At 43.1% G+C, this 144,179-nt stretch overlaps 5 protein-coding genes and 1 pseudogene across 6 annotated transcripts; 3 read left to right on the top strand and 3 right to left on the bottom strand.

Moving 5' to 3' along the window:
* Positions 1-25,334: 25,334 nt before the first annotated feature.
* Positions 25,335-42,761, bottom strand: LOC129863795 (V-type proton ATPase subunit B, brain isoform). The gene is made up of 14 exons (XM_055936050.1): positions 42,522-42,761; positions 42,141-42,196; positions 41,856-41,954; positions 41,637-41,730; positions 35,689-35,766; positions 35,438-35,577; positions 34,834-34,935; positions 32,060-32,157; positions 28,257-28,380; positions 27,945-28,095; positions 27,609-27,691; positions 27,350-27,454; positions 27,096-27,225; positions 25,335-26,972 (listed from the first exon to the last, which is right to left on the bottom strand). The coding sequence occupies exons 1-14, from the start codon at positions 42,658-42,660 to the stop codon at positions 26,842-26,844; spliced, it is 1,530 nt and encodes a 509-aa protein (XP_055792025.1). The 5' UTR covers positions 42,661-42,761; the 3' UTR covers positions 25,335-26,841.
* Positions 42,762-49,526: 6,765 nt separating this feature from the next.
* LOC129863794 (RNA/RNP complex-1-interacting phosphatase-like) lies at positions 49,527-56,367 on the bottom strand. The gene is given in 11 exon segments (XM_055936049.1): positions 49,527-50,509; positions 50,511-50,640; positions 53,834-53,962; positions 54,049-54,124; positions 54,201-54,247; positions 54,350-54,410; positions 54,546-54,669; positions 54,746-54,877; positions 55,476-55,551; positions 55,678-55,770; positions 55,981-56,367. Coding segments are annotated over 10 exon segments (1,074 nt in total). The 5' UTR covers positions 55,713-55,770; positions 55,981-56,367; the 3' UTR covers positions 49,527-50,245.
* Positions 56,368-62,165: 5,798 nt separating this feature from the next.
* LOC129863793 (caspase-7-like) lies at positions 62,166-68,148 on the top strand (annotated as a pseudogene).
* A 1,295-nt stretch (positions 68,149-69,443) lies between these two features.
* On the bottom strand, positions 69,444-89,665 carry LOC129863791 (transcription factor 7-like 1-B). 2 transcript variants are annotated; one of them, XM_055936047.1, is made up of 12 exons: positions 88,688-89,665; positions 88,469-88,550; positions 87,958-88,121; positions 76,924-77,007; positions 74,436-74,550; positions 72,520-72,613; positions 72,299-72,385; positions 71,564-71,680; positions 71,318-71,483; positions 71,082-71,189; positions 70,909-70,996; positions 69,444-70,792 (listed from the first exon to the last, which is right to left on the bottom strand). In XM_055936047.1, exons 1-12 carry the CDS (start codon positions 88,871-88,873, stop codon positions 70,218-70,220), a joined length of 1,866 nt encoding a protein of 621 aa, XP_055792022.1. In that variant the 5' UTR covers positions 88,874-89,665; the 3' UTR covers positions 69,444-70,217. The 2 variants fall into 2 exon arrangements, with proteins under 2 accessions (XP_055792022.1, XP_055792023.1); XM_055936048.1 differs by having other exon boundaries at positions 88,469-88,547; positions 88,688-89,664.
* Positions 89,666-104,283: 14,618 nt separating this feature from the next.
* LOC129863790 (cytochrome c oxidase subunit 5B, mitochondrial) lies at positions 104,284-122,589 on the top strand. Its single transcript, XM_055936046.1, has 4 exons — positions 104,284-104,425; positions 104,886-104,956; positions 121,735-121,834; positions 122,022-122,589. Exons 1-4 carry the CDS (start codon positions 104,329-104,331, stop codon positions 122,132-122,134), a joined length of 381 nt encoding a protein of 126 aa, XP_055792021.1. The 5' UTR covers positions 104,284-104,328; the 3' UTR covers positions 122,135-122,589.
* Positions 122,590-137,124: 14,535 nt separating this feature from the next.
* LOC129863222 (uncharacterized) lies at positions 137,125-138,480 on the top strand. Its single transcript, XM_055935133.1, has 2 exons — positions 137,125-138,063; positions 138,356-138,480. Exon 1 carries the CDS (start codon positions 137,139-137,141, stop codon positions 137,910-137,912), a length of 774 nt encoding a protein of 257 aa, XP_055791108.1. The 5' UTR covers positions 137,125-137,138; the 3' UTR covers positions 137,913-138,063; positions 138,356-138,480.
* The last annotated feature ends 5,699 nt before the right edge of the window (positions 138,481-144,179 follow it).

The following is a 144,179-nucleotide window of genomic DNA, read 5'->3' as shown; positions in this document are numbered from 1 at the left end:
ACCCTAGCTGAGTAGAATCTCCGAGCAGCCTCAGCCCGTCATTATACAACGGCAACCCTAGAGACACATCACATGCAGTTGGATAAAGCTGTAGAGAGAACACACACTCTCAGGTGTACAATGCTGATTGTTTTCTGCTTGGTCAAACACACACACCCAGCAGCTATAAACAGCACTGTGTCAAGAGGTAAGAGATGAGTCATTTTAGAGAGAGAGAGAGAGGGAGAGAGAGAGAGAGAGAGAGAGAGAGAGAGAGAGAGAGAGAGAGAGAGAGAGAGAGAGAGAGAGAGATGTTAATAGCCAGGTAAGAGTTCAGATAAGTTAAACAGTTTCACTGATTAGAGTGTTTAAACTGTCTCTTTGCCTTGTCGGGGTGAGACCTGCTGAGACGTGTGCACGTGCACGTGAACATGCATGTGTTTGTGTCTCTGTGACCACACAGGCACACACATGACACAAGAGCAAGCGTGCACACCAAAAGAATGCTGGGTTGTATGGATGACCGAACTGCTGGGTTGCAGGTATTGGGTTACATAGTTGGGTTGTTTTCTTTAAAAAGAGCATGTTGGGTTGTTCATGCTGAGTTATTGATGCTGGGTTATTGAGATATGACCTATTGGTTCAGATGAGAAGACTGGGGGTGTGGCTTAGATAGTTCTTTTTTTTGCCACCCGTGAGTGTAAATGTCATTCCGGTTAATCTTTTCTGTTGTATTGATATTACCAATGGGCATCCCGTCTCTTTTCAGGGAGCCGGCTCGTTCGGCCTAGCTCACCAAAAAGAGCCAGCTCTTTTGGCTCCCATGCGGCTCTTTATAAAAAATATGTTTTGTATTTTTTCAAGTCAAACAGTTTGTGATAGTTTGACTATGATTGGTGTTAAAACATTATTAAATGAAATCATACTCTACCTTAACCACAATGTATTTAAAATGCACTGGTTTGTTATGAAAAAGAATGCTATTAAACATGTGCATTTAAAGTATAACTTTTTAATGTATATAAACAAAGTACATATAAATCTAACCATTCAAAATGAATACAATCTGAACAGCATTATAGAATATTGAACCATATCAAAGAAAAATGAATAACAACGTGCGAAACCTCAGCATCCCACAAATGTAAATAAATGTAAAAAAGAAGGATGCTATTACACATGTGCATTTAAAGTATAACTTTTTTAATGTACATAAACAAAGTGCATATAAATGTAACAATTCAAAACAAATACAATCTGAACCACATAATAATAGAATATTGCACCACATCAAAGAAAAATCTCTCTCTCCACTGGCTTCCAGTTGAAGCTCGCATCCGCTACAAGACCATGATGCTTGCCTACGGAGCTGTGAGGGGAACGGCACCTCCGTACCTTCAGGCTCTGATCAGGCCCTACACCCAAACAAGGGCACTGCGTTCATCCACCTCTGGCCTGCTCGCCTCCCTACCTCTGAGGAAGTACAGTTCCCGCTCAGCCCAGTCAAAACTGTTCGCTGCTCTGGCACCCCAATGGTGGAACAAACTCCCTTACGACGCCAGGTCAGCGGAGTCAATCCCCACCTTCCGGAGACACCTGAAACACCCCACCTCTTTAAGGAATACCTAGGATAGGATAAAGTAATCCTTCTAACCCCCCCCCCCCCTTAAAAGAGTTAGATGCACTATTGTAAAGTGGTTGTTCCACTGGATATCATAAGGTGAATGCACCAATTTGTAAGTCGCTCTGGATAAGAGCGTCTGCTAAATGACTTAAATGTAAATGTAAATGTAAAAATAAATAACAATGTGCAAAACTGCAGCATCCCACTTAAAACATTAAACTGGTCCCTCTTTTCTCTCTCTTATTTATTACCATGTTATAACCAGCAGCACACAGCAATGCTGACCATATTTTGCTTTTATGAGAGATTTGCATTCAGAAATGCAAGCTGCCTCACTTTTGAGGGGCTGATGCGGTTTCTTCTCAAAGTAATAATTTGTCCCATTTTCAAGACGACCCTCTCAGAGGGAACAGATGTGGCCACTATGCAGAGCCTCCCTGTCATGACTTTAGTAAGCCGTGGGTAGACGGATGCCTTGTTCTTCCACCAGCACAGAGGCTCTACAGATCCTCCAAATAGGATCGGACCTCCATTATGGCATCTGGTGAGGGCTTCCTTTGTGCTGCATCCCCAGTTGCTCTCTCATCAAACAGCAGACGTTTGTGGCACTACTGCTGGTGCTTCTGCTCCATCTGATCCCTCTTCTTCCTGTTACCCTGGTGCCTGAGCCAGCTGACTGCTGGGGCTGTCCCTCCCTGCTGCTGAGGTTATTCTCTGAAGAGCCTCATCAATCGCTCTGGCATCACTGAAGGCTAACTTCTTAAACCTGGGGTCAAGTGCAGCGGTTTCTGATAGCACATGATTATAATCCATTCTGTGGAACTTTCTGTCCATTGATGAACATAGGGTGTCCATCAACTCTGTCACATAACCTGAAGTTACATTTGCTTGTCTCTGGCGGCTGGCTGTGATTCGCTGCTGACTCTTACACAGGAGTATCATTGTTGAGGCTATCACATAGCTGAAAAGAGAGAACAGTAACTTATTAGTTCAGGTTCATGTTTTGTTTACTGATACTACATTCTACTGCTGCTCATATACATATATAATACTGGATTAAATAATGATGTAGTAATAACTGCTTACTGTACCTCTCTCCGCTGATTTCCACAGTGACCTGCTCAAAGGGTTCCAGGACTCTGCACACCTCCTTCACCACCTCCCATTCCTCTTGGGTCAGAGCATCAATAGGTGCATTGACAATAGCCAGGGTAGAGATGAGGGTATCCTTTGACTCAAGAAACCGCTTCAACATATAAAATGTCAAACTGCAGTAGCTTTTTGGACTATTTCCTGCACTGAAGCCTGTGTGCTCTCGTGCAGTTGTGGAATAAGTGATTTTGAAAGGGTTTTCCTGCTTGGAATTGTGTACATTGGATTTAGACTATTGCTAGAATTTCTAAAACCTCTGTCCTCCACGATCGAAAATGGCTGGAAATCGGTGTCAATAATTTTAGCCAATGCGATATCAATTTGGCCTTGTTTTGCTACGGACATAGACTTTGGCATAAACTGGTCCATAGAAGACTGCGTTGCTGTGGGTCGTGGAGTAGGCCTACCTGACTGAGTGGATACATCTCCACGTGTGGAGGTGCTGGCTCCACCACTATCCCTAGCAGGCCCGCTAGTTTCTCGAAGCTCCACTACAGCTAGCTTCACAGTTGGGGGCACAGTTCACATATGCCGGTGTAGGTTGTGCGTAGAACCGACTTTATAGGAGATTTTGTTTTGGCAAATTCTACACTGTGTTCTAACATTGTCTACATTATTCAAATGCGTCCTTTGCTGTGATCTACTGTGCTTCCGACTCATTTTCCGCTGTTGTTTTCACAGCTGTCCTTCCTCTCTCTCCTCGGCTGCTAAGTGTGTGACTGACTGTGAGTTGGCTCGGCCCTCCCTCACATACCTTTGGTTCATTGGTTGACACTGCGTGTCTGATTGACAGGAACAACAGGTGAGGCTGTTAGTCTGAGCAGACGGTCAGAACAAATGTGTGTGCGCTTGAGCATTTAGGCCCATTTATTTTTTTTATTTTTTTTCGTTTTTTAAATCTTTTGACTATTTATATCTTATTTTTTTTAAATATTTTTATAAATAGATTCGGCTCTTCTGATATGCGAGCCGGCTCCCAACATTCTCCCACAAGAGCTCTTAGATCCGACTCGAAACGACCCATCATTAATTGATATCACACGATAAGGTTGAACACTGACACTTTTGTCTTTTTAATGAGGCTTACACAAGTGTATGACTTGCTCAAGAGCTTATTCATATCTTAATATCGGTGTAGTTACTGCTTTGTTACGATTTGTAAATAATAATATTATTAACACAGCCCTAATAGGCTGCATTAAAAAAAGACCCAGCATGAAACTGAATAAAAACCCAAATGATGGTTAATAAATGAACCCACGTTTGGGTAATCCTAACAACCCAACATGTTGACAAACTCAGCGTTCGTTCTGTCCAATATTTACCCAGTGATGGGTTACCAAATAACCCACATTTGGGTTGTATTTAAGCCAGCATTTTCGTGCGCACACAGTCACGAGTTGTTCTCTGATGTCCTTCAAGGTCCTCATCCAGATATAGATAGTTAGCCTGAGGACGGACAGGAAGGAGGGTCATACAAACAGAATCCACTCTGGAAAAAAGAACTGTCCAAACCACCTAAAATAACCAGACACACACACAGACTAGGTGACACAGATCTGGACTGTTCCACTGGTCATTTATGTTCCAGACAGTCATAAAAGGCCGAAATCTCTTTCCCTCACCAAACATTGTGTTTGTTTGAACTAGGACCTGCAGACTCCAGACCAGACAACACCTACGGGAAACCAGTATCAGGTTCAGTAGAGACACACTGTAGCACAACAACACCGAATACAAATATCTCTGTTCTTATTAGTCAAGTTCAGGTGTTACCACCGTGTTTTGAAAAATGTTTCATGCCTCCTGAACATGACTCTGGTGAGTAATATGGCCAATCAGTAACATTGGTTAACAGTACACTTGAATTGATTAGTAACTTTACAGAGGCCAACACCAGCTTCAAATCATTAAAGGCCCAGTGCAGTCAAAATGTGATTTCCTGTGTTCTATTTATAGTTCAGCAATATGAGGTTGGAATAATACTGTGAACTTGTGAAAATTACGATAATGCCCTTTTAGTGTAAGAGCTGATTAAAAAGACCGCCTGAAATTTCAGCCTTTTTTGGTGGGATGGAGTTTTGGCCTGCCTAGTGACATCACATGGAGGTAAATTGGTTAATAGACCAATAAGAAAGAGAGTTCCAAACCTCTCTGCCAATAACAGCTTGTTTACAGCTCTGCTAAGAATCTGTTTTTGTAAAAAAAAAAAAGATATCATTTTTATTGAAAACAATCACAGTATACAGACTTTTTTTACTGTATTATTGACTGTATGTTTGTTTATTCCATGTGTAACTCTGTGTTGTTGTATGTGTCAAACTGCAATTCAAATGGGTTACATTCAAAGAAAATATGTTGGGCTATTATAGAGTGTTTCCATTCAGTCGTGTGTGGAGAAGCACATAGCGCTCCTTCACTAACTACAACATTTCACAAACATTTCAATTCTAATTAGCGGTAGCCGTGGTAATGGTCGGTTAGCGCCATGCAGCATTGCTTTGTTTGTTAAAAACACTGTAGCAGCAAATACACGGACCATGATGAACTCTAGATATTTATTACTGTTCAAAATACATACATTCAGATAGAACAATGTTATGTAGACCAAATATGCCTCTCTGACATGTAGAACAAGGAATCACATTGGTTCTATTCATGCCATTTCTATCTGCAACATTTGACAACGGTTGGCAACTGGTAAAGTCTCAGATTCAGAATCAGTTTGGTATTGGGGTAGTGTGGCTGTGGATAGCCCACAGACCAGGTTTAATGCTCAGGTAGCCTTTCTGGTCTTTTGGCACTGCTGTGTTTTTCAAGGATTTTCCTGTTATTATTTACAGCATTTGTCAACTTGTCTACTTCGCTTTGCTTTTCTGGTTTATACATTTTTTTGAAATATATTTTGTACAAGATGTTAGCCATTTGGTCTTTCGAAGCCTTACAAGAACATAAAAATCCCTAAACGTGGATTCCTGGAGCCATTATTCCCACCTTCCACTCCACCAACTGCTGCTAATGCCATCCGTCACAAGACTCAGACTGTAGGTCTCTTACTTACAGTAAACACAAGCTTCAAATCATTACGAGTGTTGACATTTCTTCACCAGTCACTTTCAATCAATGTTCAGAATGTTTTATGTGCTATTCAAATGGCTTGCAATCGAAGAATATGTTGTATACCATATGCTAAATGTTCAAGTCGAGTGTGTCTGTGTTCAAGTGTGAGTGTATTTTTGGGTGCGTGCATGCGACCCGTGCATGTGTGCCTGCATTGACTCTTACTCATTGCACTAATGGGTGTTGATTTGTCTACAGAAGTGCAGTGGTGTGTGTGTGTGTGTCAGCATTGCTTCTGGCAGTTATGGGATGCTGTCATCTCAGCTTGTATCTCTCTCTCTCTCTCACACACACACACACACTCTCTCTCTCTCTCTCACTCTCACACTCACACTCACACTCACACTCACTCCTACTCTCACTCTCACTCTCACTCTCACTCTCACACACACACACACACACACAATAATTGCTACTGACTCATACACACATTTTCCATTTCCAGTAGACTAACTGAGCGATGCTCAACTCCGATGTCATTTTAAATGTCACCCAACTTCGCCTCAATCCACCCTCCCAGAGAGAGAGAGAGAGCAATTAACCAAAATGTCAGTAATTTTTTGTTTTTAAACAACTAATCAGTTAAACTATTTGAGAATATGTGAGCTCAATGCGCAGTTTCTTTAGAGATAAATAAAATTAAGCCTGAACTGTGCGATGCAATAGGGAGTTGTAGTTTCCAACAGGCCAAAATTCTACATAGTTTAGCGCAGAAAACATGGTAATTAACTACAGTTTCATTTATTCAAAATATTCTCAAATCTGCATGAAGAAAATATTCACATTTTCCCACCAGTGGTGTGTTTCCACCAAATAGAATTGTTGCTGATAAAAATCTGTGTGTTATGAGGTAGTGCACACAAAATACTCTTTTTCGCTTAAGTTTTCAAATCAAATCAAATTCATGTACCAAATAAAAATCTCAAGTTCATTGTGTTTCCATCACATTTTAAACTCTACTGATAGTTTTGTCACAAACTGTTGCGTCAAACATCAAATGTGCTACTCTGGTCTTGTGTGCAAACACCGCCCAAAGGTGCCTACACCTGCCCTCTAGCCAACAGCTGCCCACCTGCCCTCTAGCCAACACCTGCCCACCTGCCCAAAGGTGCCAACACCTGCCCTCTAGCCAACACCTGCCCTCTAGCCAACAGCTGCCCTCTAGCCAACAGCTGCCCACCTGCCCTCTAGCCAACACCTGCCCACCTGCCCAAAGGTGCCTACACCTGCCCTCTAGCCAACAGCTGCCCACCTGCCCAAAGGTGCCTACACCTGCCCTCTAGCCAACAGCTGCCCACCTGCCCAAAGGTGCCTACACCTGCCCTCTAGACAACACCTGCCCAAAGGTGCCTACACCTGCCCTCTAGCCAACACCTGCCCACCTGCCCAAAGGTGCCTACACCTGCCCTCTAGCCAACACCTGCCCACCTGCCCAAAGGTGCCTACACCTGCCCTCTAGCCAACAGCTGCCCACCTGCCCAAAGGTGCTTACACCTGCCCTCTAGCCAACACCTACCCACCTGCCCAAAGGTGCCTACACCTGCCCTCTAGCCAACATCTCGCAGATACAGTGCAGGTAGCTGTGCAGGTTGTCTAGTCTACATGATGACATTATTAGGGATAAGAGGGAGAATATTTGTGTTTGTCAAACGGTAGTCAAGCATTGATTATCATGTCACCAGAAAAAGACCCTCAATATTTATTGGAAAGGAGCATCAAACTCATCACTGTGCACTTTCACCACCCTGTGAAGTTCATCATAATTTCTTTAATCTGTACCCTAATAAAGGGCATGGTTTCCTGAGTCGTACACACCATATCATCGCGTGATTCCACATTTACTTCGATATGATGGTTATTATGTCAATATTTGCACATCCAGGCATTTCCACCGCCATTTCTCACATAGTTAATTTATCAGAAACAAAAAAGATCCCACCAGGTCGAACAAACAAATGATCTGTCAGCATTTATAAAATTCTACCGAATCGTCCTGTTTCCATCACAGCTGTCGTGATGGAAACGTGGCTCGTGACCATAATCCATTGCATGCCTACTTGTCTCGTCTGTGTAAAGCAGACACGGAGACAGAGAGAAGAGACAGAAGAACTCGGGATGGAGAGGGATGGAGAGCAGTTGCTTCGTGAGGTATCTCTACCTGAAAATACATGATCTGAGTGATTGATAGTTGGTATTCCACAATCATAAAAGTATGCATTATTTACCTTGAAGATCTCCTAAAATAGTGATTTTGTCGGACAGCACAGGCAGCAGCTCTATAGAGATGATAAACTAACTGTTTAATGATGTGTTGTTGCAGCATTCAACCCACATAATACATAGTGAATTTAATGTCAAATAAAAAATACAATAAATATGTGATTCTTTTTGGAAAAATCGAACAGAAACCGAACGTCAAAAAGCACTAATCGTTTAGCATTACTGTCTGTGGAAGGATAGAGCGGGGGTGAGGCAGGAAAAAGGGTGTCAGGTATCGGTCTTCCTGTCGCTCAGTTCCCTGGTTACAGCCTCCCTCGTCACACACACACATACGCTCAAACTCACACACACGCACTCATAGACACACATGCACACGCCGATAAAGCTGATTAGTTGAATATGGGAACTCTACCCTACGAGACTGTGTGGGTTCACTAAATTTTATTCAGTAGGAGTGAAAGGTCATAGAAGCATTCAAAACATAAAACATGAGTCCTGACAGATATAATTCAGCAACAAGCTCTCACAATCTCACTGCAGAATTAGACGTTCATCCACGTTACTCCAAAACGTCAAAATAATGTGTTTCTCCAAATGTCAAATTTCGACGTGTTCAAACACCCAACCTTCTGATCCACAGTCATGGGATCCACAACACCCTAGCAAAACCCAAGCCTACCAATTTCGAAGTCACTTTTGAGCGATCTGCCTGGAATCAGATACGAGTTCACTGCTAAAACTGCAGAATATGAGAGTCAAAGAAAGACATCAGCACACACACAAAAACACACACACGCACACACACACATGCACGCAGAGACTTATACTTCTCTCCTGTCGCACTTCTCTGCTCTGTCCTCTCCATCCCTTTAAAAGGGCAATCCGCAATTGAAACAATAACAAAGGACCCACCCAACCTCCGTTTTATTAAAAAGCTGAGGGATGGGCCTGGACAAATGTAACCACTCTTAAAGGTAGACTCAGCGAAATGACGTTGCCACGAGCAGCGCTGCATATATTGAGATGAGTGAGATGCAAGACTTCGCTCTCACACACAGTATCTGCGTACGTGCACAGGCTTACTTCACACTGTTACAGCGTGGTAGCCAGGGCACCAAAACAGCGGAGAAGATGAGCCTCGCGCTTCACCGCTCTTAGTTGTTGCAGAAATTGACCCACTATGCTGTTTACTTTCTGCATCTACGTCATATCGCTGAGTCTACCTTTACATTCATAAACAGATGAGTTGATGCAAGGACTGACCATACAAGATATTAAAATTATTATAAACATTGGACCAAAAAAAACATATATTTGGGGTTCTGATGGGGTATGACAGTTGAAATTTCTAATTTATTTTCTTCAAGAATCAATGAGTATATATCATTAATTTATAAGTCCAAAAATGTATATAACGACTGTGGATTTTCCCTTTAACTCTCTTGTTCTCTTTAGTTTAATTTGATAAAGCATCAGCAACAGAAGCTATCTGTAGTGGCTATATGTCAGCGCAAACACAGAAGACCAAACACACAAACACACACAGCGGGGGCGGAGATCAATAGTAATATTTTTTCTGAAGCCATTTAAAGGCTCACCTCTGATTTGTCACGGCTCCTCCTCTGCAGTGCAGGGGGCGGTTCCTCCTGCAGGCAGAGGAGGGTCGTTAAGTGATTGGAGCCACCTGGGCTCAGGGTATAAAGCTGTCACTAATCACTCTTGCTCTCTCTCTCTCTCTGCTCCTCCAGGTATGCTCATGATTTGTTTGTTCCTTTTTAGTTTTGCATAGTTTTCACTCAGTCATGTTCACACACACATATTCATGCACCCATGCACTTTACATACACCTTACATTCTGATACTTCCACACCTCATTCCTATTTCTTAGTTTAAGTTAGTAGTTGGTTTAATAATAAAGAACACTCTTGAATTGGCCTATACCTGTTGTTCGTGTCCTCTCATTTGTCACAGGCTATGAGCCGGCTTGTGACAAGTGGGGGCTCATCCGGGATAGTAGTTAACTTGGGTTAGTTTAGTTCAGATTGACAATTTTTTTTGTTTGAGTGGATGTTTTGGTTGGGCCAAATTTTTGTTTAAGAGAGAGTTGAGAGCCATGTGTTCTTTTGGTTCAGTTAGTTTGGTAGCTAAGCAATTCACTCTGTGTTTTTCTGGGTTTTGTTCAGGTGGGAGTCCTCTCCTGTTCAGGCATATCAGCAAGTGTCAATAGGAGGCTTGTGGTGTTTTTGTTTTAGGTGGCAGTGAACGTGGGTAGAGCATCCTTTTCCCTTTTCCCCTACATCGGCTCGGGAACACCTCCGTGGTTATGGGAGGGCTGCCAGTTTCTGGTTGTCTTTTCCACTCCACTGGTTTTGTGTGCATAAAACCCCACCACATGTGACTGCACGAAGACCAGGGCCAGTTAGTTAGTAGTTTTTGGAGGATAGTGGGGTGTGGCTCTTGTCCTTGAACCCAGATTGACAGCAGGTGAGTTGTGTTTTTTTTGAGCATTTGTAATAGTTGTATTGGTTGAGGAAAATGTCTTCCATTTTGAGTAGTTTTGTTCAAGCTCCTTCAGAGGTAGCCTTAGAGTTGTGTACTAAGGAGCAGTTAATTGAAATTGCTGAACATTATCAGATTGAGATTGTTGATAAAAAAATTAAAGAGACTGTTAAAACTAGCTTAAAGCAGGGTCTTAGGGAAATGGGTGTTTTTGGCGGTCAGTCTGCTAGTAGTGAGGGTGCAAGTTTTCAGGCTAGCCCTTCATTAACTTTTGAGCAGCAGAGGGAACTGTTGCAAATGCAAAGGCAAATGCAATTAGAGCAAATGCAAATGCAATTAGAGATAGAGCGATTGAGAAATGCTAATAGACCGGAAAGACTACCACAGTTTGATGTTTCACAGAATCTTCGTTTGTTGCCTAAATTTGATGAGTCAGATCCAGACACATACTTTACTTTATTTGAGCGTATTGCGGAAGCTAGAGCTTGGTCAGATTTGGACATGACTACGTTGTTGCAATGTGTACTTACAGGTAAAGCACGTGAGGCTTTTGCAGCACTGAGTGTAGCTGACAGTAAAGTTTATGCTAAAGTTAAATCAGCAGTTCTGAAGGTCTACGAGCTTGTGCCAGAGGCATATCGTCAACGTTTTCGTTACAGGAAAAAGTTAAATTCACAAACCTATTCTGAGTTTGTTTGTGATTTAACTTCTGCATTTAATCGTTGGTGTACAGCTTCTGAAGTTAGTACTTTTGAGGGTCTGTCTAATTTGATTGTGTTAGAACAGTTCAAAAATTCTGTTCCTGACCAGGTTGCTACATACATGAATGAACGTAAAGTTAAGTCTCCAAGTGATGCAGCAATCCTTGCAGATGAGTACAGGCTAACACATAAAAGCCATTTTGAGTCAAACAGTGATATGTACCATAAGAATAACTTTACTCCTAGGAATAGTAGGTCACCTTTTTGGGGGGCATCTTTCCAAAGGCCTCAGCAGAAGTTTGGGTCTGGAAGACTTAAAGCACCGGTTAATGCTAATACCTGTCGCTACTGCTTAGTTGAAGGACATTGGAAGAAAAATTGTCCTCTGCTTAATTCAAAACAGTCAGGTCAAGTTAAACCTGCTATGATGGCAGCTCCTGTTACAGCCTCTGACCACCAGGGTGAGCTGTTTCAGCCACTAGTTGAGTTTGATTCTCAGTTTTCCCGCTGTGATTTTTCAGCCTTTATTTCAGATGGTGTAGTGTCCCTGATAGATGGCAACCAGAATGTTAAAATCAAGATCCTAAGAGACACTGGAGCTTTAGATTCTTTTATTCTGGAATCTGTTTTGCCGTTCTCTAAAGAGTCTGATACTGGCCGTTGTGTAATGGTATGTGGTATGGGTTTAGTTCCATTCTCTTGTCCTTTACATGAAGTTACCCTAAAATGTGGTCTGGTAGAGGGTGATGTAGATGTTGGGGTTAGACCTCAGTTGCCAATAGAGGGAGTGCACATGATTTTGGGGAATGACTTGGCAGGTAGTAAGGTGTGGGCAGATGGCAAATTAAACATCTGTAAGAAGCAACCTTCAGTGTCACCTGCAAGGGAATCTCCGGATCAGAACTGTGTGTCTCCTGAGGTATTTCCAGTTTGTGCGGTTACCCGCGCAGCCTCTCGTAAGGAGATTGAGAGTAAGCCAGAAAGTCTTGAGTTGCCAATCAAACTCCAGACAGAACAGTTGACTAGTTCTAGAGATTCATTGATGGCTGAGCAAAAAGCCGATACTACTTTGGCTGATCTGTTTGATAAAGTGGTTCCTGATTCAGTGGTGAGGAATAGTGCTCAGTGTTATTTTCTTCTTGATGGGCTGTTGGTCAGGAAATGGGTTCCACACTATGATAAGGGTTTAGGAGAACCAGTCTTTCAGATAGTTGTACCTACTACTTTGCGAAATAAAGTGTTGCAAACTTCACATGGTGATGTGGCAGGTCATATGGGTGTTCGTAAAACTTATGATCGCATACTTCGTTATTTTTTCTGGCCACGTTTAAAGCGGGATGTATCTCAGTTTATTAAAACTTGTGATACGTGTCAGCGCACAAGCAAGCCAAATCAGGTTGTAAAGCCTGCACCGTTGTATCCAATACCAGCCGTAGGGCAACCTTTTGAGCATCTTATTATCGATTGTGTTGGGCCATTACCAAGGTCCAAGTCAGGTCATAGCTACTTATTAACTGTTATGTGTCAAGCAACCAGATATCCGGCAGCTTTTTCCTTGCGTACCATAACTTCAAAATCAGTAGTTAAAGCTTTAACTCAATTTATTTCAACATTTGGGATTCCAAAAACCATCCAGTCAGATCAGGGGTCTAACTTTACCTCTCATTTATTTGCTCAGGTTCTCAAACAGCTTAAAGTTAAACACAACAAGTCTACTGCGTTCCATGCCCAGAGCCAGGGAGCTTTGGAACGTTTTCATCAAACTTTAAAATCCTTGCTTCGTGCATATTGTACGGAACTGTCTGCCGACTGGGAGGAGGGGTTACCTTGGCTGTTACTAGCTGCTCGTGAAGTAGTGCAGGAAAGCACAGGGTTTAGCCCAAATGACTTAGTGTTTGGCCATAAGGTGCGTGGGCCTTTAGCAGTGTTGCAGGATGGTTGTTTCCCTGAGGAACCACCTCGGAACCTTATTGACCATGTAAATGGTTTTAGGTTGAAGTTGTATAGGGCTGGTGAACTAGCGAAAGAAAAACTAAAATGTTCTCAACGGAAAATGAAACTGAAATATGACGGACAGGCTGAGCTGCGTGAGTTTAGTCCCGGTGATCGGGTACTTGCTCTTCTGCCTCTTGTAAGTTCACCTTTTCAGGCAAAATACTGTGGTCCTTTCACTGTGTTGCGTAAAGTGTCAGATTTGAACTATCTTATTGAAACCCCTAGTCATAGGAAGTCCTCTAAATTATGCCATGTGAACCTGTTAAAATGTTATCACTCCCGTGATCTAAGCAAAGTTGAAGGCACTCCAGCAGTGAGGTCAGTGTTGACTGCTGCCCCAGTCCCTGCATCTTGTGGCTTTAATTTGGTGGAGGGGGGAGAAGAGGAAGTTAAAGTTTCAGATGAGGTCTTACAAGGACGGTTGAAAAACTCTCAGACTTTGCAAAACCTTGGGGTTTTGGTAGATCATTTAGACTCTGAGAAACGTGATGAATTGGTAGCTCTTATTAGAAACTACCCTGTTTTGTTTTCTGACACTCCATCACAAACCCACTTAATTGAACATGATATAGACATCGGAGATGCTAAGCCTATCAAACACAGATTTGATCGTGTATCTGAGGAGAAGAGACTAAAACTGGAAACAGAGATGCAGTCTATGTTGGACACAGGTATTGATTTGGCAAAATGTGAGTTTGCCAAAGCTACAGTCACATACCTAGGCAAGGTTGTGGGTCAGGGATTTGTCTGTCCCGTGGAAGCCAAGGTTCAGGCTGTGAGGCAGTTCCCACAGCCCTCTACAAAGAAAGAACTGATGCGCTTCCTGGGAATGGCGGGGTACTACCGTGCTTTTTGTAAACTTTTCGGTAGTAGTGTCCCCACTGACCAATCTGTTGAAGGCCAAGGCTGAATTTATCTGGTCCACCCAGTGTCAAGAGGCATTTGATGCAGTTAAGACTCTTTTGTGTTTGGCACCTGTGTTGGCAGCACCAAATTTTGGGAAACCTTTCAAATTGCAGGTAGACGCCAGTCAAATCGGTGCTGGGGCTGTGCTTCTCCAGGAGAATGACGACAGGGTTGAGTGTCCAGTCAGTTTCTTCTCCCGAAAATTTAATAAGTATCAGAAAAACTATTCTGTAATTGAAAAGGAGGCTTTAGGTCTCATTTGGGCTTTACAGCACTTCGAGGTCTATGTTGGTTCTGGTTTGACCCCTTTAACTGTGTTCACTGACCACAACCCACTTGTTTTTCTGAGGTCCCTGCAAAATCCCAACCAGCGCCTGATGCGTTGGGCTTTGTTCTTGCAGCCTTTCAACCTTGATATTAGGCACATTAAGGGTAAGGATAATATCATTGCTGATGCTCTGTCCCGTGCTCCTTTAACCTAGCTTGTATCTTTTCTCTGCTGACCCCTACGGGCTGTCTGCGCCTCTTTTCTCTTAAATTGCTCCCCAGGTACCAGGGCTGCTGAGTTTGAGGGGCGGACAGTCAACTGGGGGACACGGAGATACTGCTAGGAGCCGGGATTGGTATTTTTGTTGTTTATTTGTTTTTGGGGAAATTTGAATTATTTTGATTATGTTGGAGGAAGTTGGGTTGAGGGTGGGACCCTCATTTTAAGGAGGGGGGTGTCACAGCTCCTCCTCTGCAGTGCAGGGGGCGGTTCCTCCTGCAGGCAGAGGAGGGTCGTTAAGTGATTGGAGCCACCTGGGCTCAGGGTATAAAGCTGTCACTAATCACTCTTGCTCTCTCTCTCTCTCTGCTCCTCCAGGTATGCTCATGATTTGTTTGTTCCTTTTTAGTTTTGCATAGTTTTCACTCAGTCATGTTCACACACACATATTCATGCACCCATGCACTTTACATACACCTTACATTCTGATACTTCCACACCTCATTCCTATTTCTTAGTTTAAGTTAGTAGTTGGTTTAATAATAAAGAACACTCTTGAATTGGCCTATACCTGTTGTTCGTGTCCTCTCATTTGTCACAGGCTATGAGCCGGCTTGTGACAGATTGGTAGATCCTGGAATAACCCAATCATCAGATGAGTTACCAGACGGAGAGTAAGAATGGAGAGAAATGAAAGAGAAGGAGTAGGAAAAATTGAAAAGAGCAGTTAGTGGAAAGGTAGGTCAGAAATGGGGGGTCTCAGGTAAAATTAAGCTCTGGTCAAGTCACAATGGGAATAAAACACATCGATAAAGAGAAAGAGAGAGATAGAATATACTCTTAGTTGTGTTTTTTAATCATTCTATCTACACATTCCATAGAGTATATTCTATCTACACATTCCATAGAGTATATTCTATCTACACATTCCATAGAGTATATTCTATCTATGTGTAGATAGATTCCACATTCTATAGAGACAATTTCCATAGAGCACATTCTATCTACACATTCCATAGAGCATATTCTATCTACACATTCCATAGAGCATATTCTATCTATGTGTAGATAGATTCCACATTCCACATTCTATAGAGACAATTTCCATAGAGCACATTCTATCTACACATTCCATAGAGCATATTCTATCTACACATTCCATAGAGTAAATCCTATCTACACATTCCATAGAGTATATTCTATCTACACATTCCATAGAGCATATTCTATCTACACATTCCATAGAGTAAATCCTATCTACACATTCCATAGAGTATATTCTATCGACACATTCCATAGAGTATATTCTATTTACACATTCCATAGAGCATATTATATCTACACATTCCATAGAGTATATTCTATCTACACATTCCATAGAGTAAATCCTATCTACACATTCCATAGAGTAAATCCTATCTACACATTCCATAGAGTAAATCCTATTTACACATTCCATAGAGTATATTCTATCTACACATTCCATAGAGTAAATCCTATCTACACATTCCAGAGAGTATATTCTACCTACACATTCCATAGAGTATATTCTATCTACACATTCCATAGAGTATATTCTATCTACACATTCCATAGAGTATATTCTATCTACACATTCCATAGAGTATATTCTATCTACACATTCCATAGAGTAAATCCTATTTACACATTCCATAGAGTATATTCTATCTACACATTCCATAGAGTATATTCTATCTACACATTCCATAGAGTATATTCTATCTACACATTCCATAGAGTAAATCCTATCTACACATTCCATAGAGTATATTCTATCTACACATTCCATAGAGTATATTCTATCTACACATTCCATAGAGTAAATCCTATCTACACATTCCATAGAGTAAATCCTATTTACACATTCCATAGAGTATATTCTATCTACACATTCCATAGAGTAAATCCTATCTACACATTCCATAGAGTATATTATATTTACACATTCCATAGAGTATATTCTATCTACACATTCCATAGAGTATATTCTATCTACACATTCCATAGAGTATATTCTATTTACACATTCCATAGAGTATATTCTATCTACACATTCTATAGAGTATATTCTATCTACACATTCCATAGAGTAAATCCTATCTACACATTCCATAGAGTATATTCTATCTACACATTCCATAGAGTAAATCCTATCTACACATTCCATAGAGTATATTCTATCTACACATTCCATAGAGTATATTCTATCTACACATTCTATAGAGTATATTCTATCTACACATTCCATAGAGTAAATCCTATCTACACATTCCATAGAGTATATTCTATCTACACATTCCATAGAGTATATTCTATCTACACATTCCATAGAGCATATTCTATCTACACATTCCATAGAGTATATTCTATCTACACATTCCATAGAGTATATTCTATCTACACATTCCATAGAGTTTATTCTATCTACACATTCCATAGAGCATATTCTATCTACACATTCCATAGAGTATATTCTATCTACACATTCCATAGAGTAAATCCTATCTACACATTCCATAGAGTATATTCTATCTACACATTGCTGCTCTGTCCCTGCTCTACGGCTCCCTTTCTTGCTCCCTCGCTCTCTCTCTCTTTCTGTCCAGGGCCTAATTGTCATGCAGTGAGGGAGATGTGCGACCTTCCTCTCTCCTCTCCAATCTGTTCATTTCTTGTCGTTTACTCTCCTAACAAGGCCTTATTCACCAGTAACGCCCCCAAGGAGAAGACGACGTCTCCTAAATAAATAATTGAAAGAATCAGGATGGATAATACATTACTTTTATAGTGTGTGTGTAATCAAATGGATTACTCAGGGCCGGCTACAGGCATACGTGACCTAAGTGGTCGCTTAGGGCCCCAGGCCGCTAGGTAGCCCCCAACCCCCCCAAAAATATATTTATGTTTTGTTAGTAACTCTCACTCAGATATCATGGCATAAGTCATGGCGAAATGTGTAGAATTGCAGGGAATTAGCTTTAAAACTTTTACAAATTCTCTCCACCCATGGCAAAACAAGTAGAATTGCAGGAAATGTGCTGTAAAACGGTCATTTCTTTCCCTCTGCCCCATGGCAAAATGAGTAGAATTGCATGAAGTTTGTCATAAAATTGCTGATCCACATCATGACAGATGCTGCAAACGGATTTCACTTTCTGTCAAAACAAGGCTTTTCACTGTGACACACACACACACACGCAAGCATCCCTGAGGGTTACCAGTGACACTCCCTTTGGAGGTCTGAACCCTGCTCATTCAGCACTCAGAGTTCACGTACAGGTCACTTAGGATCCGATTCAGACTTAGGTATGGTATTCCTATGCACGCCTTTCCTACACACTTCTCAGTAGTTAGTAATCAGGCTTACCTTAGGCAGGTGCCTAACAGGTTTTGCAGGCATGGTTCCCTTGCGCATGCTGAATAAATGTAATTCAACCGCTGAAAGCCTTCCCACTTCCTGGCCAACAGATTTTCTCTTGGAGTTTTCATTCAATAGAGTTTTCCGTGGGATATATTTATCTAAAGCCATGCCTTTAAATTTGGTGTACCATTTCATTTAAATCTTCTCGACAGACTCGCTAGAATTTATGGAGAGAACGGTTCAGATGATTATGACAAAAAGACATGTAAACACATGCATATTGATCTCCTTTTCAGCACCAATTGGTAGATTTAAAAAATACACGGATCTTGTATATTATTAGGGTTAGGGAAGTATTTCCAAACAATAAATACAAAAAATTGATTGCGCACAGAATATATTGGTGAATCAAAAATAAGGTTTTTGGATTCATTTGGAAAGTTGCCGTATCCAATTGTTCAATCTATGAAATATTGGAAGGTGAGAAAAGTGTACAATAGGGGTTGAAGAGTAGTACTATTAATCCACCCAAATAATCCTTACTACTCACAGAGCTGTGATGACAACATCCAGTCATCTGGAACCGTGTGGCAGGCTTCAGGTTTATACTGCTACGTATGGTCTGCGTTCCATGAGTCAGGCTGCAAATGACTGCACAACTTGCACAATGATCCACAATTTCTAGCAATCCTCAGGAACAACCACGTGAATATGACAGAGGTAAGAAAGGTAAACTAACAACAGAATGGAATGATGCAAAATGTAAGGAAACGAACACTAAAGTCAGTGACAGTTAGACATGTAAGTATAACTGACGGTGACTACCGATAGTGACTAATATTTAACAAGATACAAATTGTAAAAAATACAGTGAAAAGTCTAGGCATATAATTAAAACATTTTAGAAATCAGAAATCAACTCGGAAGGTTTGGCGGTACCCACTGGGCAAAAACTGGTTGCATCAATGTTGTTTCTCAACAAAATAATTCAATGCGATGACGTTAAAGCAACGTGGAAAACTGATTGGATTTGAAAAAATGTCATCAACATCAGGGAATTTTGTCTTTTTTCACTTTTAACTTTGAACCTAAATCCAATGACAGGGTGTAATTTTTCGTTGAATTCACGTTAGTTGACAACTTAACCAAATATAAATCAAAACTGGTCTGTGCCCAGTTGGTATACTGTCATTTGCGCACGGCTACAGAAGCTTACACTAACAAATTTCTGTAGATTTACAGCAAAACTTTTACAGTTAGCTACTGTAACAGTATATAACAGTACTGTAAAGAGCAATGCATTATGGGGGCATACATTTTACAAGAAAAAATTTCAGTAAAGTACGGTATTACATGTTTTGCTTTATATTTACAGAAGCATACTGTGAATTATGGTGCATTGTGGGAAAATGTTGTGGGCGGGAAAGAATCTCTGGCTCATTAACATATTTTGAGGCGTACCTTGTAAAAGGCTATACTTGTTGCACCGATTAGTGAGAATGCTGTACCCCACAGAATACATTACTATACCATATTTAAAAAATATTTGTTCTGAAAATCCTCTTTCCTTTCCTCTCTCATTTTGTCCTCCCCTATCCTCTCCTTTTGTGTCCTCTGCTATTTCATCTACTCTCCTCTTGTGTCCTCCCCTCTCTACTTTCATCTACTCTACTCTTGTCTCCTCTCATTTCCTCTCCTCCGCCCTCCTCTCTTCTATTCTAGGGCAGCAGAGAATACAGTAAAATACTGTATTTTGGTAGATTTGTCCTGTAAATCTACAGTAACTTACTGGCTACTGTGCTGTCAGTAAATTACTGTAATTCACTACCACCCCACAGAATACAGTACCATACCGTATTGTTGGAATCAAAAATATTTTATTGTAAATCAACAGTAATTTACTGGCTACTGTTCTGCAAGTAATTTACTGCAATTCAGCACACCCCCAGATGAATACAGTACCATACTGTAATTTTGGAGTGCCAAAAACCTTTTGTGGGTGCATGGTATTGCTGTGGCTCATTAACAAATTTTGAGGTGTGGCTTGTAAGAGGCTATACTTGTTGCACCCATTAGTGGGAGTGCTGTACCAATTTAAGGGATATGTGGTAGTAATCCCCTAATAACTTAATAACTAAAGGAGACAGATGAGAGTGACAGCAAGTCTCGAACCTGAGTGTTTAGCCATGTCCTTTAGATCGGTTTTGCTCTGCACTCACTACCAGTTTAGAAGCCTTTCTTAAGGTCTCTACAAGTGCTAGCGATATAAAACCCCAAATATTGAAAGGGTGTGCTGTATAATGCAATTAAATATTCACTGTTATCAATTACTATAGTTTCATTAAAATACAATATAACAATAGTCTTTTTTCGCTGTATATTTATTGCAGCGTTCTGCAAATGATGCTGCATTGGGTAACATTTTTGTGGGAGGGGAAAGAATCACTGTCTCATTAACATATTTGAAAGCGTGCCTTGTAAGTGGCTATATTTGTTGCACCCGTTAGTGAAAATGCTGCACCAATTGAACTGATATGTGGTACTGTAGTAATACCCTGACAATTTAATGTGCAGTACCAATCAAAAGTTTGACACACCTACTCAATCCAGGGTTTTTATTTATTTTACTATTTCCTACACTGTAGAATAATAGTGAAGACATCAGAACTATGAAATAACACATATGGAATCATGTGGTAAGCAAAAAAGTGTTAACCAAATCAAAATATATTTTATATTTGAGATTCTTCAAAGTAGCCACCCTTTGCCTTGATGACAGCTTTGCACACTCTTGGCAATCTCTCAACCTGCTTCATGAGGTAGTCACCTGGAATGCATTTCAATCAAAAGGTCTGCCTTGTTAAGAGTTAATTTGTGGAATTTCTTTCCTTCTTAATGCGTTCGAGCTGTGTTGTGTTGTGACAGGTTAGGGTTGGTATACAGAATATAGCCCTATTTGGTAAATGACCAAGTCCATATTATGGCAATAACAGCTCAAATAAGTAAAGCGAAATGACAGTCCATCATTACTTTAAGACATAAAGGTCAGTCAATCCAGAACTTTTCAATAAGTTTGAATCACGAGCAATGATATTAGACTGGTGGAACCAAGTTTGAGATTTTTGGTTCCAACCGCCGTGTCTTTGTGAGAGGCAGAGTAGGTGAACAGATGATCTCCGCATGTGTGGTTCCCACCGTGAAGCATGGAGGAGGTGTGATGGTGTGGGTGGGCTTTGCTGGTGACACTGTCTGTGACTTATCTAGAATTCAAGGCACATTTAACCAGCATGGCTACCACAGCATTCTGCAGTGATACGCCATTCCATCTGGTTTGCACTTAGAGGGACTATCATTTGTTTTTCAACATGATAATGACCCAACACGCCTCCAGGCTGTGTAAGGGCTATTTGACCAAGAATTAGAGTGATGGAGTGCAGCATCAGATGACCTGGCCTCCACAATCATCCGATCTCAACCCAATTGAGATGGTATGGGATGAGTTGGATGAGTTTTAGCTAGCTGCGCCACTCGGGAGGCCATTCACTAACATGTTCAACCTCTACTTGAACAAGTCTGTAATACTTACATGTTTCAAGCAGACCACCATAGTCCCTGTGCCCAAGAAAGCCAAGATAACCTGCCTAAATGACTACCGCGCTGTAGCACTCACGTCTGTAGCCATGAAGTGCTTTAAAAGGCTGGTCATGACTCACATCAACACCATCATCCCAGAAACCCTAGACCCACCCCAATTTGCATACCGTCCCAACAGATCCACAGATGACGCAGTCTCTATTGCACTCCATGCTGCCCTTTCCCACTTGGACAAAATAAGACCTAAGTATTTGAGAATGCTGTTCATTGACTACAGCTCAGGATTGAATACCATAGCATTGACTCGGTACCAGTACCCCCTGTATATAGCCTTGTTATTGTTATTTTATTGTGTTACTTTTTTTACTTCAGTTTATTCAGTAAATATTTTCTGAACTCTTAAGGGCTTGTGAGTAAGCGTTTCATTGTAAGGTCTACACGTGTTGTATTCAGCGTATGTGACAAATACAATTTAATTGTATTTGTCACAGATTTAATCACAGTCAGTTTGGAAGCTTTTGGTTTAGGCCTCTAGAAGTGCAAGTGATATGAAACACCAAATATTCAGAAACATGCAGTAAAACCCAAATACCATGCAGCCAACCTGCTTGCACTAATCCCATGTAATTACTGTAACATGCCAGCATGATCAGTAGCATTTCTTTTCTTACAGTAGATTGGGCTAGTTTAACATTATTGTCATTGCTCTGCGTTTTCCCGTAACTTACAGGGAAGCAAGTTCCTGTAAATTTTACAGTAACATTATTTGCACTAACCAGAGATCGGCAAAGATACATTCAAAAGGTATTTTGTTACAAATACAGGGTATGTTGAATGGCAATGTATCCTTAACTACAAAAACATTCCCAGTAATGGATACAGAACCATTTTACTTGCTATCTACAACAACATTCCTAGTAATGGATACAGAACCATTTTACTTGCTATGACTGTGATATGTTTTTTTTAAGTCGGTCTGGACAAGAGTGTCTGCAAAATGACCAAAATGTAAATGTTAAAAATGAACACTTGCAAAGCACACACCTGGGTATTATTCTAATGCACTCCGCCCTCAAACGATTTGTATTTTGATCCAATTCGGCCTTGTTTGGGGGCGGAGGTCATTAGAATAATACCCAGCAGTGTGCTTTGCAAGTGTTCATTTTCATTTCCATTTATACTCTTTTGGGGGTCGTTTAGCAGATACTCTTATCCAGAGTGACTTACAGTCAGTGTATTAAACTAAGGTTAACAATAATATACCACAGTCATAGCAAGTAAAAAGATGATGTTACCGTGACAGAGAAACGTTGCAGTTAAGCAGGCTACTTTGCAACTATATAGTTGTATAAAAAATAAATAAAAAATACATGCATTCTAATTAACCTGTTACATGAATTGTACTCTAGGCTAGTGAAATACAGAAGAGGTATTGAAATACATATATCAAATACATGGCACTAGCTACCTGCACTGTAAATCTGCAACAGTTTACTAACCCACTGTGCTTCCAGGAATGTGCTGTAAATTTTAAAAAATACAGCATGTTGCTGTAGTGTAATATCCTGTAAAGGTCCTGTACATCTACAGTAATTTACTGGCTTCTGTGTTGCCAGTATATTACTGTATACTGTATGTACAGTAGGCTACTGTGCTGCCAGTAATTTTCTGTAATTTTCTGTAAAAATTACAGGAAATGTTTTACACCGTAGAAGGTGGAAAAGGTGATATGTTGATATTCTTCAGATTGCTGCCATATGACTGGTTTCACATTTGTCTCCAGCAATCGTAAGGTAAAATCGATCTAAAACAATTGGCATTGTTTTAGACTCTCACCTCTTCTTGTTTTCACTCCTCTCATGTCTCCTCCCCCTTCCTCTCCTCTCCTCTCCTATTTAATTTACTCTCCTGTCCTCTCCTCTCCTTTCGTGTCCTCTCCTCCCCTCTCCTCATATTTAATTTACTCTCCTGTCCTCTCCTTCCCTCTTTCATCTACTTCTCCTCTGCTCTCATTTCCTCTCCTCCGCCCTCCTCTTCTCTCCTCTATTCTTGTGCAGCACATTGTGTGTCCCCTTCGATACAATAAAAAGCCCGTAGAGACTGTGAAAAGGGTTAAGGTTGGCTCAATTAAATATCGATTAAATACATAATAATAGTCCTCTGACTATTACCATTCACACTCTACTGCTCTCTCACAGTTGCCTGGATACAGGCCATTTTAGTGGTGTGTGTGTGTGTGTGTGTGTGTGTGTGTGTGTGCGTGTGCGTGTGTGTGTCCTTCAGCACACGTCCTTATGCTATCGTCATTACTTCAATTATGTGTGTTATCTGACTGTGATCGCATACAGACAGCTCATGAATAATTCCAATGCGTGTGGAGAAGAGAAACCATATGTTTGTTTACCCTGCAAAACACACACACACACACCACACACAAACACATACGTCTGATTAATAGAAAGATACAAGTGACAGAACGGAGAAGCTCACAGCATGTGACACTCAGCATAATAAAACTGCTCACACACACAGGTGTGTGTGTGTGTGTGTGTGTGTGTGTGTGTGTGTGTGTGTGTGTGTGTGTGTGTGTGTGATCTATGAGATGTGACAGTGTGTGTCATCATGGCAGACACACTGAGGCTTTGAGGAATGATAAACACACATGCCCTCTAAAAATGCCACCCCACGCAAAGACCTTCCCTTGTACCAAGCTGTGTGTTTCTTCTGCTTGGCTTGTATGTCTGATTTACATCCAGTGATTCAGCTCCCTGTAGGACTTGACTGACCCCCTACACGTGTGTGTACACATGCACACACAAAGACACAAGAAAATTCACACCTGTCCTCACCAGGGAGAACACAGCCCATTTCCGCCCCACAGAGAGGTGTTTAGCGAAGGTGTGAGTCTGGCATAGGAGGGAGAAGAGAGAGAGCGAGGGAGAGATTAGGTTCATTATCTGTTTGAAGGCCAGAAGAGACTCGAGAGAGAGAACAAACTGTCTGTGTGCATGAGGACACAGTAGAACACACAGCCCTCTGCCTACAGGGCATGTCATGCACATATATCTCCTCTCCTCTCTCGCTCCCCCTTCTCTCCTCGCTCCCTTCCTAAACACTAACCTTAAATCCTGTCTGTACTCAGTGGGACTGAAGAGTAAACCAGCTTGTTTCTCAGTATGTGTTCAGTACAGAACAACTATCATTACTTACAATCTACCTATAAGGTGTAGGCCTACGGTTGGTTCACTGATTGGAGAGGGGAGCAGTTTATTACGTTCATTAGTACACAGCTCAACAGCACCATCCTGTGGCCTTTTACTGTACTGCATCTGCTATCACGGAGGACTGTCTGTCTCCGCAACTGTGTGTGTGTGTGTGCACTGCATGTGCAAGGCCACGGGCACAAAGAGACGCATGAAGACGTACGAAATTGCATGACGCATTCATCATTGTCTGTTTTTTTGTCCGTTAAAAGTTAAACTCTTTCCGGACGAGTTTCATAAATAAAAACTGACAATTTGTACGTTTTCTGTCGGACAATCATCTCTGTTGTCCGTCATCCATCAACGGATAACATCCACTGAAAAACCATTGGCTCAATCCGTAATTTCCGGATGCCAAAAGTCTGTGTGTCAGCGTCCTTAAAGAGCTAGGAACCACAGAAGAGAGCGGGAGCAGCGTGTATTCCTTTATTGCACAGACACACTCCAAAAAGCTGAGCAGTCATGCATGCATTTCGACCAAAACTACACTAACCATAAATCCCGAAACAGAACATTTACCAAAAGATATAGAGGAACACATACATAAATACAGTACATCCATCTACTCTAGAGGTCTTCACTGTAAATAACAACATTGTCATCACTAAACCACAGCGTGCGTGTCGACGGAGCAGCTACAATAGAGAAATGTAGAGAGAAATATATAGACAACACAGATACACTGAGTGTACAAAACATTAGGAACACCTGCTCTTTCCATGACATAGACTGACCAAGTGAAACCTATGATCCCTTATTGATGACACTTGTTAAATCCACTTGAATCAGTGTAGATGAAGACAGGTTAAAGAAGGATGATTTGTAAGTCTTGAGACATTTGACATTCAGAGTGTGAATGGGCAAGACACAAGATTTAAGTGCCTTTGAGCGGGGTCTGGTAGTAAGTGCCAGGAGCACCGGTTTGAGTGTTTAAAGAACTGCAACGCTGCTAGGTTTTTCATGCTCAACAGGTGTATCAAGAATGGTGCACCACCCAAAGGACATCCGGACAACTTGACACAACTGTGGAAAGCGCTGGAGTCGACATGGGCCAGCATCCCTGTGGAACGCTTTCGACGCCTTGTAGTCCACGCCCTGACGAACTGAGGCTGTTCTGATGGCCAAAGGGGGTGCAACTCAATATCAGGAAGACGTTCCTAATGTTTATGCACTCAGTGAACAGGCAATAATAACAACAGGCAGTTTATGTGTTGTATCTCTGGCTTTAGTTCAATGAATTAAGGGAGCTTTCAGGTTAACTCGGGGCAGAAACGCCACTGATCTATGCAGAAGATACTATCAGCAACACACAGGCAACTTATTGGTCATAACAAAAGACCATTAGAAACGTAAACAATCACTTGTGAGTGAAATAGGCGGTTGGGCTTGATCCCGTCTTTCATACACATGCATCATCACTGCATATTCACTAGTCGACACCTACAGTACACCTACACATCCTGATAAAAATACCTTATACCATCTCTCTGACTTACAACAGACCATTCACCAATCTATCCTTCCATCCATCCATCCTTCCATCCATCCGTCCATCTATCCATCCATCCAATACATCTAACAGCCAAGGCCAGGAGATTTTCCTGATCATGTGATCTGACCAGGGAAAATCCCAGACCCTATTACCAGGCTATTTGGCTCTGCTGATCAGAGAGAACCTCTCTGGCTTGGAAACCACTGTCTCCATCATGTGCATCTTCTACTTCTATAGGTTTATCTGTTAGGGTAAGGGGTTGTCTCTGTGTGTGACAGTATCAGTACTAGCCTATGACAACGCGTACAGTACAGAAGCTACTGGCAATGTTACAACAGCAACACCATTACAAAGAGACCGAGCAAGAGAGAAGGGTTGGAGTTGTGTGTGTGTGTGTGTGTCACTATGCATCCCTATGTTGTCATCATTACTTCAAGCGGGGGTAGAACTCTGCCAGGGTGCTCTGAGGGATTCTTTTCAGCATCTCTTTGGGGAAGATTCTCATCAGCTGCCAGCCGATATCCAGTGTCTCAAACACAGTCCTGTTCTCATAGGCTCCTGGAACAGAAAGAGAGAGAGAGAGATTACACACTTGCACACGCACTCAAACACGCACGCAGGCAGGCAGGCAGGCACACACACACAGTCCTCCTGTCCGCTCCCCCCTATGCCCCAGTGTACCCTGGGCGATGAAGTTCTTCTCAAACTTCTGTAGGAACTCCAGGTAGAGAAGATCATCAGGCGTCAGAGCCTCCTCTCCTACCACAGCCTTCATCGCCTGCACGTCCTTACCTATAGCATAACACGCATACTACACACACACACACACACACACACACACACACAATAACAGATGTTTTCCAGCAGAAGTGTCTAAGGTTGTTGAGCAGTGTGTATGTGTGTGTATGTGTGTGTGTATGTGTGTGTATGCATACCAGCTGGTTGGAGACATCAGAGTGGTCTTTGCGTGTCATCCCCTCTCCGATGGCTGACTTCATCAGACGAGACAGTGATGGCAGAACATTGATGGGAGGATAGATCTAGAGAGAGAGAGAGAGGTAAAGAGGGAGAGAGTTGGAAACATCACAACATCAATTGAGAGAATCGATTTGCCAGACACTAGAATCCTGCCAATGCCCAGAGGCACTTTTGAAGGTAACAGCCACATAGCTGTGTGTGTCTCTGTGGTGTCACCTGTCTATTGTGCAGCTGTCTGTCCACGTAGATCTGTCCCTCAGTGATGTACCCTGTCAGATCAGGGATGGGGTGAGTGATGTCTGAGAGAGAGAGAGAGGTAAAGAGGAAGAGAGTCAGAACATCACAACATCACTTGAGAGAGAGGAAGTAAGTAAAAGACTGTCCGTATTTGAGCAGTCAGTTAAGCAATACATGTGTGTACAGTAGCATCGTTGGGTAAAGGGATATGGGTGATCGACATATCATTGTTGGGCATAGTTAGTATAGGGATCTGGGTGATAAACATACCATCGTTGGGCATAGTTAATATAGGGATCTGGGTGATAAACATACCATCGTTGGGCATAGTTAATATAGGGATCTGGGTGATAGAGCCGTTGCGTCCCTCCACCCGACCAGCTCTCTCGTAGATGGTGGCAAGGTCAGTGTACATGTAGCCTGGGAAACCACGACGACCTGGGACCTCCTCTCTGGCTGCTGAGACCTGAGAGGTGGGGGGATGACATTTACTCGTTATCATTGATTTAATGTGTAATAATGTTGATGTTGCTGCGGCGATGTCTCACCTCTCGTAGCATCATAGCGTGTGTGTGTGTGTGTGTGTGTGTGTGTGTGTGTGTGTGTGTGTGTGTGTGTGTGTGTTACCTCTCGTAACGCCTCTGCGTAGGAGCTCATGTCAGTCAGGATGACGAGGACGTGCTTCTCACACTGATAGGCCAGATACTCTGCTGATGTCAGAGCTAGGCGGGGCGTGATGATACGCTCTATACTGCGAGTAGAGAGAGGAACATAATTATGATCATTTGTACACTGCAAATTAACCACAACTAGGCCCAAAAATAGATTGTATTTGAAAATAAAAAACATTTCATACCTTGATTACATTGAGACACAATGACATATATATCTTTTTTTATTCTTGGAAAAACTTGGGAACAGATTTCCAAAATGAAACAAATTTTCCGATGAATTCCTATATACACTGCTCAAAAAAATAAAGGGAACACTTAAACAACACAATGTAACTCCAAGTCAATCACACTTCTGTGAAATCAAACTGTCCACTTAGGAAGCAACACTGATTGACAATAAATTTCACATGCTGTTGTGCAAATGGAATAGACAAAAGGTGGAAATTATAGGCAATTAGCAAGACACCCCCCAAAAAGGAGTGATTCTGCAGGTGGTGACCAAAGACCACTTCTCAGTTCCTATGCTTCCTGGCTGATGTTTTGGTCACTTTTGAATGCTGGCGGGGCTCTCACTCTAGTGGTAGCATGAGACGGAGTCTACAACCCACACAAGTGGCTCAGGTAGTGCAGTTCATCCAGGATGGCATATCAATGCGAGCTGTGGCAAAATGGTTTGCTGTGTCTGTCAGCGTAGTGTCCAGAGCATGGAGGCGCTACCAGGAGACCGGCCAGTACATCAGGAGATGTGGAGGAGGCCGTAGGAGGGCAACAACCCAGCAGCAGGACCGCTACCTCCGCCTTTGTGCAAGGAGGAGCAGGAGGAGCACTGCCAGAGCCCTGCAAAATGACCTCCAGCAGGCCACAAATGTGCATGTGTCTGCTCAAACGGTCAGAAACAGACTCCATGGGGGTGGTATGAGGGCCCGACGTCCACAGGTGGGGGTTGTGCTTACAGCCCAACACCGTGCAGGACGTTTGGCATTTGCCAGAGAACACCAAGATTGGCAAATTCGCCACTGGCGCCCTGTGCTCTTCACAGATGAAAGCAGGTTCACACTGAGCACATGAGCACATGTGACAGACGTGACAGAGTCTGGAGACGCCGTGGAGAACGTTCTTCTGCCTGCAACATCCTCCAGCATGACCGGTTTGGCGATGGGTCAGTCATGGTGTGGGGTTGCATTTCTTTGTGGGGCCGCACAGCCCTCCATGTGCTCGCCAGAGGTAGCCTGACTGCCATTAGGTACCGAGATGAGATCCTCAGACCCCTTGTGAGACCATATGCTAACACATGCACATTTGTGGCCTGCTGGAGGTCATTTTGCAGGGCGCTGGCAATGCACCTCCTTGCACAAAGGCGGAGGTAGCGGTCCTGCTGCTGGGTTGTTGCCCTCCTACGGCCTCCTCCACGTCTCCTGATGTACTGGCCTGTCTCCTGGTAGAGCCTCCATGCTCTGGACACTACGCTGACAGACACAGCAAACCTTTTTGCCACAGCTCGCATTGATGTACCATCCTGGATGAACTGCACTACCTGAGCCACTTGTGTGGGTTGTAGACTCCGTCTCATGCTACCACTAGAGTGAGAGCCCCGCCAGCATTCAAAAGTGACCAAAACATCAGCCAGGAAGCATAGGAACTGAGAAGTGGTCTTTGGTCACCACCTGCAGAATCACTCCTTTTTGGGGGGTGTCTTGCTAATTGCCTATAATTTCCACCTTTTGTCTATTCCATTTGCACAACAGCATGTGAAATTTATTGTCAATCAGTGTTGCTTCCTAAGTGGACAGTTTGATTTCACAGAAGTGTGAATGACTTGGAGTTACATTGTGTTGTTTAAGTGTTCCCTTTATTTTTTTGAGCAGTGTATATATTATACAGTAAATGTTAGATTTTTTTGGCCTGTTACCCGACCCATGCATTAGGGTGTCCACCTCCAGTGCTCAGAATGACAGGAATCATATTTAAATTATGGTAGTTCATCTTAACATTGGGCTCCTGAGTGGTGCAGCGGTCTAAGGCACTGCATCTCAGTGCTAGAGGCGTCACTACAGACACCCTGGTTCGAATCCAGGCTGTATCACAACTGGCCGTGATTGGGAGTACTATAGGGCCGCGCACAATTGGTCCAGCATCGTCCGGGTTTGGCCGGTGTAGACCGTAATTTCTTAACTGACTTTCCTAGTTAAATAAAGGTTAACAGAACATGCAACTCCTGTAATGAAGCAGCCAATAAAACGTCATTATGCAATTAGCAGGAAAACACCATTCTAAACATTTAGCCAACGCTCATTTTAAGAGCAACGTACAGGAGAAATGAGCGTTAAATACCTTCGTCAAGGGCACATCAACTGATTTTTCACCTGGACAGCTTGCAGATTCGAACCAGCGACCTTTCAGTTACTGGCTCAATGCTCTTAACCACTAGGCTACCTGCACCTGGTAATATAAGTTCCATATGTGACAGAGATGAAAATCTCTGTTGGAAACTTGGAAGGACGGGGACTATAAAGATGCAACAACGAGGATGGGATGCTAATATGACTAGGATTGTGCCTTTGGCTGCTGGACTACGAAAGAAAGTTGATGTGAAAACCAATAGAACAGGAAAAAAATGCTGGTTTCAATGGCATATGAGGAAGTCTTTATAAAACAATTGCCTCCACGTTTCTAGGGTCCGATTTTGCCTAGGATCATTTGAAGCGAGGTAAGACATACCTCATAATATGAAATAAAAAGTTCAGGTTTCAAACAATTAAATATATGTTTTCAAAATGCCTCCGACTCGCATTGCAAAGTGGTGTGTGAGACACTGATACCCCAGCCAGGTCACCAATGACACAAGTCAGTATTCGACTTGTGTCGAATCTATGTCTGTTGACTTAGGGGCAACAGCGAGCACTGTTACCTTCAAGTAGGTTTCAGTTTGGGCGTTGTGGATGTGTGCAAACATCTGCACCTCCTTCCAAATGTTGCAAGTTCAAATCCTGCGAAACAAAGCTGTTTTTGTTTTTTGTATTAAGCTTAACCCAAAATTGAAACCCTTACCTTAAAAAAATCAGAGGTAATGCCTAAACAACCTTAAACACTTAAAAAAGTGCAACATCTTCGAAATTTGAGACACACGGACGAACGTCTAATTCTGAAGTGACACTGTGAGAGCTAGTTGGATACCCTGCCTACTGTTGCCTATGCACTGAATGGCAAATGGGAGGCACGCTTCAGTTACGAGTTGAGAAAAAAAGATTGTAGCTCTTTTTAATCATGGACATCAAAACGCAATTACATTTAGAATGGTTGCACAATGACTGGGCTTATAAAAGCACGTTTCACTCCAGCAGCAACTATCTGAGGAGCAGCAGCAGCTCTACCGCTGTCCGACTAGTGATATTCCCCTCAAAATTAGCTCTATATACCGTGACGTGTGATAAATAAATTGACTAACCAAAATGCACACGCCCCAATTATTCCACTAAATGTAGCTAATTAACCTATAAGCCAATAAGCATGATAGTCAACTGTATTTACATCAACTGATATTTCCATCAATTAATAAAAATAATACTTTTTCAATGGGATTGTTTTTTCTCCTGGTCAATTTGGCTGGCAACAATTCTATTTATCAGCTACAACAAAAAATATATTGCCCAAAAACAGGCAATTACCAGCTAACAAAAACCCTGCAATGAAGGTTAATTGGACAGGTTGAGGAGCAGGTGAGATGAGGGTAGAGGTTAAAGGTTAGAAGTGACCTACGTGGGGTCGTTGGCCAGGTTGAGGAACAGACAGACATTGTCCATGGAACCATTCTCCTCAAAGTCTGACTTGAAGAACCGAGCTGTCTCCATGTTGACCTGGGGTCAAGGGTTAGAGGTCAAAGGTTAAAGCTGGAATCCTTCATTCAAATAACAAAGCGGTCACCCTGTAGTGGGGTAATATTTGATATGTGTATATTATATATACACTACATCAACAAAAGTATGTGTACACCAGCTCGTCGAACATCTCATTCCAAAATCATGGGCATTAATATGGAGTTGGTCCCCCCTTTGCTGTTATAACAGCCTCCACTCTTCTGGGAAGGCTTTCAACTAGATGTTGGAGCATTGCTGCAGTCAGGGCTCTGTGCAGGTCAGTCAAGTTCTTCCACACCGATCTCCACAATCAATTTCTGCATGGATCTCGGTTTGTGCACGGGGGCATTGTCCTGCTGAAACAGGAAAGGGCCTTCCCCAAACTGTTCCCACAAAGATGTAAGCACAGAATTGTCTAAAATGTCATTGTATGCTGTAGCGTTAAGATTTCCCTTCACTGGAACTAAGGGGCCTAGCCCGAACCATGAAAACCATTATTCCTCCTCCACCAAACTTTACAGTTGTACTATGCATTGGGGCAGGTAGCGTTCTCCTGGCATCCGCCAAACCCAGAAAAGTCAGTCCGACTGCCAGATGGTGAATCGTGATTCATTACTCCAGAGAACTACTACTCAGTAGTTCCACTGATCCAGAGTCCTATGGCGGTGAACCTTACACCACTCCAGCCGACGCTTGGCATTGCGCATGGTGATCTTAGGCTTGTGTGCGGCTGCTCAGCCATGAATATCCATTTCATGAAGCTCCCAATGAACAGTTATTGTACTGACGTTGCTTCAGAGGCAGTTTGGAACTCAGTAGTGAGTGTGGCAACCGAGGACAGACGATTTTTACTCACTACGTGTTTCAGCACTTGGCGTCCCCGTTCTGTGAGCTTGTGTGGCCTACCACTTCGCGGCTGAGACATTTTAGCTCCTAGACGTTTCCACTTCACAATAACAGCACTTACAGTTCACCGGGAAAGCTCTAGCAGGGCAGAAATTTGACGAACTAACTTGTTGGAAAGGTGGCATCCTATGACAGTGCCACGTTGAAAGTCACTGAGCTCTTCAGTAAGGCCATTCTACTGCCAATGTTTGTCTATGGAGATTGCATGGCTGTGTGGTCGATTTTATACGCCTGTTAGCAACGGGTGTGGCTGAAATAGCCGAATCCACTAATTTGAAGGGGTGTCCACATACTTCTGTATATATAGTGTACCTCACATGCGACTCATAATAAGACTATGCAATTAGCCTACTCAAATTGTTATCTTCATCTGACTCCCTTTAACATTATAATAAACATTATGAGAAGTGAATATCAAAGCAAGCATCATTTCATTACTTTGCAAAACAAATTGTTTCACATACAAGGCATACAACTTAAGTTACAAGGCAATACTGACATTAACAAAGCATAATTCTGAGCATATAGATCCTCAGTTAACTTACAAGACAAAGCATGAACAAAGAGATGCCTACTAGGCCAGAGTCCTAGAAAAATCTGAATTGATCATATAACCTTCAAATGGACAGGATACAGGATGAGAGAGAGAACAACAGACCTTCATTTCATTTATAACATCTGAATGTGTAAAACCAACCACCATTGTCCAATCAAACAATACCAAGTTTACAGTAACCTGATCACTCAGGCCCAATCTCCACAGGATGTCATAGCATCTAACTTTCATTTAGATTTTTAATTAAGGTCAACCACATTACAATGATTTTGATATAAAGATGATATATAGAGTCCCAGTCAACAGTTTGGAAATTGTTTGGAAACTCATTCAAGGGTTTTTCTTTATTTTACTATTTTCTACATTGACTTGCAAAATGTTCTACATTGTAGAATGATAGTGAAGACATCAAAACTATGAAATAACACATAAGGAATCATGTAGTAACAAAAAAAGTGTTAAACAAATCAAAATATATTTTATATTTGAGATTCTTCAAAGAAGCCACCCTTTGCCTTTATGACAGCTTTGCACACGCTTGGCATTCTCTCAACCAGCTTCATGAGGTAGTCACCTGGAATGCATTTCAATTAACAGGTCTGCATTGTTCAAAGTTAATTTGTGGAATTTCTTTCCTTCTTAATCTGTTTGAGCCAATCAGTTGTGCTGTGACAAGGTAGGGGTGGTATACAGAAGACAGCCTTATTTGGTCAAATATGTAACACTTTTTGGGATTACTACATGATTCCTTGTGTGTTATTTCATAGTTTTGATGTCTTCACTATTAATAGCAAAAATAAAGAAAAACCCTTGATTGAGAAGGTGGTACTGTATATTAATAAAAACATTTTTGGGGCAGGGTTGGAAATTCTCCCGGGTCGCAAACCCTACATTGGGAACCGTTGCTTTAAAGGGTCAATCTGAAGTTGTTACATTTTTTTTAAATTATTTAGAAATGTATAATATGTATCCATTGTTTCTGGAAGAATATAACTTATAATTGCCCCATGAGCTAAGTTCAACTGAATAGCCTCAAAACATGCTTTAAACTATACATGTGATATCATGGATGGTCAGTCCTTGCATCCATTGCTCTGTCTATGAATTTGAGAGTGGATACATTTCTCCAGGCCTATCCATCAGCTTTTGGCCCTTTACGGATTGGCCCTTTAAGGGGCCACGTGCGTGTAACCATGTTCATGTGCGTGTCTCACCCCCATTGCGGCGAAGACGATAGCGAAGTTGTCATCACTGTAGTCCATCACATCTTTAGACTTCCTCACCAGCCCTGCCTGACGACAGATCTGAGCCGCTATCTACAGAGAGAAAGAGAGGGGGGGGGAGAAAAAGACAGAGGAGAAGAGATGGGGCGAAAGAAAGAAACACGCTGCAGGATATGAAAAAACAACTGTTTCCTTCCTTGGAGGAGAGCCTCAAAGCTCATTTCCCATTTAATCAAACTGAACTAATTAAAAGAAAATGATACAAATTAATGAATCAATTTAATTAGTGGGTTTAATCAGCACTAGACCCTATGGATGTGCTACTTCAATACCTTCACACAAATTGCCAGGCCATTCAGACAGCTCTTAATGCTGAGGATGGGGGTTAACAGAGGTAGTGTGTGTGTGTGTGTGTGTGTGTGTGTGTGTGTGTGTGTGTGTGTGTGTGTGTGTGTGTGTGTGTGTGTGTGTGTGTGTGTGTGTGTGTGTGTGTGTGTGTGTGTGTGTGTGTGTGTGTGTGTGTGTGTATGGGTGTGTGTGTGTGTGGGTGGGTGGGTGGGTGGGTGGGTGGGTGGGTGCGTGCGTGCGTGCGTACCTCGTTGTGTGGCAGTCCTGCAGCAGAGAAGATGGGTATTTTCTGCCCCCTAGCGATGCTGTTCATGCCGTCTATAGCAGAGATCCCTGTCTGGATCATCTCCTCCGGGTAGATACGACACTGAGGGTTGATAGGCTGGCCTGGACACACGCGCACGTCCACACACACACACACATCATCATCTCCTCAAAAAAGAAACAATACTCTCTATTGTTATATTCATCTCTCAATCTATAACTCTAGACGTGTACCCATGATGTCCAGGTAGTCTTCTGCCATCACTGTGGGGCCTTTGTCGATGGGCTTGCCTGATCCATTAAACACGCGACCTGCAAACAGAAATGCACATACACACACACAGGCATGCACACAAACACACACAGATTCAGATTGACTGTTCTTAACGTGTGTTACTGTACGTGTGTATACAACAACAACAAAACATTTACAGCGAGGGAGAGGTTGAAATTACACAATTGTTAATTTCAGTCAGGGGGAGGGCTTAGTATTTTTTTTGTTTCGTTCAGGGGAGGGTTATGTAATTTGTAAACGATTAAATGTCGTTTTGCTCAGTGTTTGAGAATTAGTTGCTTATTATAACTCGATGTGTGCCCGATGCTGCCCCTCATAGGTGATTCTCTGCTGGGCATGCAATATCAAGTGTGCCTAGTGTGGTCTCAATCAAATGATCCATAGCCTATACCGTAGGCTACGGCTATACGAAGAGCATGCTGGGAGAAGCACTGGGTTGGTGTATATAACACTAGGCTACACTGCATTACACACCGCAATGGATAGGCTATCCTAATCATAAGCCCTGGCCTGCCCTGTTCTTGCTGAAGCAAACCCCTTTTGTGCTGCCAAACCAATGGCTGTGCTGTGCACCGGTGGCAATTCAGGGCGTGAGTCAAAGGCTTCTTCCAGGAAATAATGTTGTATTTGTCCAAAATGTTCCGTTTGAAAGCGAAGATGAGGAGGAGGACCGGAGGTAAGTTTGCTACAATTGATTTTAATAAAAAACAATATGTTTCATTGCCCATAATGAAGCTATTTATTAGCGTTATTGATCTCACAATGAGCCATAATCGAGTAATTTACATAACTTATTGTACATTAATATGAAGCGGCAGCCGTGGAGATGGACAAGCAATGGATGCTGAAAGTCGGCTAATTCCAGAAGGCCTAATTCATTCATTTGAATTCGATTTTAGACTACTAACAACAAGAGGGGCTTTGTGTTGGAGCAATCTCTTATAGTCTACTATCCATAGATTTTGGCAGCCAACTCCTGCTGTTTGATAAATGAAAATATTCTCGCTCTCATCCATAATAATGTCATCATGTAGACTAGACAACCCGCACAGCTACCTGCACTGTATCTGCGAGCTGTTGGCTAGATGGCAGGTGCCAGACCAGAGTAGGCACGTTTGCTATTTAGTGCAACAGTTTTTGTGACAAAACTATCAGTAGATTTGAAAATGCGATGGAAACACATTGAACTTTAGATTCTTTACGAAAAAGTCGATTTTGTGTGCACTACTGTTCCTTTGGAAAGTATTCAGACCCCTTGACTTTTTCCACATTTTGTTTACTTTATAGCCTTGTTCTAAAATTTAGTAAATAAATAAAAATCCTCAGCACTCTACACACAAAAACCATAATGACAAAGCGAAAACAGCTTTATACATTTTTGCAAATGTATAAATGTTTTTTAACAGAAATACCTTATTTACGTAAGTATTCAGACCCTTTCTATGAGACTCGAAATTGAGCTCAGGTGCATCCTGTTTCCATTGATCATCCTTGAGATGTTTCTACAACTTGATTGGAGTCCACCCGTGCTAAATTCAAATGATTGGACATGATTTGGAAAGGCACACATCTGTAATAGGTCCCACAGAGCGAAAACCAAGCCATGAGGTCGAAGGAATTGTCCTTAGAGCTCCGAGACAGGATTGTGTCGAGGCACATATCTGGGGAAGGGTATCCAAAAAAACTCTGCAGCATTGAAGGTCCCCAAGAACACAGTGGCCGCCATCATTCTTAAATGGAAGAAGCATCTAACCACCAACTCTTCCTGAAGCTGGCTGCCCGGCCAAACTGAGCAATTGGGGGAGAAGGGCCGTGGTCAGGGAGGTGACCAAGAACCCGATGGTCACTGTGACAGAGCGAGAGAGTTCCTCTGTGGAGATGGGAGAACCTTCCAGAAGGACAACCATCTCTGCAGCACACCACCAATCAGGCCTTTATGGTAGAGTGGCCAGACGGAAGCCACTCCTCAGTAAAAGGAACATAAAAGCCCGCTTGAAGTTTGCCAAAAGGCACCTACAGGACTCTCAGACCATGAGAAACAATATTCTCTGCTCTAATGAAACCAAGATTGAACTCTTTGGCCTGAATGCCAAGCGTCACGTCTGGAAGAAACCTGGCACCATCCCTAAGGTGAAGCATGGTGGTGGCAGAATCATCATGTGGGGAAGTTTTCAGTGGCATGGGACTGGGAGACTATTCAGGATCAAGGCAAAGATGAACAGAGCAAAGTACAGAGAGATCCTTGATGAAAACCTGCTCCAGAGCTCTCAGGACCTCAGACTGGGGCAAAGGCTCACCTTCCAACAGGACAACATCCCTAAGCACACAGCAGAGACAGCGCAGGAGTGGCTTCGGGACAAGTCTCTGAAAATAGCTGTGCAGCAACGCTCCCCATACAACCTGACAGAGCTTGAGAGGATCTGCAGTGAAGAATGGTAGAAACTCCCCAAATACAGGTGTGTCAAGCTTGTAGCGTCAAACACAAGAAGACTTGAGGCTGTAATCGCTGCCAAAGGTGCTTCAACAAAGTACTGAGTAAATGGTCTGAATACTTATGTAAATGTAATATTTCAGTTTTATTTATTTTTTATAAATTTGCAAAGATACATTAAAAAACTGTTTTTGCTTAGTCATTATGGGGTATTGTGTATAGATTGATGGGCGGGGGGGAACTATTTAATCACTTTTAGAATAAGGCTGTAACCTAACAACATTTTGAAAAAGTCAGGGAGTCTGAATAATTTCCGAAGGCATTATACGTCATCAAGCATTGATATGTATCCATTGGTGGAAACATACCACTGGTGGGGAAATGCTAATATTTTAAATTAACAAAAATATAAACGCAACATGCAACATTTTCAAAGGTTTTACAGATTTTATTTTTTTTCATTTTACCCCCTTTCCCCCCTCAATTTCGATCTTGTCTCATCGCTGCAACTCCCCAACGGGCTCAGGGGGTGAAGGTTGAGTCATGCGTCCTCCGAAACATTACCCGCCTAACCGCGCTTCTTAACGCCCGCCCGCTTAACCCGGAAGCCAACCGCACCAATGTGTTAGAGAAAACACTGTTCAACTGACGACCGAGGTCAGCCTGCAGGCGCCAGGCACGCCACAAGGAGTCGCTAGAGCGAGATGAGCCAAGTAATTCCCCCCCCCCCCCCCCCCCCCCAGTCAAACCATCCCCTTACCCGTGCGACGCTGGGCCAATTGTGCACCGCCCTATGGTAGGTCCGAGTTACAGTTCATATGAGGAAATCCGTCAATTGAAATAAATTCATTAGGTCCTAATCTATGGATTTTATATGACCGGGAATACAGATATGCATCTGTTGGTCACAGATACCTTAAAAACAGGTAGCAGCGTGGATTAGAAAACCAGTCAGTATCTGGTGGACACCATTTGACTCATGCAGCGCAACACATCTCCTTCACATAGAGTTGATCAGGCTGTTGACTGTGGCCTGTGGAACGTTGTCCCTCTCCTCTTAAAATAGCTGTGCGAAGTTGCTGGATATTGGTGAGAACTGGAACACACTGTCGTACACGTCGATCCAAAGCATCCCAAACATGCTCAATGGGTGACATGTCTGGTGAGCTTGCAGCCCAAGGAAGAACTGGGACATTTTCAGCTTCCAGGAATTGTGTACAGGTCCTTGTGACATGGGGCCATGCATTATCATGCTGAAACATGAAGTGATGACGGTAGATGAATGGCACAACAATGGACCTCAGGATCTCATCACAATTTGCATTCAAATTGCCATCGATAAAATGCAGTTGTCTTTTGTTGTCTGTAGCTTATGCCTGCCCATACCATAACCCCAGCACCACCACAACGGGGCACTCAGTTCACAATGTTGACATCAGAAAACCGCTCGCCCACACAACGCCATACACGCTGCCATCTGCACGGTACAGTTGAAACCAGGATTAATCTGTGAAGAGCACACTTCTCCAGCGAGCCAATGGCCATAGAAGGTGAGTTATGATGCCTAACTGCAGTCACGTCAAGACCCTGGTGAGGATGACGAGCATGCAGATGAGCTTCCCTGAGACGGTTTCTGACAGTTTGTGCAGAAATTCTTCGGATGTGCAAACCCACCGTTTCATCAGCTGTCCGGGTGGCTGGTCTCAGACGACCCGCAGGTGAAGAAGCCGGATGTGGAGGTCCTAGGCTTGCGTGGTTACACGTGATCTGCGGTTGTAAGGCCAGTTGAACGTACTGCCAAATTCTCCAAAACGACGTGTATGGTATAGAAATTAACATTACATTTTCTAGCAACAGTTCTGGTGGACATTCCTGCAGTCAGCAAGTCAATTGAATGATCCCTCAAAACTTGAGACATCTGTGGCATTGTGTTGTGTGACAAAACGGCACATTTTAGAGTGGCCTTTTATTGCCTCCAGCACAAGGTGCACCTGTGTAATTATCATTCTGTTAATCAGCATCTTGATATGTCACACCTGTCAGGTGGATGGGTTATCTTGGCAAAGGAGAGAGGTTCGCTAACAAGGATGTAAACAAATTTGTGCACCAAATTTGAGAGAAATAAGCTTTTTGTTCATATGGAACATTTCTGGGATCTTCTATTTCAGCTCATGAAACATGGGACCAACACTTTACATGGAAACCTAGCTAGTGTCAGTAAATGTTGAAACTTGAATGGCTTGGTGTGCTAAGTTAAAATCAGGGCTAGAATTGATGGGGTATGTGAGGGTATTGGGGCCTTTGTTAAAGAAAAAGGCTAAACGCATAGGCTTACCTCTTAAGATTTTTTTTTTTTTTAATGGACCTGATTATATAAAGCGATCTATAACTAAGCTTTAGTACGCAATGCCATTTAAAAAAATCAATTGTGAAGCATTTGTTACACACAACAGGCTGGCAGGAGCGCTCAGCATTTCAACAACACATCAACAACATGCCCATGAATTTGACATTTAGGCTGTATAAAATGTTAACTAATTACTTAGAATTAGATAGTAATTAAACAAAATAGTCTTATTATGCTATACAGTCGTTCAGCAGTGCCTTTTGAATTCACCTGAAGAAATATGAGTTTGGCCAGTCTTTGGTTTGAGAATCCTACGCATGTTCAGCAGATGCTCTTATATTTCATTTCCCTAATCACAGTGACCACAAATCTATTTTGTAACAACAATATCATGGAATTAAATATAATAAATTAGAAAATGATAGTTTTCCAAATGAAAAACATGTTACAAGCGCATACCTGATGATATGCTGATGATATGCTGCTGTTTTAATAAACAAATGGCTTTTTCTCTAATTCTTTGATGGCGATCAGATACTTCAGTTGTCATTGGTTCTGTTGCGCTCAATTTTTACAGTTGATAGACAACTGTACCACTGTTCCAAACTTAGACTACCCTCTTTTTTTAACAAGAGCCTATATAAAAAAATGTAAACGTCTCTGTTGCTGCAGCAGGCGCTTATTCGCTGTCAGGCTCTGTTGTGGTATTAAAAACAGATTCTGCTTGTCTCCAGTCATGTAAAATGACAGAACTGTATCAAATGCGCTTTTAAATGGATATTTTTTCTCGGACCGCTAATAAGATGATAGGTTCATTCAGTGCTTTAAGAATAATGGAGATCTTTTCACCCCTTCCCTTGTTCGCGGTGGTCTGCCTTCTGGCTACGTTGCCATGTAATGCTTACAAAATGAAGGACAGTTTCTAAAACTGCATATCAAAGGGTCTGGTCTGTCCTAGGAGTCAGGGTAAATGACAGGCATGTTCTCTGCTATCCACTGTGTTTTTATATATAATTTGGGTATAGGGGAATATCTGACCTCACTTCAGAGGTCAGATTTTCTCCAGGTATCCCTCGTTATAAATAACGTACAGTTCCTAAGTCCCATACCCAGCATATCTTCAGAGACAGGGGTGCGTAGGATGTCCCCTGTAAACTCACAGCTGGTCTTCTTAGCATCAATACCTGATGTCCCCTCAAACACCTACACACATTCACACACCCACAAACACGCGCGCATACGCAAAAGGGCAGTTAACACAGGGCTCTGAGTTGTAGGATTTTGAGACATGATGGGCAAGTCACACACAAATACATACACACACTGACCTGCACCACGGCTTTAGACCCTGTAACCTCCAACACCTGGCCACTCCTCTTGGTTCCATCTGGCAGGGTCAGGTGGACGATCTCTGCATACCTGGGAAACTGTCTCACAAACACAGACAGACAGACACACACACACACACACACAGACACACACACACACACACAGGGTCATGAGGATGATTTGATCACACCTGGGAAACTGAATAACATGCCCGCTGGTCAGAGACTGGCTGTGTTTTAATACAATATGTTGATTTGAAGATGTACTGATCTGTGATCTCTCACCTTCACCTGGTCCAGAATCACGAGAGGCCCGTTCACTCCAGACACTGTCTTATAGGCTACAAACAGAGAACAGAGTTACTCACACACTGCTCACACCCGTTGTAGTAAGAAGCTGCAAGTCATGCAACTGCTGCAAAACATTTTGAGGGGGTGATGGTGAAATTCGATTTATTTGAATTCATTAGGATATGAGAAACGTATATTTCCCAGCAACATATGATACAAATTGGTTTCAATAGGAATCGATGGCCCTGAATACTACTACTAGTCATCATCACTTGCCGCAGAATGCGCAACGTTATCTCCTATCGGGCTGTCTGGCTAGCCCCTCCGTTCCTGCGTTATTCTCCGGTTTACCGGGCACGATAGCTAATAACTCACTCAGGCGCGGCTGGGAGATGTAGTCGCGTTTAACAGCCAGGACTTGCTCCCGGGAGGCAGCCGTCTTGTTGCCGGTAACGGCTGATGAGAGCTCGTTAACAGCTCCGCTGACCATTCCCTTCAGCACCTTCAACGCCATGTTTACCTCTGGATTGGAGTTGGAGTAGACAAGTCGTGACAGCAAAACTGCGCATGCGAGGTCGCTACGCGGAGGAGCTGACCAAGGTGCTGATTATTCCAAAATGTGTTTTATTATAAGGGGCGTAAACTGACATTTTGGGCTAAAACAAGTATTATAAATTGGGTGGTTCGAACCCTGAATGCTGATTGGCTGACAGCCGTGGTAAATCATACCTGTATACCACTGGTATGACTAAACAATGTACAGTATTTTAAAATGATCACACATTTATAGTGAAATTTTATCAAATCAAATAAAACAATCAAATGTTATTTGTGACATGCTTTGAAAACAACAGGTGTAGACTAACAGTGAAATGCTTACTTACGAGAAATAATTGAAACATAATAATACAAATAAAAGGGATAACTACACAATGAGTAATAATAACTTGGCTATATATTATATTAACTCAATACATTAAGTCATGACTTAAGAATGATTACCTTCTACACTAAAAGTTAATGAACCTACAGCACTAGACTAAACTTCGCATGTGTCATCCTTGTGGTATTGAGAGATTAACACTGACTGCACATAAAGGGAGATAGTTCTGACATGATAGAGTGCTTGCTTTGTTATCAAACTAATCTTGTGTCCTTTCTGTCATCCTGTGAACCCTGTTAATTGCTGCTAGCAGCTATATTTCAGTGTTGTGTTTCTGTGATCCTCAGAGGTTGAGAAATTGGCAATTGCGCAGGAGGTTGGTGGCACCTTAATTGGGGAGAAGGGCTTGTGGTAATGACTGGAGCGGAACTAATGGAAAGGTATCAAATACATCAAACACATGGTTTGATGCCATTCCATTTGCTGCGTTCCAGCCATTATTATGAGATGTCCTCTCCTCAGCAGCCTCCACTGAATCTGACATACTGGTACGACCTAAGATGGCGGCTGATATAGGGGCCGGTGCCATCAGACATTTAGCTCTAACTTTGGAACGCTATGGGCTATCAACTCAGTTCTAATTGACCCTTCGATAAGCCCCAGATTCGACCAACCAATTGCAGAACTCCATGAAGCCAGTGAGGGCAGTGGGGAAAACACATTTAAATTGTTTAAATGGCTAAATAATTTAACAATGCACCAGGTGTACTTGCTAATGTGATTCCTGAAATGCATAATACATTTTTCTAATCTGAAATTATATTTTTGTTACATTGTTTGCTAGCTCAGCTGGTAAGCTAGCTCTGTCTCATTGACCACCAAACATTGCTAATGCTAGCTAGCTAGCCACTTAATATAACTTCTCTCATAATGGTTGTTAGCCATGTTAATAATACAACTCCCATCAGAATACGATTTGAGAGCAGTAGTTTGCTCCAAAATTGGTTGTAGCTTTGACTGAATGCTGACAGTGAATTCAGAGCCATTCAGTGGCTAGCAACACTACAAAGATCATTTTACGAGGTTCACGTGAAGCAATTATGATGAAAGTCCACCACAAATACCCGAGAGTTTCCTGATTAGCAAAGTGTAGTTGGTGTTTAATTTCAATGTGTATTAAAAACACAGTTTGAGATCAGTGGTTGGAAGGGGGAATCGAGTTTTCCAGAAAAAAAAGTTGTCAGAGATTGCAACAGTAAAAAAGGTGATCGGGGCTTAACGAAGAGCCAATTGCATCTGAAAGCTGAGACTCTCAACTTGGTATAGAGACATTCGTTTATTTTTTATTTTTCATTTAGTTCTGGTGGCACTTTCAGGGTTAAGGATCGGACCCTTTTTTTCCCCAATTTTCGCCTAAAATGACATACCCAAATCTAACTACCTGTAGTTCAGGACCTGAAGCACGGATGTGCATATTTTTGATACAATTTGAAAGGAAACACTTTGAAGCTTGTGTTAATGTGAAATGAATGTAGGAGAATATAACACATTAGATCTGGTAAAAGGTAATACAAACAAAGAAACATCAGTTTTTGGGTACCATCTTTGAAATGCAAGAGAAAGGCCAGAATGTATTATTCCAGCCAAGGCACAATTTAGGTTTTGGCCACTAGGTTGCAGCAGAGTAGGTGCAAAGTTTTAGACTGATCCAATGAACCATTGCATTTCTGTTCAAATGTTGTATCAAGACTTCCCAAATGTGCCTAATTGGTTTATTAATAACGTTTCAAGTTCATAACTGTGCACACTTCTCAAACAATAGCATGGTATTATTTCATTGTAATAACTACAGTAAATTGGACAGTGCAGTTAGATTCACAAACATGTACGCTTTCAGCCAATATCAGATATGTATATGTCCTGGGAAATGTTCTTGTTACTTACAACCTCATGCTAATGGCATTAGCCCATGTTAGCTCAACCACCCCGAGGGGGCCCCACCAATCCTGTAAAGGTTGTTAATATGTAATCAGATTATGAAATTGTATTTGTCACATGCGCCAAATACAACAGGAGTAGACCTTGCAAGACCTTACAAGCCCTTAACCAACAATGCTTTAAAGAAGATAAAAAAATAAAAATAAGTGTTTAGTAAAACATTTATAAGAAATAGAAAAAAGTACCAAATAATTCAACAGCAGCAGAAAAATAACAAGCAAGGCTATATACAGGGGGTATCGGTACAGAGTCAATGTGCAAGGCACGGGTCAGTTGAGGTAATATTTACATGTAGGTAGAATTAAAGTGACTACTCAAATATTATAAACAGAGAGTAGCAGCAGTGTAAAAGAGGGATTTGGGTAGCCCTTTGATTAGCTCTTCAGGAGTCTTATGGGTTGGAGGTAGAAGCTGTTAAGAAGCCTTTTGGACCTCGACTTTGCGCTCCGGTGCCACTTGCCGTGCAGAGAGAACAGTCTATGACTAGGGTGGCTGGAGTTCTTGACAAATTTTAGGGCCTTCCCCTGACACAACCTGATATAGAGGTCTTGGATGGCAGGAATCTTGGCCCCAGTGATGTACTGGGCCATACACACTCTGTAGTACCTTGCGGTCGGAGGTCGAGCAGTTGCCCTACGAGGCAGTGATGAAACCAGTCAGGATGCTCTAGATGGTGCAGCTGTAGAACCTTTTGAAAATCTGAGGACCCATGCCAAATCTTTTCCGACTCCTGAGGGGGAATAGGTTTTGTCGTGCCCTCTTCACGACTGTCTTAGTGTGATTGGACCATGATAGTTTGTTGGTGATGTGGACACCAAGGAACTTGAAGCTCTCAACCTGTTCCACTACAGCCCCGTCGATGAGAATGGGGGCGTGCTCGGTCCTCCTTTTCCTGTAGTCCACAATCATCTCCTTAGTCTTAATCACGTTGAGGGAGAGATTGTTGTCCAGGTCTCTGACCTCCTCCTTATAGGCTGTCTCATCGTTGTCGGTAATCAGGCCTACTACCGCTGTTGTGTCATCGACAAATTTGGTGTTGGAGTCGTGCCTGGCCATGCAGTCATGAGTGAACAGGGAGTACAGAAGGGGACTTAGCGTGCACCCCTGAGGGGCCCCCGTGTTGAGGATCAGCGTGGCAGATGTTTTGTTACCTACTCTTACCACCTGGGGGCCGCCCATCCGGAAGTCCAGGATCCAGTAGCAGAGGGAGGTGTTTAGTCCCAGGGTCCTTAGCTTAGTGATGAGCTTTGTGAGCACTATGGTGTTGAATGCTAAGCTGTAGTCAATGAATAGCACTCTCACATAGGTGTTCCTTTTGTCCAGGTGGGAAAGGACAGTGTTGAGTGCAATAGAGATTGCATCATCTGTGGATCTGTTGGGGCGGTATGCAAATTGGAGTGGGTCTAGGGTTTCTGGGATAACGGTGGTGTTAGCCATGACCAGCCTTTCAAAGCACTTCATGGCTACAGACGGGAGTGCTATAGGTCAGTAGTCATTTAGGCAGGTTACCTTAGTGTTCTTGGGCACAGGGACTATGGTGGTCTGCTTGAAACATGTTGGTATTACAGACTCAGTCAGGGACAGGTTGAAAATGTCAATGAAAACACGTGCCTGTTGGTCAGCGCATGTTCGTAGTACACGTCCTGGCAATCCGTATGGCCCTGCGGTCTTGAGAATGTTAACCTGTTTAAAGGTCTTACATCGGCTTTGGAAAGCGTGATCATACAGTCATCTGGAACAGCTGGTGCTGTCATGCATGTTTCAGTGTTACTTGCCTCGAAGCGAGCATAGAATTAATTTAGCTCGTCGTGGCTGTGCTTCCCTTTGTAGTCTGTAAATTTGCAAGCCCTGCCACATCCGACGAGTGTCGGAGCCCGTGTAGTACGATTCAATCTTAGTCCTGTATTGACACTTTGCCTGCTTGATGGTTCGTCGGAGGGCATAGCAGGATTTCTTATAAGCTTCCGGGTTAGAGTTCCACTCCTTGAAAGCTCTATCATCAAATCAAATCAAATTTATATAGCCCTTCTTACATCAGCTGATATCTCAAAGTGCTGTACAGAAACCCAGCCTAAAACCCCAAACAGCAAGCAATGCAGGTGTAGAAGCACGGTGGCTAGGAAAAACTCCCTAGAAAGGCCAAAACCTAGGAAGAAACCTAGAGAGGAACCAGGCTATGAGGGGTGGCCAGTCCTCTTCTGGCTGTGCCGGGTGGAGATTATAACAGAACATGGCCAAGATGTTCAAATGTTAATAAATGACCAGCATGGTCAAATAATAATAATCACAGTAGTTGTCGAGGGTGCAGCAAGTCAGCACCTCAGGAGTAAATGTCAGTTGGCTTTTCCTAGCCGATCATTGAGAGCATCTCTACCGCTCCTGCTGTCTCTAGAGAGTTGAAAACAGCAGGTCTGGGACAGGTAGCACGTCCGGTGAACAGGTCAGGGTTCCATAGCCGCAGGCAGAACAGTTGAAACTGGAGCAGCAGCACGGCCAGGTGGACTGGGGACAGCAAGGAGTCATCACGCCAGGTAGTCCTGAGGCATGGTCCTAGGGCTCAAGTCCTCCGAGAGAGAGACAGAAAGAGAGAAAGAGAGAATTAGAGAGAGCATACTTAAATTCACACAGGACACCGGATAAGACAGGAGAAGTACTCCAGATATAACAAACTGACCCTAGTCCCCCGACACATAAAATACTGCAGCATAAATACTGGAGGCTGAGACAGGACGGGTCAGGAGACACTGTGGCCCCATCCGATAATACCCCCGGACAGGGCCAAACAGGAAGGATATAACCCCACCTACTTTGCCAAAGCACAGCCCCCACACCACTAGAGGGATATCTTCAACCACCAACTTACCATCCTGAGACAAGGCCGAGTATAGCCCACAAAGATCTCCGCCACGGCACAACCCAAGGGGGGGGCGCCAACCCAGACAGGAAGATCACATCAGTGACTCAACCCTCTCAAGTGACACACCCCTCCTATGGACAGCATGAAAGAGCACCAGTAAGCCAGTGACTCAGCCCCTGTAATAGGGTTAGAGGCAGAGAATCCCAGTGGAGAGAGGGGAACCGGCCAGGCAGAGACAGCAAGGGTGGTTCGTTGCTCCAGAGCCTTTCCGTTCACCTTCACACACCTGGGCCAGACTACACTCAATCATATGACCCACTGAAGAGATGAGTCTTCAGTAAAGACTTAAAAGTTGAGACCGAGTCTGTGTCTCTCACATGGGTAGGCAGACCATTCCATAAAAATGGAGCTCTATAGGAGAAAGCTCTATCCTTTAGCTCAGTGTGGATGTTGCCCATAATCCATGGCTTCTGGTTGGGGTATGTACGTAGTCACTGTGGGGACGACATCGTCGATACACTTATTGATGAAGCCAGTGACAGATGTGGTGTACTCCTCAATGCCATCGTAAGAATCCCGGAACATATTCCAGTCTGTGCTAGCAAAACAGTCCTGTAGCTTAGCATCTGCTTCATCGGACCACTTTCTTATTGACCGAGAAACTGGTGCTTCCTGCTTTAGTTTTTGCTTGTAAGCAGGAATCAAGAGAGAATTATTCTCAGATTTGCCAAATGGAGGGCGAGCTTTGTACGTGTCTCTGGATGAGCTTTTCCGGTTTGCTTATGGAGGTATACAGCTCATTGAGTGCAGTCTTAGTGCCAGCATCGGTCTGTGGTGGTATGTAGACAGCTACGAAAAATATAGTTGTAAACTCTCCTGGTAAATCGTGTTGTCTACCGCTTATCGTGATACTCTACCTCAGGCAAGCAAAACCTCAAGACTTCCTTAAGATTTTGTGCACCAGCTGTTTACAAATATACATAGGCCGCCTCCTCTTGTCTTACCAGAGGCCGCTGTTCTATCCTGACGAAAAAGCTTAAAACCCACCAGCTGTATGTTAATCATGTCATCGTTCAGCCACGACTCGGTGAAACATAAGATAATAGTTTTAAATGTCTCGTTGGTGGAATACACATGCTCGGAGTTTGTCTATTTTATTATTGTATGATTGTTGGCTAATAAGACCGATGGTAAATTACCCTCTTGGCGATGGATCCTTACAAAGCACCCGGACCGTCGTCTACAATACCCCCGTCTTTTCCTCCATGCAAAATGACGGGGATGAGGGCCTTGTCGGCTGTCTGGAGTAAATCCTTCCCGTCCAACTCGTTGAAGAATTCCTCCAGTACGGTGTGAGTAATCGCTGCCCTGAGATCAAGAAGCTCTTTTCGGTCATGAGACACGGTGGCCGAAACATTATGTACAACATAAGTTACAAATAACGCAAGAAAATATATATATAAACATACAATAGCACAATTGGTTACGGGATCATAAAACGGTGGCCATCGCTTTCGGCGCCATTATCACCAGGAGCCAGAAGTCTTTACAGCAATTCAAAAAGTATTGTTTCATTCTTGTACTTTGAACAGACCATGTAGTTAGTTAAGACATAGTGACCATTCAACCATGAGACAGACCATGTTTTTCCAGCTCCCAATGTTCTTTATTACCTTTGATAACAAACACTCAGACCAAAAAGCACATAAATGACATGGTCACGTATGTGTATGATTTGCCTGTCATACATGATACATACATGGAACAGAGAGTGCATTGGCAACTCATGTCTAATGGAAACCAGTCAGTCAGCCAACAGTCAGTAAATCAATCGTCAAGTCAGCTCATTCCCAGGCACTTCCACCCAAATTGCGCGAAGAGCCTGGAGAACCAACGTGTTAAACGTAGCCTGCGTTAGCCAATACAGAAAGACCTGGAGAAACTCCAGGTGCATAGGCATGAACTTACCCAGCTTAAATCTACCAACCAATCATCTCCCACAACACCTCCCCCATACGCTAACACACCACAAGCAGAGCCTCGCCTTTCACAAGTGTTATGCTCTCAAATAAAATGCCACTTTACCCAGTAAGGCCAACATTGAATCGTTGATGTACCAGCCTTACATACACAATAGCCTGGGGACAAGGTTAGTCAGTCAGTAAACAGTCAGTCAGGCACTTTATGTAAGTGAACTAAGGCCTTTCTCTCCGTCTCAACCGAACACATCTCTCAATTAAAACCTAAAATCTGTTTCTAAAAGCAAATCAAACTATTCAGCCCCCGTGGAACTGCAGCAGTCAAACACCTGGAAGCTTCACTTTTCATTTTTAAAAAGCAAACTGCACTCCCCCCTCTCCTCTATTTAGTCCAGTCTTTGCTGCATTTGTGTCGTGGGTGGACTTTCCTCTGTGGGCCACTTATCTCTTCAGAGGGGAGGGAGGAGGCAGACCACTCAGGCTCATTAGTCCACCCTTTGGGGGAGTAAAGGGGGAGAACAGGGCAAGGGGGAGGGCAGTGAACTCTCCTCTCGCCCTCGTGGTGGGATGACCTCCAGTCCTCCCCTCCCCTCCTGTCTTCCTCTGGTGGGTAGGGCCTCCTCCAGTTGTTCTGTGGCGGGGGGGGGTCTCCATTGGTAGTTGTTGAAGTGAGGAGGATGGGAGAGAAGGCTAGGGTGGGGAGGCCACATGCCATAAGGAGGCAGAGGAGGGGGGAAGCCGTAAGTCTGGTGGTTCATACCCCTCTGGTGGAGAGGCCTGTAGAGAGAGCAAGAGCAGAACCGTCACACCAAAATTAAACATATGGAGTGAATTCGGAAAGTATTCAGACCCCTTGACCTTTTCCATATTTTGTTACGTTACAGCATTATTCTAAAATGTATTAAAAATGGTCCCCCCCTCAATCCATCTACACACAAACCAAAAAGTTTTGTTTTTTTAAGCTCATTTACTAAAAACTTAAATATCACATTTACATAAATATTCAAACAATTTACTCAGTACTTTGTTGAAGCACCATTGGCAACAATTAAAGCCTAGAGTCTTCTGTGGTATGAAGCTACAAGCTTGGCACACCTGTATTTGGAGAGTTTCTCCCATCCTTCTCCACAGATCCTCTCAAGCTCTGTCAGGTTGGATGGGGATCGTCGTTGCACAGCCATTTTTAGGTCACTCTACAGATTTTCGATCGGGTTTAAGTAACGGGCTCTAGCTGGGCCACACAAGGACATTCCGAGACTTGTCCTGAAGCAAATCCTGCGTTGTCTTGGCTGTGTGCTTAGGGATGTTGTCCTGCTGGAAGGTGAACCATCGCCCCAGTCTGAGGTCCCCAGCACTTTGGAGCAGGTTTTCGTCAAGCATCTCTCTGTACTTTGCTCCATTCATCTTTGCCTTGATCCTGACGAGACTCCAAGTCCCTGCAGCTGAAAAACATGCCACAGCATGATGCTGCCACCACCATGCTTCACCGTAGGTATGGTGCCAGGTTTCTTCCAGATGTGACACTTGGCATCAGGCCAATCTTGGTTCATCAGACCAGAGAATCTTGGTTCTCATGGTCTGAGTCCTTCAGGTGTCTTTTGGCAAACTCCAAGCAGGCTGCCAGGTGCCTTTTACTAAAGAGTGGCTCCCGTCTGGCCACTACTATGGTGAAGTGCAGCAGAGATGGTTGTCCTTCTGGAAGGTTCTCCCATCTCCACAGAAGAACTCTGGAGCTCTGTCAGAGTGACGATTGGATTCTTGGTCCCCTCCCTGACCAAGGCACTTCTCCCCCAAAAGCTCAGTTAGGCCAGGCGGCCAGCTCTAGGAAGTCTTAGTCGTTCCAAGCTTCTTCCATTTAAGAATGATGGCCACTGTTTGCCGGGCGCTTCAATACTGCAGACACTTTAATGTACCCTTCCCCAAATCTTTGCCGCGACACAATCCTGTCTCGGAGCTCTACGGACAACACATTCGACCTCATGGCTTGGGTTTTGCTCTGACATGCACTGTGAACTGTGGGACCTTAAATAGACAGGTGTGCGCGCCTTTCCAAATCATGTCAAATCAATTGAATGGAGTCCACCTGTGGTAATTTCAAGTTGTAGAAACATCATGGATGGCCAGTGGAAACAGGATGCACCTGAGCTCAATTACAAGTCCCATTGCAAAGGGTCTGAATACTTACAGTTGAAGTCGGAAGTTTACATACACCTCAGCCAAATACATTTAAACTCAGTTTCACATTTCCTGACATTTAATCCTAGTAAAAATGTCCTGTCTTAGGTCAGTTAGGATCACCACTTTATTTTAAGAATGTGAAATGTCAGAAGAGAGAATGATTTATTACAGCTTTTATTTCTTTCATCACATTCCCAGTGGGTCAGAAGTTTACATACACTCAATTAGTATTTGGTAACATTGCCTTTAAATTGTTTAACTTGGGTCAAACGTTTCAGGTAGCCTTCCACAAACTTCCACAATAAGTTGGGTGAATTTTGGCCCATTCCTCCTGACAGAGCTCGTGTAACTGAGTCAGGTTGTAGGCCTCCTTGCTCGCACACGCTTTTTCAGTTCTGCCCACACATTTTCTATAGGTTTGAAGTCAGTGCTTTGTGATGGCCATTCCAATACCTTGACTTTGTTGTCCTTAAGCCATTTTGCCACAACTTTGGTAGTATGCTTGGGGTTATTGTCCATTTGGCAGACCCATTTGCGACCAAGCTTTAACTTCCTGTCTGTTGTCTTGAGCTGTTGCTTCAATATATCCACATCATTTTCCCTCGTGATGCCATCTATTTTGTGAAGTGCACCAGTCCCTCCTGCAGCAAAGCACCCCCACAACATGATGCTGCCACCCCCGTGCATCACGGTTGGGATGGTGTCTTCGGCTTGCAAGCCTCCCCCTTTTTCCTCCAAACATAACGATGGTCATTATGGCCAAACAGTTATATTTTTGTGTCATCAGACCAGAGGACATTTCTCCAAAAAGGACATTGTCCCCATGTGCAGTTACAAACCGTATTCTGGCTTTTTTATGGTGGTTTTGGAGCAGTGGCTTCTTCCTTGTTGAGGGGCCTTTCAGGTTATGTCGACATAGGACTTGTTTTACTGTGGATATAGATACTTTGGTACCCGTTTCCTCCAGCATCTTCACAAGGTCCTTTGCTGTTGTTCTGGGATTGATTTGCACTTTTCGCACCAGAGTACGTTCATCTCTAGGAGACAGAATGCGTCTTCTTCCTGAGCGGTATGGCGGCTACATGGTCCCATGGTGTTTATACTTGCGTACTATTGTTTGTACAGATGAACGTGGTACTTTCAGGCATTTGGAAATTGCTCCCAAGGATGAACCAGACTTGTGGAGGTCTACAATTTATTTTCTGAGGTCTTGGCTGATTTCTTTTGATTTTCCCATGATGCCAAGCAAAGAGGCACTGAGTTTGAAGGTAGGCCTTGAAATACATCCACAGGTACACCTCCAATTGACTCAAATTATGTCAATTAGCCTATCAGAAACTTCTAAAGCCATGACATCATTTTCTGAAATTCTGTAAGCTGTTTAAAGACACAGTTAATTTAGTGTATGTAAACTTCTGACCCACTGAAATTGTGATACAGTGAATTATAAGTGAAATAATCTGTCTGTAAACAATTGTTGGAAAAATTACTTGTGTCATGCACAAAGTAGATATCCTAACCGACTTGCCAAAACTATAGTTTGTTAACAAGAAATTTGTGGAGTGGTTGAAAAACGAGTATGTAAATAAGGTATCTGGTTTCTTTTTTTGCAAAAATTTCTCGCTTTGAAATTATGGGGTGTTGTGTGTAGATTGATATATTTAATCAATTTTAGAATAAGGCTATAACTTTACATTTTGGGGGAAAAAGTCAAGGGATCTGAATACTTTACGATAGCACTGTATATAGACATACCTGTATGTCTATAAGGGTTAGAGGTCAGAGTGCTTACACAAATTGGTTGTGGTCATGCCTGTCGTAATGTCTGTCGCGGTGGTGGGCAGGAGAGTCGAGAATGTTATGACGACTGCCAGAGCGGCCTCTGATTGGCTCCTGCTCCGACTCCTCCATCCCATCGTTACTGCAGAGGGAGGAGAAATGGATGAATAAAAGTATGGATAGACAGAGACAACGATAGAGAGACCGAACAACCGACCAACAAATTACCTTCTCTTTGGCCCAGTCTGTAGGTCTTTCAGGTAGTTCTCTCTTTCTATGGGGTGACCCCGCGAAGAGTTAAACACTGGAATAACACATGGGGGGAAAAATTACACACATGCATGCGTGCACACAATTTTTGAATGAGGTTCAGTACTCACACTCCACAGCCTCTTTAGGATCAATCCCATCTACATCTATCAGATACCTGAAGAGGAGAGAGAAGAGGAAAAGAGAAAGATATAGGTTACAAACTAAGCACGTGTAGAATCTACCAGAAACTCCACAAAATCTGCTAGAAGCTCCTTACCTACAGACCAGGTAGCCTGTCCTGTTGAGCCCATGAGTACAGTGTACTCCGATCAGCTTATCTTTGAAAGAAAAAGATAATAAATACGTTTACATTATCTTGTATTTCTGCTGATGTGTTGACGATTAACTAACAAGACACAGACAATCAGTTTCACTAACCACCAGTGAGGGAGTGTGTGTGGTGTGTGACTGACCGTTGTGTGTGTTGTCTCGTAGGAACGCGCGGACGGCACGTTTGAAGCTAAGGATTGTGGGGTCGCTGGGAACTTCATGACCAGCTGTGAAAATCTTCAGGTAGAACACAGAGTCTGGAAGGTCCTACACACACACACACAAACTACACTAGACTACACAGTAAGTGATTGTGTGTGTGTGTGTGCGCATGTGTGCGTACCTCAGGTTTGTAGTAGCGCGTAGTAAAGGTGAGGTCTATAATCAGTCCCAGCTCCTGTCCATCTTTTTCCATAGTCTGCATCAGCTCCCATGGACCAAACGCCTGCGAACGTTCAACATGACGACACAGGGACTGGAACACACACAGTTATTAGCCTAGTAACTACTAACACTCCTAGCTACAAGGGGTGTACCATTAGTCGGACTCCGTTGCAAAACATTTTGTCTGTTGCAAAACCATTTACTCCAAACGGAAAACCTTTTGCAACATAAACAAGATTTTCTATTTGACATATTCAGGTAGGTCCCTCACCGTTTTGTTTGCTCTGTTTGCATCCTAGAGTAAAAAGTTCCTGTTGCAAAACGTTTTGCAACGGAATCTGAATAACAAATACATCCCAGTATACCTATTACAAACCCCAAGGCCACTAACACCAACCCCGTAACCCAGTGCTTAATCTCTTTTGGACAGACTCGCATAATGGTAGGCCGTCATTGTAAAATAAGAATTTGGTCTCAAATGACTTGCCTAGTTAAATAAAAACATAACATTGAGCATCTGACACAATCCCGCTAGATTCTAGTTCTGGGTTTCCTAGACTACCCAGTGCTTGACAACACACCAGGGGGACACACAGCGAAGTCACTGAAATCCACCATGTATTTCACATCAAGTACATCGTGGAGTTGAGTGACTTAAAACACACACACACACAGCTCTTGACAGTTACCGGTTTCAGAGGGACTTTAAAAGCGATGAACCGCGTCCCAGATATAATCTTCCCTACGGCCTGGTAGTCTTCCCATCTGTAGGAGAGATTGTTGGACATCAATATGACAGTCTATAATCCCGTCTACATTACTAATTGAGGTCCAGCTCTGGGGGCTAACATTAGCATTAAATAGTTAACCGTTCAAACAGTGGCTATTTACCTGTCCGGTATCCCGTTTTTCTTGTGAGGTGGCATCTTTTTCTTGGGTTCACTTTTGGGTAACAGACAACCTTACTTATACAATCAACATGATCTGAAATAAAATGTGTATTAGCCACTAGCAGCAAAACCAAAGTATTTCTACGTCAGCTAGTTAGCTATCAAATTATATCGACAACACAGACGTATTGAGAAGTATCAAAAATGTCTGGGCGGTCGACAGAGGATTAGCTAGAGCTAGCTAACTACGTTAGTTCTCAAGGCACATTTTTGCTGTAACATCGTCAACAATTTCCTTACTCACCCAGTAAAATATGAATTATTCTCAACAGTTAACATAAATCGTGTTTCATTTGATCTGAAAACAGAAGTTAATGTATTTAACCGAAAACAATTTAGCACGAATCGCATTCCACCTTTCAGCTGCCGCATTTGGATGACGTAAGGAAAGTCTAGTGTATCTTGCGGCCAGAATGTTTCTGTTCCCTCCTAGTGGTTTGGATGGGTTATCGCAGGAGATGAACCCCAATTTAAGCCTGAATACAAGCATAGCAGATATTGCTAGACCAATATAGACACAGTCTTTCTAAAGCACCATTGGGTAGTCAGTCAGTTGTCTGTAGTGATTGTTTGATAACGGAGCACCGGGGCAGGTACCGAACTCGCTAAGCAGCTAACTTCGAAGCAGTGTGCGGGTGGCGGACTCATTTATCGCTTTATCAAAGAACGTCATCAATGACGTCCGAAGCTTCCTTTAAATCACGTGCTTTTTCAACCCGTGTGAAGCAAAATGCGAGATCCCACTGATTTTGCCGTGGTTCCGGTGATTTCTTCGAGTCCAGGCTGCTTTCAAACACCGACTTCTACTGGACACCGTACTCACAAATATAATTAGGATGTTGTGCCAATAGGTTCACCTGACCGGTAGTTTAGCGGGTAGAGTCGAGAACTATAGAACAGTTAGAGACGTAATGGTATGAGGTTGAAGGGACGCTATTTTGAAAATTGTTTTATGTGAAACCATACTTTCTGCAGTGTTGTTCAAATAATGTGTTTTACTTCGTCTAGTATAAGATTCTGTTTTAAGCACCCTAATTAATGCAATAGATTCCGTTTTTGAAAAATAGTCAACTTAAAGGCAGGCATGATATAGACCTGCTATTCCAACCTATTATTGGCTATTAAAGCTAACGATTTACCGCTTTGCCACGGGATATTGATGAAAATAGTGGATGAAAAAAAACAATTAAATTTCAATTTAAAGGGCCTTTATTGGCATGGGAAACATATGTTTACATTTCCAAAGCAAGTGAAATAGATAATAAACAAAAGTAAAATAAACAATACAAATAATTTCCAAAATAATAAAGTAAATTCAAATGTCATATCTCTATATACAGTGTTGTAATGATGTGCAAATAGTAAAAGTACAAATGGAAAAATAAATAAACATAAATATAGGTGTTTGTTTTTCACTGGTTGACCTTTTCTTGTGGCAACAGGTCACACATCTTGCTGCTGTGATCGCACACTGTGGCATTTAACCCAATAGATATGGGAGTTTATCAAAATTTGAGGTCTGTGTAATCTGAGGGTAATATGTGTCTTTAATATGGTCATACATTTGGCAGGAGATTAGGAAGTGCAGCTCAATTTCCACCTCATTTTGTGGGCAGTGTGCACATATTTATTTAACCTTTATTTAACTAGGCAAGTCAGTTAAGAACAAATTCTTATTTAAAATGACGGCCTACCAAAAGGCCTCCTGCGGGGACGTCGGCTGGGATTAAAAATAACATATTTAAATATAGGACAAAACACACATCACGACAAGAGAGACAACACAACACTAAATAAAGAGAGACCTAAGACAACATAGCCTGTCTTCTCTTGAGAGCCATGTCTGCATTCGGTGACCTTTCTCAATAGCAAGGCTATGCTCACTGAGTCTGTACATAGTCAAAGCTTTCCTTAAGTTTGGGTCAGTCACAGTGGTCAGGTATTCTGACACTGTGTACTCTGTTTAGGGCCAAATAGCGTTCTATTTTGCTCTGATTCTTTTTGTAAATTCTTTCCAATGTGTCAAGTAATTATCTTTTTGTTTTCTCATGGTTTGGTTGGGTCTATATGTGTTGCTGTCCTGGACCTCTGTGGGGTCTGTTTGTGAACAGAGCCCCAGGACCACCTTGCTCAGGGGGGCTCTTCTCCAGGTTAATTTCTCTGTAGGTGATGGCTTTGTTATGGAAGGTTTGGTAATCACTTCCTTTTAGGTGGTTGTAGAATTTAACAGCTCTTTTCTGGATTTGATAATTAGCGGGTATTAGCCTAATTCTTCTCTGCATGTATTATTTGGTGTTTTACATTGTACACAGAGGATATTTTTGCAGAATTCTGCATGCAGAGTCTTGATTTGGTGTTTGTCCCATTTTGTGAAATCTTGATTGGTGAACGGACCCCAGTCCTCACAACCATAAAGGGCAATGGGTTCTATAACTGATTCAAGTAATTTTAGACAGATCCTAATTGGTATGTCGAATTTCATGTTCCTGTTGATGGCATAGAAGGCCCTTCTTGCCTTTTCTCTCACATCGTTCACAGCTTTGTGGAAGTTACCAGTGGAGCTGATGTTTAGGCCAAGGTATGTATAGTGTTTTTTGTGCTCTAGGCTAGCACAACAGTGTCTAGATGGAATTTGTATTCGTGGTCCTGGCAACTGGACCTTTTTTGGAACACCATTAATTTTGTCTTACTGAGATTTACTGTCAGGGCCCAGGTCTGACAGAATCTGTGCAGAAGATCTAGGTGCTGCTGTAGGCCCTCCTTGGTTGGGGAGAGAAGCACCAGATCATCAGCAAACAATAGATATTTGACTTCAGATTCTAGTAGGGTGAGGCCGGGTGCTGCAGACCATTCTAGTGCCCTCGCCAATTCGTTTAAATATATATTGAAGAGGGTGGAGCTTAAGCTGCATCCCTGTCTCACCCCCCGGCCCTTTGGAAAGAAATGTGTGTGTTTTTTACCCATTTTAATCGCACACTTGTTGTTTGTGTACTTGGATTTTATAATGTCTATAATATTTTCCCCCAACACCACTTTCCATCAATCTGTATAGCAGTCCCTTATGCCAAATTGAGTCAAAAGCATTTTTGAAATCAAGAAAACATGTGAAGACTTTGCCTTTGTTTTTGTTTGTATGTTTGTCAATTAGAGTGGCAGGTAGCCTAGTGGTTAGAGCATTGGGCCAGTAACCGTAAAGGTTCCTAGATCGAATTCCAGAGCTGACAAGGTAAAAATCTGTCATTCTGCCCCTGAACAAGGCAGTTAACCCACTGTTTCTAGGCCGTCATTGTAAATAATAATTTGTTCTTAACTGACTTGCCTAGTTAAATAAAGGTAAAAAAAAGTGTGTGTAGGGTGAATATGTGGTCTGTTGTACGGTAATTTGGTAAAAAGCCAATTTGACATTTGCTCAGTTCATTGTTTTCGCTGATAATATCTGATAATCACACACTGCTATTTATTGCTGACCAGCAGATGTCACTAACGTGCATTGTGAACAAATAATGAACCTCCCAGTAATGATCCGTTTTTTTCGGGCAAGTGCCGAAGCCTTCAGAGAGCCTTGGGATCCCATCACTGTTAGTATGTGTCAGTGAGTGTCTTCTCCAGGCAAGTGTGTCTGTCAGTCAGTCATCCGGGCTGTGTTAAGTTCACTTTACATGTGGCGATTATTATGAGGCGTTCATAACAGCTCCTAAATTCGTAAATACCAGAATACGACTGGGAGAAATCCACTTGAACGCCACCGCAACTGGTAATTAGTAGTGGGAAACTTGTTTATCATCTCTGAGCTCCGACCTCTATTACATGCTGAACTCTGACATCACATACTAAGGAAATTACCTCGATAACAGCATTTTCAGAAGTTAAATGCAACAACAAAACATTATTTATGAAAAACAATATATTAATATGGTTTTTAACACTACAATTTGTTTGTGGCGTTCTCAAGTTGAAAGCACACAACTCTTTGCTTCCAGTTTACAAGTAGTACTTTTTGAGGATCCCACTTGAACGCAGCATTAGTTATTGACTGCAAACCTTGAATTGAGTACTCGGACCCATCCCTAACAATAAGTAAAAATAAAATACTGACAGTAGTCTGGTCTTTGTGGTTCCTCCCCTGTGTGTAGGTGAAAACAGATACTTTAAATGTTCAAGCAAGGGATCATAATCTTTGGGCAACCCCCCAAAAATCTCCGACCGCAAAACCTGACTCAATAGGGGAGGGTCCGGGTGGGCATCTACCGTCGGGGGCGGCTCCGGTGCGGGGCGAAGTACCCACTCCGTTCGCAGATACGTCTTCCTCCATGGCGGCTCTGGTGCGGGGATCGTCTTCGGAAGCTCCGGACCGTGGGTCGTCACCAGAGGAACCGGACCGTGGGTCATCGCCGTAGGAACCGGACCGTGGATCGTCGCCGGAAGCTCCGGACCGTGGATCGTCACCGGAGGAACCGGATCATAGATCGTCGCCGGGGACTCCGGACCGTAGATCGTCGCCGGGACTCCGGACCGTGGATCGTCGAGGGGGACTCCGGACCGCGGACCCTCTCAGGGGACTCCGGACCGTGGATCGTTGCCGGGGAGGTTCCGGACCGCGGACCATCTCAGGAGGTTCCGGACTGGGGACCGTCTCAGGAGGTTCCGGACCATGGACCGTCTCAGGAGGTTCTGGACTGTGAAACGTCGCCGGAAGCTCTGGACTGGGAACTGTCGCCGGAAGCTCTGGACTGGGAACTGCCGCTGGAAGCTCTGGACTGGGAACTGTTGCCGGAAGCTCTGGACTGGGAACTGTCGCGGGAAACTCTGGACTGGGAACTGTCGCCGAAAACTCTAGACTGTGGAGGCGCACTGGAGGCCTGATGCGTGGGACCGGTACAGATGGCACCGGGCTGATGACATACACCTCAGGGCGAGTGCGGGGAGGAGGCACAGGACGTTCTGGACTGTGGAGGCGCACTGGGGATACAGTGCGTAGAGCCGGCGCAGGATTTCCTGGTCCGAGGAGGCGTACTGGAGACCAGGAGTGCTGAGCCGGCACAACCCATCCTGGCAGGATGCTCACTTTAGCCCGGCAAGTGCGGGGCGCTGGCACAGGACGCACTGGGCTGTGAAGGCGCACTGGAGACACGGTGCGTTGAACGGCACACATTGTACCGGAATGGTGACACACACCTCAGGGCGAGTTCGTGGAGGAGACACAGGATGCACCGGACTGAGGAGGCGCACTGGAGGCCAGATGCGTGAAACTGGTGCATATGACACCGGACTGGTGTCACGCTCCTCAGCACGCCCGCTCTGCAGCGCTCTCAACGCCAACACCTCTCTCCGGAATCTTTCGTCGAGTTCCTCACTTGACTCCCTGACTGGCTCTGGTTCACCCCTCGGCTCCGCCGACCACTCCGTGTGCCCCCCCCCAAAAAAATATTTTGGTGCTGCCTCTCGGGCTTCCGTCGTGGTTGCGAACCCCGGAGTCGGCGTTGATCCTCCTTCGCTGCCTGCTTCCATGGCAGGGTCTTGTCCCCTGCCATAATCTCCTCCCATGTCCATGATGTCCTCCACTCCCTTTTCTCCCGGGCCCAGGATCCCTGCTCCTCCTGGCCACGCTGCTTGGTCCTTTGGTGGTGGGATCTTCTGTCACGTCTGTCGAAATGAGTAGACCAAGGCGCAGCGTGCATAGAGTTCCACATGTTTTATTCAGATGAAACTCACAAACAAAAATAACAAAGAGCAACGAAATGTGAAGCTATGTAGTGCTCGCAGGCAACTAGACATAGACAAGATCCCACAAAGCACAAAGGGGAAATGGCTGCCTAAATATGATCCCCAATCAGAGACAACGATAAACAGCTGCCTCTGATTGGGAACCATAACAGGCCAACATAGACACACAAACACCTAGATGACCCACCCTAGTCACACCCCGACCCAACCAATATAGAGAATAAAAAGCTCTCTATGGTCAGGGCGTGACACTTTCAGACTTTGGTTTAATGTCAATCCCTGCAGTGATGTGATTTCTCAGAACCATTTACCCCTATTCATATAATGTGACTTTTAAGTCCCAAGTCATTGTGAAAGTGAAGCTACTGATGATAGTCTGTCCAGCAAGCCCTTTAAAAATGATAGATGAGCTGGTAATGAATTGCTATAGAATGTGAAAGGTGGGTACGTCCAGAGATGAGCTAGCACATGTTTTACTGAGCTGGCATTCCCAGTAGACAGGAAAGACCATATTAGAGGAATGGAAGAGGGAAGGAGGAATGAATGTAGAAAATAACAGTTAGGTAATACCAGGAACTGTGATGCAACAGCATGCGATTGTGACATTTTGCCTACACCCACCCAGGTGTGTTAGTGTTGAGGGCGTAGCTGTAGCCTTCCTGTCTGCCGGTAGGAACAGTGCTCAGCTGCAGTATAAAATACATACACACACATGAACCAGACACTCTCCGACTTTACACTAACTGACACACAGCTCAGGTGGATATTTGCCTGTTGGTGGTCTATTCAGGTGGGTTTTTACCTGTTGGAACTTAACCCATAAGGGAAGAGAGCTCACTTCATTCAGCGCTCTGATCCACACTCTTTCTATTACATTGGACTTGTGTAGCGCTTTGTGCACAATATAGCGGTACATTTGTCACAGACTCAGACATAAACCCCCAGAGAGCAAGCAGGGGAAGACAGGAGCACGGACACACTCCCAAAGGATAGGTAGAAGTCTTGAGAGGAACCAAACTGCAACAACTTGACTGGGCCGTTGGTCTCTATATATTTGGACATGCCGCTGTGGAGACGGACAAATGCTGGCAATGAGGAGTGCAACCGGGCCGTGCTGGTCTCCCAGTCAAACTTTGACTATGGGGTACCACTGGGCAGGAGGCCGGGGGCAGAGAAAGACACCAAGAGACTCCACAGTGCCTTGACCAGACTGGGCTACAGGGTGGACATACACATGGACCTTAACGCTCAGGAGATTTACACACTCTTCAAGACAGGTAACACACATCTTATACACACACCCTTGCTACAAATCAGCTCCAAAACAATAATAAATACTTTATAACCTGGTTTTATCAATGTTATCAAACTTATCAGAGTTGCTACATAATGTTATCAATTAGGGGACGGTCAAGGAGTCCACCGCAGCCCAGCACACAAAGCAATGGAAAACGTATACACACATGCAAACACTAAAGTCTATGAAGGTCTCCGATTCTGAGAGGAATTGTTAACGGTTCGTAATCCTGAAAACAGCCCAACCCTAAAGATCCTTCGAAGTCAACACTGATTGATCTTGTTTTAACACATACACCAGAGAAATATGTTACATGTTAAATATTGTTATTTTACTGCCGCTCCTTAATTATTTGTTACTTTATCTCTTACTTTTTTGTTGTTGTATTTTTCTTAAAACTGCATTGTTGGTTAAGGGCTTGTAAGTTAGCATTTCACTGTGAGGTCTACACCGGTTGTATTCAGAGCGTGTGACAAATAACATTTGATTTGATTTCTACTGGTGTTTTTGCCCAAGACGTTAATGACCATTGCCCAGTTGTTTGTGTTAGAGATGTGAGAATTCAAAAATCTAAGCCTTGTGTCGTGACAAATAGGAACTTAAAAAACTTCAGTGAACAGGCTTTTTTACACAATCTTTATTTTAGTGAGCTTGATTGTATTTCAGCTTTCGTCGGAACCTGATTTAGCTTTGAGCCTTTTTGCAGATGTCTTCAATACTAGTGTGGATAATCGTGCTCCCTTTAAAAAATGAAGGGTTAAAGGTAGATTGAATTCCTAGTGCACTCCGGAATTCTCAGAAGTCATTCATAAAAGAGATAAGGCTTGGGTCAAGGCACACACAGGCTTAGGCTCGGACTGGCAAGCTTTTAAGCAACTGAGGAATCATTGTGTAAAAAAAATCAGAAAGGCAAAATCTGATTATTAAGTAACTGCGCTTTCAGATTGTAATGGGAACCCGGCTAAATTCTGGAAAACTGTAAAATCCCTGAATAGTTCTACTTCCCCCTCTCTGCCACAACAAATTAATTCAGACTCTGGCTTTACAACAACAAAAAATGCCATCATTTAATCACCATTTTATTTGGGCTATCTCTTTGAAAATAACTTCTTAGCCTATTCACAATGATATTGTGCTGGATGCTGATAGCCAGAGCTTTTCTTTTTGTTTATTTACAGAAAAAGAACTCCTTGATGCTTTGCTAGCAAATAGACAACAATAAAATCTATAGGAGCTGGAGCTGACCAAATTGGATCCTGGTCTGCTTAATAAGTGTGCAGCGCCCATCATTGTTGGTTCAATAACCCATCGTTTTTATTTAACATTGTTATCAGGAAGTATTCCAAAAGTCTGGAAATCAGCTATTGTGCTGCCACTCCATAAGGACGGGGATAGTAGAGATCTTAATCATTATCGCCCCATTTCAATGCTTCCTTGTCTAGCTAAGATTTTTGAATCCTTGGTAAATGTACAACTTTGCTATTTTTTTATCGGAGAAAGGAATTTTGAACGTTAACCAATCAGGGTTTAGGCCTGGCGTGGCATTATGACAGCAACCACTTTAACTGTTAATGATCTTGTCAACAGCTTTTGATACTGTTGGTCATGCTCTTTTATTGACTAAGTTGATAGGCCTCAATAAGCCTGAGCTCTGACGCCTGTTCATGGTTTCAGGATTATCTTAGTGACAGAACACAGGCCATCGAGATTGACGCGGTTTAGTCTGAATTTCTTGAATTGCATAAAGGTGTACTACAGGGGTCGGTTTATATAAACATCATACGTCAATCTGTTAAAAATGGTATCGATATGCGGATGATAGTATTATGTATGTTATTGCCCTGACTATTGGTCCGGCTGTGTCTAAACTACAGTCAGGTTTTTATAGCTATGCAGGAATCACTTGCTGATTGAAAACTTGTGCTTAATATGGGCAAGACTATATTCATGTTGTTTTTAAATTCTCGTAAGAACGTTTCAAATGACTTACATGTTCACTCATTAGATTGTTCTCCGATTGAACGTTTTCCCGCGAATAAATACTGAGGCATTTGTATTTATATGGGTTTGACGTTTAAAAAACATATAGATGAGCTGGTTAAGAAGCTAAGATTTAAAGTTGGCTTTTTCTGCAGAAACAGATCGTGCCTTTCTCTAAGAGGTATGAAGCAGATTATTCAGTCAACCTTTTGATCTGTTCTTGATTATGGTGATATTATTTGTCAAAGTGCAGCTGACACTACTGTTAAACCTTTAGATGCCATCTCCCATAGTGCCTTTCGTTTTGTTACAGGTGACAGTTTTGATACCCATCACTGTATCCTGTATCAAAAGGTTGGCTGTACTTCACTAAAGACCTGTAGATCTCTACATTACTCCCAGGTGAAGCTGGTTGAGAGAATGCCAAGAGTGTGCAAAGCTGTCATCAAGGCAAAGGGCGGCTGCTTGAAGAATCTCAAATGTTTTGTTTAACACTTTTTTTGGTTACTACTTATGTGCTATTTCATAGTTTTGATGTCTTCATTATTATTCTACAATGTAGAAAGGGGTAGAAACCTAGAAAAACCCTTGAATGAGTAGGTGTGTCCAAACTTTTGACTGGTACTGTATACTGAACAAAAATATAAATGTAACATAAAATCCTTTCAAAGATTTTACTGAGTAGCCATTTGATTAACTGTTTAGCAGTCTAATAGCTTGTGTGTAGAAGCTGTTAAGGAGCCTTTTGGACCTAGACTTGGAACTCCGGTAATGCTTGCTGTGTGGTAGCAGAGAGAGCAGTCTGTGACTAGGGTGGCTGGAGTCTTTGAAAATGTTTTGGGCCTTCCTCTGATACCGCCTGGTATAGAGGTCCTGGATGGCAGGAAGCTTGGTCCCAGTGATGTACTGTGCTGTACGCACTACCCTCTGTAGCGCCTTGTGGTTGGATGCTGAGCAGATGCCATACCAAGCAGTGATGCAACCAGTCAGGATGCTGAAGATGGCGCAGTTGTAGAACTTTTTGAAGATCTGAGGACCCATGCCAAATCTTTTCAGTCTCCTGAGGGGGAATAGGCATTGTCGTGCCCTCTTTATGACTCTTGGTGTGTTTGGACCATGATAGTTTGTTATTGATGTGGACACCAAGGAACTTGAAGCTCTCGATCCGCTCCACTACAGCCCTGTCAATGTGAATGGGCAGTCATTTAGGCAGGTTGCCTTGGCATTCTTAGGCACAGGGACTATGGTGGTCTGCTTGAAACATGTAGGTATTACATACTCGGTCAGTGAGAGGTTGAAAATGTCAGTGAAGACACTTGCCAGTTGGTCTGCGCAGGCACTGAGTACGTATCCTGGTAACCCTTTGTAATCTGTAATAGTTTGCAAGCCCTGCAACATCCGAAGAGCGTCAGAGCTGGTGTAGTAGGATTCAATCTTAGTCCTTTATTGACGCTTTGCCTGTTTGATGGTTCGTCGGAGGATATAGCGGGATTTCTTATAAGCATCCGGATTAGTGCCCGCTCTTTGAGTGGCAGCTGTAGCTCAGTATGGATGTTGCCTCTAATCTATGGCTTCTGATTGAGATATGTACTGTACGTATGGTCACTGTGGTGACTACGTCGTCGATGCACTTATTGATGAAGCCGGTGACTAATGTCGTATACTCCTCAAAGCCATTGGATGAATCCCGGAACATATTCTAGCAAAACAGTCCTATATTATGTATCATTTGTAGTTCTAGATTGCATTATACAGGGCACATTTGTAAAAGAGACTTAGGTCTCAATATGTCTTCCCTGTCAAAATAAAGGTTAAATAAATATTAGGGGGGGGGGCGGGGGCAGAGGAAAGATACTGTCATTCATTTTTATTTACAGTAAAAACCACTGGAGATGTGAAATATGTAAAGGGTGCAGACAGGATGACACTATGACACACACATACACACAGAGAGAGAGACATAATGTCCTAGTGATGCATGGCACAGTCCCGTACACACCTATTTAATAACTACTCTGCAAACACCCGCAGACATGCGCACACTGTGTTGTGCCCTGCAGACAGGAGGATGACTGATGGGTGAGCTAATTGTTAGTTGAAGCAGACTGTTTTGAGGAATCAAGTGCCACCATCATCACATGCCACAGCAGGAGATAGAATTTTCTAGTAGTCTTTTTCTGCTAACCGGCACAGCCAGAGAGCTAGTCTGGTCCTCTCAAGGTTTTTTCCTTTTAGGGAGTTTTTACTTGCCACTGTGCTGCTGCTTGCTCTTAGTGGGTCTAGGCCAATAAAGCATTTTCTGACCCAAAAATGTATAAATGAATACAATTTAATTAATTGATGTATTGATTGATTGCAGAGAGCGAGCAGCCGGTGAAAGAGTGCTTCCTGGCTGTGCTATCATCTCACGGGGAGGAGGGCTGTGTGTTCGGGGCGGACGGAATGCCGGTTAGACTGTCCCACATCTTCTCCTTCTTCAACAACACACACATGGAGGGAAAGATCAAACTGTTCTTCATCCAGGTAAGAACCATCATCATCACACCCACAACAATGTGGTCAGTCATTCAATCAGTCAGTGATAATAATCAATAGTAATCATCTTTCTCTCTCTCTCTCTCTAGGCGTGTCGTGGGGGTGAGCTGGATGATGGGGTGACAGTGGAGACGGATTCAGCAGGAAGTGACATCATTGAGGACACATTGTCTCAATACCTGTCCATCCCCATGGATACGGCAGTTATGTACGCCACCGCACCAGGTTACGGGGCATTCATGCACCCTCTGGGGGCCGTCTTCCTCCAGACATTCTGCATCCTATTGGAGGAAGGGGGTGGTGCCCTGGAACTAACACGCCTTCTGACACGCCTTTCCCATCGTGTGGCCTTCTGCTTCGAGGCCAAAGGTCGTCTGCTGGGGGGGAAAAAGGAAATGCCTTGCTTCGTATCACGACTGACCAGAGAGGTGTTCCCATTTGCGGAGCCCGGAAGGAGGGCGTAGCCAATGGATTTTCTGCCTCAACATTCATCAACCCAGAGTACAACAGACCTCACAAACATTATATAAGCTAAACCCAAAGCCTTTAGATCTGAAGAGAACGGTCTCTCCCGGATTGTTAGGCTTGACTCTTGCTCTGTCAGCTAGTACGGTTGACTTTGAGTGTTGTTGGTCAGAGGGTTGTGAGTTCGTGCCTAGGTTGGGATGGAATTTCCACTCTGTTACATTTCTGTGCATGAAATTAAAATAACATTGTGATGTTCAGACTTGTGGATGCAGGAACAGATCGGGAGGTATTGATGGTTTCACCATAGAGTAGATTATCATGGCCCCTTTCCTCTACAAACTAATGTGTCTTAAAATATCCTAGAGAAAGGTATACTACACATTATTTGAATCTTGTTTCTTTCATTAAAATGGCTACCTATCACTTAGCTTCTGCTGCTATGCTCTTATTTGAAACCATTTAATGTAAGTCGAGTGTGCTAAAAACTACCTTGAGGAAATTGTCTGATATATTTTTTAATTCATTGACTGATATGTTCAAGGTATTTTTGTTGTATTGTAACTAAGACAAATTCGTTTATTTCTGAGTTATGGCTCTGACTGGGCTGATACAGGGTGTAAGTTGAAGATGCAGCCAAATTTGAGTACCTCTGCTGTAGAGGAATGAGGAACAACAGCCCATGTACACTAAGATTAAACCCACTTATGTGTAGGTGGGCAGGTGAGGAAGACATACTGAGCTGTTGGAAGGACTGGGGGCATTTCCCAACACAGACAGGTAAGAATGGGACAGAGGAACACAGCCTGTCACGCTACACACAACCTGATATACTGTTACATACTGTACTTACCACAGAAACACAACACACTGATAAACAACCACATAAAAACCTACCACATACCAGGGATGGCGTAAATTCTATTTCAATTCTGAAAGTACATTGTGATGGCAGGAAGCCTAGTGGTTAAGAGCATTGGGCCGTGACCGAAAGGTTGCCGATGAAAAATCTGTCTGTGCCCTTGAGCAAGGTAGTTATCCCTAATTGCTCCTGTAGGTCGATCTGGATAAGTGTCTGCTAAAATGTCCAATGCTTTTCAATTAGGAATATGGTTTGATTTCAGAGTTGACAAATTTAAATGGAATCGACCCCAACCCTGCCACACATTATTGCTTCATTGCTGATAAAACTGTGCTTCTGAGCTATTGCTTTTCTCTAAAGATTAATTTACAGTTAAGCGGCGCTCCTTCAGGAAGCAGATCAGACACCGAACTGAAACAGTTTAATAGAGCAAACATGTCACAACACATAACCAGTTTACCCAGGGATGTTACAGGGACACCAAAACTTGTCCGTGCGCACACATACCCAAATTATGCTAAGCCCTGCTTAGATTGTTAGACAATCATATATTATTAAATTAGTCCGATAGTTTCTGCAACATATTGGGTGTTTCTGGAGCACACCCAGTTACTGCACTTTGTTTATTGTAGCAATAAGGGTTGAGTAAAGGAAACATGTTCTTGGACAAAGACCATATCTAAAACGTGTTACTTCTGCTGGTCAAACATTTTATGTTTGTTAAGAAACAACTAGCTTCAATGATGAGATCCATTGAAATTGCCTTGAGTTCATGTCAAAGACCATCCTACCAAAGGCAAAGACCACACAGGAACAGAAACACACAGATACGGACAAAGACACGTTTCAGAAATAAGTAGAAGTTTATTATCAACAAAGACTCAATCATACAGGAGGGGGGATTTATAAAAGAATAGGGGAAGGAGGGAGAACAGATCTGCACTCATTACTACCAAAGACAGAAATTATTACTTTGATCTATTTTTCTTTTTTTAAATGTGCCTTTACATTTTTTGTATTTCATACAAGTAACAAATTGGACAAATTCATAAAAAAAAGGTAATATTCTACAATACCATTTGACTAAAAATATGGTTGGTTTCACAAAGACAAGTTAAAAAGAGGTGGTCAAATATTGACCAATAATTGTTTTCTTTTCATACTAATAAAACCAGTTCTACTATCTAGAAAAGGTTAAAAAACTTTATTTACAAACAACAAAAAGAGGCAAAAAAAATAGAGTAGGAAAAAGTTGATCCTAATCCGAAGGCAACAGGGGCCATTGGTTATTGCAGGCTTTTCCCCAGCCCAGCACATGATTCAACTAACCAACTAATCATGATCTTCATTTAAACCACTATTCAAATTGGGTGTATTTCTGCTCTGGAGCTAAAACCCTCAAGGGGTTGTTCACCCCTGCCCAGAGTAGAGCACTCTCCTATCCACTGATACAGGGTCAGATAGTTTTTCATCCCACCCATGAATATGGGATCTGGGGGTAGTGTAATGCTTACGGTTAGGGAAAATTTGATCTTAGATCAGTGGTAGTGTAATGCTTAAGGTTAGGACTGGGCATAGCACAATTTTATTTTAGATCTGTGGTTAGCGTCTTTGGGTTTCAATGATTATTTCTGGTGACGAGGGAGAGAGGCTGGGACTGGAGCATGGCATGATGGGAGCTCATCGTTGATTGGTGGATGGCGGTGGTAGGGGCTAAGCCAGAGGCGAAGGGGATTGGTCCAGTAAGGAGCGACGGAGTCTGGTTACTGGATGAGCTCATGTGGGGAGAAAAGGGGGGATGAGAGGAAACAGATTGAGATGAAGTGGTCTTAGTGGTGAGGGGCAGGTGTGTGTGAGTGAACAAGTGTGGGTGTGTATGAGACTGGATGTGGGTGTAAGTCTGACCGTGTGTCTCCCTGTGCGAGTGTGGGCGGGGGGGTTTGGTGGTGAGGGAGAGGGGCTGGACCTGCTCGGGATGTGTGTGCTCAGAGTGAGAGTGTGTGTGTTCAGTGTGTGTGGGTGCGGGAGCGGCAGGGGAGGCCAGAGCAGTGGTGGGCGTGGCTGGAGAGTCCAGGGAGGAGGCGGGACTAGCCTGGGACAGGTGTGTGTGTGTCAGGTGTGTGTGAGAAACACTGGGCCTCTCCTGAGTTCCATACGACACACATGACTTCTTGGGCTGTGGAGAGAAGTGCTCTGGAGAGACAAAATAAAACACTGATCAGTCATTGCTGTAAGTTTCCAGTAAAGTCAAAAAATATAGTTTGGTCACTTAATGCTCTCATAATTTTCTGGTCTTGGAGTCCACTTACCCTCTGGAGCAGCAGACTGGGTGTGTGTTATTTGGCCATCTGGAGCAGTCTCTGGCCTGCCATCTCTCTTCCTCTTCTTTCTCTTCCCCTGAACACAAACATCCAATCACATCACACCCTCCATCTCAAAGCAACCAATCAAATCACTACTAAATGTTTACTATAGTACTTACGTAGTTGTCTCTAGCTGACCATCCAGGGTAGAGTTGGGAGTGTAGCTGTCTCTCTTTGCGGGCCATATCGTAGTATTTTGACTGCTCCTCACGAGATAGAGAGTGCCACTGTAGACACACACACAAAGGGTTAACACATACTCCCTTCTGGAGCATAGGCCATCGACAACAGTTTTCAGTATGAACACACCCATTGTATAATCCTCCAAAGAAAGACAGTGTGCAAGCACACTTACCCTGCGTCCCAGTATCTGGTTGATGGCAGCGCTCTCCTTCAGCGTGCACTCTGCCACCACCTTGGGTCTCTGCTCCTTCATGTACAGCATAAATGCATTCAGAGGCTTCTTCACATGGGGCTTCTTCTCCTCCTCTTTCTCTCTGTCCCCCATGGATACGCCACACCTACACACACCAGACAGAGACAGTCAGTGAGTTAGCAAGCGGTGTTAACGTGTGTGATAGAAAGATGTGTGTATGCGTACCCGTGACGGTTGCCGTCTCTTGGTTCCTGTTTGATCGCCGTGGAAACGATGGCAGGGTGAGGGACAGACGTCTGCAGGGACGGGACCATGTGGGGCGAGAAACGACTGGCCACCAAGCTGTCAATCACACACACAGGTCCATAAAGCATAAATACCATTTGAAATGACATGATTGTATTTATTACAGCAAAGGTTCTCAAAGTGGGTCCGGGGCAAGAGCTCAAAATATAATGATAAATATTTTTTATGGGTATTACTAATAACCGATGAAACTAATTTTGACCAAGGGATTAGTGTAATAAGTTGAGGGATCAATACAATTTTTTAGTCTTCAGTTGATGTTAACAACCCTGGGCAACATGAACCAGGGAGGCTCACCGGAGGATATTGGTATCCACAGTACTCCACCAATTACCCATTATCCAACTCAATACTTTGTGTATTTAACTTAAGCTTTAATAAAAAAGGCTACGTTGTCTCTCTGCGTTATGGCAAATTGTGTAGAATTCTAGGATATTAGCTTTAATGCGGCAACAACATAAATCTCTGCCACATGACAAATTGTGTAGAATTGCAGAAAATTAGCTTGAACACTGCAACATTTTCTCACCGATGCCAAAAGGCATGCCTTTAAAAATGTTCTTTCCCAGGGCCCTACACTTGGTTCGTCTCTATAGTACTAAGACTCCAGAGCAGTAATACATGGATGTGTGTGAGTGATTAGGTGAGCTGTACCTGGACATAGAAGAGTTCATGGCGAGAGCTGCAGGGTAGGATGGTCTAAACCCCCCCGCTGGAATACCGTACATAGACTGGCCCGGCCTGGAGACAAAGAGAGAGGGGAAACAGTGTCACTTGTGTTGCAATATCATTCGTTAGGCTAGAAATTGTTTGCAAAATAAACTAAACCATCATTGTATCCATCACAAGATGGTGAATGTGAGTGTGTGACTCACAGCCAGCCCAAGGGATGTGTCATGTGTCCCATGCCTCCAGGAGAGAGAGGGTAGTAGGGGGAGAGCTCTGCTGGGTGGGGTGTGCGGGGAAGACCTGGAGAGTGGAGAAGGACAGTGGAGAAAGAGCAACACACATATACATACACACACACACAGTTAAAGTCGGAAGTATACATGCACCTCAGCCAAATACATTTATACTCAGTTCTCACAATTCCTGACATTTAATTCTAGTAAAAATGCTCTGTCGTAGGTTAGTTAGGATCAGCACTTTATTTTAAGAATGTGAAATGTCAGAATAATAGTAGAGAGAATGATACATTTCAGCTTTTATTTCTTTCATCACATTCCAGTGGGTCAGAAGTTTACATACACTCAATTAGTATTTGGTATCATTGGCATTAAATTGTTTAACCTGTTTTGGAGACTGGTTTTTGTTCGGAATTTCAGATGACTGACGTGCCCAAAGTAAACTGCCTGTTAATCAGGCCCAGAAGCTAGGATATGCATATACACTGCTCAAAAAAATAAAGGGAACACTTAAACAACACAATGTAACTCCAAGTCATTCACACTTCTGTGAAATCAAACTGCCCACTTAGGAAGCAACACTGATTGACAATAAATTTCACATGCTGTTGTGCAAATGGAATAGACAAAAGGTGGAAATTATAGGAAATTAGCAAGACACCCCCAATAAAGGAGTGATTCTGCAGGTGGTGACCACAGACCACTTCTCAGTTCCTATGCTTCCTGGCTGATGTTTTGGTCACTTTTGAATGCTGGCGGTGCTCTCACTCTAGTGGTAGCATGAGACGGAGTCTACAACCCACACAAGTGGCTCAGGTAGTGCAGCTCATCCAGGATGGCACATCAATGCGAGCTGTGGCAAGAAGGTTTGCTGTGTCTGTCAGCGTAGTGTCCAGAGCATGGAGGCGCTACCAGGAGACAGGCCAGTACATCAGGAGACGTGGAGGAGGCCGTAGGATGGCAACAACCCAGCAGCAGGACCGCTACCTCCACCTTTGTGCAAGGTGAGGCACTGCAAGAGCCCTGCAAAATGACCTCCAGTAGGCTGTTTTGGAGCAGTGGCTTCTTCCTTGCTGAGCGGTATGTCGATATAGGACTCGTTGTACTGTGGATATAGATACTTTTGTACCCGTTTCCTCCAGCATCTTCACAACGTCCTTTGCTGTTGTTCTGGGATTGATTTGCACTTCTCGCACCAAAGTACGTTCATCTCTAGGAGACAGAACGCGTCTCCTTCCTGAGCGGTATGACAGCTGCGTGGTCCCAAGGTGTTTATACTTGCGTACTATTGTTTGTACAGATGAACGTGGTACCTTCAGGCATTTGGAAATTGCTCCCAAGGATGAACCAGACTTGTGGAGGTCTACAACTTTGTTCCTGGGGTCTTGGCTGATTTCTTTTGATTTTCCCATGATGTCAAGCAAAGAGGCACTGAGTTTGACGGTAGGCCTTGAAATACATCCCAGGTACACCTCCAATTAACTCAAATTATGTCAATTAGCCTATCAGAAACTTCTAAAGCCATGACATCATTTTGTGGAATGTTCCAAGCTGTTTAAAGGCACAGTCAACTTAGTGTATGTAAACTTCTGACACACTGGGATTGTGATACATTGAATTATAAGTGAAATAATCTGTCTAAACGAATGTTGGAAAAATTACTTGTTCTGCACAAAGTAGATGTTCTAACCAACTTGCCAAAACTATAGTTTGTTAACAAGAAATTTGTGGAGTGGTTGAAAAACTAGTTAATGAATCCAACCGAAGTGTATGTAAACTTCCGACTTCAACTGTGTGTGTGTGTACACACACACACATATTTATATATATAAATACACATCCCTTGTTACAGAGAAACTAGCGAGAGGGATGAGGAGGTTCCATACCTGTGTCAGGTGAGAGGTGAGGGGGTGTTCTCGGGGGGAAGGGGTCTGGACTGTAGGACAGGAGGGGAGAGAAGGGGGGCAGGTGACCGTGCTGCACAACTGGTACCTTATTGGACTAGAGAGGAGATAGCGAGAGGGATGAGAGCAAGAGATTAGGAACAGAGGAAAGTTCATACTGTGTCTCGTCACAAGGCGTAACAGTTTCTCCCCTAGGTGGAATTTTCACTACATTGCGCATGCATATCGGGATTTTTTTTTTTAATTTATAGTTTTGACAATATCGATATATTATTTCCCTTATTTGCTTGCTCTCCATCTTTTTAAATAGGGATCCACATTTTTTTTACAGCACTTATTTACATGACTGACCAAAACTTGTTTTCTCATGACTCTCGTCCCTCTGCAGCAGACATACAGTGAGCAATATGTTTGGAACATCGAATCACAATAAATCAGTATCGTGAGAATCGCAATACATTTTGTATTGACACCTAAGTACTTTGATAATATCGTAGCATCCGGTCCCTGGCAATTCCCAGCCCTACTGTACAATGCCTTAAAATCTACACATGAGCCTAAGGCCTAGGGTTGTTTCTGGGTAGGGCCTCTCCCAGTCTGACTATCAATGACAGGGGATCAGTTCTCCATGGCAGAGCAGGTCTATCCTCAGATACACAACACACAGGCTCATACTCACTGGAATACAATCCCACTCATCTCATACACACTCACTCCACCGGTCTTAAAGACACCCCCCCCCTCCCCCACCCCAAGGTGTGAAAGTCCTGTGTCTCCGGCCGGATTAACACTATTCAGTTTGAACATTCCAGTGTCTGTCTGCAGCGAGTTTGAGGGAGGTCAGGAGGGTGTGTGTAAGCCTGGAGAGGGTGAAGGAGGTCAGGAGTCAGGTCACCTGAGTGCTTTGTGTGTATGTGTGTGTGTGTGGGGGGGGAGCACTCTAGGAGACAATCTAAATGGCTTATACTAGCAGAGCAGGGTTACATACCCGGGTAAGTTTTGTAAGAAAGACCAGGTACTTAGCAAGAAGCTAGCTTGAGCAAGTTGGCCTTTTAGATGTCAGTAAGGATGTTTTCATTTATTAAACTTAACTAGGCAAGTCCATTAAGAACAATTCTTATTTACAATGAGGGCATACCTTGGCCAAACCCTCCCCTAACGACGCTGGGCCAATTGTGCTCCGACCATCGTCACTGCATGGTGGCTTGTGAAGCACACACACACACAACGGCTGTGCAAGTGGGCAAAAATTATCACAATATTTTTTCCGGTGTGATGGTTTTTGGACGGTAATTTTATGTTTTTGAACAATAAACGGTCCACATTTGCTTTATGGGTAAGTAGTGCATGACGATAAGGTGGAAACAAATACATTACTCTAAGTGATTTCAATGGCTCTCTTTTCTGAATGTTTTATACTTTTAAAATTTCTGCATTTTCATCCATTTCCTACACTCATGAGACAATTTCCACACTGCCACATAGGGCTGCACGATATGGGCAAAAATCGAGGCCTTATTTTTTAACAAATATTGCAATTGCGATTTGACTTGCGATTTAGATCAAAACACTTGGGGGAAATGTTCAAATCATGGAAATATGAAGGTAAGTAAGTATTTCACTGTTAGTCCACACCAGTTGATTACAAAGCATGTGACAAATACATTTTGATTTGATTATTCTAATTCTATAAAGATATAATACAATATAGTGGGCACTTCGAATACAGTGTTTGACATGACAAATAAAAAAAAGACAGGGAGTAGTTGTGACAGGGTAGGAACCAAAGTGTTGGTCAGTGTTTCCTAGGGGACCCTATAACCTTTGGTTACATCAAAATGTTCTCTTAGCTACGTCATGTAGCTAACATTCACGCTTCGCCTATTCCCCTTTGATTTTGTAGAAACATGTTGATTTAGGCCTACACCATCACTAGTACAAGGCTGTATTAGCTAGCTACGTTTGCTCTGACTCAGTCGATTAGCTAGCTAGTTAATGATTAGCGTTAGTGTCAAAAACAATACATTTTTGCAACAACATGCTAAGACAAACTAACTGTTTGCAGACAGCTAGATACACAAACAAAGTGTAATTATAGAACGCTTGTAGATTTATATTTAGTAAAGTGGAAATCAGCATCATGGTCATCAACATCTTGTTGCATGTGCTGCATTGACCATGCAAACTGATCGCAACAATTGCTCACTCCTTGAGTGACAGGGGTGGGGGCTTGGTCTGTGTGGAAAGTGGCATGGAGAGAGAAAGGGAGAGGAGAGAGACGTCTCAAGTTGCGGAGTAAACTATATTAAATGGACGCTACACACGGCGGAGTAGCGTATCACATTTAACAAACCAAACATAATTTTTTTTTAAATAAAAGGCGAAGTAAAAACCCAAACTGGTTCATGCATCAATACCGGTATATAGTAAAATACAGTATACCGCCCAACCCTAAGACACACACACCCACCATGTGAGCGGGGGAGGTGGAGCGAGGGTCTTTTAAAGCAGAGGTTCCAGGAACATCCAGCATGGGCCACTTCATCTGTAGATACTGGAGAGAAAAAGACAGTGGAATGGGGGGAGAGAATCAAAAGATTTAAAGACTGCGTGCAAACAATTAAGCACCACACAAAATGTAATTTTATGGACAAACAACATATCATGAAATGGGTACAGCTGGTAGGATGTGTGAGAGGCGAGAGCGAGAAGTGAATTCCGATGACTCTCCACATAGGTCCTGGTCGGATTACTTTCTGCAGACATCTGGTGAGTGTATCAGTCAGACTCCAGCTGTACGTATCTCTGCATGTAGGTTTATGTGTGGGAGCGCATTCGTTTAGAAAAGCAGCGGGCGCACACACACACGGGCTTTTAACGTAGGGCACAACCGCTCAGCGGTCAGTCACCACTCCAAGGTGGTGAGACAGGAAGGAAGAAGGGATAAGATATAGGGCTAAAAATGGACATGGCAATATAGAGGAGTAGAAAAGGGGAGAGGGTCGGGGAATGTGTGTCAGGGTTGTGGTACAATGTTCACAGCAGACCAACATGCTACGCAGAGTCGTTGAGGAAAAAAAAACATGAGCACACACGTCATGAATAAGGGTCCCATTGTGTGGCAGGTCAAATAAAACTCAAATAATGAGGACCACAAGAACATAATAAGTGTTTGCCTGTGCAGGGAGTGTGTTCACTGCACAAGGATAAAGTGTAGGCCCTGTGTGTGTGAGAGAGAGAGGAAGAGCGGGGCTGAGCACACACCAGCCTCCAGTACACACACACACACACATATACCCCCATTCCAAGGCCCCAGGAAGTTCTGGCTGTGAGTTCTAAATGAAACCAGCTGTTAGAAATACCATACTGATGAAGCCTACACAACTCTGCCTCTCCCTCCCTCTCTTTATCCCTAAACAAAAATCGGTAGTTTGCTGTACAATCATGATGTTGCTGCATGGCTGGAGGCTAGTTACTGCTTCTTACAAAACACCAAGATAGAAACCACACACACCAACACCCCCTTCCCTTCACTTAGGTTTGTGAATGCTATTCACCATAAATGAAAAAGGTGCGTAAACAGCACACGGCTTGACATACAGGAGTGCCCGCCAGCCCGGGGAGGTTTTGGAAACCTTCCGGGCCAGTCAATCATCCATGTCAGCAGGGCTCTAGACAAACTTTTCCCCACTGGTGCAACAAATGTTTTCAGTTGATGGCAACCGCAACTGATTTGGTCGCACCAATTTGACCGCTCTCAAAATGTACTGCATTCCATACAGAACAGGACTAATAATGACTAGCTATCTTTTAAATTAGCATGCCATTCTGTGCTTACACTAAACCAAAATATAAAACGCAACATGTAAAGTGTTGGTCCCATGTTTCATGAGCTGAAATAAAAGATTGCAGAAATTGTCCACACACAAAGAGCTTACTTCTCTCAAATGCTGTGCACAAATTTGTTTACATCCCTGTTAGTGAGTTTCTCCTTTGCCAAGATAATCCATCCACCTGAAAGGTGTGGCATATTAAGAAGCTGATTAACCACCATGATCAGTACACAGGTGCACCTTGTGCTGGGGACAATAAAAGGCAACAAATGTGCCGTTGTGTCCCACAACCCAATGCCAAAGATGCCTCAAATTGAGGGAGGGTGCAATGGGCATGCTGACTGCAGAAATGTCCACCAAAGCTGTTGCCAGAGAATTGAATGTTCTTTTATCTACCATAAGCCGCCTCTAACATCGCTTTAGAGAATTTGGCAAACCGGAAACTATGGGATTACACAACAGAAGAATTTCTGCACAAACGGTCAGAAACCGTCTCAGTGAAGCTCATCTGCGTGCTCTTCATCCTCACCAGGGTCTTGACCTGACTGCAGTTCCGCGTCATGTCCGACCTCAGTGGGGAAATGCTCACTTCGACAGCCACTGGCATGAGGGAGATGTGTGAATCCCGGTTTCAACTATACCGGGCAGAGGGCATGCAGCATGTACAGCACCGTGTGGGCGAGCAGTTGCTGATGTCAACGTAGTGAACAGTGCGCCGTATGGTGACGCTGAGGTTATGGGTAGGCATAAGCTACAGAAAACAAACTGCATTTTATCTATGGAAATTAGAATGCTCAGAAATACCGTGACGATATCCTGAGGCCCATTGTCGTGTCATTCATCCACAGCCATCACCTCATGTTTCAGCATGATAATGCACGGCCCCACGTCACAAGGATCAGTACACAATTCCTGGAAGCTGAAAATGTCCCAGTTCTTCCATGGCCATACTCACCAGACATGTCACTCATTGAGCATGTTTGGGATACTCTGTGTCGACATGTACGACAGCACGTTCCAGTTCCCGTCAATATCTAGCAAATTCGCAAAGGCATTGAAGAAGAGTGGGACTACATTCAACAGCCTGATCAATTCGCACAGGCATTGAAGAGGAGTGGGTCTACATTCAACAGCCTGATCAACTCTATGCAAAGGAGATGTCGCACTACGAGACAAATGGTGTTTTTCCTGATACCTTAAGTAGGGGCGTGTATCTGTGACCAACAGATGCATATCTGTATTCCCAGTCATGGAAAATCCATAGATTAGGGCGTAATAAATGTATTTAACCTCTCTAGGGTACGTGAGACGGTAGCATCCCACCTCTTCAACAGCCAGTGAAACTGCAGGGCGCCAAATACAAAACAGAAATCACATAATTTAAATTCCTCAAACATACATGTATTTTACACCATTTTAAAGATACACTTGTTGTAAATCCAGCCACAGTGTCCGATTTCAAAAAGGCTTTACGACGAAACCAAACGATTATGTTAGGTGAGTGCCTATTCACAGAATAACAGGCATTTTTCCAGCCAAAGAGCAGAAATAGAGATAAAATGAATCACTAACCTTTGATGATCTTCATCAGATGACACTCATAGAACTTCATGCTACACAATGCATGTATGTTTTGTTCGGTAAAGTTCATATTTATATCCAAAAATCTGAGTTTACATTGGCGCCTTACGTTCAGAAGTCACAAAACATCCATTGAATTTGCAGAGAGCCACATCAATTTACAGGAATACTCATAATAAACATTGCTAAAAGATACAACTGTTATGCATGGAATTTTAGATGCACTTCTCCTTAATGCAACCGCTGTGTCAGATTTCAAAAAAACTTTACAAAAAAAGCAAACCATGCAATAATCTGAGTCGGTGCTCAGAGCCCAATCAAGACACAAATATAGTCGCCATATTATGCAGTCAACAGAAGTAGCAATATAAACATTCACTTACCTTTGATGATCTTCATCAGAATGCACTCTCAGGAATACCAGTTCCACAATAAATGTTAGTTTTGTTCGATAGTGGCCATCATTTATGTCCAAATTCCTCCTTGTTCTAGCTTTCAGGACACTTTCCAAACTCACGATGCGCGGGCAGTTTCCAGCGGAAAGTACGGACGAAAAGTTTAAAAAGTTATATTACAGTCCGTAAAAACATGACAAACGAAGTATTGAATCAATCTTTAGGATTTTTAACATAATTTTTTCAATAATGTTCCAACGGGAGTATTCCTGTGTCTTCAGAATTGCGATGGAACAGAGGTCGCTCTCACGTGAACGCGCATGGTCAGAGCATGTTCAGGTCATGGGAGACCTGACTCGTACATCTTTCCTTCGGCCCCACTAAACAGTAAAGGCATCAGACAAGGTTATAATGACTGTTGACATCTAGTGAAAGCCTTAGGAAGTGCAACATTACCAATATCCCACTGCATCTTCAATAGGAGCGGAGTTGAAAATTTGTTGGATTTCTCTCAGGTTTTTGCCTGCCTGATGAGTTCTGTTATACTCACAGACATCATTCAAACAGTTTTAGAAACTTCAGAGTGTTTTCTATCCAAATCCACTAATGATATGCATATTCAAGCTTTTATGGCTTTGTAGCAGGCCTTTTACTCTGGGCATGCTTTTCATCCGGACGTGAAAATACTGCCCCCTACCCCAAAGAAGATAAATCGACCGATTACCTTATATGAACTCTAAATCAGTAAAATCTTTGAAATTGTTCCATGTTCCATTTATATTTTTGTTCGGTGTACATAGGGCGGCAGCCTCTAAGGTGCATGGTAGAATAACCGGGTGGTAGCCGGCTAGTGACAGTGACCAAAGTTCAGGGCAGGTTACCGGCTAGTGGTGACTAGACTATTTAACAGTCTACTTGACAGTTCTTCAGTCTCTCTCCCAGGTTTGATGCACCTGTACTGACCTCACCTTCTGGATGGTGAACAGGCTGTGGCTCGCTTGGCTGAAGTCCTTGATGATTTTCTCGGGCTTCCTCTGACACCGGATATTATTTATGTCCTGGAGGGCAGGCAGTGTGCCCCAAGTGATGCGTTGGGCAGATCGCACCACCTTCTGGAGCTCTGACACAGCCTGACAGGATGTGAAGGTAGTGAGGGTCTTTTGCCTCCTTAGGTTGAAGAGGAGCTATTGCGCCTTCTTCACCACACTATCTGTGTCGGTGGACCATTTCAGATTGTAGCTTTTCAACCTAAAGTTTTTCCTGTCGATGTGGATGGGGGCAGTTTCCCTCTGCTGTCTCCTGAAGTCTTCAATCAGCTTCTTCATTTTGTTGATGTTGAAGCAAAGAACCTTTTCCCAGTTCTTTGATGAAGCACCTTTGGCAGTGACTACAGCCTCCGGTCTTCTTGGGTATGACTAGGGTTGCACATTTTGAAGATATTCAGAGGTGGAAACTTTCCATGGAAATACCTGGGAATTAATATTAATACCATTTAAAATGTAGATGTTATTTTTGCATTGGATATATTTACCTTACCATATATGGAGAGAGAAACAAACCTTTTACCTTATCATAAGTAGCCAATTGCAAATTATTAAATCCTTCAAAAATAAATAAAACAATTTAGTTACGAATTGACCTTGAATTAAATTAGTTGGCTCTTCACATGGGATGATTTCACAGAAAAAAAGGGAATATTGAATGATGCCCAATGACCTATCACATCTCCCAAAAATGTTTTTCAACATACATCTTTAAAATGATAGTTTCTAGACTAAAGCTTTGGTTGTCTTCCTCTCAGGCTGCCATGTCTTCTCCCTGGACCTCCTCAATGTCCACCAGACTCTGGGGCCTCCTCTTCACTGTCACTTTCCAACCTTGAGGATGGCTCGTTGTCAGGCTCAAAAAGCCTCAAATATGCCCGGATGGCCACCAATTTTTCAAAGCTTGTATTGGTCAGCCTGTTGCGTGCTTTGGTGTGTGTGTTCCTAAACAAGGACCAGTTGCGCTCTGAGGCGGCTGATGTTGGTGGGATTTGGAGGATGGAGGCAAGAGGGGATAGAGCCTCAGATCCACAAAGTCCCTTCCACCAGGTGGCTGATGAGATATGTTCGCACGACTGCAATATTGCATCTCCATCCCAAAGCCCTTGCTTGGAATTGTACTTCGTCAGACCACCAAGAACCTTGCTCTCATCCAGGCCAAGGTGGCGAGACACGGTAGTGATGACACCATAGGCCTTGTTGATCTCTGCACCAGACAAGATGCTCTTGCCAGCATACTTGGGGTCCAACATATACGCTGCGGTGTGTATGGACTTCAGACAGAAGTCTTCACACATTTTGATGTATTTCAGAACTGCAGTTTCCTCTGCTTGGAGCAACAGTGAAGTGGGCAGGGCTGTACGGATTTATTCCCTTACATCTGCAAGCAGAGTGAACATCAGACAGGATGGCATTGTCTCCCTCAATCCATGCAAAGGCTACCGCAATAAGTTTCAGGCTGCTTACCACTCAACCAAAATACATCAGCCAGGAGGAACCACTTGATGGAGCTTTCCATATCGGCAGTGATATGGCCATTTCTTGGAGACTCCTTCCCCACAAGGAGACTGTCAAACATGACGACAACACCACCCCTATGGGTGTTGCTTTCATGTGCTCTTATTCTTCTCACTTTGCTCAGTGAGGTAGATTGTGGCTATGACCCCAAGTACCTAACCATTTCCTTGGCTCTCTTGTAGAGTGTATCCATTGCTTTCAGCGCCATGATGTCCTTGAGGAGCAGATACAATGCATGAGCAGCACAGCCAATGGGTGTGATGTGAGGGTAGGACTCCTCCACTTTAGACCAAGAAGCCTTCATGTTTGCAGCATTGTCTGTCACCAGTGCAAATACCTTCTGGGGTCCAAGGTCATTGATAACTGCCTTCAGCTCATCTGCAATGTAGAGACCGGTGTGTCTGTGCTCTTGTAGAATACTGGTTGAGGGATGGAGATGTAGTTAATTATTCCTTGCCAATGAACATTCGACCACCCATCAGAGATGACTGCAATAAAGTCTTCTTTCTCTAGGATTTGCTTGACCTTCACTTGAACTCTGTTGAAATCTGCATCCAGCAAATGAGTAGATAAAGCATGTCTGGTTGGAGGGGTGTATGCTGGACGAAGAACATTCAGAAATCTCTTCCAATACACATTGCCTGTGAGCAGAGGTGAACCAGTTGCATACACAGCTCGAGCAAGACATTCATCAGCATTTCTCTGACTACGTTCCTCCCTTGAGTAAAAAAAAAACCTCTGATTCTAGGAGGACCATGATCTTTTGCTATCGATAAGGTGTCTAATTCATAAATTTCACTTCAAATAGAAGTAGAGGGACTTTTGTCAGAGGTTGCTTGTTGTTAGCGCTGAGGGAACTTTATGCACTTGCCCAGATGATTCTGCATCTTTGTTGCATTCTTCACATAGGATTTGGCACAGTATTTGCAAATGTACACAGCTTTTCCTTCTACATTAGCTGCAGTGAAATGTTTCCACACATCAGATAGTACCCGCAGCATTTTCCTGTAAAGATTAGAACAAAATGAGTTAAGAAAAAATACAATTCCATGTACAGATAAATAGTTAGGCAGTTAGATTAAACAACGCCTTTGAAAAATAAATGTTTCAAAATGAAACATATGGAAACAGGTGAATTAACACTCAGATAGCAGGCTCAAGCAAGATAAAACCCAAATGGTAGCAAAAACTAACTAGCAGAAACTGTTAAGTTATAAATTATTTAAACACTTTGATGTAGGCTACTATTAACTAGTTAACAAAAAAAAACATGTAATATAAAATATTCACCCTACCCAGTATTGTAAACAAAACTTACCAGAAAGCATGTAGTCCTTGGCTCAGACAGTGTAGTAGTGTGGGCTCAATAGCATCTCATTAGTGTGCAAGATATTGATAAATCAGCTATACATTTGCTGGAAGAGTGCACAGCACATGTGATGGAAGAATGCACTGTGCATACAGAGGGTTGCAATACCATTGCGCAGCTATTTTCAAGTCCCTCCAGAGATCTTTGAACGAGTTCAAATCCGGGCTCTGGCTGGGCCACACAAGGACATTTGGGGCGACCGGTAGCCTAGAGCGTTGGGCCAGTAACCGAAAGGTTGCTAGCTCGAATCACAGAGCTGACAAGGTAAGAAAATCTGTCATTATGTCCCTGAACAAGGCAGTTAACCCACTGTTTCTAGGCCGTCATTGTAAATACAAATTTGTTCTTAACTGACTTGCCTAGTTAATTGAAGGTTAAATAAATTCAATTTAAAAAAAATCTAAAATTGGGATAGTTTAACCAAAATATGCAACAAGACCTTGTATATTATGTGTATCCCACAAAAAAAGGTTCACTGTTACAAGCAATTACAGCCTCAAGTCTTCTTGGGTATGACGCTACAAGCTTGGCACACCTATATATTTGGGGAGTTTCTCCCATTCCTCTCTTCAGATCCTGGATGGGGAGCAAAGCTGCACAGCTATTTTCAGGTCTCTCCAGAGATGTTCAAACGGGTTCAGGTCTGGGCTCTGGCTGGACTAGACAAGGACATTAAAAGACTTGTCCTGATGGAAGGTGAACCTTTGCCCCAGACTGAGGCCCTAAGCAGGTTTTCATCAAGGATCTCTGTACTTTGCACCGTTCATCTATCCCTCAATTCTGACTAGACTCCCAGTCCCCGCCACTGAAAAATATCCCCACAGCATGATGCTACCAGCCCGCATCACCAAAGGGATGGTATTGGCCAGGTGAAGAGCGGTGGCTGGTTTCCTCCAGACATGAAGCTTGGCATTCAGGCCAAACAGTCCAATCTTGGTTTCATCAGACCAGAGAATCTTGTTTCTCATAGACAGAGTCCTTTAGGTGCCTTTTGGCACACTCCAAGCAGGATGTCATGTGCCTTTTACTGAAGAGTGGCTTCCGTCTGGCCACTACCATAAAATGCCTGATTACTGGAGTGCTGCAGAAATACGTGTCCTTCTGGAAGGTTCTTCCATCTCCACAGAGGAACTCTGGAGCTCTGTCAGAGTGATCTTCGGGTTCTTGGTCACCTCCCTGACCAAGGCCCTTCTCCACCGATTGCTCAGTTTGCCCAGGCAGCCAGCTCTAGCAAGGGTGTTGGAGGTTGCAAACTTCTTCAATTTAAGAATGGATGGGGACCTTCAACGCTGCTGACATTTTTTGGTACCCTTCCCCATATCTTTGCCTCGACGCAATCCTGTCTCGGAGCTCTACGGACAATTCCTTTGACCTCATGGCTTGGTTTTTACTCTGACTTGCACTGTCAAATGTGGGACCTTTTATAGACAGTTCTGTGCTTTTCCAAATAATGTCCAATCAATTGAATTTACCACAGGTGGAATCCAATCAAGTTGTAGAAACATCAAGGATGAAACAGGATGCACCTGAGCTCAATTGAGTCTCATAGCAAAGGGTGTGAACACTTAAAGTAAATACAGTATTTTTTTTATACATTTGCAAGCATTTCTTAAAACCTGTTTTCGCTTTGTTATTATGGGGTATTGTTTGTAGATTGATAAGGGGGGGAAATGATTTTATCAATTTTAGAATAAGGCGGTAAGTTAACAAAATGTGGTGAAAGTGTCTGAATACTTTCCGAAGGCACTGTATTGTAAATAAGATATTCCTGTATTTCATTTAATAGATTTGCAAACATTTCAGAAAATATATGCATTTCATTATGGAATATTGTGTGTAGATTGGCGAGAATTTGTTTTAAATTGTTTTTATTGAGCCTATAACAATTTTGAACAAGCCAAGGGGCATGAATACTTTGAAGACATTCTATAAAACAGGAAAATCTTTATTTTTCAGTGTAGGCTTTATTAAGGATATCCAGGTGCCCCCCAAACCATGTGCTTATGATCATATAGTTAAACTAATACAACTGTTGTGTTTTTTGGATCTTCGACAAATATTTGCCAGTCAGAAATACATTTTTCAAAGAACTTGCATGTGTTCCAATACCTTCAAATATTATTTGGTTTTCTGAGACCTGTATTTGAATATCAAATTGTTGCCTTTTAGTTGAAACACTATACAAACCATCTTTGACTACCTTGAGTATTTGATAAGTTGGCATTTTCAAATAAACAACTATAATAAAAACTATTTTCTGCCCAGGTCTGTGGAGAACACAAAAGTCAACTCCATGTCAGCCTTGCAGACTTTGTGCAACTGACCTCATTGTCCCATGTGAGTTCACTCTTCAGATGGTTGGTCTCTCTCGCTCTGTGTGTGTGTAAAGGTTGCAGTGTGTGTTTATGTAAAGTGTGAGGCCCCCTGGCTTGTGTTTACTCCACATTGTCTCACTGGACTTAAAATACCAGGAGAGAAGGCTGTCGACAGCACACACACCATTCACAAAGAGAGAGTGAGGTAGCGAGACGTGTTAGAACAGTGTCAGTAATCTCTCCCCACATCCCCTCCACAAATTCACTAATGCTTAGGGGTGACTGACAACCAAGTGTGTGTGTGTTGAAAGCTCACCAAGTGAGTCAAATCAGCAACCTAAGGCTGAATCCATCCCCAACACTCCTGTCTAACTCCAAATCAAAAGTGTGTGTTAAAAGAGGAAAGGGGCCAGAGCAACTCTCCCTGGGGTTACAGTATCCGTGGGGGGGGTCCACCTATAATCAATCCCCGATCACGGAACGCTACACGCCTTACTTCCAGTCCTGATCTAGAGTGCACCTGATTTCACCCTTACTGTTTTGTATGCCCCTAGAGTTTTTGTTCCATATTTTGGTGAGGGTAGATGCTGGACAGCACACATGGTGGTGTGCTACGATTCAGCTATTGTACAGTTTACATTAGCATGTAGATCTTCACTCAGAGAGTGCATCTCTTACACACATGCCATCTAATGAGGAGGAGGGAGCATTAACCACGGCGCTGACTAAAGTCAACACAACCTCCACTGTGTGTGCGTGTGGTAATGATCTCCTGTGGAGAGCAACATTAGGTCAATTGAGCTTCTCCACCGCCTCCTCCTCATGACAACAATAGCTCATTAATACCTGGGGAGGGGAATGTAGAGGCAGGCAGGGTATGCGAGTGGGGGGGGGGGGGTAAATGTACATGGAGAAAGAGCAACTACTGCCAGTTGTGTCGTAGGGAATATTTTTCACATCTGAGTTAAAAAGCTAACATTATGATCTAAGATTTTATGTCTTAGACAAACAGAAAGGACTTGGTGGATAAACACAAATAGGTCCCCGGCCCCAATATACAGAAAGCAAACAAAAAACAACGTTAACTACAACTAACATAGGTAAGCATGGATGGCGATGACAGAAATACTGTAGCATCTATACTCTCACACGTGCACACATTCCTGCATCAGCGTTTTAGCAGGACGGTGTTGAGGCATGCCTGCTGCCGGAACGCTAGTGTGTTATGATAACACACCATGAATCACTACGAGACACATTACACTGCTCAGAGTCAGAGCACACAGAACTCACCGTTCACTGTCCCTTATGACACACACCAGACATCACACACTGGATACACCGCCACACCACACAGAAAGCTATGTTAGTCTAGCAGCCTTACTTGCAAAAATATTAACTCAAGATTGAGAGTGTTTAAGGCATGTTCGTGCATGTGTGACTGACTCACCGTCCTGGCGCCGGGTGAGAGGGCTCCGGGAGAGAGGTAGGGGTTGCCAAGGTTCCCCAGGTGACTCAGGTTGGCTAGGTTACCCAGGTCAGGGATCATCAGTAAGGGATAGCCAGCATATGGAGATGCCTTGAACAACCCACTGTCGTGTTGCTGTCTCAGAGCTGGAAAAGACACACACACACAGTTAACTTTAGCAATTGCTGATCCACTCCCTCTGAGCTGGGGGATAGACTGGGGTCAACAGTGCTCATTGAATTGAGAGAGAGGAGGGGGCGGGGGGGATAGGAAGAGGGAGAAAGGAGGGTTTTGGTTGTTTCTTACAAGGGGTGTAAAATGACCTCATTTCAACAAAGCTCATTTCAATGAATGGGGAGATAGAGGGAGACTGGGAGGTAGAAAGAGATAGGAAAGATAATGCATAGGAGAACGAGAGAACGGGGTGCACTCATAAAGGATCAGTGAGAGCTACAGTTATAGTTTTACTGTGAGTTTGTAAAGTTTTAGTTACCTTCTGCAAAGAACTCTCTCTGCCTGACATAACTCTCCCAATCTGGTCTGTGCTGCTGGGGACGTCTGTGACTGCCTGCCTGCTGACAAACACACAAATTTAGTTTGTAAAACATAAATTAGATTGGTAGCTAGAAGACAACGGTTAGTACTGCAGTGGTTTGTAGAGTGATTCAATCTTCCGTCACATTAACATTAGCTAAGTAGACAAACTAGTTACCTCGGAGTCAGACGAACTGCTGTTGTTCTCCGTCTCGTTGACCAGCGAGGACTTGACATCGTCCAGGTCCCGCTCAGAGGACACATTCTCGGCTGTTTTTTCCTCCTGCTCCCCCTCGTCTTTAAACGAAATTAACTCGTCGTTTGCCCCCAAATCATCCCCCCCTCCTCCGTCCAGCTGCGGCATCTTGGATTTCGAAACAGTGTGGTCTTGCTGTGGAAGTACTGTTTTAGCTAGCTAGCAGTTAACTTACTCCGTTCGGAAAATATACAGAGTTCCAAAAACCCTCTCTCAAAACACTTAGCTACCTAGCTAGCACACGGTATTATTTGTATTTCCACGCTTTCCAATGGTAGTAACGATATAACCCATAAACAAGAGAATAGTTATTGAAAACCCCGCAAAAATAAGCATTCAACGACTGTTCATTTTTGTTAGCTACAGTAGCTAAGCTAACTACAGTAGCTATTTAGGTAGCTGATTTCTTGACTTGTCCTCCTCGTTCCTTGTTGCGTCTTCTGGGATAGAAAAACAAGTTACAAAACACACCGACGAAACCAAAAAGTTAAATCCATTAATATTTGTATACGGGTGTAAAAAATATATATAGCTAGGTATCTCCTCCAACTGAAAGGGAAAACGACAACAATGAAAAGTTGTGCGTCGAAGTTTGCTGAAACACGCACGCACAAAAAACTTTATCCTGTTTCCCCCCCGAGTAAAATCCATCCGAAGCGAAGTCAGCTCACCAGCCCTACTTTCTTGCTTATTTCGCCGTCCATTATCGTTCAAACTGAGAAAATGTAATTATTGTGAGTTCGAGAAGAAGTTACTCGCTGGCTGTCTATGTTCTGTTTTGGTGTGTCTGTGTTGGCGTGGGAAAGAAGAAAAGTCGCTTGGTGTTTCTGAAGTGGAGTGGAAGGAAGAGCTAGGCCGCCGCCGGGAGACTGGGGGAGGGGGTGATGAGACAAGAGGGAGGGGGGAAGGGAGGAAGAGGGAAAGAGGGGGAGGAAGGTAGACAGGGGGAGAAGGGAAGGAGGAGACAGGGGGAGGAGGGAAGATGTTTGGGCGGAGAAATGCCAGTCCAGCCATCAATCATGTGTAGAACCTGATCTTTCCCAGTTGATTTCTTTAAAATGAAAACAAATCTTAGTCAGTGTGAAAGTTTTGTATATCTTTGCCATGTCTGCATTAGTCTGGATTACACACTGGATATCGCTGTTTTTTTTCACTACACTGAATTAGATTCGATTTGCAATGGCTATGTACATATTCATGGTGTGAAGTGAAGAATGTACTATGATGACAATGCGCATGCACCCATCCCGATCATAATCCCACCACACACCAATGAGTTAATGAGACAACCCAGGTAGCAAAATTATATTGAAAGACCTCTAAAATGCACATTTTCCAGTCATTGATGTTAGGTCCATTTTAGGTTCTGACTGAAAGGTGAAAATGTTTTTTCCGACGTCGAAAATACGTATTTTCTGGATGTTGAAAATATGTATTTTCTGGGCGTTGAAATCAGGTTCATTTTCGTTTCTGAATGAAAGTTGAAAATAAATATTTGTCGGAAGTTGAAAAGACCTCTTTTCCAGATGTCGAAATACGTATTTTCCAGACGTTGAACTCAGGTTCATTTTCGGTTATGAATGAAAGTTTTTTGTCATGGCTAAATCTCTACTGCACATTCAATCTCACTGAAGTAAGAATTATATCACAATAATGGTTTTTAAATACATTTCATATTGGAAAAAGGAACCAATTGAAGATTGCAACATATAATATTTATTATTGGTCCTATCTGTCACATGTACTTATGTTAGCTTTTTTCAAAATCTTTAAAGGGGGCCAAAACAGTAAACAGTTACAGTAATTTACCCTTCTAGATAACTTGTAACAGTCTAACAAGGTCTTGAAGTCGCCTAGACTAGATAGGGCTAGTCAACTTCAACTTCTTTTTAGATAGGGCTAGTCAACTTCTCAATTAGCTTCAGCCAGCTGGTGTGCGAACAAAATTGACCGTGGGCATTATGATTGCGTGCAGCTGCGCTCCGAATTGACGATTACTTGGGTGATGCTAACTATGGGTACGTAGGCAGGATTGAAATAAACTCAACCCAAAGAAAACTGTTAGAGTACCCTTCATTCCGTGACATAGAATTTTTTCCTATCAGCTCGCAAATCTCAGTTTTGGAGGAGACTGACTTTAATGACAAACATTATCCTATTTACACTGTATAGTTTATTTTGACACTATAATTAATGTTTTTGATTGATATAAATGCCACATAGGCCATTGTCAAACGGAGACATTACTTTTTAGGTGAAGCCGCTTTTTAAAACTGTCAATAATGATGTTCAAAGTAGTCAAATCTATATAATAAACCAACAGACCGCTTCAGCTACAATGATATGATATGACAATGATATGATATGATTACAGCCTCGATTCTTCTTGGGTATGACGCTTGGCACACCTGTATTTTGGGAGTTTCTCCCATTCTTCTCTTCAGATCCTCTCAAGCTCTGTCAGGTTGGATGGGGAGCGTTACTGCACGACAGAATTCTGCAGGGATACGAAATCCCATCTGGTTTGCACTTAGTGGGATTATCATTTGTTTTTCAACAGGACAATGACCCAACACACCTCCAGGCTGTGTAAGGCTATTTGACCAAGAAAGAGAGTAATGGAGTGCGGCATCAGATGACCTGGCCTCCACAATCACCCGACCTCAACCCAATTGAGATGGTTTGGGATGAGTTGGACCGCAGAGTGAAGAAAAAGCAGCCAACAAGTGCTCAGCACCTGTGGGAACTCCTTCAAGACTGTTGGAAAAGCATTCCAGGTGAAGCTGGTTGAGAGAATGCCAAGAATGTGCAAAGCTGTCATCAAGGTAATGGGTGGCTACTTTGAAGAATCTCAAATATATAATCTATTTTGATTTGTTTAACACTTTTTTGGTTACTACATGATTCCATATGTGTTATTTCATAGTTTTGATGTATTCCCTATTATTCTACAATGTAGAAAATAGTAAAATAATGAAAACCCCTTGAATGAGTAGGTGTGTCCAGCTTTTGACGGGTACTGTATATATAATTTCCTGATCTTATCTCTCAGATACAGGACAGACACTTCGAAACAAACTTCTTATTTATTTATTTTTGACCATCTGTTACTCAATATGTGTCACGTTCCTGACCTATTTCTGTTAGTTTGTTGCATGTGTTAGTTGGTCAGGACGTGAGTTTGGGTGGGCATTCTATGTTTTCTGTTTCTATGTTGGTTTAGGGTTGCCTGGTATGGCTCTCAATTAGAGGAAGGTGTTTGGCGTTTCCTCTAATTGAGAGTCATCTTTAGGTAGGTTGTTTCACAGTGTTCGTTGTGGGTGGTTGTCTCCTGTGTTAGTGTTTGTTGCACCATACGGGACTGTTTCGTGCGTTCTTCGTTTTATGTAGTCATTTTTCCTGTTGTGCGTTCTTCGTGTTTTATGTAAGTTCGTATGTTCAGATTTGTCTACATTCGTTTTGTTATTTTGTTAATTATTTCAAGTGGTTTCGTTTCGTGTTTTTCCCGTCTTGTTTAATTAAAATTGTCATTTCAAAACGCTGCGCCTTGGTTCAATCCATGCTCCTCCTCTTCGGATGAAGAGGAGGAGGAACACCGTTACAGAACCACCCACCAAATTACCAGAACCAAGCAGCGTAATACACAGGACTACTGGACTTGGGAGGACGAGCTGGATGGAAAAGGACCTTGGGCTCAACCAGGGGAATATCGCCGCCCCAAAGCTGAGCTGGAGGCAGCGAAAGCAGAGAGGCGGCGATATGAGGAGGCAGCAAGGAAGCAAGGCTGGAGACCGGAGAATCAAGCCCAAAACTGCAGATATGAAGGTACGTGGCTAGCAAGGAAGCCCGAGAAGAAACCCCAAAAATGTCTTGGGGGGGGGCTAAGAGGTAGTGGGCCAAGGGCAGGTAGGAGACCTGCGCCCACTTCCCAGGCTAACCGTGGAGAGCGGGAGTATGGGCAGACGCTGTGTTACGCAGTAGAGTGCACGGTGTCTCCTGTACGTGTGCACAGCCCGGTGCGGGTTATTCCACCTCCCCGCATTGGTAGGGCTAGATTGGGCATTGAACCAGGTGCCATGATGCCGGCTCAACGCGTCTGGTCTCCAGTGCGTCTCCTCGGGCCGGCATACATGGCACCAGCCTTACGCATGGTGACCCCGGTTCGCCTACATAGCCCGGTGCGGGTTATTCCACCTCCCCGCACTGGTCGGGATGGGGAGCATTCAACCAGGTAAGGTTGGGCAGGCTCAATGCTCAAGGGAGCCAGTATGCTTACACGGTCCGGTATTTCCGGCGCTACCTCCTCGCCCCAGCCCAGTACCACCAGTGCCTACACCACGCACCAGGCTTCCAGTGCGTTTTAGGAGCCCTGTTCCTCCTCCACGCACTCTTGCTATGGTGCGTGTCTCCAGTCCAGTGCCTCCAGTTCCGGCACCACGCACTAAGCCACCTGTGCGTCTCCAGAGCCCTGTACACACTGTTCCTTCTCCCCGTACTCGTCCTGATGTGCGTGCCCTCAGTCCGGTGCCACCAGTGCCGGTACCACGCACCAGGCAAATAGTACGCTTTGAGAATCCAGTGTGCCCTGTCCCTGCTCCCCGCACTAGCATGAAGGTGCGTGTCCTTAGCCCGGTGCCTCCAGTTCCGGCACCACGCACCAGGCCTACAGTGCGCCTCAGCCGGCCAGAGTCTGCCGTCTGCACAGCGATGCCTGAACTGCCCGTCTGCCAAGCGCCATCTGAGCCATCCGTCTACCCAGCACCATCTGAGCCATCCGTCTACCCAGCGCCATCTGAGCCATCCGTCTGCCCCGAGCCATTAGAGCCGCCCGTCTGTCCCGAGCCGTTCGTCAGTCAGGAGCCGCTAGAGCCATTCGTCAGACAGGATCTGCCAGAGCCGCCAACCAGACAGGATCTGCCAGAGCCGCCAACCAGACAGGATCTGCCAGAGCCGCCAACCAGACAGGATCTGCCAGAGCCGCCAACCAGACAGGATCTGCCAGAGCCGCCAACCAGACAGGATCTGCCAGAGCCGCCAACCAGACAGGATCTGCCAGAGCCGCCAACCAGACAGGATCTGCCAGAGCCGCCAAACAGACAGGATCTGCCAGAGCCGCCAACCAGACAGGATCTGCCAGAGCCTCCAGCCAGCCATGTGCAGCCAGATCCGCCAGCCAGCCATGTGCAGCCAGATCCGCCAGCCAGCCATGTGCAGCCAGATCCGCCAGCCAGCCATGAGCGTCCAGAGCCGTCAGCCAGCCATGAGCGTCCAGAGCCGTCAGCCAGCCATGAGCGTCCAGAGCCGTCAGCCAGCCATGAGCGTCCAGAGCCGTCAGCCAGCCATGAGCGTCCAGAGCCGTCAGCCAGCCATGAGCGTCCAGAGCCGTCAGCCAGTCATGAGCTGTCCCTCAGCCCAGAGCGGCTATTTATCCGGAACTGCCCCTCAGTCCAGAGCTGTCTCTCTGTCCGGAGCTGCCCCTCAGTCCGGAGTTGCCCCTCTATCCTGAGCTATATCTCTGTCCTGAGCTACCTTATCCCGGTGCTGCCCCTTGTCTTAAGGTTACCTTTTCAATTTAGGGGGTGTAATATGAGGGTGGTCATTCGTAGGGGGAGACGAAAGCTGGGATTGACTATGGTGGGGACCTCGCCCTGAGCCTGAGCCACCACCGTGGTCAGATGCCCACCCAGACCCTCCCCTAAACTTTGTGCTGGTGCGCCCGGAGTCCGCACCTTAAGGGGGGGGGGGTTTATGTCACGTTCCTGACCTATTTCTGTTAGTTTGTTGCATGTGTTAGTTGGTCAGGACGTGAGTTTGGGTGGGCATTCTGTTTTCTGTTTCTATGTTGGTTTAGGGTTGCCTGGTATGGCTCTCAATTAGAGGCAGGTGTTTGGCATTTCCTCTAATTGAGAGTCATCTTTAGGTAGGTAGTTTCACAGTGTTCGTTGTGGGTGGTTGTCTCCTGTGTTAGTGTTTGTTGCACCATACGGGACTGTTTCGTGCGTTCTTCGTTTTATGTAGTCATTTTTCCTGTTGTGCGTTCTTCGTGTTTTATGTAAGTACATATGTTCAGGTTTGTCTACATTCGTTTTGTTATTTTGTTAATTATTTCAAGTGGTTTCGTTTCGTGTTTTTCCCGTCTTGTTTAATTAAAATTATGTCATTTCAAAACGCTGCGCCTTGGTTCAATCCATGCTCCTCCTCTTCGGATGAAGAGGAGGAGGAACACCGTTACAATATATTTCTATGGGCTAATAGCAGTAAGGCCAAATTCAATGTTTAATCAAAATGCTTTTATTTATCTTTATACCTGAAGGGGTCCAAAAATTCAATCAAATATTTAAATGATCCTTGTTATGACCATCTGAAAACAATTCCCTTGGCTTAGACTTGTAATAGCCAGTGTGTAGAATAATACCCAGATATGCAAAGGAGGATATTGCATATTTCTACCTTTTATTTGTATGCCTATTTAGGATACATCTCCATGAAGAGATTGACATCCTGTCACACCCTGGCCATAGGGAGGCTTTTATTCTCTATTTTTGGTTAGGCCAGGGTGTGACACGGGTGGGCATTCTAGTTTCTTTATTTCTATATTTTCTATTTCTTTGTTTGATTGAGAACCACACCCGGCCAGAGGCAGCTGTCTATCGTTGTCTCTGAGAACCATACTTATGTAACGGATGTGAAATGGCTAGGTAGTTAGCGGGTACGCGCTACTAGCGTTTCAATCAGTTACGTCACTTGCTCTGAAACCTAGAAGTAGTGTTGCCCCTTGCTCTGCAAGGGCCGCGGCTTTTGTGGAGCGATGGGTAACGACGCTTTGTGGGTGTCAGTTGTTGATGTGTGTATAGGGTCCCTGGTTCGCGTCGGGACGAGGGGACGATTTAAAGTTATACTGTTACACTTAGGTAGCCCTTTTTTCCACCTTTCTTTGTGGGAAGTTGACTTCTGTTTAGGGCACATAGCCTGTAGCTTCACGGTTTGTTTTTGTAGTGTTTGTAGTTTTGTTCGGCGTCTTTTTCCAAATAAAGAGAAAATGTACGCTCTCCACGCTGCACCTTGGTCCTCTTCTGTTAACGGCCGTGACACATCCATTATGTATTTCTTTGTAGTACAGATTAGGGACTCATAATTCAATTATGTTACTGGGTGTAAATCCACTTCACTTACTGTAGATCAAGAATCTAAATATATTTTTTTCAAACTCAAGGTGTCATGTCATGGCTGGCACCCCCTTCTTTCTGCAGACATCATGGAAAACGTGGTCACATAAAAAAAACTGAGGGAGATTTTACATAAATTATTTTACCACACTTTTTGCATCTGCACAATTCTTACAGTAAATCTGTTTTTAGGTCAAATGTTCAATGTACATTGTTAAAAGTAGTTGTGCATAGAGTATGGTTTGTTAAGCTTTGAAATCAATGGTCTCTGAGTCTTGGCGCAATTCAGTTATCGTGGTATTGCCCATAGATAAGCAACACCATCAGATTTGCCACCAGTGCTCCTTATAGGACACATCACTGCACTCTATACTCCTCTGTAAACTGGTCATCTCTGTCACGTTCCTGACCTATTTCTGTTAGTTTGTTATATGTGTTAGTTGGTCAGGACGTGAGGTTGGGTGGGCATTCTATGTTTTCTGTTTCTATGTTGGTTTATGGGTTGCCTGGTATGGCTCTTAATTAGAGGCAGGTGTTTGGCGTTCCTCTAATTAAGAGTCATATTTAGGTAGGTGTTTTCACAGTGTTCGTTGTGGGTGATTGTCTCCTGTGTTTGTGTATGTCCTTGCGCCACACGGACTGTTTTCGGTTTGTTTGTTCATCGTTCATTTTGTGTAGCCTATTTTCTCTATTCGTGCGTTCTTCATGTTTTATGTAAGTTCGTCTAGGTCTGTCTACACCGTTTATTTGTTTTGTTAGTGTATTAGTCGAGTTCGTGTTTTTTCTTTAATAAATCATGTCGACAAACTCCGCTGCGCCTTGGTTCAATCCATGTTCCTCCTCTTCTGATGAAGAGGAAGAGGAAAGCCGTTACAATCTCTGTATACCTGTCGCAAGACCCACTGGTTGATGCTTATTTATAAAACCCTCTTAGGCCTCATTCCCGCCGATCTGAGATATATCTACTGCAGCCCTCATCCTCCACATACAACACCCATTCTGCCAGTCACATTCTGTTAAAGGTTCTGTTAAAGCGCACACATCCCTGGGTCGCTCGTCTTTTCAGTTCGTTGCAGCTAACGACTGGAACAAGCTGCAACAAACACTCAAACTGGACAGTTTTATCTCAATCTCTTCATTCAAAGACCCAATCATGGACACTCTTACTGATATTTGTGGCTGCTTTGCGTGATATATTGTTGTCTCTACCTTCTTGCCCTTTGTGCTGTTGTCTGTGCCCAATAATGTTTGTACCATGTTTTGTGCTGCTACCATGTTGTTTTCATGTTGCTACCATGCTGTGCTGTCATGTGTTTCTGCCTTGCTATGTTGTTATCTTAGGTTTTTCTTTATGTAGTGTTGTATTGTCTCTCTTGTCATGATGTGTGTTTTGTACGATATTTATAGAATTTTTTCTTATCTTTAATCCCAGCCCCCATCCCCGCAGGAGGCCTTTTGCCTTTTGGTAGGCCGTCATTGTAAATAATATTTTTTTCTTAAATTAACTGACTTGCATAAGTTAAATAAAGGTTAAATAAAATACAAAAATTAAAACCAGCTAGATGGGTATCGACTTAGAAAACCAGTCAACATTAAACACTTATTGACTTTAAGGTTCTCAATTAATAATTATGACATATCAATAACACCCCCCCCCCCCCCTTTCAGGTAATCTGCAGAGCCTCTTTCTGTCTCAGAAGTCCACTGAGAGAGAGACGCCAATCGAACCACAGTCCCCTGCTCCACTTCTCCAAGAAGCCCCTGCTCCTCTGCTCCCAGAAACCCCTGATCCTCTGCTCTCAGGGCCCAAGGCACCGACGGCTCTGCTCTCACTTGTCCAACACACAGGTAATACACGCACCCACACACACACACACACATCTGTATTATAAATAACTCTTTAACCCCTGCTCCACTGCTCCCAGAAACCCCTGTTCCCAGAAACCCCTAAAACTGCTGCCCCACTCTCACCTGTCTAACCCACAGGTCAGACATGCATGCACACACCTTTATTATAAATAACCCTTTAACCCCTGCTCCTTTGCTCTCACTGCCTGAGTCACCAGCTGCCCGCCCTCACCTGTCCAACAAACAGGTCAGACATGCATGCGCGCCGCTAACCCTTTCAGAATTTCAGTCAAAATAAAATGTTTGTGTGTGTGTCAGTCTTCTTTTACTGAAAAGGAGTACTGGTCGGATGATTTTGATGATCCAGAGGACACATCACTAGAGGACAGTAGGCCTCACACACGTGCACTCATTTCCACTCTCACTTTGTTACCGCTTAAAAACTATAGGTGGCCGGAGGTCTTTTTCATCTCTCCGAGCCAACCGTTGCCACCCTGGTTCCGGCTACAGAGGCGCCCATTGGCCCAGACAAGGTGTATGAGCCCCTGCCATTGGCTGAGACAAATGAGAACATTTATGAGGGTATCTACCAGGACACACCAACACTGAGTCTACATGAAGTAGGATGACGTTGCCCTCAGCCGTGTTATGAATACAATGTTTTAATTGCCTTTAGGTTTTCTTTAACTCCTTATCACTTGAACAATCTCTCTCTCAGGTGGTGGAGCAGGGAGAGGAGGCCAGTGGACATAATTTGTGTACTAGGGCCCTGTAGGACTACCAAGCCAGTGAGTGTTGCCCAGCTCTGGTTTCAAATCACATCCCTCTTTTTCTCATTCCATATTTTCTCTCATGTTTTCTGTCAGCTTTCTATTCCTTCCCTTCACCCATCTATTCTCACCTCTCAATCTTCTCCTCAGCTGACGACTCTAAGATCACCTTTGATTCAGATGACATCATCACAGGGATCGATATGGTGGACGAGGATTAGTGGGGAGGCCACAGACCGGACGTACACTACAGAATGTTCCCGGACAATTACGTTGAGCTCCTGTAGTTCCAAAGCCCCCACATGCTGATACAACCAAGCAGAGCATCAGTTGGATCATTCTGGGACCCGTGCTAAGATTTATAGGGGCAGAGTGGAGAGACGTCAGGGAAAGAAACTGACTTGATTACTGCATCTTAATTAACCCAGGGATAATGTCAGTTTATTAGTGTTTGTCTGGTTTTAGTCAGGTCTCAGACTAGTAGGCTCTAACTCATCTTCTACGCGATCAGGGGGATGTTTTGTGTTTTACTATCTGTCTTGTCAGACTTTTGATTGAACTTTTAAATCAAATAACGATGGTTGCATGTCCAATTGTTTACATTTGCTTAATCTTTTCTAGCATTTGAACTACAGTCAAGTCTAGATTATTTATGGTCTTCCCTCGACTACGAAATGTGGGTAAGTGTATTTGGGCTCATCTGATTATTAGCAGAGGAACAGTGCCATACCACCTTCTTTGTCATTAGCCATGTCATGTAGAATACTGAATGTACTGGAATGTTTTCTTAATAGTTTTGCGGAAACAGAAAGCTGGAGCTAATTAGTTGGCATGATGAAGTACTGTATATGTATAGCCTACCTTTTCAGGTACAGTCAACCACCAGAGCCACACATGGAGCAGTTATACAAATCTTTGCCAGAGCCTTGAATCCATGGCATTGTTCGAGAGCATTAAACGGTGATGCGTCATGGGTAAATTGTGACTGACTAACATCAATGGCACGGCTACGGTGGAGAAGAGGTCCAGAAGGATGGACGTTATTGTGGATGTGGCAGAGCGGTTCCTGGGACTGAAGGATTTTTCGGCAAAGGATTTACATGATGTACTTGCACGAGCAGTACCACCCTCTCAGGCCCCGGAGCTTGGAGAAAGAGTTAGAACTTGTTACGTTAATTTTGTTTTAGTTTGGTTGTATTAAGGAACTAGAACCCTGGCCCTTTGAACGCACCCCATCTATTTTTTAATACAGAGCACAGACTGTCTTTGACAAGAGCGTCAAAAGCAGACGGGTGGACAAAATGGCGGGTAAGCCTATGCCCTAATAGTTGTCTGTCACGCCCTGACCATAGAGAGCCCTCAGGGTTCTCTATGGTGTTTTAGGTCAGGGCATGACTGAGGGGGTTTCTAGGTATTGTGTTTCTATGTTGGTGTGTGTGTATGGTTCCCAATTGGAGGCAGCTGATAACCGTTACCTCTAATTAGGGATCATACTTAGTGTGTCCTTTTTCCCACCTGCGATGTGGGATATTGTTTTGTATGAGTGCATATGTGCGCTACATTTTTCACGATCGTTATATCTTTGTTGTTTTGGAAGTTTCACTATTATTAAAATGTGGAACTCTTCTCACGCTGCGCCTTGGTCCAATTATTTATACGACGGTAGTGACAGAATATCCCACCATTACAGGACCAAGCAGCGTGCCCAGGAGGTACGTCCTGTGCCGGCTCCCCGCACTCGCCCTGAAGAGCGTGTCATCAGTCCAGTGAAACCTGTGCCGGCTCCACGCACCAGGCCTCCAGTGCACCTTCCCAGCCCAATACGTTCTGTGCCGGCTCCCCGCACTTGCCCTGAACTGCGTGTCATCAGTCCGGTGAAACCTGTGCCGGCTCCATGCACCAGGCCTCCAGTGCGTCTCCCCAGCCCGGTACGTTCTGTGCTGGCTCCCCGCACTCGCCCTGAGGAGCATGTCATCAGTCCAGTGCAACCTGTGCCGGCTCCACGCAATAGGCCTCTAGTGCACTTCACCAGTCCGGTACGTCCTGTGCCGGCTCCCTGCACTCGCCCTGAAGAGCGTGTCATCAGTCCGGTGCAACCTGTGCCGGCTCCACGCACCAGGCCTCCAGTGCGCCTCCCCAGCCCGGTACGTCCTGTGCTGGCTACCCGCACTCGCCCTGAGGAGCGTGTCATCAGTCCGGTGCAACCTGTGCCGGCTCCACGCACCAGGCCTCCAGTGCGCCTTCCCAGCCCGGTACGTCCTGTGCCGGCTCCTCGCACTCGTCCACCAGTGCGTGTGTACAGTCCAGAGTCTCCAGCGACGCTCTACAGCCCGGAAACTCCAGCGACGGTTCACAATTCAGAGCTAACAGCGACGGTTCGTAATTCAGAGCCTCCAGTGACGGTATACGGTCCGGAGCCTCCAGTGACGGTCCACGGCCCGGAGCTTCCTGCGCCGGTGCCATGGCCGGAGCCTTCCACTGCGCCGATGCCCAGTCCAGGCACAGGGTCCAGTCCCGCTCCATGGCCGGAGCCTTCCTCTGCGCGGGTGCTCAGTCCAGGCGTCCAGTCCCGCTCCATGGCCGGAGCCTTCCTCTGCGCCGGTGCTCAGTCTAGGCACGGCGTCCAGTCCCGCTCCATGGCCGGAGTCTTCCTCTGCGCCGGTGCTCAGTCCAGGCCTGGCGTCCAGTCCCGCTCCATGGCCGGAGCCTTCCTCTGCGCCGGTGCCCAGTCCAGGCACAGGGTCCAGTCCCGCTCCATGGCCGGAGCCTTCCTCTGCGCGGGTGCTCAGTCCAGGCGTCCAGTCCCGCTCCATGGCCGGAGCCTTCCTCTGCGCCGGTGCTCAGTCTAGGCACGGCGTCCAGTCCCGCTCCATGGCCGGAGTCTTCCTCTGCGCCGGTGCTCAGTCCAGGCCTGGCGTCCAGTCCCGCTCCATGGCCGGAGCCTTCCTCTGCGCCGGTGCCCAGTCCAGGCACAGGGTCCAGTCCCGCTCCATGGCCGGAGCCTTCCTCTGCGCGGGTGCTCAGTCCAGGCGTCCAGTCCCGCTCCATGGCCGGAGCCTTCCTCTGCGCCGGTGCTCAGTCTAGGCACGGCGTCCAGTCCCGCTCCATGGCCGGAGTCTTCCTCTGCGCCGGTGCTCAGTCCAGGCCTGGCGTCCAGTCCCGCTCCATGGCCGGAGCCTTCCTCTGCGCCGGTGCCCAGTCCGGGCACACCCTGGCTTCATGGTCGGATCTGCAGTCTGAGCGGGTGCTATGTCCCGCACCGGAGCCGCCACCGACGCTAGTTGCACACCCGAACCCTCCCATCTAGTTTCAAGGTTTTGTGGTTGGAGTATGCACCTTTGGAGGGGGTGTATTATCACTCCCTGACCATGGAGAGCCCTCGGGTCTCTCTATGGTGTTTTAGGTCAGGGCGTGACTGAGGGGGTTTCTAGGTATTGTGTTTCTATGTTGGTGTTTGTGTATGGTTCCGTTGTTGTTTTGGAAGTTTCACTATTATTAAAATGTGGAACTCTACTCATGCTGCGCCTTGGTCCAGTTATTTATACGACGGTCGTGACATTGTCGGATTTGGAGATGGAGTCGAAGGAACCCATAGAGGTTGGTAAGAAAGTGGGCAGGAAAAAAGGAAGAAAGTACAAAATATTAAGAGTATGGAGTGCTGCAGAAGGAAGTTGAACAGGACTAGAGTGATGATGAATCAACTGCGGAGGCATGTGCGGTGAAGACCGCTGAGTTTGAGCATCATCCAGATGGTGATAAAGATCTTTTTTTTTGCCAAGTGGGAGTGAGATTTTTTGGAGAGAATGGATCCTTGTCTTCTGGCTGATCCATATGTGGTCCCAGGTTGGGTGGAGAAGTGGTTGGGTCGGTGGAATCATGTAGATTTTTTGCATTTCTGCTGTTCAGAGGGAGCGTGCTCTCCGCACCATGCGACTGGGGACAAGAACTGTGACTTGCTTTCCTCTCCGGAGCAGGGTGCCGTCGAAAGGAGTGATAACTGGAGTGGCATTAAGTGTTGAGGGCCAACAGAAGTTTAAGATGTCTGTACTATTGAGTTTTGATGCAGAGTTTTTACCAAATAGTCAATTTAGGATGTCAGTTATCCCGTGAGAGCTTTTGTCCCGAACCCATTACGATGTTTTAGGTGTCAAGCTTATTGTCATGTGGCAGCAGTGTGTAGGAGGGAAATTCCTAGATGTGAGAAATGTGCAGTTGGACATGAGACAAAGGAATGTGTGGTATCAGTGGAAAAAGTTGTGTGTAAACTGTAGGTGCTGTAGGTGCTAAACCCATGTTGCTGGAGATCAGAGGTGTACTGTGAGAGAAAGGAGAGTAGTAGAGTGTGAGGGGTCTTAAGAGTATTCCTGTGAGTAGGCTGAGATCAATAGAGTGATAGGATTAACATGTGTTTCAGTAGGGTTGGTTTTTTTGGCGTGCATGGTCATGGTTGTCAACAGTATCGTGGGAATAGAACGTAAGTCACAGAGGATAGATTTTGTGATGCTATCTGCAGAGAAGTACTTGGGTGTATGACATTTTACTGCAGAAGAGTTACAAGGTGTTTTGAGCGGATCAGGTAGGGCCAAGGTAGTGAAATAGTGATCAATCAATCAAATGTATTTATGAAGCCCTTTTTACATCAGTATCTGTCACAAAGTGCTTATACAGAAGAATTCAGCACGTTGGCTAGGAAAACACCCTAGAAAGTCAGGAACTTTTCTCTCCGGGCGCCGTTGAATGGAGTGATAACAAGGGTGGCATAAAGTGTTGAAGAGGAGCAGTTGAAATGGAAGATTCTCTGTGTTTGTGACGTCCACCGCTTGATGAGACGTAGATCCGGTGAGGAAAAGGAGAAGACATCTGTCATGCTGTGTTTTGATGCAGAGTTGTTACCAGATAAGGTCACGGTGGGAAGTGTCAGTTATCCTGTGAGAGTTAATGTCCCAAAAATATTACAGTGTTGTAGGTGTCAAGGTTATGGGCATATTGCAGCAGTGTGTAGGAGGGAGATGCCTAGATGTGAGAAGTGTGCAAGAGGGCATGAGACGAAGGAAAGTGCGGTATCGGTGGAGAAAGTTGTGTGTGTTAGTTGTGGGGGTGATCATGGGGCAGGAGATTTGAGATGTCCGGTGATAGAAAGGCAGATTGAGGTTGCCAGGGTTAAAGTAGCACAGAAAGTGTTGTATGCCGACGCAATGAATAGTGTTAGAGGAAGATGGTTACAGGGTGAAAGATCGTGAGAAGATTCCTGTGAGTAGGCAGAGATCAAGAGAGAGTAATGGGAACAATATGTGCTTCAGTAACATGGGCTTTTTAGCATTTATAGCCATGGTTGTTAATTGTACAGCAGAAATTAATTGAAAGTCACAGAAAATAGAGGTTGTAGTGGCAGCGGCAGAGAAGTACTTGAGATTGCGAAGATTTACTGCAGAACAGCTGCAGGAGATGTTGAGTGGTAGTGGTATGTCCCCTCAGACCATTGGTCTGGAGAAGGACTAGATAGGGTTAAATAGTGGAATGGGTGGTGTTTTTTTATAGAGTACTAATAGGTGGTATGGTAATTTTCCTTTTCCCCAATTTTGATTTATTGTATCTAAGAATATAATGTAGGTAGGCCGTGAATGGCATCACACACTAGTACAGTAGGTGGCGGTGTGTGCACCTTAAAGTTGGATGCGATCCGCCAATTAACTTCCAAAGAAGAAGAAGAAGCAGGAAGGTAAAAATATTTTAAACGTCATCAGCGTGCTGCCAGTTGTATTTTCGACCAGAAGGAGAAATGGCTGCAAGGTTACTGCTCCGATCGTCCATCAGGGCCGCTACAACTTGCCGGGCCGCCCCGGTCCCTATTCTCACCCGCGGCATGGCTGCTGGAGGTGAGTCGGTAATGTTGAGTTTTTGGGCAGAAGCATCATATTAGACATATTTGATGTCATGCCAAGGACATGCGATGCCAGGCAATGGCGCAAGGCTAGCTATCCAATTTATCAGAGCTAGCTAACAGTATAGTAATAGATGGCTGTTATAAAATGTTCCTTGTAGCAAAATATATATTTTTTATATGTCGTCCGTTTTTTGCTCACATGAAGTAGCTAACTGAGCAGATGTACATTTTTCCATGTTCCATATTGAGCTATTTTGTCTTTATAGCTACCTTAGCCAAAGATGGTGCATTAGCCTTCTAGCTTAGTGTCGACTTTTTTATTGTGTGTTGTTAGCGCGAAAGTAGCCCAGTGCTAATTTTGCTAGCTGGCTAGCTAATTCCAATCATTTCAGCTAGCTGATAAGCTAGTTAGTTAAGCTTGCTAGCAAACACTGATGATTACATGTTTTCAGGCATCCCCACCGACGAGGAGCAGGCCACTGGTCTGGAAAAGATCGTTATGAAGGCTGCCCAACAGGGCGCGGTACGTAAAGATTTTCGAATATTTGTAATAAAATTTTAACGTCAGGTGTATTGCACTAACTAACGTTAGAACGCTAGCGTTGGTGTAGCTCTCGAGAACCCAAGGCCAGGGTAAGTCTAATCAGTTTATTTATAGTTTCTGGTAGATCATCAAAATAAAAAAATCACATCACGTTTTTGTAATCATTAAGCAGTTTTGTTCATAATTAAGTAGAATACTTTTGGAAGTTAGTTGAACGTTTTAAAGGTATATTCCTATAACAGGTTGAAAATTACTCTGTCGCAACATCCTGTTGACAACAACCTTTGATAAATAGACCAATGTCAAAACAAAGGTCAGTTTAAATCAATGAATATGCTGAACCAGTTCATGATATATTTAAAACCTAAATATCAAATGTGTTACCTACACATGCATGTGTTACATTATTCATCATATTATTGTTTATTTTTTAGAGCACCTTATGACCTGCATTTGCACCAATCCCCCTGTTTTGACAAGTGGAGATAAATCACTCATATTAATTAGTATGCGCTGTTGAAATTAACACAACTAAAAAAACACATGGAAACTGGAAATATATTTTACACCACTCGTTAGAAGACAAGTTCCTGAAGACAGCCAGCTACATTTGAGCGATGCATTTTGATATGGGGTGGCTGAAACGCAACACTTATTTGTCAATCACTTGTACCGCTATCGTGTTAATCAATAGAATTGGGGGGTGGAGTAAGGTTGCACGTTCTATTCAAACTAACTACTATAAAACACATGGACTCTGGGAATAATATGTATATCACTAGTTAGACATGTTAATCCTGGCTTTTTGCAAACCTTTGGACTTCATTTTCATACCAGTGAGAAATTATATTTTTAAAGTACAAAAGATGCACTTAATGTACGCAGTTTAGCAAAGTTGCACCTGGCTTTAACACAGCCTCCAGCCAAGTTACGACACATCTTCTCACATTGCACTCGCATTTCCATTGGACCATTCCACGTTTCCGGTCGGAAGCAGGTGTTAAGGCGTCTGCGTGCTTCCCAGCCGATACAGTTCGGAAGAGTTTGTGCATATATTTGGATGACATTTTTATGTTTATGTTCATTTTGGGCTTCGCTGAGGGTTTTTTGGGCAAATTGTTTTTTTCTTGAGACATGCCCAAAGTCTCAGGAAAATCTTCAATTCAACGAAGGACTACTTGTTTTCATGCACATTGACATTTAGAAATACTGCACCAAACATCTTGGATGTAAAATTGCACGACTAAGATCTCTGCAAAAACGTCAAAGTATTGACAGATTTCTTGAGGTTTCTTAGATGAATTCTGACTATTTTGAGGAAGCTAGGGCATCTCAGTGGACAAACCTTACTATTGTTGCTTTTTGTCTCGTTTTTGAAGCAAAGGTCTTTTACGGGAGTGTGCGAACACACTTGTTCGCCTAGCTGACTTTGGCTGACGGCAAGCCAAACTGAAGCATGCTGATGCCTTTACTCAAAACAACTTTGATAAACTGCATACAGTAAGTTTATCTTTTGTATCTGGAACATTTGATCTTGTTCATATGAAAGTTAATGGGCAACTCCACCATGTTTCAACCTCATTTTCATTATCTCATCCAGCACAATACCAGTGTCAACATATATGTGCAAATTAGGCATTTCTATGTTGGAAAAAAATAACATCTGGTAGACCTTTAACTTAAATGAAAAAATTAACTAGGCTAGTTGGTTAAGAACAAATTCTTATTTACAATGACGGACTACACCGGTGTTAGCAATTGATGTTATTCTTCAATAACACTGACCCCAAAGCAAATCAGGTAGAAAAAATAGATTTATTTGAGAAGGACAAATCATAGATGCTATGCTGAAAAGTGGACTTCAGTCTTCCCTGTCCTCAGTTTTTCTCCACAGAACAAAGGACAGGATGCCACTTATAACCCCACCCTAGCCTGGGGTTGACCAATCAGAAGTCCTTGCAGTACAACTGGGCCAATGACCAAATAACAATTATCCTGTCCCAGACTCGATGTACAGAACGTAGCTCTGAGTTCAGGAGTGAAATTCCACAGATTTTAAACAGCTGTTGAACTGAAGACTAACTATTTACATTGACAATTCCCTATTGACCATTAGTACTATATTTAGTTTAGTACTCTTGTCTTTAGTCCTGTCATCCTCTGCGTTGTGTATTTATCTTCAAAATATTCTTGTACCGCCAGTTGTGCGCTGCCCTATGGGACTCCCAATCACGGCCGGATGTGAAACAGCTTGGATTTGAACCAGGGACTGGTTCTTGCACTGATGCAGTGCTTTAGACCGCTGCGTCACTCGGGAGCCCAAATCGTCAAGTAAAAAAATGAAAGTGCTATAAGCTTCGCGGTGCCGTGAAGAGCAAAAAAAGAGACCCTCCCTTGGCCTAGAAACTAGGGTCATTCTACCGTCATACCATATAGGGTATTAACGAATGTGTGAGCAAGGGGAGCTATTTCTAAAAACAAATGTTATTTTAAAAAATTGACGCACAAAACAATTTAGGCAACAGGGATCTTGATTTAGGAGGGGGTTGAATGTCTCTGCTGTAACCAAGAAGATTAATATTGACATCTAGTTGGCAAACTAAATGCATAGTTGGAGCTGGATATAATTTATTTGACATCTTAGATTTCTTATAGTTATAAGCGGTGGTGTAGCGTGCAGCCCCAGCAGGTGCTCCCAAACAGTGGCGGAATTGCTATTTAAAAAAAAAAAAATGTTTTTTATAAGTTCCAAATGTTTCAAACTATCGGGTGCAAGGTGTATTTGCGTTTAGACAGAGCATTGGGGGAGCGTTGGGACAATTTTCCATAAAGCATATTAACACGCTAGAACTGATGTGCATCAAAAAATAAAGGCCAACTCTGCAAGGTGACGTCAGAGTGCGCAGCTGAACACTGTATGCTGGAAAACACTCGGTTTGTTAGTTTTGATTAAAATGAAACGGCTATTAATTCAATACGAATACCAAACGTGTTTTTGCATGGGTTCCACGAGTACTAGCTGGCTGTACTACAGATACCTGTTGTGGGAAAGACTCATTGTTATCTTTTCAGAAAACTGGTTGCAGTAAAAGCAAACCTGGAATCTAAGGACATCCTGAGGGGAATAGACGAGTACCAACAGCTTTACGTCATGGAGGAACAACATACTACATCATGGAAAGATCCGACTACCTCACAAATGAACTTTAACCCGAACCCCAAAAAAGAAACCGATTCATCTACAGACACGGACGATTTACTTACCGTTGAAGTAGAGGCTAGTGCTCTGGCTGGAATTCATGCAACACTGTAAAAGTTGTGTGAGGAGGTAGCAGGTCTGAGGGGGCGTTTGGCGTTTAGCCAGAGTGAAATTCTCACGCTCCGAGGAGCGAACAAGGCACTCACAGCCAAGGTAAAAATCCACGAATCCAACATAGATTGTCTACTCAGGGAAAACAGGGTGGTGAAGGAGTCGCTACTAGACATACAGTCGTAGCATGCGTGAATCTTTTTTTCTGAGATTCCGGAGGACTCATCCAATAATCCAGAGGGCGTGATCAGAGAATTCATGCAATTCGCCTTAACTTCCTATAGAGACTGTAAACAAGGTGACTTTCCACCGAGTACAGACTTGGAGCTCAGAGTGACAAGACCATAAGTCCCCGTCCGATAATCACAAAATTTGAACACTACCAACAAAAGGAGCTGATCAAAGTCAGGGGAAGGGAGCTTAAAGGGACACATTCGGTCTCAATGACCAATTTCCATAAACAAACGTAGTAAGAGACTGTATCCGGTACAGAGACAAGAGGGAGAAGGGTAAGCGAGCCTTTCTCATTGTGGACAAAAAGCTATTCCCGTGACGGCTCCATAACACCATGGCTGTACTAAATTCTACAGGGACTTCAGGTTATGAAAAAAGTATGGGAACTGTAAAAATATGTGAACACAATGAAGTGGATATAAACACACTTACTCAATTACATTTTCGCTTGTACATACACACCTTATCTCGTTCTCTTCTCACTCCCTTTCTTCTCTTCCTCTCTCACCTCTCTGTCAAACTGTTTTATAATTTTATGTTTCTTGTTTCTTTATGTACTTGTCTACATGTTTATATATGTTTACAACAAGCAGGGAGAAGTTGTCAGAATAGGGGCGTTGGGGAATAATAACATATTGTACAGAATACATTTGTACTAGAGGTCAACCAAATATGATTTTTCAACGCCGATACCGATTTATTGGAGGGTCCAAAAAAGCCGATACCGATTAATCGGCCAATTTAAAAAAAAAAATATATATATATATATTTTTTTATGTATTTGTAATAATGCCAATTACAACAATACTGAATGAACACTTATTTTAACTTAATATAATACATCAATAAAATCAATTTAGCCTCAAATAAATAATGAAACATGTTAAATTTGGTTTAAATAATGCAAAAACAAAGTGTTGGAGAAGAAAGTAAAAGTGCATTATGTGCCATGTAAGAAAGCTAACGTTTAAGTTCCTTGCTCAGAACATGAGAACATATGAAAGCTGGTGGTTCCTTTTAACATGAGTCTTCAATATTCCTGGTAGGAAGTTTTAGGTTGTAGTTATTATAGGAATTATAGGACTATTTCTCTCTATACCATTTGTATTTCATATACCTTTGACTATAGGATGTTCTTATAGGCACTTTAGTATTGCCAGTGTAACAGTATAGCTTCCGTCCCTCTCCTCGCTCCTACCTGGGCTCGAACCAGGAAAACATCAACAGCCACCCTCAAAGCAGCGTTACCCATGCAGAGCAAGGGGAACAACTACTCCAAGTCTCAGAGCGAGTGATGTTTGAAACGCTATTAGCGCGCACCCCGCTAACTAGCTAGCCATTTCACATCGGTTACACCAGCCTAATCTCGGGAGTTGATAGGCTTGAAGTCATAATCAGCGCAATGCTTGAAGCATTGCGAAGAGCTGCTGGCAAAACGCACGAAAGTGCTGTTTGAATGAATGCTTACGAGCCTGCTGGTGCCTACCATCGCTCAGTCAGACTGCTCTATCAAATCATAGACCTAATTATAACATAATAACACACAGAAATGCGAGTCTTAGGTCATTAATATGGTCAAATTCGGAAACTATCATCTCAAACAAAACGTTTATTCTTTCAGTGAAATACGGAACCGTTCTGTATTTTATCTAACGGATGGCATCCATAAGTCTAAATATTCCTGTTACATTGCACAACCTTCAATGTTATGTCATAATTACATTAAATTCTGGTAAATTAGTTCGCAACGAGCCAGGCAGCCCAAACTGTTGCATATACCCTGACTCTGCGTGCAATGAACGCAAGAGAAGTGACACAATTTCATCTGGTTAATATTGCCTGCTAACCTGGAATTCCTTTAGCTAAATATGCAGGTTTAAAAATATATACTTCTGTGTATTGATTTTAAGAAAGGCATTGATGTTTATGGTTAGGTACAGTCGTGCAACAATTGTGCTTTTAAAACAAATATTGCTAGAACCTATTTCTTGAATTCTAAATATCAGACATTTGAAAGCTTTAATTTTGACCGTCACAATACCTCTGATGGCAGTAACTTTACAAGCAATAATTATGGTCAATTTAGAGTGAGAATAGTATCTAGGTATGGTAAGGGGGTGAAATAAGTATAGCCAGTTAAAATTGTAACGGTTTAGCAGATTATAAAAAAATATCACTTTTTACATGGCGAAAAGGAATATAAAATACTATTTACAGGAAACTCGCTGCATCCTTAGATGAAGTTGTGTGGAAAAAGAAATGGGGTGGTGAAATAATTTTCTGTCATGGACAAAGGATCTCAAAAGGTGTGATATTAATTATCAACAAAAATGTAGATCAATGTGGATCAATCAAGTCAGGGATGATTTGCAAGGAAGGTGGATCTTTTTGAATATGAAAGTGGACGAACAAGAGATTTGGCTCATTAATCTAGATAGTCCAAATCAGGATGATCCATACTACTTCGAAAACATTTAAACCAATTTATTGAACTTACAGGCAACAAATGATCAAATCATTATGGTAGGAGACTATAACAGTGTTAAGTACCTCAATGGACAGTAAAGGTAATCACTCTACAAACTATCATCACCGTGCCCTTAAGGAAATCACAAATATTATGGACCCATTAGAAATAGTATATATTTGTAGACTAAAAAATGTGCGATAGAGTAGACTTAATCAAGCTAGTTTCTTGTCTCTTTCTATTTTGCATAAAAAAAAAAAAATAGGAGACAGAATGCGATCGGATCATCATCTAATTGGCCTTCTCATAACTCTTATAGAATTTCCACGTGGACGGGGATATTGGAAATTTAATCAAAGTTTACTGGAGGAAAACTTAGTTAGAAATAAGACAAAATAATTTATAATAGAATTTTTCAGTATAACATAGGTTAAGCAATCCCCGTATTGTTTAGGAAACCTTTTTAAATGTACCCTCAGAGGTCATTCAATTCCTTATTTATCAATCATTTAAAAAATCAGTTTCTGTCTAAAGAGACAAGACTAACAAGGGAAGACGGAGTCAACTATGATTCTCCGAATTATTATATTTGATCTTTTCCGTCTCATTTTCTCCCACTGAATGAAGATTACGGTAAGGAATTCTTTCCAAATAATATAAAAAAAATAGAAAATTAACAAATGTACAGAAAGATCAGTGCGAAGGCCAAATTAGAGGAATAACTTGTTGAGGCCATTAAATCCTTTGTCTGGAAAAACCCCAGGGCTTGATGGCATGCTGGTAGAGGTATGTCAAGCATTTTTTGATATGCAAAATTTTTGTTAGCTTTGTTTTAACTTCACCTATAGAAATGGTAGTCTGTCAGGTACTCAGCAGGAAGGTTTGATTTCTCTATAAAAACAAGACACAGACTGGGTCTTTATTTGCCGTCTATCTAAAAAAAAAAAAAAAAACTGGAGGCCCCTTACACTTCAATGTTGTGAGGCAAAAATACTAGTGAAATGCATAGCACTCAAAAAAATAAATAAAGGGTTTTACCAGGTATTGTTCATCCTGATCAGACTTCTTTTTTTTTTTTTACATGGATGATACATTGGAGATACGACAACTACTAGAAATAATAGAACATCATGAAACATCTAAGACGCCATGCCTGGTATTTATAGCGGGTTTTGAAAAGGCATTTGATAAAGTAAGACTAGATTTTATTCATAAATGCCTGGATTTTTTTTCAATTTAGGTGATTCTCTTAGAAAATGGGTAATAATAATGTATTTATTTATTTTACCAGGTAAGTTGACTGAACACGTTCTCATTTGCAGCAACGACCTGGGGAGTAGTTACAGGGGATGAATGAGCAAATTGTAAACTGGGGATTATTAGGTGACCATGATGGTTTGAGGGCCAGATTGGGAATTTAGCCAAGACACCAGGGTTAACACCCCTACTCTTACGATAAGTGTCATGGGATCTTTAATGACCTCAGAGAGTCAGGACACCCGTTTAACGTCCCATCCGAAAGACGGCACCCTATACAGGGCAGTGTCCCCAATCACTGCCCTGGGGCATTGGGATATTTTTTTAGACCAGAGGAAAGAGTGCCTCCTACTGGCCCTCCAACACCACTTCCAGCAGCATCTGGTCTCCCATCCAGGGACTGACCAGGACCAACCCTGCTTAGCTTCAGAAGCAAGCCAACAGTGGTATGCAGGGTGGTATGCAACCCCAGGTGTAAAATAGTAAATAATGGCTACTTCTCAGAGTTTTGAATTGTCAAGAGGAGTTAAACAAGGGTGTCCGCTGTCATATATCTATTCATTATGGCCATCGAAATGCTAGCTATTAAAATCAGATCCAATAACATTAGAGGATTAGAAATCCAAGGCTTAAAAACAAAGGTGTCCATATGCCGACGACTCACGTTTTTATATTACGTCCGCAAGCTAGATCCCTGCAATGTCTCATTGAAGATCTAGATAACCTTTCTGGACTAAAACCTAATTGAGAAGTGTACAATATTATGTATTGGATCTTTAAAAAAATACAACTTTTACATTACCATGCAGTTTACCTATAAAATGGGCTGATGCTGAAGTAGACATACTTGGTATTCATATCACAAAATATATAAATAAGCTCTCCACAATGAATTTCAATAGAAAATGATGAGATCCTGCAACCATGGAGAGGTAAATACCTGTCTATTTATGGAAAAATTGCCCTGATTAACTCAGTCATATCTCACTTACTTATGGCGCTGCCTACTCCTGATGATTCGTTTTTCAAATCATATGAGCAAAACAAATTTAGCTTTATCTGGGACGCTAAACCAGACAAAATAAAACGTGCCTATCTATATAATGAATATGTATTGGGTGGTTTGAGATAATTAAATATGAAAGCACAAAACCAGTCTCTAAAAGCTTCACTTATTCAAAAGTTTTACTTGAACCCTAAATGGTTCTCAAGTAGAATACTAAGAAAAGCTCATCCATTGTTTAAAATGTGCGTTTTTGTCTCATGTTCTATTGATTGAAAATTATATTTTGATATTTTGAAAAAAGTATCTATTTTTCAAGAGAGCTGGCTACAATTTCATCCCCCTTAAAAGAGAGCACAAATATAATGGCTGAACTCAAATGTGCTGGTTGATAAAATACCTGTATTTATGGGAAAGGGTATTTTTGTTAACTCTACCATCCCAATATCATTTATGTCCTTCATGGAGTTACCAGAATTGTACGAGAAGGTCTGCTCAATCCAAGAGTGCAACCAATTGATTACAGCATTACCCCAAAAATGGAGGCAGCAGCGGGAGGAGGTATGGAACTGGTCTGTCTGCCCAGAAAATGTCATTGCTTTAGAATCTTCTGATAGGCTAATTGACATAATTTGAGTCAATTGGAGGTGTACCTGTGGATGTATGTCAAGCCCTACATTCAAAATCAGTGCCTCTTTTCTTGACATTATGGGAAAATCAAAAGAAATCAGCCAAGACCTCAGAAAAAAATTGTAGACCTCCACAATTCTGGTTCATCCTTGGGAGCAATTTCCAAATGCCTGAAAGTACCATGTTCATCTGTACAAACAACAGTACGCAAGTAGTAACACCATGGGAACACGCAGCCATCATACCGCTCAGGAAGGAGACTCGTTCTGTCTCCTAGAGATTAATATACGTTGGTGTGAAAAGTGCAAATCAATCCCAGAACAACAGCAAAGGACCTTGTGAGGATGCTGGAGGAAACGGGTACAAAAGTATCTATATCCACAGTAAAACGAGTCCTACATCAACACAACCTGAAAGGCCGCTCAGCAAGGTGGAAGCCACTGCTCCAAAACAACAAAAAGGCCAAGCAATACTATTAAATACTAATTGAGTGTATGTAAACTTCTGACCCACTGGGAATGTGATGAAAGAAAAAAAGCTCAAATAAATAATTCTCTACTATTATTCTGACATTTCACATTCTTAAAGTAACGTGGTGATCCTAACTGACTGAAGACAGGGGATTTTTACTAGGATTAAATGTCAGAAATTGTGACACTGCATTTAAATGTATTTGTCTAAGATGTATGTAAACTTGCGACTTCCGTAGAAATCCAAAGAGGGTGGCCAGCAGAGATAGATGGGAGTGGAGTTGCTGTGCGAGAGAGAATGATGGTCAAAGTAAAAAATAAAAATAAAAAGTATGTTTTAAATGACATTGAGGGGCAGTGTTTTTACAGCTAATGCAGGTTTGCCTGAGGCTGATGCCGTGCAGGTGTTTGTACACACACACTCCAATTCAAATACACGGACACACACGTAATAGTGCCAGACATGCACTCAAACATATTTAGTTGGCATTGCTGTTCGGATTTGAGTTGTCCTTGATGTCCTTTATGTTTTTAATTTCTTTGCGTTTTGTTGTTTTTCTTCTCTTTTCTCTTTAGTTCATTTTGTTGGTCCATTGGGGGGGTTCTTAGAAATGGGGAATGGAATTAATTGTATTTTTATTTTTTCTTCTTGGGGTGGGGACTGTGGGAGTGGTCTCGGATGGTTGAGGGACAGCTATTGGGAAACTGTAGGGGGGGAATCTTGTCGAGTTCATGTTTTTTGGGCTGGTGGGAGATCTGTCAATGTGCCCCTGAGCAGGGCATTGACCCTGGATGCTTCTGTGTCGCTCTAAATGGGAGTCTGTTGGATGACTGGTGTGTAGTTGTTGAGCGGCTTCACTGCAAGTATATTGTATGTTTCGGATATTCAATCAAATAAATTAAAAAAGGCTAAAGTGGACGTCCAATGGCCCAATGTAATGCAATGGAATTTGAGTTAAGGGCTTGTGTTGAGGTAAAATGGCTGGTATTTTGTCAAGTGTCAGTTTGGCAGCTAGGTCACACTATCAGTTTGACAGTGATCTTCGACTCTTTCTCCTTCTCCCATCTGGCTCTCTCTGTCAGCATTTGCCCTGGTCTGATATTTGCCTCCCTTTGGAAAATCTAACCATAACTCTGTCCTCCTGGTGGCCGGTGATTTTAATTGAAGAAAAACTGAAATCTGTTTATTTTTACCTCATTTCTACCAGCATGTAACCTGTACAACTAGAGGGATACATACTCTAGATCACCTTTACTCCACACAGAGACGCGTACAAAGCTCTCGCACGCCATTTGGAAAATCTGACCATAACGCTATCCTCTCGTTTTCTGCTTATAAGCAAAAACTCAAACCGGAATTACCAGTGAAACGCTCAATACAAAAGTGGTCACATGAAGTGGCTGTTAAGCTACAGGACTTTCGCTAACAGACGAATAGGTTCTGTGATTCATCTGAAAACATTGAAGAGTTTACAAGATAAGTCACTGGCTTCATTAACCCTCAAGTCTAAGCTGGGTGGGGGGGGTTGTTGTAAGCTAAAATATGGATTTGTTTTGGTCTTACCAAGGATCGGTTTTAATTTTAAGACCCCTTAAGGTATAAAGATATAAATTATTGGATGAAACATTGAATTTGGCATTACTGCTATTAGCCAATAGAAACGCATTGAATAAGTCCCCCAAAAAATCCAAAGGAAGTTTGTTCTGAAGTGTCCTATATATATGAGAGATGTATAAGAAAGATCAGGATTATTATTATTATTTTTTTTACATGTATTTATCCCCTTAGTTTAGTGCCTAAAATATCTCAATATATACTTTCTTTTTTTTAACCATCATGAGGTTTGTGGGCATCCTAGAGCTAAAGTGGTTCAGTAGTGGTCATTACACTTTGTAGGCCAAACCGTTTGGACACTACAGACATTTTTGTGAGAAGATCGCTCAAGCTCTGCCATCTTTCACCGGAAAGGGTGATATCAGTGGATGTTTTGGATTGAGACGCAGCCCATGCAAAAACAACATATCTCTAGCTTAACAGACAAATTTTGATGGGGATTTTATGTTACTTAGATTTCCATGGGGCTGTGTAAATGTATTGGCCAAGGGTTTTAAGTGCATCAACGGCGTCGTCCCCGGTGACCGTACGTACATATCCCAACCAGAAGCCATGGATTACAGGCCACATCTGCCTTGAGCTTAAGTCAAGAGCTGCCGTTTTCAAGTAGAGGGACACTAATCCGACCGCTTATAGGAAATCCTGCTACGACCTCAGAGCCATCAAACAGACAGTGTCTACACAGGACTAAGATTGAATCCTACTACGCCGGCTCTGATTCTCGTCAGATGTGGCAGGGCTGTGGCGGTCACACACTTTTGTCAGCCGGTGATTGTCTCACGGTAATTGACCGTTAATTAACATAAACATGTTTAGTATCTCCTGGCTTCCATGCATAGCCTACAAGCTACTGACACAGACCTTTTTGGAACATCTACATTTAAAACTAATAAATCGATGTCAAATATTCTACACGATCACAATAAATCCATTATTTTACACAGGTCTAAAGAAACATAATATGAAGAAAATTTAGTACATTTCAGAAGAACAGAATAGCATGCGGAGTTGTCCTTATGTTAGGCCCTGATATGGCTATGCCACGTGGCTGTCGGCTACGGTAGTTAATTTAGCAGACAAGATTTGCTTAGAATTCCATGGCATACATTTTTAAGTTTATAGTATGAGGGATACAGTTGAACATAGCTGAATAAAATAGAAAGGATATTTTCTCCAAACGATTTCAAAGGAAGTGCACACATGCAGCTGTTCTGTGTTGAGCTGCACACCATCACGCTCATTCACAATTTGACAAGCACTTGATATTTTCACCGACCCTTGAATTTCCCGGCAGCATCCCCCTTGTGTGCCCGTAATGCCCTCTAAAAAATTCCATGCCTTTTGTGTCCTTGGGCTGAATATAATAATTGTAATTCCCGGCTGCCGTGCTCCGAAGCCCCTCATTCACTTGGCTCCTTCAGATTGGAACCAATGCATTTCAACTCATAAGTCGGCTACAATTCAATTAAATTCCGGCGCCCATATTGAAAATGTTACAGGTTTCCATATTTAGCCTAATTTTCATCAGCCAACAAGATGAGTAGGCCTAACGAAAAGCAAAGCCAATATCAATCTACTATCCCTAATAGTACAAAAGTTGACCTATGCTTTTAATCAACTGTTCTTCTGTGCAAGAAGTAAATATTCCAAACCTACTCTGGGACAGTTGTGGGATGCGATAGATCCCAAATTAATACAACTACTCACATCAATCTTTAAAAAGCATTGAAGCTGATGCAACAGATCAGAACATTTAGATTAAAATGTTGAAAAGCTATTATGTGACTTCTTCACATTTTAAGCGCAGCAATGCGCACATGGTAGTAGGCTATAAGCGCGAATGTTCCAAAATCCAATCAATTAGCGGGAAAACACTTCTGGAAAGTGAAGGCATATGCGATTTATGCATGTAATGCTTTATTCAAAAGGTGCGTATTTATGGTGACCAATATCTTCCCCAAACTTAACTCATGCGCAGCCTATGTATACCTGTTAGGCTCTACCGGTTATAAAGCAGACTAATGTGCTTAATTTTAAGGAGCTATTTGGCCACTTTAGTTGTGATATAAACCTTATCAAAACATATAGGCCTATGGGCTAAGCTACATAAGGTGTGTGACTATGATTTGAAAAAGGCATTTGCTATTCCTTGCCTTACTGCACAAGCTGGGTATCATTCACAAGTGATAATACATGATAATACATTTCAGTTGTCGTACCCCATCAGAAGCCAAAATATAAGCTTTTACTCCATTGTAAACCAACACTAGGCCTATATAGCCTCTAAACATGCTTAAAACAATAATTTAGATATCTTGGATGTTCAGTCCTTGCATCCCCTAGCTCTATAAATTTGAGAGTGGTTACATTTCTCCAGGCCCATCACTCAGCTTTTTACCAAAACAGAGGCAAGGAAACCACATTATTGTTTCAAATGCTGATTGCTGCTTTAAGGTCTATGTCCCTATAGTTGAAAAATGTGATAGAAAGCTACCATTGCTGCACTGCTGTGTTATCACTTTCTTTCATCCCTCCATTCCATACATTTTCCCCCCCATAGAGATTTTACCCTATGACAAACAATGTCAGTTTCCACCAAGTTATTGCTCACTTATACCCTTTAAAATTATACATCATTGGAAAGATTAGTCACAGTTAAATCAGACACATTTTCGGAATGTTCAGGTCCACAGAACTTTGACCTCTAGGGTACATATCAGAATAACCCGTATAAAATGTGTTTTAAAAAATTAAAAAATAAAAATTTAAACTTTGTTTGACAAGTGGTTCTGACAGGTCATGAAATTACCTTCCAAATGATAGTGTATTTAGAAAGTATTCACATCCCTGATTCAATACTTTGTAGAAGTACCTTTTGGCAGTGATTACAGCTGTGAGTCTTTCTGGGAAAGTCTCCAAGAGCTTTCCACACTTGGATTGTGCAACATATCCCATTATTCTTAACAAAATTCTTCAAGTTCTGCCAAATTAGTTGTTGATCATTTCTAGACAACCATTTTCAGGTCTTGACATATTTTGATGTAGATTTAAGTCAACTGTAACTCGGCCACTCAGGAACATTCGGTCTTCTTGGTAAGCAACTTCAGTGTAGATTTGGCCTTTTGTTTTAGGTTATTGTCCTGTTGAAAGGTGAATTAATCTCCCAGTGTCTGGTGTAAAGCAGACTGAACTAGGTTTTCCTCTAGGATTTTGTCTCTTTTTTTTCTTTTTTTTTATCCTTAAACTCATCCTTAACAATTACAAGCATACCCATAACATGATGCAGCTTGAAGATATGATGAGTTGTAAACAGAGTTACACATGGGATAAACAAACGTACAGTCAATAACACAATAGAAAAATATATATACAGTTTGTACAAATGTAGTAAGATTAGGGAGGTAAGGCAATAAATAGGCCATAGTGGTGAAATAATTAAAATTTAGCAGGGAGATAAGAGATAATTGTATGTGGGGTGTAAAGATAGCAGTTACTCCATGCAATTTGCAACAAAAAAAATGCTACTTTCTCTCCTGAAGTTATTTAGGCTTAACATAAAAGGGGTTGAAAACTTAAGACATTTCAGCTTAATTGTTTGTATATAATTTCTAAAAAAAAACAATTCCGCTGACATTATGGGGCAGTGTGTGTAGATCAGTGATGATATAAATGTGATACATTTAAATTCGGGCTGTAACAAAAGGTGGAAAAAGTCAAGGGGTGCGAATACTTTCTGAAGGCACTGTATAGAGGTAACTTTTGCTTCCCTGAAAATCAGTGTCGTTCCCAAAAATCCCATATCGGCAGGCTCTGCTAGTGTCACTGGGCAGCTCGCAGCTGGATTTCCATTTGTAATCTGATAGTTTGCAAGCCCGGCGGTCACGAGTCAAATTCCACGTGACTGTTTAGTCACGGTAATTAGGCTTCTCCAAGCTCTAATGCTGCTGATGGTCATTACCGAACTTGCCAACTGCCTGGTACTCAGCACTCCATTTTCCCTCTAATCACTGACACGAATAAAAATCGTATCGAAAATCTAATCAATCACTTCATGACCGCCCATGAGCTCATGTTGTGCTACATTTCTATGGGCTATGTGTGAGAGAACAACAGAGTTTTGATGGATTCCATCAGATTTCTGTAGGCCTACTATTTATCAACTCTCCTAATATTAAGCACATCACTTCGCTTTACAACAGGAGTATAGCCTACCTGGATGGCATGAAAATGAACCATGGGAAAAGCGTCCATTCGCCATTTAAGTGTGTAGTTGGCATGTTTTGTCCTTCTCATGCCCCTGTTCCAAGACCGGAGCATGATAATGGTTCGTTCTAAATCAAAACTAATTTCACACTTATTATCTAGTATATGCAAAGACATTAAATGAATAATAGTTTGATGGGTGACAATATTAGCCTATCACGTGGATCATGTATTGTAACTTGTGAATGATACCCAGCTTGTGCAGTAAGACAAGGAATAGCAAATGCCTTTTTCAAATCCTAGCTTGTAGCTTAGCCCATAGGCCTATATGTTTTGATAAGGTTTATATCACAAGTAAAGTGGCCAAATAGCTCCTTAAAATTAAGCACATTAGTCTGCTTTATAACCGGTAGAGCCTAACAGGTATACATAGGCTGCGCATGAGTTAAGTTTGGGGAAGATATTGGTCACCATAAATACGCACCTTTTGAATAAAGCATTACATGCATAAATCGCATTTGCCTTCACTTTCCAGACGTGTTTTCCCGCTAATTGATTGGATTTTGGAACATTCGCGCTTATAGCCTACTACCATGTGCGCATTGCTGCGCTTAAAATGTGAAGAAATCACATAATAGCTTCAACATTTTAAGCTAAATGTTAAAACAAACCTACTATTAAAATTATAGACTGATTATTTCTTTGTTAGTGGGCAAACGTACAAAATCAGCAGGGGATCAAATACTTTTCCCCCTCACTGTACATCTCCCTTAATGTCAGCAAGACAAAGAAGCTGATCATGGACTACAGGAATCGGATGGCCGAGCACGCCCCCATCCACATCGACGAGGCTGTAGTGGAGCATGTTGAGAGCTTCATCTTCCTCGGTGTCCACATCACTGCCAGCTGATGAAGCGTGATTCCTCACTCCAGAGAACAAGCTAGTGTGGGCTACCACTTTGCGGCTGAGCCATTTTTGCTCCTAGACGTTTCCACTTACAATAACAGCACTTACAGTTGACCGGGACATCTCTAGCAGGGCAGATATTTGTCAAACTGACTTGTTGAAAAGATGGCATACTATGATTGTGTCATGTGGAAAGTCAGTTCTTCAGTAAGGCCATTCTACGGTCAAAGTTTGTCCTATGGAGATTGGGTGGCTGTGTGCTTGATTGTATACACCTGTCAGCAACGGGTGTGGCTGAAATAGCCGAATCCACTAGTTTGAAGGGGTGTCCACATACCTTTGTATCTACCTTGATTACCTCGGACCCCTGCACATTGACTCTGTACTGGTACCCTGTGTGTATATAGCTAAGTTATTGTTATTTATTGTGTATACCTCTTATTTTTCTCTGCATTGAGAGAAGGGGATGGTAATTAAGCATTTCACTGTTAGTCTACACCTGTTGTTTTATGAAGCATGTGACAAAATATGATTTGATGTTACTTGGCTAACTTAGCTAGGATCATTACAAGGTTTCTTAGTGGGCTTTGCCCTTATTGTAGTTCACTCTCTCATACTGTATAAGTCTATTACTGAACCTGCCTTGTTTGAATTTTTCCAGGACCCCTACAGCATGCTGAAACCCAAGGAGTATGCTGGCTCCAAGGCTGACCCTCATCTGGTGCCCTCCATCACCACAAAGAGGATTGTGGGCTGTGTCTGTACGTGACTGGCTTCATATTAGTCTTTCAACAGCTGTCTGGTAGCTTTCTGTTGCCAGAAGCCATTCCACTCTCATTTGTCTTGGCTGTCTGATTGTTGTAGTCTCTGCTCATATCTAATCTCTCCTTCAAACACTCTCTCTGCCTCTCCTCTCCCTCTCTCCCCTCTCCCTCTCTCCATCTCTAGGTGAGGAGGATAACACAGCAGTGGTGTGGTTCTGGCTTCATCAGGGCGAGGCTCAGCGCTGTCCCTCCTGTGGCTCCCACTACAAGCTGATGCCCCACGAGCTGCCACACTAAAATATATACACCCTCTATCTATTATATACGTACACACCTATTCCCTTACATTCACTCTGAAAGATTCCAGCTTCTTTAGAATGGGGTAAAGTGGGGTTAGACGGTGATGTCAGAAATCACAATGCTCTTTCAGGAAGTGTATTTGCACTGGGAGTAGGGGTTTCTAAATTAGAATGTTGTGCACTTTCTGGTTTCCTTTTATGATTTCTTTCCTGTCCAATTCTTCTTTATCTCATCCTAGTGTCTACTTCATGATCTGACCTCAATGTCGTTCTGTGCTTACAGTACCAGTTATTGTTATAAACGTACCAAAGGCCTAGGCTTTACGGTGTGGGACACAATGTTATTTTTCAAGCAATTCTATTCAAACAGCAGTTTACGTTGACGTATGTACTGTACAATGTTACACTTGGTCCAGTTACCCCTCTTATCAAACCAATAAACTCTTAACTCCCCTTGCTTTTTCAGTGGTGAAGTGTAGATTGTGGTGGTGATAGCGGGACCCTTGTGGTGGGTTGTGTTATGTTCTGTATATGTACCACAGTTTTGTAAGTCTCTCGGTATGACTTGCTTCTGCTACATGTGGCCAGTCACCAACAGCGGGTGACGTTTACCATCAGATTATCCCAGTTCTGTGCTTCCCTGCAGATGTTCCATATTCTTTCTATATAATAAGTACGGTTACATGCACACAATACGATTTATTGTGGGTAGTCAGATGACTATAATGGTTTGATTTTAAAATGTTCACATATTTTGCAAGAAGAACAATTTCCCTAATCGTGTTTACGTGGACACATGAAGTCAGGCTACCTGATGGGACTTTGATGAATGCAGAAAATCGCCATTCAAAATAAAGGTTCTACTTGACCGACCATGTTATTTTTGGGAGTTCGATCTAGAAGTGTAGGTGAGCAGAGTAGAACACTTCAAATGAAAGGAGAGCCGCACACTAGGGGTTCAGACATAATAACCTAATATCCAACGTTTAAACAGACAAGCTGTCTTCATCAGGGTATAATGACAAACACTGCGGGGTGACTAGATTATATGGTGTCAAAGGACACATACAGGGGTCAAATCATGGCTGGGTGTGGCCTGAGATCAAGAAAACATACAAAAAAACAAATGGATAGCATACGATCATCGACAGAATTTGGCTACATAGGCCTGCAAAATCACAAGAATGGCTTCAGATCAAAATCTAAGTTGAGACCGAAAGGAAATTAAAGTTCCAGGCAGCCTCTCGTTTTAACAATAAATTGCCGAGGTTACCCCCTTTCCTAGGGAGGGTGACATGTTCGATGCCGATAGAACGTAGGGACATGTCACTCGCGTTAGAGGGAGGCTCACTCGAGTCGGCTGGTGCTATTACATGCACAGACAGAATACACTGCTGAAACGGTGATTTAAGGTGTTTGTATGTTGTAATAATTCAAAGTTGCCCTGGAAACCAAGTTTTAATCAGCGTATGCTTACTTCGATTATGACCCACGTGGCGATTTTTAATGAGAAAAGTAAGGCGTTTACATGACTAATGCCATGCTCTGCCTACTGCCATAAGCAGTTTATTATGATTTTGTGAACCGTACTGACTCCTTCAGGGACTGGCAGATTGATATCATTGAAAAAAAACTACGTCTGCCTAGTTATTCCTGAGGATCTTGAGTGAGTCGTTCGGCTGGTTAGTTTGGAAACTGCTGTTTTGAAGCACGTCTACATCTGTCTGACTCTACAACTTCTGTATCGGACAGAACATCAGAATGTCTGAGTTCCTTCGTTTTAAGTTAGTCACACTAGTGTTATTCCATTCTCACAGTGGGCCTACAGTATGTTGATACGGATGTCTTCCACAAGATGGCGGGAGATATGAGGATTCTTTGACCCACTGCTTGTCTTCAAATGACACCTTATTCACTATAGTGCACAACTTTTAAATGACACCATATCCCCCTCAGAGTGCACTATATTAAATGACCCCATTCCCCATATAGTGCACTACTAAGTGGAGGGGGAATAGTCTAGGTTTAGGTTGTCAGGGATTTGCCCGGGGCTAAAATCCTCTGTGGCCTAATGAAGTTGCGTTTCCATGGCTACTGGAAGAAAAGGATGGTGTGATGCCCAATTACCCATTGTGTTTTTATATATATCTTTTCCTGTGTATTTGGGACTCATTCCTTGTCCTTCTATATCACAGGTGTCAAACTCATTCCACGGAGGGCCGAGTGTCTGCGGGTTTTCGTTCCTCCCTTGTACTTGATTGATGAATTAACATCACTAATTAGTTAGGAACTCCCCACACCTGGTTGTCTAGGGCTTTATTGAAAGGAAAAACCAAAAACCTGCAGACACAAGGCCCTCCGTGGAATGAGTTTGACACCCCTGTTCTATATTGTCATCTCCTCTACCCATTACCACTCTTTCAGGAGAGGTTGAGAGAGGGGGAGGAAGAGAGGACAGTCACATCCTACAGGCCTGAGAAATGCCTGACTTGAGCATGGTGAGCTGGGAAATTATTTATACTGCAGGAAAGGAGGTAGGAAGGGTGGAGAGGAAAAAGGGGGATATGATGAGTGAGAAGGGAGAGAGTGAATGCCATAGAGAGGAGAAGAGGTAGATGGAAAGGGGGAGAGGCAGAAAGGCTAAGTGTTTTGGGAGGAGAACTCAGGAGGATTACATCAACTGTGCTGACTTTATTAAGCTGCAGTTGTTACTTTTTGTCTACTGCTGCTGAGCCACTGCTCTCCTGTCTTTCACTGAGACACAGAGGTCTGATTTGGAGGGAACTGTCCTACCTTCAGTCTGCTGCTGGCATGGTCTCCTCTCCTAGAGGTCCAGAGTGTCTTACCCTGTCTTCATCATGGGCATGTCTGCTGTGAGAGCCCCCTGTCAGCTCCAGCATCGGGATACTAGGGTCAGATCAGCCAGATGGGTCTGAGACCATAAGACCTTCCTGACCCTGCTGTATGTTTGTGTTAGTTAGAAAAATGAGTTTAAGTATCACTGCAGATTTGATTTTAAAACCACATTGTGGACAACCCCAATTGCTTTTTGAGATACTAAAAACAATCATGGTCAAACATGGTACAAGCATCATCTATAATACATGACATCTATGCATAAACAAAGTACAGTGGATAAAAGGATGATAGGATGTCAGGCTTTGGCACAGGCATTTACACTAAGGCATGAGCTTCAGTTTCAATGGAACCATCGTTACATAAAGTACAAACGCGTTAATCTAGGGGAGTGTTTGTGCATCAACCAGACTCGAGCGAGAGGGGCCACTCCACATCTACATTTTGCAAAAGAGCTTCGATTTTGCTGGGATAAAACGGTAAGTACATAAGGTTATATCCCCAAAGTGCATTTAAAAAGGCTTGTTACTTTCAGGTTCATTTATCAGTTACCACTTTAGTTCATTGTGTTCTAAAAGTGCTCATTCAAAAGCATTACTGTCACTTCTAGGATACACTCAGTGAGCTGAGTCATATGGTTGGAGTTAAAAAAGGCTTTGACGTGGTGTATAAATACACCTCTACATAGATGTTCATTTGGAATGCTGCAAAATCTCTACCAATTAAAAGAAAATGCATAGCCACTGGTGATGCAATATAGTTTAAGCCCATATCGCCTTGAATAGTAGCATATGGCATGTACAGTGCATTCGGAAAGTATTCAGACCCCTTGACTTTATCCACATTGTGTTACATTAAAGCCTTGTTCTAAAATGGATTACATTGTCCCCCCCATCAATCTACACACAATACCCCATAATGACAAAGCAAAAACAGGTTTAGAATCTTAAAAAATATATAATAATGCGAATGTATGCTTGTCCCAACCAAGCACCTGAGCTAACTGGCTAAAGTTGGCTAGCTAGCTACTTCCAGACACAAATGAGAGAACACCTCACTCTGACCATTTTACTCACCGTAGCAGAGCTGGTTAGACTGTTTACATGTTATCTAGAGCTTTCTTTACTAACTAAACTCAGCAAAAAAGAAACGTTCTCTCACCGTCAACTGTGTTTCTTTTCGTCAAACTTAACGTGTAAATATTTGTATGAACATAAGATTCAACAACTGAGACATAAACTGAACAAGTTCCACAGAGCTGTGTGTAGCCACCAAAAAAACGATATGAAGGTAAAAAGTCAGTCACTCATCCACTCCTCCAATGGCATGACATCCTCCTAGCAGCTAGCTAGCTATCTATCTAGCTTGCTGTTTTAATTGTATTGACATTCCCAGCCTTAGATACATTCGTCCATTTTTGTCCTGAATATTCAGTCATTGAAACTAAAAGAGTGCATCCCGAATGGAGGCAGCAAACAACTACCAGGCCAGCTCTGATTTACAACTTGATAGCAATATTTGTTGGACTACCAAGAAATGTATAGATGAATTATATTAATCATGCATTGATCTGCATCCAACTATTCTGCCAAAAATGCCTTAGGGTACGTCATGGAACGTTGAGTCAAATATAACCTATTTTTTTTAACTTATATTAAGTTGGTTTTGTTGTATATTTTTGACTGATATTATGATTGCCTGTTTCATATCTGCAAAGTAGTTAAAACGCTGTCAGTTCCACTTTAAACGTTAGGTCACCGGTTACTTTGTGGGCTAAACATTAATTTATTTTTTGCAGTGGGAAGTAATAGTTGTACATTTCAATTGGGAAATGCTTAATGGTTGTGTTTTTGTATTCTTATGATTGGGACCTACTGGTTTACTAGGTCAGAGTTTATGGACTGCTTATCCTAAAGCATCATGCGGTGTGTGACTGCTGTCTTTCCATCAGCCTTGTGCAGTGGTGTAGTGGTGCTTTAACATCATGCTGTGTGTGACTGCTGTCTTTCCATCAGCCCTATGCAGTGGTGTAGTGGTGGTTTAACATCATGCTGTGTGTGACTGCTGTCTGTCCATCGGCCCTATACAGTGGTGTAGTGGTGGTTTAACATCATGCTGTGTGTGACTGCTGTCTGTCCATCGGCCCTATACAGTGGTGTAGTGGTGGTTTAACATCATGCTGTGTGTGACTGCTGTCTGTCCATCGGCCCTATACAGTGGTGTAGTGATGCTTTAACATCATACTGTGTGTGACTGCTGTCTTTCCATCAGCCCTATGCAGTGGTGTAGTGGTGCCTGGAGAAGTGGGTATACTCTAATTCTGCCAAAATGTTCCCAAACGGTCCACCAGTTTAGGAAAGGCACGTGTGAAAAATCCTATGTTTTCCTATAGATTATTCAGATTTTCACTCTCAAAATTGCACTTTTTTTCTAAGTCCACAACAATGCTTAAACCACATCAAATCTGTTTGGGTGGGCCTGTGAAGGCCTGGCTTCCCAGTGGGCGGGCCTGTGTCCACCCAGGCTCATCCATGTCTACACCCCTGACGCAAACAGCTGATGATAATTGCCACCCATGACCTTCATGATAGTGTGTGCCAGGTGGGCAATTTGGCATACTTTGATGCCATATCTCCGGATAATCTCTATGGCTGCACTGTAGAAGAAGAGTATTATTTTCTGGTCAACTCAAAACCCCTGAGTCTAAGTAGGAAATAGAGGCATTGTTGGACTCTGCAGCAGACCCTCTCTATTTGGATCTTCCAGCACAGCACGTTGTCCATGTGTACACCCAGGTACTTGGGGTCAAACACCATTAAGATTGAGATGGTTCTCCTCACACCACTTGACTAACTTTTTTGAATCGCTGACCAGTACACAGTAGTTTCAGCATCTTTATACAGCAGACCAAAAATGGCGGTATCATCAGAAAAATTGACAATGTAATTATAAGGATTACTCTAGTGCATTCGTTTGTGGACAGTGTGAATAACATTTGGTGAACTCACACAACCCTGTGGGGCTCCTGTGCTAATGTCTCTAGCCTCAGAGGGTACTGTTAACTCTAACCTGCTGAGTACAGCTAGTCAGAAATTAGTGGTACCACCTTATGCATAAGGGTTGACGCCCATCCGCTTTAACTGGCTGAGTAGGACGTGGCTGTATTGAACGCTGAAATCAATAAATAACAGTCTAGCATAAGCCTTGGAGTTTTCCAGATGCTTAACAATGAGATGCACTATGGTGTTGATTGCATCATGAATCCCATGACTTTACTTATAGATCCTTTATCAATTTGCCAAACACGGTTCACATCTGAACGGAGCTCGCACACCATTATCTTTTCAAAACATTGGGCGTCAGGGCAACAGGTCTAGTCATTATTTTCTTCTGGACAAAGCTTTTTGGGGACTGGAGTGATAAGGGCCTTTTCCCACAGAGATGGGACAGTATGAGAGTCTACAGACCAGAGTCAGTTCCTCTGCATATGTTTTTAGAAGAAAAGCAGAGATGCCATCAGGACCTGTTGCCTTATTCGTACAGGTGTGCTTGAAGACTCCAGTGACAACTATAGGGTTGATTTCCAACCTACGAACACAACCATCAAAACAATGGAGTCAATCACATTATCACACTCAACAGAGAAGGAATATGCATCAAATCTTGCATGCAAAAACATGTAATTAATTGGCTTTGGTCAGCTCATCTGGTGTGTGAAAGGATTGTTTTTGCAGGTTCACATTGGTGATTGTTCTCCTTGCCTCCCACAGTTTTTTGGAGTTCATTGTAAGGAAATGTTTTTCATTGATTCCTTGTTTTGTTTCCTTATCTGACTGAGATTTCGGTTGAGCTCCTTTTGCACTCATTTCAGTTGTTGTTGGTCCTTGTTTTTGAATGTTTGCCTCTTGCAGTTGATACAGTCCTTTACCTCCATTGTGATGTGCGGTTTGTTGTTTGGGTGGGCCTTGGTTTGCTTTCTGGGTATCACAGAGTCAACACAGAAATGTATGTTGTCTGTGACAATCAGTGTTGTCCTGTGCATGTCTAATTCATGAAAAATGGCCCAATCTGTACATAAAATACATCCCTTAAGTGATTCGATGCTGTCCTCAGTCCACACATTCACAGATTTCACAAGGGGTTTACTGCTGTAAGGTAGGTTTCGAAGGATCTGGACAGTGCGAGAAGAGTTCATCACAATTTTCCATGAAGAAAAATTGTTGGAAAAAGTATTTATCATTTTGATGCAATGTTTTCATAAACCATGTACAATATTTGATTGGCAATAAAAAAAGCCTCATGTTGATGTTGGTCACATTACTGCTGAGTAGTGCTGTGCACACTGTGCAGTTCCAAAATAATCCAAATGGTGGCAGCCTAAACCACAAATTAATGTTTTACATGAAAAGATATTGTAGTTACGTGCAATATGTCAAGATTGGGATTTTAGGCTGTCATCCTTCGGATTATGTTGGAACTCCAAAAAGTCATTAGTAGTAGGCTTGTATTATAACTGTAGATTAGTTGGGGGGGGCACCAAACACACTTGAAAATCATGATTTTATAATAATTGTGGTAATAAATCATAGATTCCAAGGTCAATTACATACAGGACAATATTTCTACCTAATTAATTACACAAAAACAAGTACACCCCCTCCAACACCCCTGAAGTAACAACACTTCACAATTTTACACACGTACATACCAGCATACAATACTTTCTCCAAATAAATATTCACAATGTTTGTGAGGTATATTACACAGTACTAGGATGTTAGTCCATCCATAAAGATTAGAAATTAAACAAAATTAAACTGTATGTGCAAACCTGTCTATGACTTCACTCTTTCCCAAGCGTGTTAGTATGTATATCTTTGTCAATTGTCATGATGCATTCTATCTTGAGTCATTGGTCTCCTAAGCCAAGTATGCAGTGGTGTAAAAATACTTTAAAGTACTACTTAAGTCGTTTCTTGGGGTATCTGTACTTTACTTACTATTTCTTGGGGTATCTGTACTTTCCTTACTATTTCTACTTTTGACAACTTTTACTTCATTACATTCCTAAAGAAAATTCTGTACTTTCTACTCCATACATTTTCCATGACACCCAAAAGTACTCTTTACATTTTGAATGCTTAGCAGGACAGAAAAGGCTCCAATTCGCACACTTATCAAGAGAACATCCCTGGTCATCCCTACTGCCTCTGATCTGGCGGACTCACTAAACACAAATGCTTTGTTTTTAAATGATGTCTGAGTGTTGGAGTGTGACCCTGGCTATCCGTAGATAAATAAAAAAAACAAGAAAATTGTGCCGTCTGGTTTGCTTAATATAAGGAATTTTAAATTATTCATACTTTTACTTTCGATACTTAAGTATATTTTAGCAACTACATATACTTTTGATACTGAAGTATATTTAAAACTAAATACTTTTAGACTTTTACTCAAGTAGTATTTTACTGGGTGACTTTTACTTGAGTAATTTTCTATTAAGCTATCTTTACTTTTATTCAAGTATGAGATTTGAGTACCTTTTCCACTAGTGGAGGTATGTAGCTGTCTTAATGCACTGAAAGATCTCTCACAAATGCTAACTGGGATGGTCAGCGCGGCCTGTATGATTACCTGCAGTGATGGGAACATATCAGGGTCTAACAATTTATACACCCAGGACATATCTGAAGTGGCATCTTTCTTTTTTTGAGAGACAATGTTTAGCAGGGACTTCTTCGTCTGGCTTGAGAGGAATATGCCATGTTTGTATTGTATGGGGCCTCCCCTCTCTCTATGTTCTCCTGTGTTCTCACTCTGTCCTGTCTGCTCCCCTCTCTTCCGTGCTGTCTGAAATTCTGCTTTCTTGGATCTCCTATATTATTACAGAGACGGCATAGTATCAGTGCCGTAGCAATATGGAGAATTCTAAACACCTAATAAATATACACACGCACACATACACACACAATATTTACAGGCAAATAATGTTTACGTGAATTGAGCTGAAGGTCAAATCTGGGATAATTTCTGTTCCTTAATGATATTAGCAGTTCACTCAATCTTAAACCTGGTTAACATTCAAATGTTTTACCCTTCACTAACCACAATACCTGTGTTCATGATGAAACATGCTGAAATAAGCCGCTTATGATTCCCACACATGGCAGCGTCACTCTTGCTAGCAATCTGGCCATCCAGAATCAGGCTGACTTATGCCCCATGGAAGCACGCACATTGTTTTCGTGACTTTGTCAGCCACTTTGCCATCTATGTAGCTACTGTTAGATGTAAACACACAATTTATTCACTTACTCCTACAAGTACAACAACCGTCTCTGTGTTTGCTGAGCTGCATCTTCAATTCCGTATGTCCATCTTCTAGAAATTGGAAAAACTATCCAGCTGTTTTTTCAACAGATAACGTAGGGTTAGCTGGCTAATTGAGCTGACGTTAACAAAAGTGGCTAATGCCATGTTAGACACGTTAGCCTCAAGTAAGCTAGCTATCTTTATTACTATTTGTTTTTGTGCATATTTGGACAGTACTTGATTAGAGAGTAATTGGTTAGTTAGTGATACTTTGTCGGGTGGTAACAGAGCTCCAGCAGTTGGATTCAATGTCCAGATAGCTAATCAATAACTGTACAGTCAAAACCCTGCTCAAAAAATCTCCTAGGTTGCTAATGAAGCAGCACTGCTAGCTAGACTGGGTAGTCCCCCACTTTAGTTAGTTAGCTTAACGTTATCTGTCATTGCAGCTTTTGAGTCAACATGTTGAAATGTAAGTTACTCAAATCTGGCTTACTGTGAGGTCAATAACTTTGAATAACATCATCATGGGCTAACAGAATGTGCTGTAGTAAAAACAAGCTAACAAAGTTTACCTCCGGTTCTCCTTCTCATCTTTGCACTCTCCCCCTCAGAGAATGAACAGTTGCCAGCGAGCGTCGTAAAAAATGTTTTTGGGATGAATCAAAAATGACTTTGGAAAACCACTTTGACCCCGCAGAAATGCTGGTTTTAGGCAGCACTAAAAAGGCAGGGCAGGCCAGAGCTCATGTTTAGAGTATTCATTGCAGTGTGTAATGCAGTGTAGCCCAGCTTGTTTTACAACCTCCCAGCAGGGCAAAAGACTTGGGGCTGAGACAAAGCCCGGGTCTGGTGACCTTGGAGTTTGGAGTTGATGAAACCAAGATTGAACTCTTTGGCATGAATGCCAAGCATCAAGTCTGGAGGAAACCTGACACCATCCCTATGGTGAAGCATGGTGGTGGCAGCATCATGCTGTGGGGATGTTTTTCAGGGGTGGGGAGACTTGTCAGGATCGAGGAAAAGATGAACGGAGCAAAGTACAGAGAGATCCTTGATGAAAACCTGCTCTAGAGCGCTCAGGACCTCAGACTGGGGGCGAAGGTTCACCTTCCAACAGGACAACGACCCTAAGCACACAGCCAAGACAACGCAGGATTGGCTTCTGGATAAGTCTCTGAATGTCCTGGAGTGGCCCAGCCAGAGCCCGTGACTTGGAAACCGATCGAACATCTCTGGAGAGACCTGAAAATAGCTGTGCTGCGACGCTCCCAATCCAACCTGATAGAGCTTGAGAGGATCTGCAGAAATGAATGGCAGAAACTCCAAGTACAGGTGTGCCAAGTTTGTAGCGTCATACCCAATCAGACTCGAGGCGTAAATCGCTGCCAAAGGTGCTTCAACAAAGTTGAGTTAAAGGTCTGAGTACTTTTGAAAATTTGATATTTTATAGGTTTTTCTTTTTAACAAATGTGCAAAAATGTCTAAAAACATGTTTTTGCTTTGTCATTATGGGGTATTGTGTGTAGATTAATGAGAAAAAAACAATGTTTTAATCTATTTTATAATAAGTCAGCAACATAACAAAATGTGGAAAAAGTCTAGCTGTTTGAATACTTTACGAATGCAATGTGCATACTGTATTAGCACACTCACACACAAAGGGGTAGTCTCTAGCCTGTCTGAATCTTACAGCAAAATAAGGCACAAACACAGACACACACAAATATGTAGCAATGGGATGTGTGAAACACATTGGTGAATAGCTGGCTTTTTGCATGGCACGACTGGTAAAATGCTTTCAGGAGGGTGGTCATGTGTGCTAGCAAGGCAGAGGTCCTGTGTTCGAGCCTCCCTGTGAGCCTAATCAGGAGGAAGCGGTACTGGCTAAGCAAATAAAATAAAATGTATTCATAATGCCCTTCTTACCTCAGCTGATATATCAAAGTGCTGTACAGAAACCTAGCCTAAAACCCCAAACATCAAGCAATGCAGGTGTAGAAGGAAGCAGTTTGATGTCTGTTACACAAACACACACACACCCTGTGATCAGGAGCTGGATGCCACCATTTACTTCATTAAGCACCTTCACTGTGAGGCCGCCCCCTGATTGGAGCATGAAAGTGACAGAGTGGTTGTCATGGAAAACGAGCCCCTGCGGTTCCCTAATTGCAGTGGAGAGGGTGTGTCTGCTAATGAGCAAATGTTGTGACACGTGTGTGTTATGTTTAAGAGCGTGTTTGTCACATCTACTCCCGCTCCCCCTCTCCGGAGCTCGACGTCGCCGGTTTACTGATCACTGGTTCTCACTATCATCATTACGCACACCTGGCACCATCGTTACGCGCACTTGCACCTCATTATGTGCCTCACCTGGACTCACTTCACTGATTACCTCCCCTACATCTGTCACTACCTTTGGTCCATTCCCCAGGGATTATTAGTTATGTGTTTCATGTCCAGACGCTACTCTTGTTTTGTATCGTTCCATGTTTATTGTATTATTAAACTCACCAGCTGCATCTGCTTCTCGACTCCCAGCGTCTCCGTTACAGTGTTATTACGCCTTTCTCCTTTTTGAATTTGGATATCTGTAGATGCTCATGTTCAAGCTAAAACAAACCATTTATCCTCAGGCCTGGAAAAAGTGGTAGCCCCATGTCCCATGATTGCTAACTTCATACTAAATCTACCTTCACTATTAGTTAAGTCGACGTTCTTAACACTGTGCACTTTCACTAACTCTCCACCCTAATTCTCCAACCTACTAACTCTCCATCTAACTGCACCCTCTGTCTTCACACTGACTCTGCAACTCTCTTACTCTACATCTAAACTCTACATCCAAACTCTGTACCCTATTTCCCCATCCTAGCTGGTCCTTCCCTGCTGTGAGCTGTGACTGTGCAGGAGTTTTATCGGGCTTCAGTCGGTCCAGGAGGGATTGGGAAGTTTTACAGCTTCCTTGAAGCCAGTAAAAAAATCCTGAATCTTGGTTTTCATCTCTCTCCTCTATGCACTTTCTGCCATGGTTGGTGAATCCACCCAAATCAAACTGACTGGGAGATGAAAGCCTGCACTATGCAGAGCTCTGGGATTCCTCCATGTGGATCAGTATGGTCAGGGGTGAGTTCAGAAGGGGTGTGCAACTGCAACTCAATATTAGGAAGGTGTTCTTAATGTTTTGTACACTCAGTGTATATACCCATATCACTTTTATATACACTGCTCAAAAAAATAAAGGGAACACTTAAACAACACAATGTAACTCCAAGTCAATCACACTTCGGTGAAATCAAACTGTCCACGTAGGAAGCAACACTGATTGACAATAAATTTCACATGCTGTTGTGCAAATGGAATAGACAAAAGGTGGAAATTATAGGCAATTAGCAAGACACCCCCCAAAACAGGAGTGATTCTGCAGGTGGTGACCACAGACCACTTCTCAGTTCCTATGCTTCCTGGCTGATGTTTTGGTCACTTTTGAATGCTGGCGGTGCTCTCACTCTAGTGGTAGCATGAGACGGAGTCTACAACCCACACAAGTGGCTCAGGTAGTGCAGTTAATCCAGGATGGCACATCAATGCAAACTGTGGCAAGAAGGTTTGCTGTGTCTGTCAGCGTAGTGTCCAGAGCATGCAGGCGCTACCAGGAGACAGGCCAGTACATCAGGAGACGTGTAGGAGGCCGTAGGAGGGCAACAACCCAGCAGCAGGACCGCTACCTCCGCCTTTGTGCAGGGAGGTGCACTGCCAGCGCCCTGCAAAATGACCTCCAGCAGGCCACAAATGTGCATTGTAATGTGACCAAAACATCAGCCAGGAAGCATAGGAACTGAGAAGTGGTCTGTGGTCACCACCTGCAGAATCACTCCTGTTTTGGGGGGTGTCTTGCTAATTGCCTATAATTTCCACCTTTTGTCTATTCCATTTGCACAACAGCATGTGAAATTTATTGTCAATCAGTGTTGCTTCCTACGTGGACAGTTTGATTTCACAGAAGTGTGATTGACTTGGAGTTACATTGTGTTGTTTAAGTGTTCCCTTTATTTTTTTGAGCAGTGTATATGCATATCACTGCTATACTGTAGAGATTTGCTGCTACACCCATTTTAGGTAAGCAGGTTTCTGTCAAATTGAATAGTGTGAGTTGGCAAACAGTGCATTCGGAAAGTATTCAGACCCCTTGAATTCTTCCACATTTTGTTACGTTATTAAAGCCTTATTCTAAATAGATTTTTTTTTTTATATTTACTTATCAATCTTCACACGATACCCTGTAATTTTCACAAATGTATTACAAATAAATACAGAAATATCACATTTGCATATGTCTTCAGACCCTTTCCTTAGTACATTGTTGAGGAACCTTTGGCAGTGACTACAGCCTCGAGTCTTCTTGGGTATGACGCTACAAGCTTGGCATGCCTGTATTTGGGGAGTTTCTCCCATTCTTCTTTGCAGATCCTCTCGAACTCAGTCAGGTTAGATGGGGAGTGTTGCTGCACAGCTATTTTCAGGTCTCTCCAGAGATGTTCGATCAGGTTCAAGTCTGGGCTCTGGCTGGGCCACTCAAGGACATTGAGACTTGTCCCAAAGCCACTCCTGCATTGTCTTGGCTGTGTGCTTAGAGTCGTTGTCCTGTTGGAAGGTGAACCTTCACCCCCAGTCTGTGGTACTGAGCGCTCGGGAGCAGGTTTTCATCAAGGATCTCTCTGTACTTTGTTCCGTTCATCTTTCCCTCGATCCTGACTAGTCTCCCAGTACCTGCCACTGAAAAACATCCCCACAGCATGATGCTGCCACCACCATGCTTCACCATAGGGATGGTGACAGGTTTCCTCCAGAATTGACTCTTGGCATTCAGGCCAAACAGTTGAATCTTGGTTTCATCAGACCAGAGAATATTGTTTCTCATGGTCTGAGAGTCCTTTACGTGCCATTTGGCAAACTCCAAGCGGGCTGTCATGTGTCTTTTACTGAGGAGTGGTGTCTGTCTGGCCATTCTACCACAAAGGCCTGATGGGTGGAGTACTGCAGAGATGGGAGAACCTTCCAAAAAGGACAACCATCTCCACAGAGGAAGTCTGGAGCTCTGTAAGAGTGACCATCAGGTTCTTGGTCACCTCCCAGACCAAGGCCCTTCTCCCCCGATTGCTCAGTTTGGCCAGGTGGCCAGCTCTAGGAAGAGTCTTGGTGGTTCCAAAATTCCATTTAAGAATGATGGAGGCCACTGTGTTCTTGGGGACCTTTAATGCTGCAGAATTTCTTTGGTACCCTTCCTGAGATGTGTGCCTTGACACAATTCTTTCTCGGAGCTCCAAGGACAATTCCTTCAAACCCCATGGTTTGGTTTTTACTCTGATATGCACTGTCAACTGTGGGACCATTATATAGACAGGTGTGTGCCTTCCCAAATCATGTCCAATCAATTGAATTTACCGCAGGTAGACTCCAATCAAGTTATAGAAACATCTCAAGGATGATCAATGGAAACAGGAATCACCTAAGCTCAATTTCCTCCATCAGATCCTCCTCTCCACCCTCTCCGAGTTGGGCATCTCCGGCGCGGCCCACGCTTGGATTGCGTCCTACCTGACAGGTCGCTCCTACCAGGTGGCGTGGCGAGAATCTGTCTCCTCATCACGCGCTCTCACCACTGGTGTCCCCCAGGGCTCTGTTCTAGGCCCTCTCCTATTCTCGCTATACACCAAGTCACTTGGCTCTGTCATAACCTCACATGGTCTCTCCTATCATTGCTATGCAGACGACACACAATTAATCTTCTCCTTTCCCCCTTCTGATGACCAGGTGGCGAATCGCATCTCTGCATGTCTGGCAGACATATCAGTGTGGATGACGGATCACCACCTCAAGCTGAACCTCGGCAAGACGGAGCTGCTCTTCCTCCGGGGAAGGACTGTCCGTTCCATGATCTCGCCATCACGGTTGACAACTCCATTGTGTCCTCCTCCCAGAGCGCTAAGAACCTTGGCGTGATCCTGGACAACACCCTGTCGTTCTCCACCAACATCAAGGCGGTGGCCCGTTCCTGTAGGTTCATGCTCTACAACATCCGCAGAGTACGACCCTGCCTCACACAGGAAGCGGCGCAGGTCCTAATCCAGGCACTTGTCATCTCCCGTCTGGATTACTGCAACTCGCTGTTGGCTGGGCTCCCTGCCTGTGCCATTAAACCCCTACAACTCATCCAGAACGCCGCAGCCCGTCTGGTGTTCAACCTTCCCAAGTTCTCTCACGTCACCTCGCTCCTCCGCTCTCTCCACTGGCTTCCAGTTGAAGCTCGCATTCGCTACAAGACCATGGTGCTTGCCTACGGAGCTGTGAGGGGAACGGCACCTCAGTACCTTCAGGCTCTGATCAGGCCCTACACCCAAACAAGGGCACTGCGTTCATCCACCTCTGGCCTGCTCGCCTCCCTACCACTGAGGAAGTACAGTTCCCGCTCAGCCCAGTCAAAACTGTTCGCTGCTCTGGCACCCCAATGGTGGAACAAACTCCCTCACGACGCCAGGACAGCGGAGTCAATCACCACCTTCCGGAGACACCTGAAACCCCACCTCTTCAAGGAATACCTAGGATAAAGCAATCCTTCTGCCCCCCCCCCCCCCCTTAAAAGATCTAGATGCACTATTGTAAAGTGGCTGTTCCACTGGATGTCATAAGGTGAATGCACCAATTTGTAAGTCGCTCTGGATAAGAGCGTCTGCTAAATGACTTAAATGTAATGTAAATGTAATTTCAAGTCTCATAGCAAAGGGTCTGAATACTTATATAAAAAAGGTCATTCTGTTTTTCATTTTTAATAAATTAGCAAAAATGTCTAAATACCTGTTTTTGCTTTGTCATCATGTGTCACGTTCCTGACCTTATTTCCTTTGTTTAGTCTTTGTTTAGTTGGTCAGGACGTGAGCTGGGTGGACATTCTATGTTTTGTGTTTCTATGTTGGGTTTGTTGTTTGGCCTAATATGGTTCTCAATCAGAGGCAGGTGTTTGTCATTGTCTCTGATTGGGAACCATATTAAGGTAGCCTGTTTTCACTGTTTGTTTGTGGGTGATTGTTCCTGTTCGTGTGTTCATCTGTTCTGTGTTCCCATGTTCAGGACTGTAGCGTTTTCGGTTCCTTCTGTCAGTTTGTTGTTTTTGTTCGTCGTTTATATATCCTAATTAAAATATGGATTATCATCACGCTGCAGTTTGGTCCTCCTCTCTTTCACCCGAAGACAGCCGTTACATCATGGGGTATTGTGTGTAGATTGATGAGGAAAACAATTAATTTAATACATTTTAGAATAAGGCTGTAACGTAACAAAATGTGTAAAAAGGGAAGGGCTCTGAATACTTTCCGAATGCACTGTATGTTTGACATTTGAATGTGTGAAAAGCTTTCATCACAGATACCTTTATGAACTGCTTTGAGCTTGGATAAAGAATCATCAAATATAGCATACTGTATATCTTAGATGTTCTCTATTCAAGTTTCAAGTTTTAATGTCACATGCACAAGTACAGTGAAATGCCTTTCTTGTAAGCTCTAAACCCAACAATGCAGTAATCAATAACAATGTAATACTAAAAATAACATAAGGTAGAACAAAAACACACCAGAAATAGAAATAAGAACACGAGAAAGTAAGTAAGCTATGTACAGGGTCAGTCAATTCCAGTACCAAATTTATAGTGTGCAGGGATACTGCAGTGACAGAGGTAGATACTACAGTTGAAGTCGGAAGTTTACATACACTTAGGTTGGAGTCATTAAAACTAATTTTTCAACCACTCCACAAATTTCTTGTTAACAAACTATAGTTTTGGCAAGTTGGTGAGGACATCTACTTTGTGCATGACACAAGTCATTTTTTCAACAATTGTTTACAGACAGATTATTTCCCTGTATCACAATTCCAGTGGGTCAGACATTTACATACATTAAGTTGACTGTGCCTTTAACCAGCTTGGAAAATTCCTGAAAATTATGTCATGGCTTTAGAAGCTTCTGATAGGCTAATTGACATAATTTGAGTCAATTGGAGGTGTACCTGTGGATCTATTTCAAGGCCTACCTTCAAACTCAGTGCCTCTTTGCTTGACATCATGGGAAATGAAAAGAAATCAGCCAAGACCTCAGAAAAAATATTGTAGACCTCCACAAGTCTGGTTCATCCTTGGGAGCAATTTCCAAATGCCTGAATGTACCACATTCATCTGTACAAACAATAGTATGCAAGTATAAACACCATGGGACCACGCAGCCGTCATACCGCTCAGGAAGGAGACACGTTCTGTCTCCTAGAGATTAACGTATTTTGGTGTGAAAAGTGCAAATCAATCCCAGAACAACAGAAAATGACCTTGGTAAGATGCTGGAGGAAACAGGTACAAAAGTATCTATATCCACAGTAAAACGAGTCCTATATCGACACAACCTGAAAGGCCGCTCAGCAAGGAAGAAGCCACTGCTCCAAAACTGCCATAAAAAAGCCAGACTATGGTTTGCAACTGCACATGGGGACAAAGATCGTACATTTTGGAGAAATGTTGTCACGACTCCTGCCGAAGTTGGCTCCCCCGCCTGTTCGGGTGGTGCTCGGCGGTCGTCGTCACCGGCCTACTAGCCGCCACCGATCCCTTTTTCTTTTTGGTTAGTTTTGTCTCATTAGTTACACCTGTTCCTTGTTTGTGTGTGTTTGATTTACTTCCCTATTTAGGTTGTGGAACCCGCCCCTTTGTTGTGCGGGATTATTTTGATGTTCACGGTTGTGTCGTTTGGTGTTGTTTTGTGCTCTGGACCGCGTTACCCGTTGTATTTGGGTTGGTCAGTGTTTTGCGCCCTGCGTGGTTGGGCATTTACTTTTGGTGCCGCATTAAAGTGCATCTTTCCACTGGACCTCTCTGCTCTCTGCGTTTGATTCCTTCTACACACCTACTCAGCCATGACAAATGTCCTCCGGTCTGATGAAACAAAAATAGAACTGTTTGGCAATAATGACCATCGTTATGTTTGGAGGGAAAAGGGGGAGGCTTACAAGCCAAAGAACACCATCCCAACCGTGAAGCACGGGGGTAGCAGCATCATGTTGTGGGGTGCTTTGCTGCAGGAGGGACTGGTGCACTTCACAAAATAGATGGCATCATGAGGCAGGAAAATGATGTGGATATATTGAAGCAACATCTCAAGACATCCGTATAAGCTTGGTCGCAAATGGGTCTGCCAAATGGACAATTACCCCAAGCCAACTTCCAAAGTTGTGGCAAAATGGCTTTAAGGACAACAAAGTCAATGTATTGGAGTGGCCATCACAAAGCCCTGACTTCAATCCCAAAGAACATTTTTGGGCAGAACTGAAAAAGCGTGTGCGAGCAAGGAGGCCTACAAACCTAACTCAGTTACAGCTCTGTCAGGAGGAATGGGCCAAAATTCACCCAACTTTTTGTGGGAAGCTTTTGGAAGGCTACCCGAAACATTTTACCTAAGTTAAACATTTTAAAGGCAATTCTACCAAATACTAATTGAGTGTACGGAAACTTCTGACCCACTGGGAATGTAATGAAAGACATGAAATCTGAAATAAATGATTCTCTCTAGTATTATTCTGACATTTCACGTTCTTAAAATAAAGTGGTGATCCTAACTGACCTAAAACAGGGGATTTCAACTAGGATTAAATGTCAGGAATTGTGAAAAACTGAATTTAAATGTATTTGTCTAATGGGTATGTAAACTTCTGACTTCAATTGTATATGTATAGGAGTAAGGTGACTAGACATCAGGATATATGATAAACAGAGTAGCAGCAGCGTATATAATGATTGTGTGTCTCTCTCTCGCTCTTTGTCTTTCTCTCTCTCTCTCTGAGAATCTCTTGCAGACTTTATAATGTTCCTCTGTATGATTCGAAATCTGCCTAAATCTCACTCTGACTAACTCTATAAAAGTACACTTCCAGAAACGGGTGGCTATCGACCACAACAGAATCTCAATGTAAAAATCAAACCAAAGAAGCAATACAAAATAATGTTTGAAGTGTGTTCAGTTAAATGTTTCTTTTTTTCCGGCTTCATTTCACTTACCCACATGCACACAGCAGTGGTGGTTGGTAACGTTTAGAGGATGTTTTGTTTATGAGCATGGATGTCATATCAAATAGTCTGTGTAGACATTTTGTTAACTATTTAGTTTGTTAACTATCTATTTAGCAGTCTTATGGCTTAGGGATAGAAGCTGGAAAGGAGCCTGCCGGTGTCACAGAGACTAAGCTTGGTGATGAACTTGGAGGGGACAATGGTGTTAAACTCTGAGCTGTAGTCAATGAACAACATTCTCGCATAGGTATTCTTCTTATCTAGGTTCCGTGAGGGCCTTGTGAAGTGCAATTGAGGTTGCGTCGTCTATGGATCTGTTGGAACGGTATGTAAATTGGAGTGGGTCTAGGGCAGTGATTCCCAACCTTTTTTAGTTATTGTACCTCCAACTGAACATTGCTCTGCCCGGAGTTCCCGTGAAGTACCCACTCATGTGCATTTTACCATAAAGCCTATAGTCTCATGAGTTTTCTCAAGTACCCCCTGTGGATAGGCCAAGTACCTAGTCCTAGTATCCCTGGTTGGGAATCACTAGTCTAGGGTGTCTGGGATGATGAAGTTGATGTGTGCCATAACCAGCCTCTCAAAGCACTTCATGATTACAGATGTGAGTGCTACAGGGCGATAGTTACTGTGGCATGAAACCTTAGGGTTATTGGGAACAGGAAAGATGGTGGTCATCCTAAAACATGGGGATGACAGACTGGAACAAGGAGATGTTGAAAATGACCCTGAATATGCCTGCCAGCTGTTTTGCGCATGCTCTGAGAACGAGCCCTGGAATACTGTCGGGCCCCGCGGTCTTGCGGGTGTTGATCTGATTAAAGGCCTTACTCACGTTCGATCACCCAGTGATCTGGGTTGGTGACGGCCCTCACACTCGACACGATGTTACTATTGTCGAAGCGTGCATAAATTGTATTGAGTTCATCTGGTAGAGAGGCAGCGTTGGGCAGATCCCGGGTGGGTCTTCCTTTGTTATCTGTGATGGATCGTAGCCTCTGCAACATGCGGTGGGTGGTGGAGCCTGTGTAATATGATTCCACCTTATTCCTATATTGTTATTTTTCTCGTTTGATGACTCTGCGGAGGTCGTAGCGGGACTTCTTGTACTTGTTCCTGTCTTCAGCCATAGCATCAGGGTTGTCTGTGATTGCCCTGTGTGTGGTAGCCCTGTCCTTCAGTTTAGCACCAACCTCTGTGTTAATCCAGGGCTTTTGATTGGAGAAGCAGCAAACATTTACTGTGGGGACAACGTCACCTATGCATTTCCTAATGAAGCCGGTGATTGAGGTGGTTAGCTCGTCAATGTTATCGGTGGAGTATCGAAACATATTCTAGTCAGCGCTAGCAAAGCAGTCCTGTAGTATACTCTCTGATTCTGGTGACAATTTCCCAATGGAGTGAATCACGGGTACTTACTACGCAGAGTACGCAGTCATGATCCGATTTGCCGAATTGCGGATGAGGGAGGGCCTTGCTTGCGGTTAGAATAACACTGGTCTAGGAATTTATCGTCCCCAGTGTCGAAGGAGACGTGTTGATAGAAGTTGGGCATCACTTGTCTTTATGACGTGGAATTAAAATCGCAGGCAACCAGAAGAGCAACCTCCAGATGTACATTTTTTTGCTTGTTTATAGCCTCGTACAATTCTTGCCAGCTTGTTATTTTTCTTGTCCTGAGGTGGAATGTATACAGCAGTCACGATAACAGCTGAAAAGTCCCTCGGTTGGTAGAAGGGTCGGCATTTGACCATCCGGGTGATCAATGGGTCAACACTCCCACTGCGCTTGATTCAGCACACCAGTTGATGTTGATGAAGAGGCATACCCATTCCCCTCTCGAATTCCGTAACTCCACTGTCCTGTCCGCAGGGTGAATAGAGAATCCATTGAGTTGGAAAGCTATGGGGGGCATCTTTTCCGAGAGCCATGTTTCAGAAAAGCAGAGAATATTGCAGTTTTGAGAGTCCCATTTGAATTGGAGGTCATCCATTATTATCCATTACTATTATCATGTGACTGTATATTGGCCAGTAGAATGGAGGGAAGAGGTGGCCAGTTTTCCCTTCGCCTTAATCTCACCAGCATCCCCCTCTCTATTCTGTTAGGAGTGTAAGATGGACCTTGATGGCTAGTGTTTTTTCTCGCTCTGTTTCTCTCTCTCTCTCTCTCTGAGAATCTCTTGCAGACTTTATAATGTTCCTCTGTATAATTCGATATCTGCCTGAATCTCACTCTGACTCACTCTATAATAATCCATTTCCAGAAGTGGGTGGCTATCGACCACCACAGAATCTCAATGTGAAAATCAAACCAAGTAATTTTTATTATTTTCACGCTTCATTTCACTCACCCACATGCACACAGCTTTGGCGGTTGGTAATGTTTTTTGTTGTTGTTACGAGCATGGCCTTATTTCTATTAAAGCATATTGGATGACTGTCATTCATATTCCATTCACCCAGCTCAATGTAACATCACTAGGTTTAGGCTACTACATGATACACACATTTTCGAGAAACCAATCATGGGGTTGCTACAACCTAGCCTATGAATGAAAGTTTACAACGTAAGTGCACAGGTCGAGATAATTTTTTGTAATAAAGGTGACAGACAGTGACACATTCAATACCACCTTGAACACTCTTGCCTGCATCTAGCTGATCTAGGGTGTAATCATTAGTCCAATATTTGCAAATGAAAGTTTCTATTGGACTAATTCAAGTATGTTTATTCCCGTTTCGTTCTGTTGGCTTCCATTTAA

Source organism: Salvelinus fontinalis, chromosome 10 (assembly GCF_029448725.1).
Source record: "Salvelinus fontinalis isolate EN_2023a chromosome 10, ASM2944872v1, whole genome shotgun sequence".
NCBI classification, from domain to species: Eukaryota; Metazoa; Chordata; class Actinopteri; order Salmoniformes; family Salmonidae; genus Salvelinus; species Salvelinus fontinalis.
Note: the sequence above shows the minus strand (reverse complement) of the source record. Positions and strands in the feature narration are given on the sequence as shown.

What these genes read in the sequence shown, in the direction of transcription:
- LOC129863222 (XM_055935133.1), top strand. Translation starts at nt 137,139, where the DNA reads ATGTCTGGCAGACATATCAGTGTGGATGACGGATCACCACCTCAAGCT.
- LOC129863790 (XM_055936046.1), top strand. Translation starts at nt 104,329, where the DNA reads ATGGCTGCAAGGTTACTGCTCCGATCGTCCATCAGGGCCGCTACAACT. An exon ending in CCGCGGCATGGCTGCTGGAG is followed by an intron (nt 104,426 to 104,885) that starts GTGAGTCGGTAA and finishes ACATGTTTTCAG; the next exon opens with GCATCCCCACCGACGAGGAG. An exon ending in GAGGATTGTGGGCTGTGTCT is followed by an intron (nt 121,835 to 122,021) that starts GTACGTGACTGG and finishes CTCCATCTCTAG; the next exon opens with GTGAGGAGGATAACACAGCA.
- LOC129863791 (XM_055936047.1), bottom strand. Translation starts at nt 88,873, where the DNA reads ATGCCGCAGCTGGACGGAGGAGGGGGGGATGATTTGGGGGCAAACGAC. An exon ending in GAGAGAGTTCTTTGCAGAAG is followed by an intron (nt 88,122 to 88,468) that starts GTAACTAAAACT and finishes TGTCTTTTCCAG; the next exon opens with CTCTGAGACAGCAACACGAC. An exon ending in AGAGACGGCAACCGTCACGG is followed by an intron (nt 71,484 to 71,563) that starts GTACGCATACAC and finishes TGGTGTGTGTAG; the next exon opens with GTGTGGCGTATCCATGGGGG.
- LOC129863795 (XM_055936050.1), bottom strand. Translation starts at nt 42,660, where the DNA reads ATGGCGTTGAAGGTGCTGAAGGGAATGGTCAGCGGAGCTGTTAACGAG. An exon ending in TGATTCTGGACCAGGTGAAG is followed by an intron (nt 41,955 to 42,140) that starts GTGAGAGATCAC and finishes TTTGTGAGACAG; the next exon opens with TTTCCCAGGTATGCAGAGAT. An exon ending in GGTCTAAAGCCGTGGTGCAG is followed by an intron (nt 41,731 to 41,855) that starts GTCAGTGTGTGT and finishes GAATGTGTGTAG; the next exon opens with GTGTTTGAGGGGACATCAGG.